The sequence below is a fragment of the Pholis gunnellus genome, assembly GCF_910591455.1.
Source record: "Pholis gunnellus genome assembly, chromosome: 5".
Classification (NCBI taxonomy): Eukaryota; Metazoa; Chordata; class Actinopteri; order Perciformes; family Pholidae; genus Pholis; species Pholis gunnellus.
Window position 1 is genome coordinate 8166540 of NC_136531.1, and position 121896 is coordinate 8288435.

Below are 121896 nucleotides of genomic sequence, written 5' to 3' on the forward strand. Positions count from 1 at the left end.
AAGCGGTGGAGCTGCTTTCCATTATTCAGATTTCTCAAATTGTAAACAAATGAATTACAAACATGGAGATCAAAATGTAGACATTTGACACGCTTAATCCTCCTGTAAAAAAGATCTGCCTGCAGCGCGAGATAAAACTTGACTGATGTTGCACAGGTGTTATTTTTACCTCACAATCTGATATTGAAGCCTGGCACCTTGCTTGAGGTGCAGCAGAGAGAAACCAACGAGCTGAAGTCTTTAAAGGGCATGAAAATTATCAAAGAGAGCTCTCAGATCTTTGTTAACATTTCTCTCCTTTTTCATAAAAACTTCCAACTAACTCCATAATCATCTGGACCTCCTCCAACTGCATGCACAACCTCAATCTTTCAAATTATGTAATATGCCCCAATGAGTTATTATGGCCATTTTTTTTAATTCAGAACAATTTCACATTAAGCTGGGCCTCATCCATCACAACCTCCAGTTTGCAAAGAGTAACGTCAATAATGTGGCTTTTGCCTGCCAACTAGTGGAGACAACATGCTTTTTTTAACAACCTGTGCAGCGTGGCACCATTTTATAATGCTACATCACAGCTGGGTGTGGTCCTAAGTACAACAGAGCAAACCAAACTACACCCAGCTGTGACTTTGGGTGTAGTCGTGTAGAGCTTTGTGTTTCCTCCTTCCAAGCTCTAGTTTGGACAGAGTCTTGAAAGAAAAATCACGCAACATGGCCCAATGAGTTCTTCTGACTTGTTGTTCATTTCCACCTGGACCATTAAGAGTCACTCAGCTGTTATCCATCAGTCCAAACTCGACTTTCTAACATTTTTTAAGGTGAAGCTAAAATAGAAGTTTGATTACTGGTACAAAATATGTTATTTTGTATATTTTGTTTAACATTAAACTCAAACATATACATATTAAGAATGCAATTGGCAATAGAAAACACAGAAAATCAGCAACAAATTGTACTAAATTCCAGTCTAAGCCTTGCCCGTGTGCTGTATAAACCTGAATAGATAAATGCTGAATTTGTTGTTCAATAAGCAGAAACAGATAGCAGCATTGCTGCCCTCCTACCCTGTAGATAACAGAGAACATCAGATCTAAGAAGCTTGTTGTGTGGCCCATCTGGTGATTCATTTGTGTTACTCCAAATGTTCTCTTTTTGTTTGGCAATGTTCCTGGATGCACAATATCCAAATGAGATACAACAATCTTATTAAACCGAACATATTGCTGCCTAGAGGCACTGACTCGACATACTCTTTCATCGCTTTGTTTTAATCTGTTATTGTGTTATTTGTTGTGTTGAGAGTGCAGGTATTTTCATTCTCATAGTGAACTCTATTATGTTGTTCTCTGGCCTTTCACAATATAACCGTATGCCTTTAATACCTTTTGTTGAAAAAAACATTTACCCTGCCCTCTGCTTTGCTTCAGAAAATCGTCACAAAATATGCAGGACCACATAATGTATAGTAATGCTCTGTTCCTTTGCCTCCTTGTTCGATGCTCTATTTCCCCAAACTCTCATTTTCCAGTTGGGTAGTTAATTGAATTCATTGCTGGGTGTAGTAAGTAGTAAGTAGTGGGTGCTTAGCCACAGACGCCTGCTCACAGTGCATGAGGTAACCACGGTTAGATTAACCAAAGCTGGGCTCAGACAGAGGAACTAATGGTGCATAGATACACCCACTGAGGAACTGATCATGATATTCTATGCTGGATGCTCAGAGTCTCTACTGGCTCTTCACACAGATACAGGAGTAAATCAGCTGCTCTGCTCTACAAAAGGAAAGTTAATTCTCATTACTCAGTGAGATGCTTCATTCGCTTTTGGCTATGGCGAGAGAGGATGGATACATGCAGCACGTACAGATGCTTAATAGTCTTAATACACCAAAAGGTCCTGCTGGGGAGACAGTATGCCTGGAACAAATGGTCCCTGAGTATCTGTTATGCGGCATCTTAAAATAATAATGTCTGCAGCTCAGTATTATAGTATTATCTTGTCCTTCTCTGCAGAGCACCACTTAAAACTTTAAAGTGTTCGTTCCCGACAGATCTTGCCCTGCGCCGTCCCTTTTCATCGCAGCACAGTCCTTTTCAAATATTCATCGATATGCATTTTATTTTCATCATCCAAGCTCACAAATGAAACCACAGCGGTGCAAAGAAAACTTAAAACTTAGAAGTCAGCAGGCACGCAGAATAATGCTGCATCCGAGCCGGCCTTTACTGATGGCTCCGATAGTGGCTTTAAAAATAGCCCTGGCTGTCCGCCTCTCCCTCCTCGCTTCTCACAACACGCCACTGTCAGTGTGTCGCACCTGCTGTGGTGAGACCGTTGCATAACCATCTCTGCTCATGCAGAAGACCAGCGTTTCTCTCCAGCAACACACAGAGAGTGTAAGTGAGAGTGTGTGTAGGTTTGTGTGTGTGTGTGTGTGTGTGTGTGTGTGTGTGTGTGTGTAAGAACCCCCCCGGTAAAGGACACTGAAGGTCAATACACACATCAAACGGGACCAAATGCACCTTTTCTGCCCAAAAATAACTATTTACAACACTAAGTTCATGCTGTTTTATCAAGTTTACAGATTCGACTCACTGTTCCAACGCTGTGTGACGTCCTCAGCTAAAGGTTACAGGAGAGATCACTGTGCTTTCAGTACTGCTACATTGTACGTGGTGAAATCTCTTCAGACTTTTTCTGGGAAATTAGCAACATCTAAAGCCAGATTTTTCTTAAGAGTTGGAATTTAATCCATCAATGTATGATTGTTTAATGGACTCTTAAAGGGCCGGTGTATTATGTGCGTTATGTCTGTTACATGCATAGTGTCTTCACAGGAAGTTTAGGTTTAGGTTAGCTTAGTTTGGGTTAGGAAAAGATTGTGGTTGACGTTAAGTTGACTGACTAAAGACTAAAGACGTGACTCACAAGACTAGTGATTATTTGAACTGTCATCTAGTAACATTGATAACGAGGTGGATTTAGCTCAATAACATGGTGAGTTGATTTGCAGTCATTCATTTAGAGCAACACATTGCTGTGTGAGAGACACACTCACCACTGAACTGCAGGTCGGACAGAGGGCTGAAGTTTGATCGTCACCAGATGGACACACTTTTAACCAACAGTGACTGCGAACCAAACTGTGAATCCAGATTCAAAAGCCAACACTTCCCAGCAACCATTAACGTTTTTGGTACTGTGACTTTGTTTATGGCTTATGAGCATCGATCAAGCTTTAAATAATTAGTTTAGTGTGTTGTTGTAACAGTGGATTAGTTCAACAAAGGTCACACAAGCAGAAATGTTAAAGTATGAAAACCACTGATAATACGCAGATTGATGAGCAAACCAGACATCTTCAAATTTCAGTTGATGCATGTATTCCTTTAAATGCACCATTTAAAGGGATGCAAATAAGCATTAACACAATCAAAATAAAACAAAAGGAAGAGCGAGTGAATAAGAAAAGCAAACCACAGCAAAGCAACACCCGGTTAAACTCACAATGTGCAATTCAACAAGATTTACTAGAAGTGCTTTCAGCATTTATCAGGTAAGAGAAGTCAAATTCTCTCCGCTTTCTAGGGAAAACCTGTAATAAAAAAAGAAATAATAAATAGCACTTGTGCTTTGATAGCCTGCCTTGAGTTTTAATGTTGACTTTAATTGTACTGATTTACTGAGTTAACTCATCTATAAACTGTGGTAATGTGGCGTTCACACCAACCATTAGCTGTGTCCATTTTAATATGACTGTAAAACCTTTTACATGGTTTAACGCTCTCTTACTGAGATGTGGAGAAACATACTCGACTGTTGACTTCAATCATTGCGCCACAAGTCACAAGCAACTCTTTCATCTCAAACTTCAAATTGAGTGAAATTAAAGAGTTACTTGCGACGATGTGTATATATATACATATATATATATATTTATTTATTTTTCTGGTATATATGTCTTAATTTATGTTACGTTTGGGTAAATTTGAACATCCAAACAGATTTAAGAGCCAAGTTTCCACACTCACACCATTATGGTAAACTTAATGTAAGACGGATAAATAATACATTTCTGGATAAATATGAATAATTAATGAAATATAAATTTCACTCAAGAAAAGACTAAACTTTTTCCTGAAGAATCTAAAGAAACTCTGTTAACAGATTCACCTTCAGGGAAGCTGCCTGAAAAAATACCTTTATCTCTTTAAACACTTCTTTAAACAATGAATTTTTTTTAATTTTCAGTAATATTACGTTTTTTTGAGTTACTTATTCGCTCCTCTCAATGTGAATAACACCTTTTAGAGGGCGTATCTCTTTCAACACTAAAGAGAGCTTTGGAGAGGACTTTGTATGCCGTCAGTGCAAACATAATACACTCAACTGGTTTGATGTCAGACTGACTGAAATGAGATGGATTTGAAGCTGCGATCCAAGACGTCTGCTGCGAATTGTGTGAGCTGTGTTTGCTGTGAGGTGTAGCGAGTCAATTATAGCGGGAGTGCTGGGCAACAGCGCACAATTTCAATTACTGTTATCACTTGCTTTTAAAGATGTGTGCATCAAGAGGCAACCTTCAACCAAACAAAATGGCTTTGTAGGTCGAAGCACAGATAGAAAAAAAATGAATGGCTTCGATTGCGAATCGAGCTCCGAAGTGAAGATAAGAATAAAGTTGGAAGTTTCAAAACCTTTTGTGATCCTTTGCTGCAAGGCTATTAATTTAACTAAAAGTTCAACTCTAACTTTTAGATTGCACTCTCCAAGTTTTGTTGCAAGAAGTGTTACCTTTTACTGTACGCATACATCGAACATTTTTATTGATGCCCCTAAGAAGAGGGCCTGTAGAGGCAGACTGGATACTGTGGAACGAAAGGTCATGATGTTGGGTATGGTCAATGGTTTTCTGGAAATGTCCTGAACAGAGCCGCTGTACAGACATGGCATGCACAAAATGGAATAGCTGGAAGGGTTGATTTAGGATTTAGGTACACTGCACGCATACACTTCCATCATAACAATGACCTCATGTGTGGTTACAACTTTGTAAAGTGACTACCTTATAGTATACGCAATGAAGAAGAAACCCACTTACTTTGTTTTTGAAGTGTAATAGTAGAGTTTCTTGTAATTGTATATCTTGTCTATTTGGCTACCTGATATGAGCTCTTACCAAACAGACACGAGACACGACTCTGCAGTAATGTAACAGCGTTTGAAGCATCGTTCTCGACCTGATAGACAGCTCAACAAATAAAAGCTCCAACTTACTTCCACTGTTTTTAAACCACATTTCATGGCCTTCCCCAGCGTTATCATTTTCAATTTCACCATCTACTGAACAACTCCATCACTCAGGAAGGCCAAATGATGTGGCTGAAAGCTTCAGAAGTTGTATCTTGGAGTTTTTTTGTCAAGATGTCTGAAATTATTTTGGTAATCATGTCTGATTTTCACTTAAAACATGCAGTGAATCCAACACCACTTTTGGGAAACTTGTTGGACAGGAGGAGATGACATGCAGGTGTTGCACAACCAACGACCCAGCTGTCAGGGATGAAGATACAGAGCAAGGATGGAGTCAAAAGTGTGGAAAGAGTGTGGAAAAGAGAAATGTAAGGTATTCTATGATATTCCATGGAGCCATGTAATATTCCAACAGGGTCACCGGGATGTCACTACCCATAACTCAGACTCCTTTAAGAAGCAGTGCACTGTGTGAGGCTGAGTTATTGCAAACCAGTTTGCTAACCATGACCATCATTTTTTGATTTATTTTGGTGCAATCCCAGGAATTCAAAAGGAACACAGACACCTGTTTCTGTTGTCTACATGTATTTCATTAAGTAAAATGGCCTTAAAGAGAGCTTGCATACAGTTGTAGAAGACACTTTTCTATTTTGAAAAAAAGCATTGTAATCTTGAAGCTTACACTCTTAACCCAATATGCATTCTAGTCATATTTTGAACCTGCATGTCAATGTTGAAGAGGTTGTATTGAAGTAAATCAGGCATGCACAAACCATATGACAGGATTCTTTATAGGAAAGCTAGACCACGTACAGCAGCATGGAGCGCCTGCTATCAAATGTGTGTAGGCGAAGGGAAAATGGGAAAGTTTGAAACCACAACTGCACGGCACCACGGAGTATGTACCGAGAATCCCCTCTAGTGTGTTCTTCCACCTATATTTGTTGAGCTGTGAAATTGCCAAACAGGCAGACAAGAAAAAACCCCAACTGGTTACAACAAAATAACCACAACTTCAGTGTTCGCATCGACACAATAAACAGGACAATCTGTCTTTATCCGACTGCTCTGGTTGTAAACTGACATGAGATATGAGGCATACATAATAAAGCTCTCCTTCTCTAACCTTAACACCTCTATCCACCTGGTTCGGCTATTTCAAACAGGAAAAAAAAAAATTCTTTGGGGCAAAATAACAATCAATATGCAAATACGGCTTCATGCCCAGCAAACAGAGCTGTAACTCGTAGCTTCGTTTTCCCAGCTACACTATGAATGTCACAAATACCTCCAACATTTTCATAATTTTTACAGTTGGGTTTGAGGAGAACCATGAAATGACAAGGACTTGCCAAAGTACAAACTTAAATTCGAACCCATGCAGCCCTGTAATGATGTATTTTCAGACAGATCTCATCATTCACGTCTTTATCTTTTAACCTTAGGGGGGTTAATGCAAAATGTTGCTGTCTGAATGAAGGCAGTCCAACTCTCCAGGCAAGGACAGAACTAATAGAATTTCACCTCTCCATTATAACGTGGACAAAGTTTTGTAAGTGTTCTCAGCAGGCACCATGATGTTCTCATGAAAGTTCAAATAAATACAAAAATAGCTGTAATAATTGGCAGAGAATAAGGATGAATATGAGGAGCAGGACAAACAACATATCAGTACAATGAGGCGTTGGAGGCAACAAGCGGGAGGGTGGTGATTATTTTGAATTAGTTTATTCATTGCAGTTATCCATCAGTCTCGAGGGGCTTTGTTTCAACTTTTCTTTTTCTTGGTGGCCCACATACCGAAACACATATTATTGAAACAACACCACATTTCCATCTAATTATGTTTCGATGACACAGGGTGCTGGCTCAAAGTAAAGTCGATTTTTTTTGTCATGTAAGTAGGGCTTCAGTGATGTACAAATAAAAAGGAATGTTACTTTGCCAAATATGTCACGACTTCAAAGGTACCTTGACTAAAGAAAAGCCTCAATGCACGTTTCTATAGACCTGAGAACAGGTGCCACAATTCATGCTGAATACAGCTGACACTGAAATGTATGATTGTTATTAAGGCTGTACCTGTATACAAGTAGACTTTTAGTTGTCAGTTAAGGGCAATGCTTTGAGTATTTGTGGTGTAAAAAGTGTGCGTCCTGGTCACAGTTGCTGGTCCTGGTCTGTCCTTACAATACTGTCAGCTAATGTGGTGAACAACATGCATGGCAGTGCAAAAAGTCCTCCAAATTAAATAACAAAATGTGTTGTTTGTCCATGCCCTTTACAAAAGACACAATCATGATCATTTGTCTGTTTCTTCCAAAATAAACTGTTACTGTGCTATATTATAGGTCCTGTGAAAGTATCAAAACTTAACATGCATGAGAAAAATAATGTGTTTTTTATATTAAAGCATGTAAACATGTCTAAATAATGTTTTTTTAAATCAATGCTGACTTTTGATGGAAACAGGGAATAAAGCAGTGGTCTCCGATGTTAAAGTCTAATGTTGCGTTGGCACAACACCTCATGTCTACATGGACTTTTGACTTCCTCTTTTGTGGCCGCCGTAATAACTGCAGCCGCTTGAAGGTTTTGTCACTTGAGCGTAAAGATGTCATTTTGGGACACTTGCTGAAACGATTGATGCCCTCGTTCTTCTTGGGAGGAACAGTCTCGTGAAGACACAGGTCACACAAAAATAATACCGCTCTGCCCTACTTTTCATCACTCTTCTCTAAATCTTTTACAGTCAGGTCGTTTTTAAACAAAACTACGTGTGTAAACGTTTATAGCTCACAGTGCTGCTTAGCTGTGTTGCTCTGGGTACAATAGCGCAGCAGAGACAAAAAGCATGCCGATTTGACTGACAAAAGGAGATTTGCTTCTCGGAGGGGGTTGAATAAGATAATTCACAAGAATATTTGCTAAAATTGGCCCCGCTTTCCTTGGAAAATAATACCTGCGGATTTGAATAATTTGTCCTTGTGTGTCTGTGTGTTTACATGCTGAAAAATATCAAATGCATAATATGTACTGAAAGGTGTCGACACACCTTTTCCAAACTTTATGAAGACAAAAGCTTGTATGACCTCGGATTCTGTTATTAGCAGTAATACAGTAATAAAGTACAGTCTTTAAACCACCAACACAACATGCCAGAATGGCTGCATACGATGAATAATCCTAACCTGCTACTGCACACAACTCAGCTCTACGAAACTCAAACTCTCCAATAGAACCACTGAGATAAACATTTTTCACACTATACGATGAAAAACAAAGGATGGTTGGAATTGTGTTTTCTCCACTAAAGTGTACCAAATAACTTTAGAGTAAACAATTTGATGCTCAGTTGTCTGCCGTTCTGTTTTTAAAATCAAACAAGGATGAGGAATCAGAAAAAATCTGCACGCAAAATTCTTGATCCATAATAACAAACTTGACGGGAGATTGTGTGCAGCTGTACATAAAATGATTCCTGATTGTTGGGAATATTTTGGTAAATTGTGAAGCAATCAGCCTGATTGCTCTAAACATATCAATAGTGTGTATTGCTGCTTGATGCATGCTCTGACACTGCTAGAGGACTACCCGAATGAAAGAAGGGAACAAGTGTTCAGGCTTCACCTCACCCACAACCACCTCAATTTCTGTGTCCAAAACATTCCTTTTCTTGGTTTCGCTCTCGACAGTTGCCGTGATTCAAGAACCATTGATCAGCAGGCTCATTTCTATGCATGAACACATTTATAAGGCGCTCCACAATGACCAATTATGATGGAATGTGGGCGTGTAGAGGGCGGAATATGATACTGTTCCATGCGTGGACAATTTCATGTTGATCTGGTAATTAGGAACGGATTAAACATTACTGATAATATGAAAGGCCTCTGACAACAAAGATGTACATTTGGGATTCCGTCCAACACTTTAAAACACAGTTGCCAGATTGGAGTTGAGGAATATTTACCAAAGTGGCTGTAAAAACAAAAATATGAGAGAAAATGTGTTTGAACAAAGTAATAAAGTAAATAAATGTGTTTGTGTGCAAAATAAAATGGGGATTATTATTTTTGTGGTAGGTAAACATCACAGTGGTGTTTTGCAGTGGCCAGTGTTGCCAGTGCTTGAAAATCCCTCCTCATTGACAGCAGCTCCCAAATTCCCAGAATAGATGCTGCATGGTGTACTGACTAATTCTCCTGGATAATTCTAAATAAACAAGAGACACAGGATCTGAGTTGGTTCTCTGTGATATTCCAAATTCTAGCAACACAACAAAAGCTACTCTTGTCAGCCTGTCGGTCCATGTTTACCGTCTGTTACACACCTGGGGATAACACACAACTCTAAACACAGTTTCAGGTCATGAGGGTTCAGTCCTCTCTCCTGGAGCTGAGGAACATCTCAGAATAAAATCGTGTCCGTCCTTCTAAGTCTCTGACAGGGTTATCAGTGCCTCAGGATCTCTACGTTGACCACAGTCATATATATATATATATATATATATATATATATATATATATATATATATACACACTGTATATATGTACATATATTATTAGCTTACTGTTAGTCAGAATAGATAAATATAAATATGACCACTCTTCTCTACAGCAGGATGTCTTGTACATGCTCAACTGATTTCAAATGATTGATATTTGCTCAGAAGAAGTACAGCTAATTACTTGTTGCAAATGGCTTTCAAACTCACTAATGAACTGCTGTTGCTGGCATAGTGGTCACATTTACGGATATCAATCGCAGTGGAATTGTGCATTTGGAAATTCATATTGGTGCCAAATTAATGAGATAATAGTTTGTGCTTTTACTACTCAGTCTTGAAAAGTTTTCCAAATCTTGATTCTTGCAAACTCTAGAGTAGTGCAAAAGGAGACAAGATACAGGTAGTCAGGTAGAGTGTGTGTGTGTGGGGGGGGGGGGGGGGGGGGGGGGGTCCGGAGGCATTCTCCTCCCAACTGTTGTGATTTTCAGAAGCAAATGAAGCTGTTTGGAGGTTGTTGTTATTTTGCATTTAGCTTTTTTTAATAACTGTATTTTAAGAAACAGTACAAAAGTGTTAGCTTTAAAATATATTTAAAGTACCAAATGTCAAATAACTCATTAGGCAGAATGGTCCATTTAAAAAAATTAAAAATAAATAATATATATATATTTTATTGGATTATAATTAATGTGTACATTACTTTAATATGTAGATAGAAAAATAGGAGTTTATTTGAATGTATTTATTGAATGTATTTATATACAGTACATGTTATATTTCACTTTACATGCTGCTGGTTAGCTTGTGAATTTTCCCTTGGGGGCCAATAAAGCCTTATTGATATAATTATATCATAATGCATTTATTGTTAACGGTAACTGCTTTTATATAGCGCCTTTCTACCTTACAGTAAAACGTCACCCCTTCACACACACATATTCATATGCAAATGATGGCAGAGCTGCCATGCAGAGTGCTGACCTGCCCGTTTCGAGGCAACTTGGGGTTCAGTGTCGTGCACTTCAGCAGCAGACAGGAGGAGCCTGGGATTGAAGCGCCACCCTCGAGATTAAGAGACCACCCGCTCTACCTCCTGAGTCACAGCCACCTCGATTTAAATATTCAGATTAATATATTATATCATGGACGTCACGTAGCAAATGAGATCCGATTGGCCAATAAAAAAATGGCACAGAAATGCAACACTACACTATTGATTGGACAATCCATCTCATAGCAAAGATAATGCGCAATCGCAGTCCCACTAAACGACGCCATTCACGTTATTGACCTGGTTGACACTAAAAACGTCTGAAAGGCAACGAGTTTTGCAGATATGCATTTATGTAGAAAACATCCAAATGGTTTACTAATTTCAATCAAACTAGGCTGGAAGTTGAGGCAGTAAAGTTTCTGTACTCATGGTTTTGCTGACCTGGAAAGGACAAGACCCCAACGTCATTAAAAATTACCTTATATGCATATCTGCATGAGCAGACACACACACTCAAATGTACCTAGATGCTCACACACTGACAGAATTACACCAATGCTTTCAAAGCCTCTGATTAATTGATTGGATGACAAGGCTGCAGCTAATGGGGAATAAATATTATTATCAAAATTGGGTTTGCTCGTATCAATCATTAACATGAAACAAAAGCGTTGATCCTCATCAAACCAATCTACTGTGGAGCTGTACTAGAATTCAATGAAATGGAATAATTAGAACAGAAAGATTAGAATATTAATATTAGAATATCAGTGGGGTTTTTCCATTTCATCTACTAGAGGACTGATTATCTACAATGAGGACAAGAGAGTCATCATTAAGCCAGATGTTGTGATTCAGTTATAGATTACATGGAAAACTTGCAGATAGAGCACTTAGTCAAAGCTGAATTACTTCAGCTTTCGTCTGATTTCTTGGTGAACTTGCAATTTACAGATGACACACCAGTCTCAGCAGTATATCAGTCACATGGGAAATCATCAGTACTGTTGATATTCAACCTGTTGCAACCTGATCTCCTAAACATTACAATCTTATACGATCACATAGTTTATTTTAAAAGAAAAGCAATTCAATCCTGGTTTCAACATAATGAAGAAACAGTTTTATTGAAAATACATGTGGAATAACAAAATGTTCATACTGAACAAATCTGCAAAATATCTACTGATGTATTTCACTTGTTTACCCTAAAATATCTGCGCCCGCACTAAAGCGTGATTGTTTCTATTATTATCATGAGGAAACATTTTATCTTGGATATAAATGTAAGAAGTCAACAGTTAACACAAGACAGAAAATGTTTTCTCTTTCAGTGCTTAACCAATATCATGATCTTTCTCTGACCTTAAACAAAGTATTGTTGTAGCCTCACCTGAACCACTTATCGAGGCAGAATGATCCCACAAACATAACACTTGGACTGGAACATTTTTTGACACCCAATATATTTCCTTTCAAAAATATTTGGTAAAAGCATTTTTAGAAGTTAGTCCTGTTCTGTCATTTGGAAGAATAACCATGAGTGTAAAGGCTGATTACATGGTGCAATAGCTTTCATAATATTCATTAAGTCTCATATCATAAATATGCCTGTTATTTAACCTTTCAGATTGCATACTTGAGCGTACTAATTGCCTGCACAAAATAAATATGTAAATACGATTTGAAGACTCATACACCAATCTGCATAGTATAACAAAACCACAGGGCTTTCCACCCTACCACGACTAATCATGTCAATCTCCCATGATGCATCATTAATTGAACCCATCCCAGACTTGTCTCTCCTGACCTGGACAGAAACAGATAAGATACCTCAGTACGTGGATCAATGGGACTATTTGACAACTGCGAGTCCAAATGGGAATTTGATGACCTGCGCTGGTGTCAGCCAGTTGCGTCTGTAATTGGACCCTCCTGCCAATCACTGTCGGGTTTCTTAACAATGAAGTGACGACGCAGAGTTGGAGTCCTGCCTGTGCACTGTTTGATGCGCCAAGATGGTGGATCGGGAATGTCGGTCAGTGTCGGGCTAACAGAACAGGTGCTGACTCTGCTGATTAAGCAGGTTTCATGACAGCTGATGGGCTGAGGAGCACAATGGGCTCATTATAGTTAATGGTCCACTTTTTTTCATAATGAATGGATCATTATGTTTGGTTAGATATTAACTTGAGGTCCAAATAATATGGACTGCAACATCAGCGCAAATATCAACAAAATTAAGCAAACAATAGTTTCATAAATTAAATAGTCTTTTCCTCTCCTTTATGGTAATTGAGAACAACTCTGCTATTGTATTTTTGCTTTCTTGTATCTGTCTCTTTGTTTTACATTTTTATTGTTCCTCCTGTCCATACTGGCTGTGCAGAGATTATTTCCTACCACATTTCCAATGTCAGAGATGGGGGTTAAAATGAACAGTCACAGCTAATGTGAGTTAGTGTGAAATTGTCTCTTTGTGTTAGTATTCCTCAATTGCAGCTCAGCCAGGAAACAGACTGGGGATACACAAAGAAGGTATTACTAAAGAGACTCTAACCTTAAAAGATTCCCACTTGATTTGACGAAGATGTTGGATCATTTAGAATGCACTATTGCACAGAACGAAAACTGGATTTTGTCTCCTGTCTCTCACATTGGAGTTGTGCTGGGAAAGGATCTATTTACAACAACATGTGGACATATACTTTCTAAATACAAAACATTCTGGCCAGGCTGTTTAACATGGTGAATTATCGGTATCTGCTTTTATCTATAGTTCATGAAGATGTATCACATTTAGTGAAATATTCATTTCCAAGATGCAATTTTTAATGACTTCCGCTCAACTAGACAACACGGTGTTTGGGTCGTAACTACACTTAATACACTCGAGTTCTGTCCTGGTAAATATTCATCAGACTGTGGAGAATTTAATGACACAAAGAGGAGTTTACATTTAGTTTACACATTTTCCATATTTTCATATTCTACTTTTTAGATTCTGAACTTTTTATACCAAATATCTTTATAAAATACCAGCACATTGCAGCAGCTTGTCAGCTCAAATTCAGCAAATCAGCCAAAGCAAGTCACTAAAATACCAAACATGTAAATGCAAGGGGAATAATTGACAAAAATACCACTTCACTGACCCAGTTACCCTACCATGCACCAAAAAATAGAGCCCTTATTCTTCCAGCACTTTATTACATCTCCTTCCTCCTTCCTCACCTACTCGTCCTGATTCTCTTTCATATCTACCACCCACACCATCACTAATGTGCACAGTCATGCAGGCAGTGTTGCTAAAGTCAAAGCAGCTTTGATACAGCTTTATGTCTGCAGGAGCACATGCTATGTAGCAGCAGTTATCTGAGGGCAGTGCCAGGAGTGCTGCTATCTGAGCAACAGTCAGGAAGCTACTGTCGATAAGATCCCATCGCCTCTCCAGACTCGCTAGACAGATGATCACACCGCTTTACTTTTATTCATGACTCAGAGGTTTTGAGTAAAATAACATTCAGAGGTGAAACTCACCTGTGTCCATCACTTTCTAGCCCATTCCATCATATTATATTGTATAGCTACTTTTTAATCTATTTCATAAGTCCCACTTTCCTTTTAGTGGACGTGTCGAGTGATTTATGGTGAGGCCTTTTCATTAAATATCCTTGTTGTGAAATGTTGGCCGTGGATCAAAGTCGACTAAAAACAGAAGCTCCGAAGTTTGAGGACAAATTGGTTTTGGAGCAAACAGAACGGGTCAGTGGCTCTTGGGCTGGAAAACTTTTGAAAAACCATTGAATTGTCCCTCATATCACTCAAAGCAGAACTGTCAGAGCATGACATTTATTTGGAAAAGGAAGAGAGATAACGTTGATGTGAGTCTTAACAGTACTTCTGTATGAAGGGTTTGCTTACCCAGCCACAAAGTAAGATTAGAGGTTTGAGTCAGTAAAGTGGCTTTAAATACACTAGAATAAGATGGAGACACACCGACAGAAAGCCCCACCAATTTCTATAAATAACTCTGCATTACAGCTTGTAAAATTTCTTAAAGTGTTCATTAGCATAGTCATCTATGTAGTGATTCCTCCCTGGCTAAGCACTGAAACTGTGAAAACACCTATAGACAAAAAAAAGACTTCAAGAAATGAGTTTGTACAGTCCTGTATTGACGAAAGAGACAAAGTCCAGAAGTAGAAATAACTAACTCAAAATCCTTTTGACATTTGTAATAATGCTATCATTGATTGGGGGATTTAAGTGTTCTACAGCTAAAAACTAAACAATCAGCCGTGGAGCATGGCCTTACTCAACAGTCATGCGGACCAATGAAACCAAGTTATGATGTTGTGAGTCCCTAGAATAAGATGGAGACGCACCGACAGAAAGACCCACGGCGCAACATTATCCTGAGCCTCCATAAGGACACTCCAAACTGCTGCTCGATATGTAGTAATACCCTCTCCTTCTCCGGAGAAAACTCAAACCTCATATCCTCATACCTGCCTTCCCCCTTCTTACCCTGGAGTGCATCAACTTGTAAAAATAAGATAGACCAACCCATATCAAGGAGTTTTGTTCTAGTGTCGGCACTGTGCAGGGGTTAGCCCAACTGTATCTAGTTGCCAATACTCTACATTAGCTCCAGCTCATTCCCTGCCAGAAGTGACAATCACTCTCCACCACCAGTTGTTGTTGCCAAAGTACCAGCTTTCTTATGCCACCTGATATTTTTTAATCCAATTTTTAAAAAGTAGATGCATGGGAAGATGTCACATGAGGAACCTTCTAGGAAGCAAACACCATAACTCACATCTGAAGCCAATGCCTAAGAGCACATAAGATGCAATTATATTTAATGGCAACATAGTGACTCCAAAAAAACTGACTGGATTGAAGTCAAGAGGCAAATCCCTAACAACTCTTTGGAAATTCAGGAAACTTTTTTTCACTTGAATTTAGGGTCTTAATGAGCTAATGTCCCCTCGTCTCATGTGTGTCTTTCGAACGGCGTTGTTCAATTAAGAGGCGTTTAAGAGAATTTAAAGTAGAATTTGATTGGGGGCAGTGTCACCTTGATTGCTTTGCCTATCACATTGATCACGGTGATGGCCTATTAATCGCGTCACCCAAGTGTGCTTTTCTGGCTCCAAACAACTCACAAGATGGTGGCGAGCAGTAGACCCAAACTCCAGGCTTCAAAACGCCTGCTCATTTTACCCATTTACAGTTTCTCAATTGCTTTTCTAGGCAGTTTACTATATAATCAAAATATTACTCTATTAAATGACATGTACATTCACACAATATTTTTTCATATCGCCCATTCCAAGATGTAGGCACAAAAACTATTTAAAGTTACAATACATCAGACTCTGGGCACGGTTGATAAAATAACTATTGTACTTGGTGAAGTTTAAGGAAAGATTATAGTCATGGTTAAAGGGAACCACTGTTGACTGTTGATAATAAATGGGGAAGACACAGTGGCCTCCTATGACAAATTCACACTCTGTACTGACCCATCCATCCATCCCAAAGTCTTTTCTATGAGGTTTTGCAGCGATAACATCATAACCCTACCAGTGCCTTGACAAGAGTCATAATTCACACGGCCACTTAAAGTCATTGTGAGGTAAACAACTTTTGTCAGGGGCCAAAAGGTTTTGCTTGGTCCATCTATTTGCCTACAGTACCTCTGGTAAAAGCAGAAAGGTTTTTATTAGTAAAGTGTTAGTGTATGCACCTACCCCACCCTTCATAGTTCAACTATATAGCTCTAAAGTTAGTGCTTAGTCCATGTTTGGAAAGAGCATTTAATTTATGCAAAACCAAAAGGTGTAGATAGAAAAAACTAGTATAATGGTCAATTTCAACCATGTCTTCCAAAAGAAGAACCGGTAAAGGCCAACATTTGAATGTGTCGGCTCCAATCTAATCCAGACCTGCTATACTAACACATCTACATTACACCTTTAGAGGTCTGACAAGAACTTCTTTAAGTCTGTCCATTAATTTCAACCTACAAAAGCTACACAGGACGGACTCAAAATAGCCTCACTTTTTCTTTGTCTCGTCAGGGCAAATGTAGTGTAAAGTAAAGTGAGTCACATTGACGTCAGAGGAAGAGATATACTAGGACTGACCTTCACATGAGTACCCATCCAATCCGTGAAAAGAAGTGCTGCCTGCTACACTGGATTGTGGTTTCCAAGGTAACAAAAGCATTGCACTCTTGCATCCCTGCTGAACATTTTATCTTCTCTGTAACTCATATTATATTCTCTCTCTTTTTCTTCTCAAACTATAATGTGGGAGAAGTTTGGAAGTAACAAGCCTGCAAATACACAGTTAATCACAAAGTTTTTGGAAAAAGCAAACAGTAGTTGGATTTATCAGAATAAAACAAATATATCACAACATATATTGAAATTATAACTCACAATTATGATAATTAACTTTGCATTACAGCTTGTAAAACGTCTAAAATTGTTCATTAAACATAATCATCTATGTAGTGATTCCTCCCTAGCTAAAACTAATAATTTAGATTTAGGAGAAACGTATTTATCCAGTTACAGCTCTGCCCTCATTCAGCAAAATAGCGAGCTGACGTTAAACACACTTCCAACAAAGGTTAAAGACTGGAGGTGGCTTTTTCCAAGTTTTACTGAAAGCAACTAAGAAACTATGAAAACACTGTTAGGACAAAGGAAAGAGAGAAGTAGATGAGAGGAATTACAAATCAAAAGAAGATGACATATCATAAGTAATAGTTAGACGCTAATTTATCGTAGCATATGGATAGAAAATGCCAGGACAAATGTTTACTTAAAAATAAACAAATGAGAGATTGTATTACAGCAGGTACAGAGGCTAGTGGAACAGAGGCTAGTCAAGACTTAGGCTCTCTTTTGACCAGCCACAAGTTATTTAAGGAAAAAAACATGTCAACCTTGAGTCAATCAGTGTTCAATCTAGTAAACATACACTTAAAGTCTACAAAAGCAAAAGTAAAAAGTGTAAAATACTTAACAGTTAGGCCAACGGTAAATTAACAGTTACTTAGAATGTTGTACTAGCAACACAGTAGTGTTAGCCTCTGGCGGCTAGTAAAATGACTAGCTTGCTTAGCAGTAAACTGGTTGCAGAAAAACTAAACAGCTATGATTAAACAGCACCTACAAACAATACTTCAACAAGAGATTTGGGTCCTAGATAGAAGATTAATGTCAATAGTTGCTTAATCACAGATCTGACTGATCGGTAACGGTTTCTACTACTTCTCTAAGGTTACTAATAACAACTTGGAGCATGTCGTCACTAATGCATTATGGATTAATCCATACTACCCTGTTCTGAGAACACTACCGTTTTTTCAGTGGTTGCACAATGAATGGCAACATACTAAATAATGTATAATCAGCCAAATAATGAAATCAATATAAAGCTATAGTCTGTGATGAAAAAAGATATATGTTAGCTGCTATACATTCCATAGCCACCGCCATTCCATGGCAACCACCTCAGGCAGCGAGCTGAGGAGGGCCTATTTTAATGTGAACATTAAAACTGTTTAAATTGGAATGTGTCTGTGAGTTTAATATTACCATACTTGTCGACCATTTCATAAAAGCAATAGCTTACTTCAGCCAGTGTCTGTCGTGATTATATCACAGCTAAGGGGGGTTGTTCTCGCCGACGCAAAGTGAAGCACAATAAACCACTGCCCGTCGTGAGCTATTGCTTTATTAGAATCTATAATGTACAACAAAGTCAGGATATCCCTGCCCTCTAGCCGTTTCAGTAACGCACTGGAGAGGGTTCTGTCATGTACTAGAAGTAATGATTGAACACTAACACTCATGTACTGCATTGACAGTGACAGCTGAGCAAGGAGATTTTCTTTCTGGTGATTTATAGAGAAGGAGCCTGGGCTGAACACAGTCTCTGCCACATGAACAGAAGGGCACAAACATCCATAATGTCAAATCCCAATTGGTATGGGTGGGCTCGGTCTGAACAATGTGCTTTTTTTATAACTCGTTTATGCTCGTTTAATCTCGTGTTGGCTACATTCATATCATGACTCAGCTTTCTGTATAGACCTCTCTCTCTATGGGGCCTGCTTAATAAAAAAACATCACACAAGAAGTTGAAGCCAACCCTATAGTTTACAACTCTGACAAGGTCTGGAGGGATTTGATTTGATTTTCCAGAAGAAAGGATTTGGTCTCTATGCTGCGACCTGTCTCTGGAAATGCCGAGGGAGTAGCACTCCCAACTTGGGGGCATTAAGGTTATTGGAGATTTAAAATATACTTATTTCTTTTCTGCAACTTCACAAACAACAGTTTGATCTACCTAAGGTATATACCTTTGGGTATTTGCAAATTCTTCACTGTAATAATGCACAGTCTCACTTTGCCAGATATTCGCAAACACAGGTCTCTTCCCATTTCAGTTCTTCCTTCAACAATCCATTTGTTCTGCCAGGATAAGGACTTTGACAATGAGAGGACGACTGGCAAGAGGCTGCAAAGGACTAAGAGAAACTCAATTCAAAATTCTCCATAGATTAGATATTACAAAACATAATGGATTGTTGCCCATCATGTTTACTTAAAATTAGGGGTATTAACTTTTTTGGTATCTAACGATTTGATTCAATTTTGATTCTTGGGCTCACGATTTGATTTAAAATCAATTCACAATTCAGTACTTAGGGGAACTAATTTCAGTATCTATTCCATTCTGCTGTGCACTAATGTGGGTGTGGCAAATCATGGCATGAAACCAGAGTAAAGTGTGTGTATACGATTATGGAGTTTTTATATTTGAAAAAGTGATATCAACTAATTGCATTCATTTAAACACACAAAGGCAATCGTAAGGTAAAAGCAACCAAATCACACACTAATGATTGACACAACTATGACTTGGTGTGTAGGATAACTGTCCATCCATATCTAGGTTCCAAGTTCTTTAAAATCTTCTTTTTTGGACAGCTTTTATCCTTTTTGTTGTTGTTGTTGTTCTACATTGTTTCCTTCCTGTATGCACATTTTGTATTGTTTATTGCTGTATTTATTGTTGTTTTTTTCATATTGATTGTTTGGATTAAAAATTATTTTTCCAATTTAATTTCCTTTGAGATATTCTAAAACTGATCTGATTGTAATGCTCAAGCTCCCAATGTTTTATATACATATATACATATACAGATAGATAGATAGATAGATAGATAGATAGATAGATAGATAGATAGATAGATAGATAGATAGATAGATAGATAGATAGATAGATAGATAGATAGATAGATAGAGAGAGAGGCCTACAACATGGTGTACTGTTTCTTGGAAAGCACCATTGAGTGCATGAGAATGAAAGATGCTTTGAGATGCAGAGAAGAGAATGCACCAGCATGAAATGAATAAACTTCAACTATGGCTCAAAAAAATAGTCCTGTAAGAGGAATATGTGACAGCTTGGTTAATCCTGTTAGCTTTTAATTTAAACGTTTTTGATAATTTCATTGTTAACTGTTGAACAGATAGATGGTTGACAGTTGGGGAAATGGCCTGAGTGCTATTTCGAGTCACTTGACAGCTCTGTGGCAACTGTGTGGAAATGAAGCTCAAGACATGTAGCATTAATTTAATAAAAATACACTTTCTATGTGCTTCTGACTCAGATATCCCTCAGAGGAGCAATACACGGTTAGTGGAGAAGAGAGATGGTGGAAAGTTTGCTTGAAAAAAAAAAAGTAGTTATATTTAATAAGTTATATTTTTCAAACTCGCACATTCATAAATTAAACTGAGCAATTATTTCTGTGTTGGCCTTTTCACCGCATGCTAATAGCAGCTGTGACAGAAAGCTACGTAGGAGAGTATTGGGAATTTTATTTTCCATCTTATCCTCTAATGAGTTAAAGAGAGACTTTGATCTCACACTGTAGATTCCTCGCAAAAGATTAAAATGCAAATCACTTAAAGGGGAGCTGTTACTCTAAGTATCAGAGAAAATGTTCATAATACTCACACAGAGAAATTGGAGGGATAAATTCAGAGCAAAAGTACCCACATGGTGGGCTTATGGGGGTTTCATATGCTGTTAAATATAGTGGCGGGTCATTTTTGACCAATAAGACAACACAAGGGTTAAGCAGTTTGTGGATTTTCAACCTTATTTCCTCATGTTAGTCATACAGGTTGCATATCTATAATGTCCACAGCTATTTGCCGCACATCACTTTATCCACCTGTAGCATTTTACCTCCACCATCCACTGACGTATTGGATGCCTGAAGAGAGTAGATAGTTTAAGGACTGCTGCAGGGGGGATTTTGGCATTTTTGTTTATTCTCCTCACCTGAGCTCAGGCTGCTATCAGAGCTGAGAAATGCATTTCTGACAGCCATGCAATTTCCTGGCATGCAGCGGACATCATGGATTCCTGCACATTTCATAAAATGTTGTCAGAGTCAAAGCAGATTTGCTTGCGCTACAGTTTGCTACAGAGGGAATGAAACAAGGTGTAGCAGAGGAGCCTGGGATGTCAAGTGTGGTAGACTATTTCAGTTTTTGAAAACTGCAATTTCAAACTCAGCATCCAATTCAACCAGTAGATGCTGGGTGTCTAAGTGAATTATGGGAAATACAGTTATTCATTTCCTTTCCCAGAGTTAGATGAGAAGATACCGCTCTCTGCATCTCTGCATGTTAAGTAAAAAATCTGCCAATCAAAACTCCTGAAGCTTGTTTAATCCGTACACAAACAGAAATGTAAAAACTAGATGTGGTTTTACGCTCACGCTCACAGCTCTGCACTGCTCTCACACGGCATCATCATGCACAATGCACCTTTTATAATTAAATAAATGATAATAACAAAGACTGTTGATTTCTTACTTACGCCAATAGGTTTGTGCTCTGACCATCAGTTTTAATTATTTCAACTTTGTATCTGAGAAATCATGTTGTGGTGTTTTTGTCAGTTTGGCTTGGCATAAATACTATAATACCCACGAGCCGCGTCTGCCATTGCCATGGAAAAGAAGCCAGTCAGAGATGTGAAGAGCTGTACTTGCAGTTGTAAAAAGAATACAATTCCATAGTCGCCAAATCTACCCAAAAGTGACTGCAATAGACTGCAGACTGTATCTTTAACTTCCACGTGCTGTTTGCAGCAAGCGTAGCAATGTTAATGTTAAGCTCTGTGATTGGATGTATCTTACATAAATGCTCCTTGGAGTCTTCTCATCTTCTGGTTTTCTTTACACAGGCTTTCATCTTTAACTTTTTGTCAAAGAATCACATATTTTCATCTTTTGTACTGATGACTTAACAGATAGAATTTCATTCCGATGTGCTTCTGTCACATAATGTCAATTGAGAAAAATGAATGGACCTTTCTCTTCTGGAACGAGGTGGAATTATATCCAAAGACTGTCTGCACGGTGGTGCTGGGCGGACGGATAAACTGTTTGTTAAAGTGTTACAGCGCGCAAAATCCTCCCAAAAACACAAATTGTTGTTTTTATAACAAATGAGCTACATTGAGTTAGTAGTGAGCTTTAAAGATCTTCGAAGGCAGATTTTCAAACTTTGGAGAGGTTAGCTGTTTTCCCACTGCAAGTCTTTATGCAAAGCTAGGTAGGCTAATTGCCTCCCCACTGTAGCTGCAGACTTAATGTGCAGACATGAGAGTGGTGTTGATCTTCTCATCTAACTCCCTGAAAGAAAGGGGATATTTCCCATTACTTTAAGAAGACTGGGCGCAATAATAGCTCTGTTAATGACTATACTGCAACCAAATCACAAACACACTCATTTAAGAGTGGATGGGATCCAAAGTTTAAACCACAAAGTCCTATCGTCTTTGCAACCCCAAATAACTTCAGAAATGTCTCCTTCAGTCGAGCACCACTTCTTTTAGGCGATATAAGATATTTCTTTACAGCATAATGCTTTGCTTTCTCAAAGAAGTGACCCTGCCCTTGGCCGTGGGAGGCTTTATGCACCATTACTCCGCTGTTTACAGGGTTCCTGGATCCTGAGACACTGTTTGGCAACACCTCCGACCACTTCTGGTCCTCTGACGAGACTGTTAGCTTTCTTGGATAATAACCTGTGAATCACTATCTCATATGACTCACTGAGAGGAGAGCGAGGATAAGAGTTGTGGGAGACAGTGTCAACGGCTTTACCGTGTATAATTTCAGTTTATAGTTGACAGAAAAAGTTCCATTCACGTCCAGCAACAATTGCAGAGCCGCATGAATATCTATAAATTGTCCTTTCCTCAAAGTGCCTCCCAGGGTTGTGGCACATGGCAGATGCTACACACTTTCATTCTGCCACGTTTGCTCATTATTGGAGAGCGACTCGCCAGATGTGACTGGATTCTCTTACCCAAGGCTGTACTGACTCACCTGCATCTCCCTCCTCAATCACGCAAAACAAATGAAGAAGCATCTCCTCAAAAAAAAAAGAAAAGAGAGAGCGAGCAAAAGACACTTGGAGAGAGAAACAACTAAACCAAGAACACAGTGTCAGTAAATAAATGATATAATCATGGGTAACACATTTTTCCTGGCCCTTGGGCTTAGACCCAGTGTAGATCTCACTGTGTTCTTATCGCTGGTGCAGTTAGAACAGACCCGCTCGCCTGATATATTTCCTCCATTGTGAGGGTGTTGACCAGAGTGGATCATAGAGGAGGATAGGGTCAAGGCTTCCAGTTACACAGCATTCATATTCAAGGGTAAAAGAAAAACTGATTTCTGTATCTTCAAGTTTATGAATGGAACATCTGGTATAGATAGACGTCAGCAGCCAACCCAGCAGCGTGATGATGTAGTTAAAAAGAAATCACAAAAGTTCACTAAACATATTAGGGGGGAAAATGATGTACTTTTTTGAATTTGTTATACGAATATACCTATTCCTATAGTGAAATATATTTGAGCAGAAGAGCACTTCTGACATGAAGTCTGATGAAGTCAACAAAAGTGTTTTTTACGCTTGGTTTAGATGCACAACATGCACTTCATTCATTCAGATTTTCTGAATAGAGTGCCAGAATAATGTGAAGATCAGTCAAAAACGGAGGCAAGACTGTTCAATCACTGCTGTGAAAGAGTTCAAAAATGAAAGCTGTGTTTTTTGAATTGTGTTGAATTGTTTATTCCGTCTTTTATATCATCATCTGCTCATATTATTTAAGTTTGTTTAAGGTTACTCTAGTATATTTTCATAGTCCAATGGATCAAATGACTATGTTTAATGGGAAAGGTCCTGTTTGTAGGGACGGACCAAAAGATAATCATTACCCAATTGTGCAATTCATCCATCATGTTTTAGCTAATTGTTTTGGTTTTGTGGCCCGCAGCCCCACTGCAGCAGGACAAAAGCCATCGGCCACCCCTAACCTGCACACCACCAAACAACATACAGAGAAAGTTAGCAACTGAACATAGTCAAGAATTTAGCAGATAAAGAGACAGATATTTGCCTTTTGAGTTGGTTGAGACCTAACCAGCGCTAAAAGAAGAGTGAATATTGGGTTTACACTTGGACAGAAACATGACTTTAAATGAATGCTCTGTGTCTGCTGGAAAATTCCGATTTTGTCACTATTTTTTGATATTTCACAGACTGAAAAAGTAATTGAGTCATTGAAAAGTTATTAAATTGGCAGATTAATCAATAATGAAAATAATCAGATTCAGCCTTAATTAGCACTACCGCCATGAGCAAAATACAGAATCAAACAGAAGATTAGGAAAGACAACTTTTATTACATTTTTTAAAGTTAATTGCTGGCTGCCACACATTTACATATTTTCAGTCATGTTGAAGATGTGTTATGTTTAAGTCGTATTTCCTCATTAGTCCCTTCCCTTGGTGTATGTTCTCTGGTTCTTGTTTTTTTAGAGTCAGCCCTCTGAAACACCTGCTGAATAAATGACAGCAGTGATGGCTGTTTTTAATGAGATTAAACATTTGCTAGTGGTTCACATTATGGCTAACAGGATTGTAATTCAGTGCCGCTGAGTGGAGATAGAGGTGTGAGTGATCAGGGTGTCTAATATCAGAAGCATCTTTCTTTATAGTATACATAGAATTGTATTATTATGATGTTTTGCATACATTATATAGAACTGACTGCCAGACTATTACAATACCTCATTACATATTGGTTTAATATGATAATGCTACTGGAAAGGGATCATTATGTCCTACTGTTTTTATTTATTGATCACTTTTCAAACAAGAAAAGGCGACCAGAATTGTCTACTACAAGTCTAAATTGGAGATTGCCATAACGCAATTCATATTTCTTCTACATATTTTCATTGGTCCGTTATTTCTCACAGATTCCATGAGGCATGTTTAACATATGGAATAATATGTTTTAATATTTAATATGGTATTGGTTTATGAAGATGAGTTTGCAACAATAAATCCCAGAGCTGTTTTAATATACGGTAAAGAGAATTGTATTTTCCATCTATATTTGCATATAGTTGAGAGTTCAGTCAACAAGTATAAGTCTTGCAAAATGTAACATTAGGGATTTCTTACAGTATCTAATCCACGTGCTGCTGTGATTGTCGTGCCTACACAATGAGTCCCTGTGCTGGTGCCGCTTCCATGCGAGGGAGTAATGGATGTGTAATCAGATTATGAACCATGTCCGTGTCCTTTCAACCTACAACAGACGTAGACATGTCCAGGAAAATCAGTTCTCCATTTCAGCCATTGGGCCTGAAGTCCCTTTCATCTTATTGTCTGATGAAATATACACCTTCAAAAGGCTCACCTATTTTCCATCAGGAGGAAACTGCGGTTCAAGGAAATGAAAAGAAACTTTCTCCTATTAGGGAAACGATGTCTCCACAAACTTCGCCCACATTGTGCTGAATGCAATACCGCATGTTCTAGGATGAAAGCACACACAAAAAAACACATCTCAGCTACAGGCTATTCAATAAATCCGATGCCTGACAGAACCAAATTTAATCTGCACAAGTGAACATGATCTAATTACACAAAGACAGTGTTTGTGCTGTATCTTTCTATTTATCTCTTCCTTACAGGTCTATGCGATTGTTTAAACGATACATGCAGAGATAGCCATTTTATTTAAATATCTACAATGATAGAAAGAGTTATCATTGCCTTTCAGTTAAGATAAAGTCAAATGTTTCCTGTGGGTTTCAACACATTACAGCCTAAAGATGCCATATCTTGTCTACTTGATGGAGCTTAAGGCAGAACAGACACTAATGGGCTGGGGTAATGCATTCGTGAGGTCATTCAATTAACATCCCGGGTTGATGTCTGCTGTTGATTCTAGCTCCTACAGTACGCTGGGGGAAGACAACAAGATGTTGTCTAATCTCCCTTTTCTTTCCAATCCCACAGTTATTTAAACATATATCTTGCAAGTTGTTCTTTTCAGCCAAACCATTTGGCTATTTTCTTTTTTATGATATTCAAACATATACACATTTCATTTTTAAATTACAAGACAGGATAGTAGGAAACAAACACAGTGTTAATAGGCTGGGAGAACTTTGAAGCAACGGAACAAGCTGTAAATACTGGAGCTACGATGATTAATTGATTACTTGATCTAAATTCATCTGCGTTCTTTACGACAGTATTGCGAAATCTGTCTGAAAAGACTATAATATCAACTTTAAAAATGTGTTCTCTTCTTTGAATGAATGCTTTCGTTTTGTCATCTTTTTTTTGTCAAAGGTGCTGTCAAATAATTGCCTGCTTACACCCAGCAGGCTCAAATCAACGTTAGCATTTATTTAGAGTCTTGTTTCTGGCCACTGAACGAATGTTGTCCAATATTCACTCTCCTCTTTAGCTCTGTTGGGGGAAAAGCTAACCCTTTAGCTGTTAAATGCTAACATGTTAACTAGTCTGCTTCTAACTTTGTCTCCCTGCTGTTTAGGTAGTGTACAGTGTTTACACAGCGTCCTGCTGCTGCTGGAAAGAAATGTGTGAGTGAACCAAACCAATGAACTAACAGATGATAAAATTCTCTTTAGCGCTGATAGGAACTATGTGGGGTTGTCACTATGAGCGACCCTTTTCCCATTACACAGTCATTCAATCCATTATTAATATAAAAACAGCTTCAAATTCATTACACATACATACATTTTTAAATTAGCAAGGACGGAAATGATTACATTTGCAATAGAAGGCATGTCATTAATTACTGCAGTGATGGTGGCTTAATATTTCAGTAATCTGTAGTAATGAAGACGTGCAAGTACTGTACCCTCCAATGCACAGAACCATTTGTGGACCAATAGCCATCATTTTCAGGACCACTCCTGCAAAACATAGGCCTTCAAACTACCATAATGAGTACTAGGTCTTACTGAAATAACAGTGTGGAATTGAAACTGTTTATGCCCATGTTTTGGGTGAGTGGGGGAATTTTGTGCTGCCTAAGTGCATGATGGGAGATGATGGAGGACAGAGAGAGAATGCCCAGACCTCTCAGCTCAGAGGAAAGCCATAGTGGCATGTCAATCTAGATAATTAGTGCCTACACTGAGGGAATGAGACTTTAATCAGCAGAGCTCTGTGTTGATCATCAGTGTTCAGCATTCCACAGAGTACCGTCAGAGTATTAATGAAGTCACTGACCCACCAGCTTGTTGGCTAACGCCAACATGAGCATGTACATTGAGACACACTCACTCTGTTCTGCACTTGCTCATATTTTCTTTCATACTTACTTCAGTCATTTGGTTTAGCAGGTTGACATTTTTTGCTTGTAAATCCCATAATTTATCTTAACATCAAATAGATGGATTGGAACAAAATCTTGTTTGGCTATTCACGGTGCTCAGATGATGTGTAATAGTGACTTCTGTCATACTCTGACTTCTCCTCTATGCTACCATGAGGGTGACATTTGTGGTTATGAGTGAAGTATCTCAACAACTGTTGGATGGATTTCCATGACATTTGGTACAAACATTCATATTCCTTTTAAGATGAATTGTAATAAATTTGGTTATCTTCCGACTTTTTATCTTATGCCATCATCAGGTCAACATTTTAGTCAAATGCTTTTGTTTATTACCAAATACCTACAAAACTAATTCCAATCATCCTGAGCTGTTTGTTGTTGCAAATTAGCATATATTAGCATGCTACTTTTGCGGTTTGTGAAGGTTTGTGACACCACGGCCTTATGCACAAACAAATCAGCCACGTTACACCCTTAACCCCAACATCCACGCTCACACTACTACCTGTTTTGGGATTGGATGTAAATCGTTAGGTGTGGATTTGTAAAATATGGGAGTATCTCCTTGGAATACTGAGCTGGTTACCGAAAGGTACTTAGTACAGAGTACAAAAGATCGCAGTATAGATCTTTGATTACAGTCTCATTTTAACAAAGACAATCACAGTCGGAGGGAAAAAACGAATTAACTTTTGAAAGGGACATATCCTCTAACTTCAAGTTTGTTTGTTGGTATTAAATGTGGAGCTTGTGGCTAGGATGTGGTCATGATGGCAGCTGCGTGGATCTGAGAATGCCAAGCCATCACTCTCTTTTTGAAGCCAAGTGTGAAATGGGCTTTAAATCACTTTTACCCCAAGCAGTCACATTATTGATGGCAGCCTCTGAATCCCATGAAAGAGGGAACCGTATCGGTTTAGCACAAATGCTGCAAATTAGTTAAGTAATTATTATGGCTTTCGCTTTATAAATGCACAAAACCTCAAATCCTCCCAAAGACACGCATGCACGGAAATTAAATGTATTAGGAATGCCTTAGTGAATGGAACAGACCAGAGGGCACCTTCCACAATGCAGTCTGATTCATGTGAAATGTATCTCTTCGCTCCTACAGTACAAGAAAAATAAAACTCTGTGAGCACACGCACCCCTCTCAATTCATTATTAGAGCCTGGTGGATTTTGTGATATTGTTTCATTAGACACAAATGGATGGAGAACAAATTAACTGACGCCTGGAGTCTTCATGTATGATTTACAGCTTCAGTATGAAAAAGATCCTCAACTCTAAAACAAAACAAAAAAAAAGCGTGGCCCTTCTAGGCTTGTAAACAACAACATACCAGACCCGACTGGGGTACAGTTAGCCTATGCTGAGATATGGAGCGGCACTCATGGGACCGGATGACCTGCTCCAATCCAGATCGTTTCCCATCTGAGCCTCACTGACCTTCAGTTTGTCCGAGCTTTGCAGAGGCTCTGTGCAGCAGAGAGGAGAGGGCAACATCACGGCTGAATTGTGTCCTTGATCACAGGTGCTGGACAAATATCAGAGCACATTCACACCTGTGGGGCGATGCCAGACTCAGTGCCCGCCTGGGTTGGTGTACTATTAGCCCCTCAGCAGCTACAATTCATCTTCGCTTTGTGTTTTTCTCTGGGAGATACAAAATGACATCGTTCCCACTCTCATCTCGTCTCATTCTCCGGAAGCTGTCTCCGCTGTGATGAATCATTTCATCTTCTGTTCATCGCTGGATGGTGGAGAGACAGAGCAGCAGGCGTTTTCAAGCCAAATGTATTGTGCTCTCATTTTTACAGGCCTTAGACAGTGAATCAAAACATCCAATATTAACATTTCCTGTCTGCACGAAAGATGATTATAGAGCCATCACCGCCCCACGATACCCATATGCTGTACACTCGTACGCAATGCTTGCTTTATCATGTTGCTTTGCTCGGTTTTAAAGCATTTCTGGATTAGCTTCACTTTTCAGAGGTTGCTGCCTGGTCAACATTGGTTTGATTAGGTAGTTAGCTAGAGCTGGTTGTCATTTCAGCTGAAAAAAAAAAAAATGACAATTGCTGGCTGGAAACAAGAAGCCTGCTTTCGTCTCCCTCTGAAATCAAGGATTCATTGCTTCAAATAACACTAAACATTCATAGTGGTAAATCTGCAGGAACAGAAAGCTTGACGGGCATAGCAACAGTAACTGAGGGGAGGCTCCGCATTGTCCCGTCACATTCCAATATTTCTAAGGTTAGACATTTGCCATCTAGATCTGTGCAATATGTTTCAACTGTCAAGACACCGCCATCTTACAATCTATTCTATCTATTTTCACACAGAGTCTTGTGGTTTTGCTGCAGCTCCTCTTCCTTCTCTGCCCTTTCCCTGACACCAACACTGACATGATAAGCTCTTATTAGGGAATCTGTGCCGTGCAATGGCTCCAGCTCTGTCTATTACCCCCTAAAAGTGCTTTATTATACCGAGGACCAACAGAGACCTGGGCAAAGATGCACTTGTTTGTTGATCCACAGCAATCACCAGCCCTTGGTACAGCCAAAGCTATTTTTCACACATAAAACATTTTAATTCCTTCCCCTTGCTGTACACTTCAGAGGAGGAAAATTACCTACGGTGGGTATAAAAAATGGATGTGAATATCTCAATTGTGCGTGCAGCTGTGCTCCTTGATTGATAAAGATGTATGTGATTGCAATGTTCACCCAGTCTCTGCTGTATGGGGCTTTTTTCAATCACAGCTTCCAATCAGCTCACACTTATATGCGATCCAGTTACTGATGCTATTGTCCCGACTATTTCAAACCTAGAAATCTAGTCCTTATTAAAATGATAGTGAATTAACTAACATCTTTAAAATACATACGGTATAATTTATAAAAATGACTTGTCACTTGTGTCATGTTAAACACGATGGATGAGCTTCGCAATATGAGCTCCATTCTTCTTCCATTGCGTTCATTTGCTCTTTAATGGAAGTTGCTTGTATGTACATCTAGCCTGTATCAATGCATGAATGAGGATAGAGAACTGACAAGTCAGACATGTTACGTGCTCCTCGGTCAGTGCTGTTAATTCATCTGAAGATCACTTCTGAGGTACATGTTGATGGCAGTCAAACATAAGAGGACATTAGTTCAGGTGCTCATTCACTGTGATTAAAAGGCTTTGAAGAGTGTGATTCTTGTAGATTGTCTTGTGCATTACTGCGAGACTCAGTGAGTTGAGTTAATAGCACATGTAGCATCTGCCTGATGACATTATCTACAGCTGAAGGATCTCTTTGTTTCACGTCTGCTGAAACTTCAATAGTGCTGAAACTAATGCTTACCTTATCGTCACTAGATTAATCTAACAATTCTTTTTACAATAATCCATTAATATTTTCTATAAAATGTCAGGAAATACTGAAACAAAAAAAGAAAAATCTGGTTTGGTTCAACCACCAGTCCAAAAGAAAAAAGAAAGAAAGTTCAGCCAACATTCATTTTTCATAAATCTATTACAGTAATGTAAGGCATTTTTCTGACTATTGAACTAACTGATCATTCATCGTTTCAGCACCACTTCACAGACACAATCTTGGATGTACATCATCATTAGGATTTTCATTATTGAATAATCTGCTCATTATCCGTTGTCATTTCTTTGTACAAAATGTCAAAAAATAGTGAACTATGTCCATTGTAATTTCTCAGACCACAAACTGAGGTTTTCAAAATGTCTTGTTTTGTCCAACCAACAGTCCAAACCCCAAAGATATTTAGTTTACCAAGTTATATGACAAAGAAAAGATGCAAATCATAATAGTCAAAAAGATGGATGTAGCAAATGTTTGGTATTTTTGCACAAAACATTACTGAAATAATTGATTACCAAAAGAATTGTGGATTCATTTTCCGTTGATTAAATAAGTTTCTGCTAATAATCATGTCCAAGGCAAATTATATTTTCAAAAAGGTCTATAACGTGGCTCGACAGGGAAAGAGGACGGTGAAAACAAATTGAATGTTGCTTTCGAGCATTAATAAATAGATCAGCTTGAGGTGCTGTTCATGCACCTCACACAATTAAGTCACGTAATGGCAGCAAAAGATGTTTACATGTCATAGACTTGGTTTACTGCCAAAGTGTTTGAAATTATATACGACCGAATCAGTGGGTTTGACATGCAGGAGTCATACATATATTTACTCATTTGAGGTTGCTTCTTCCCATCAAACACAGCACGAACACGACAAATAATTTACTGCGATGTCCTTAACTGTACGATGCATCTGCGGTTTCAGGGAACAGAGTGGTAAATTGTGGAAGACAGATGTTGTTATGTGTGTTTGGAAATAGCTGTGCGGGGTCTTTTATTAACTGAGGATGGAGATCAGTAAGTAAAAATACATCTGCACAATCTCGTGTGTCTGCCCCATCCAATATCTTACTCTGATGAACACAGATGAAAAAAGGTCAGTAAAATGAAAACTCCCCCATTATCTGAATGCATCAGGATAACAGTGTCATCATTACTGTAACATACGAGTAATTAAGGAGTTCTGACTGGTGACACATCACAACTCAGCGGAAATTGCACCTGGAGGTGGATGAAGTGTTTCTCTGTCAGACACATCCAGGACTAAAGAGGTTTGTTGGAAAACATAAATTGAAACTGAGACTGATTCATTAAAGCGGCCGCACTTTGCCGATAGACTGTATAATTGTGATATGGAAGCGAACAAACTGTTCAGGACAGAGTTTGAGCGCACGGGTAGCCACCGGGACCACAGACAAAAGAGCATACAAAATAGCATGCAGGCAATCATTGTCATTTTAAATGCTGCTCCTGCTTTTAAGAGCCTGTTTTATATTGTCAAGCCATAAACGAAATAGCAGGAATCCTTTACTTCGGTTTTTAGATTGTGGGGAAAAACCAACAGTTCATGTAAACGGCTGTAAATCTGTCCGCTTGTCTTTATGTTGGTAACATCTTTTTCTAATGGCTGTAATAGACGATGCTCAGTTCTACAGAGAATACTGCCAGGAAACTGCAGTATTGACTTCAACACAATGTATTAAAGTCAATAAATTTACTGAGCCGTGTGCTCTCACATAGATGCTGCAGCTCATGAAAGACGACACTGGAAATGTCAGAGTCAGACAGAGATTCTAAAACAGACACAAAAATAATGTTGGCTGGAGGGGCAAGAGGTTTATATCTACTTTCTAATCCATTCAGCTGCAGCTATCGTTGCTTTTTGGAGAAACAGCATTAAAGATGAGATATATTGACAGAGACGTGAAAAGGGGCATGCAGAGTATCATTAACAACGTCTAAGAAGAATCAGGTAACAAGAAAGGCTGCAACTGACAAACATGTTCAATATTGATTGATCTACCGATTATTTTTCTACATTAGTTGATTAGATGTTTGGTAGATAAACCACAAAAAATATTCAATTTGCTATCGCAGAAGACGAAGAAAAGCAGAAAATCCTTAAAAGCGGCGATACCAATCGTAAAATGGCAATGTGAAAACAATGTAGAGAGGGGTCCCATCCTTTGTGGTTAACCTACACAGAATTATCACCTGAATTTGCAGCTTGTCTCAGCTTTGACTCACTGTTAAGCTGTCCGGCTGCAACTTTACTGTTTTGGTTCCCTCTCCTGCGCTCGTGACAGCTGTTTTCTAGTGAAAACCCTCTAAAAACCCACTGTACACTATACCTGCTCAGCACCAAACAGCAGACAGACACAGTTAACGACCAGCTGCTGAACATGGTTGAGCATTTGGCAGCTAAAGAGATAGAAATTCCCCTCCTGAGTTGGTGGAGACCAAAAAAAAGAGCAAAAAGAAAGTGATTATTGGACCTACATTCACCTGGTGAATAGAAACACAACTCCACACAAAATTTGAGATAATGTTGCTTAATGTCTGCTGGATGTATAAATAAGTGAAGTTCTGATGAGGATAAGTCAGTGTTGCATTCACAACTTGACCACAAGTGGGTTTTTTTAAATCATGGGTGCACACAAAGACAAACACACATGCGAGAAAAGTGACACACACTTGTATCGCCAGTTTCACACTATTGTATTCCTCTGATTGACAGTCGGTGGATGTAAAGTGTGAAGAAGCGTAGGCAGTGACTGTAAAGGCAGTGAAGAACAAGCTCAATGCTTGCAAATGTTTGATGGAGGAAGGAAATACATTCCGTTGAACTGCATGATTAATCAACTATTTGTTGTCATCTTTCTATACACGGATCATTTCAGACGATAGGCTTTTGTCATTTGTCATTAGCAAACTCGCAAATATCACTCAGGTGTGTTTAATACAGCTGAAGCATTGAGCAATGGACAGGAACAACATTTTAAAATCAATATGCATCTACACTTTGAGACAATTAGAACAAAAAATTGGCATTTTGTGGGGCAGCTAATCGTGAATATAAAAACGATAGCAGGCTTATCATTTATGCCTCTTTACTCTCTAAAGTAAACAAACCAAACGGACCAAAATATTCTGATGAAATCTGATGAATCAGTGCAGATAAAAATCGAATTTGATGCGTGCTGATACAAATAGATGAGATGTCACCACATTCGCTGACACAGAAAGATGTTTTCTTTCCACAGAATCAAGCCTCTTAAATGGACCCTCTGTGGCTCACAGACAACAACATTTGAATATTTGCCTTTTTCATCTCAAAGCTAATCTCAATGTGCCTCCCATGTGCTTCTTATCTGAAGGGTTTTTAAACTGGCGCATCCCCGAATACACAAACCCACACGGCTGCAATAAGCCAAAGCTGCAGTCATAGCATTAGTGCACCCCTGAATTCTTTCACCACTTGTTCATGTTGGAGTAGTAATTCACATCTTGGCATCTGCTCTGCCTTTCAGTCGATGAATGGGACTGCATATGTGGTGGATCCAGCCCACTCCTGGGCCTTTGTACGATGTGGGGACGGGCATGAATGTCTCAGCCGTGGCATCTTTCCATGGCACTAGATTTTAGTGTTTCCACTAAGGGGAGTAATTGCACACAGGCAAGGCCAGACTGGCAGTATACGCACGCGCACACACACACACACACCCACCCTTGCCCACTTCACACTGAGAGGGGCCATAATGACAGTGCTAATGGTATCTGCTATCAAAGGCAGGAGAATTAGCCATGAAGGACAACAAATTTCAACATCAGAGACACAAGCCTGTTAATTGGGATGTTCAGATGATCTGAGTAAAACAAACTTACAGCTATTAATAATGCCAGAGAGGCATAAAGGGAATTGTAGTAATGATGCAAAAGGAGTGATGTAGAGTAGCTGTCCAACTTTCATGCAAAACAACAGGAATAGGCAGAGAAATAAACAGATTTTCAATCTTCTCTGCGCCTTTAAAAGTGATTGATGGTGATGGTGTGACATTTCCACATCACCGTGCCAAGCTAAGCAGTAATTAGTTGCGCTGCAGAGATAGGATGAATCAGGAGCTATGTTCATGCAGGTTTTACTTCTGGGTGTGGAAGGAAAAGAACAGCGCTATAAAGTTCACGTCTGTGGAAAAAATATTACAAAAGGGCACTCAGTTCTCAGCACGCTATATACCCGAGTTCAGCGAAGACTCCAGAGTATGACGATGTGTTTGATCCCCATGTTCCCTTTGCTCCCAACATTGTTTTTGTCAAGTATCTTGTAAGAGCAGTGTAATCAGAGAAGTTTCATGAGTTGCATCTGAGGATTAGCTTGGGCCCAAAGAGAGCGGGGGTTAAAACCGCTCAAATTAAAAAGAAGAAACTTTGATCCTCAGTAAGGAGGGTTACACTAAAGAGTTTCCAAGAATAATTGTGTTTGCCTAACGCTGCTTTACTTACAAAAGAAAGCATAAAACTTCTCCCGCCTGTCCTCTGGGAGGAAGACAGAGGCAGAAGTTTGCCAAAGGTAATATTGTCTTTGGAAGAGACAGTGAGGACTATGAATTATTCATCACATCTGGTCAACTTCAAAGGGTAGATGTAAGCAACAGTAAGGTATCACCTCTTGAGTGTTATCACCGCAGAGACCCTCCATAGGTATTTGCTCTCCAGGAGCAGCTTAACAAGATGTTGTCTTAGGAATTACATGTCAGATCAGAGCTCAGAGCTGAGAGAGAGGAAGGGCGAAAGAAAAAGAGAGCACTCTCCCAAGGATTTTTTCTATTTTGATGTTTGACAGCAAATAATCACTTTCAGCAAATTGCACTCGATGTAGCACCTACGCAGCGTGATCTGTTGGGTTTAGCTGAAGTGGTTGAAGGCACCTTGATTTGAACTTTCACTGACACCAAAATGAATCTGTGCTGTCACATCACATTGAGAAAAAGGAAACTGAAACTGTTTCTGTAAGAAATGTCTTTCAAAAAATATCCCCATAATGTCAAACACGTCTGTACAATATCCCCATAATGTACAGACGTGTTTGTTTTATCTTGAAAAGGTCTATAGATTGAGGTCTATAGATTGAGTTCTAGTAACTCTACCTCTTCCTTGACCATCGGACACTGTGTGCACCGGCTAGATGGTATTTCCTCTGTGGAGCAGCAGCGGCGTCCGGTCATTTTGCAGCTTAAACATCGAACGTTTTGAATGTCTCTCTGAATACTATTTTAAATGTAAGTGCCCGCTGCTCTTCATTTCCTGCATGCTTTGAGACATTCAGTCACCAGACTTCTGTCACTTTTCTCATTAGTGACCTTAACCAGAGCCAGAGGACAATTCATAGAAATAGTTTTTTTGTTGGCGATTGCTGCAGTGAATCATTCTCTTAATTCTGGTCCTGCAATTTATCACATTGATCCAATAACGATCCACGTACAATTTGGTAGCAATCAGACCGAGCGTTTGTAGGAGTTCGCCAAATTGTGTTTTCTACAAAATTCAAAATGGCGGTAAATCTAAGTAGGCGGAGCTTAATGTCAATCAGCCATATGGGGTGAGGGGGGCTTGACTTTACAACCAGTTAGGATCATTCCCAAGCACGGGACCCAAAACATACAACATTTTTCACCAGTCCTGATAAGCGTGCCAAATTTGGTGAGTTTTCGAGTATGATAAAGCCCCCAAAAATACGATTCAATGCGTGAAATAATAACTCTATTTCGTCGGTGCTCGGGCCCTAATTAGATCTGATCCAAGATGCGGTCGAACCCAAAAGACACCCAAATAGAGCGAGAACAACTCTGGCAGCAGCATGATGTCTCACCAGTTAACGAGCACAATGGCAAAACTGATTTCTTTCCCTGAACTTCACAGTTCCCACTCACTAACCGAAAACAAAAATCAACAATAAAGTTGTGATAGGCAAGGACAAGAGAGACTGGTTTTAATGGGATTATGACCGCACCAGAGTTTTTCCTGTTACAGCTGAGGGGAAGCAAGTGATCTTAAGTGAGGGAGAGATGTGGAAAGATCAGGACCAGACTCGCAGCAGCTCATCCTGCAGACGGAGGCACAGCACTAGTTGAGAAGCAGAGAGAGAGAAAGGGACAGAGAGCGCTGCTGGGCGCAGTTTGTTAAACCGCAGAGACAGCCGTCTGATTACTTTATTTCTAGGCTAACAACGACTCTCACAACAGCAGGGGTACAACAAATATCTTACATCCACGGCACCTCAACAAGGGCCTATTGTGCACCCATAAATCAACAAACTACTACCAGACCATTACATTAACTGCTCTCAGTTTCTCAGGCCACTGAATACATCATAAAACAAAATATGCACAGCAGATAAAGAAATCTAAAAGGTGCATTGTGATATATGTGTATTTCAGGAGGCGGGATGGTGAAGGAAGCTGCGAGACAAATGGACAAAAAATATATAGCTATAAGTTGAATTTAATTTCACAGGACATAAAGCTAGGCTTTATTACTTTTTGTCTCAGACTGTGAAGCCTGCTCTAAAGCCATAGGCCATGGGATATGCTGTACCCATTGAAAATCAAATCATAAACAATAACTATGCTTCCTCCCTCATCATGAATAAAACTGTAGGAGTCATCTTAAAGTATCACAAAAGAAACCACAAGAGCAATTTACTTGTTTTCACAAATTGAAAACAAAGACATTGTTTATCCTCACGCCACATCATTAAACTAGGACACCCAGGAAGGAAAAAACCAAGCAGAGGGGAAATGAAAACTTTCCTGATATCAGATGCAGACAGTGTAGATTAAGACTCTCTATAGCAGTAGGTCCCTTAACTAGGTTGCCTGCCCTAATTGGCGTGGCTGAATAAAACATTTAATGAGTGCCCTCCGGAACAGAAGTGACAAATAACACATTTATAGGTCGCCAGTCAGTGATCCTGCATTAAGCATGGAGGGGTTTGTCTTGTTGTCACTACAGAGTGATTACCAGTTGTCTCTACAACTAATGGTCAATGTTTAATGAAAATTGCTTTACATTATAATTCAGAACCTATACAGTATGTGTGGTTGATTACAAGCAATAAATGGCACAATAGGCTGCCTGGTGCTAAATGACTATGGGTGACACTGCATCCATCCATTTGCTCTACAAGAAGTGATACAAATCACCCCTGCAACCATGGTGAACATCCATCTTCCCTGCCTTGTTGAATTCCTAAGAGGCAGGTAAAAAAAAAGAGTCAGCAGAGATGTCGAATGGGAGAACGTTTTTTATAATGCAGGTGTAAGAGACGTCTTGTACTCCAACAACCCTTCGCAAGCCCAGGACTTTTGCCTGGTAAGTCAGGGGTGAATGAGACCTAATGGTCTTCAAATGATGCATCTTCCCTGCCAACTTTAGAGGTAAACCAATTTATTTTTCTTAAATGAGACAGTATGAGGAGATGCAGTAGTAGTAGTGAAGAAATATCGAAAGGGGGGGGTGGAAATGCTAAATTCCAAGTGGTATTTCCTTGGGTAACAGACACTTTTAAACTGCCCTGTGATTTCTCTCAACAAATTGTTATAGCAAGACCGTACATCTAAATTTAATGACAAGATATCTTTTAAATGACTCAGTGTGTGTTTCATTTGAATAGCAAAACGGTTCTTCATTGATCTATGTGTTGGCTGTCGCGGTCTCATTATGATGGAGTGTGTTAATTAAGATCTCGTTGGGAGTGACATTTCCATGCCCGCTCCCTCTCCTGATGAGGCTGGCGGGACGGGGAAGTCAACACCACCATCTTGATTCGCTGAGAGTAATGAGAGAGACGACACTGAGGAGATCGAGGTCTTGGTGCAGCTGTAATATATGAATCAATGCATGCACAGAAGAAGTGGAGTCATATATTTCAATGTCAAGCACCAGGACGAAGGGTTTTGAATTCACAATGTGTGTATTTGTGTCTGTGTGCGTCTGTTTCTGTCACGCATGCATGTGCACGCATTTAGAAACGCTTTTGTGTCGGTGGACAGTAATAGGGTTTTGCATTATTTATAAATGTCAATAGTAATGGATTAAGAGCAATGTCTCCATCCTTACCTTGGCTGTCAGAAAATGATTGAGCGTTACCTGATGAAAGGAAGCAAGGAATTATGGATCCTGAGATCCAATTTTCTGCTTACGAAAAAGGCACAATTGTTCTTTGTCTTTGCAACATTGAGAGATCCACGATGCAATGCAGCTACACAAACCCAGCTGGCAGTGGCCTCACAAGCAAACAATGACAGAACAACTGGTGACCAGTGGTGTTGAGTCTCCATGTTAACAGATTCATGATGAATATAAAAAACTATAAAAGATACTATGGGCTAGAAAAACTAAATACCTGATCCAATAGTACACATGATGTTATGAGATAAATGCAGTTCAAAACATACGGTCCCATCTTGATTTGGAATTAATTGTGATTTCTTTACTTTTTGTGTCAAATGACAGATTTAGTCATTTATTTGTTTCTTCATGAATCTGCAGCTACAAATGTCGAAAGAGTTGGAGCCAAAAAAGTATGCTCGGTATAAAGGCAGATTACCTTGCCAATAGAACTGACTGACTACAAGAGTGAACAGCTAGAAAGTGCTGTTTTTGTTACACAAAAAAAACTATAAATCATACATCTGCAACTCAGTCTGACCTCGTGTGAAATGTTTGCCAACACATGGGCTGAGATATTGCGGGGGTTCCACAGTTTGCTTGAGGCATCCACACGTCAGGCAGCTTAAAGCAGCTTGAAGCCAAAAAGAGAACGTGTTCACATGAATGTGTGAACCAACCGTCTTTCTTTTTAAAGATTTTGTTTGGCATTTTCACCTTTATTTCATTGTTGATCATAGAGAGGCAGACAGGAAACAAATGGAGGGAGAGAGAGATATATGACATGCAAAGGCCCCTAAGACAGGCATGTTGCTCATAGTGGTGTGAGCTTTAACCAATCGGTTACCGGATCTGTACCAAATTACATGGCAATAGAACTATAACTCAATGACTAGTTATAGTTGAGATATTTCATTCTGGAATAAATAGGTGGACCAAAACAAAACTTTTACCTTTTGATGGAGTTAGATGAAAAGTCATTCAAATTAATCCTAATCTGGAATATATTTGAATCTGGATCAAAGTCATTGAACAAAATTGACTGGAGGACTTTTGCTACCACTATGCATTGGGTTATTTTGGTGATACCCTGCCCTAGTTATGATACATTTTGAGTTACATCCTTGTTTTGTAAAAAGGAGAGGAAAAAATGTACATTTAGGAAATAGTAATAGTGATAGAAAACGAGGCCTGATAAAACAAACAATTACACTAAACTCTGATTGATCTAATTCCATTAATTATCTCAGACTGTTTAAAAAAATATATTTTTATTTTGTTTTCATTACACTTTCCATCCATCTTTAGAACTACATGTATGCTCAATAAAATGTAAATAATGAAACCCCTTTAATATAGCTACAGTGCACCATCACCTTACACCTGAGCTCAATTCCAGCTTTTTGTTGCAGGACAGAGATAATGTGACTACATCGCCCCATGATGATCTGCAGTTGTGCCCTACCTCCACAATAGACATTGTCTACTTGTCTTCCAATCCGCTGACCCCCTAAAAATGCTCAATCACCTCCCACCACCTTGTTCAGCCCGTCACAGGATATACTGTTAGCCGGCTAGCCCTCCGTTCACACAGGCTGATAATTCCACCTGCGCCTGCATGCCACCAAATTGATTCGTCCCTCTCCGCCTCTCCCTTTGGTACAGCTCGGCTGTATGATTGAGGTACTCCCTAATGAATTCTCAGAGGCCAGGTGGTGATTCTGTGTTAAATGAAGGCAGAGAGAGCCGTCTATAAAACAGGAGCCTCATTGGACAGTTAAGCAGTACCCCTGAGGGGACGGGCCTGGATGAAATACAGAGGTAAATAATATCCACCAGCGTTTTTTACTCACAAATCCCGCGGCACACAGCCACCACTTTCACTGGGGTTTATCATTTACAGATATTGCATACCTGAGCTTCACCTTTAACAAGACTGCAGCATCAAATTATGGTCACCAAATGACTTCATCAGGGACAAGCTGGATAGACGTCTGTATTATGATGCACGACACAAAGGATCCTGTTTTACATCAAGCTGCCATTATGGACACAATGTCACCCTTGCTGTTCTGAATTAATGACAAGATGAAATGAGTCGTCTGTCTGGGGGCACGCCATGCAGGAGATGGCTGCCATTAAGATGAGAGGGCAGGAAGGCAGAAGGCTCTGTCCGACAATGTAATATGTGCTGCCAAGTTTATTGCTATGTCCCATCCTTGAACGGGCGGCAATTACTGTGCCAAAGTGCTGATAGTCAGTCGGGCCATGCCAAAGAAAGTTGATCCCATGAGAGGAGGGGTAAAAATAATGCATTACTTTAGGACGGTTGGTCAAATGGTCAAATTTAGGTGCAACATTTTAAAGGGAAAATTCAAATATATGTTTCAGGAAGTACAGCATAAAGATTCTCTTTAGCTCACAAATGAAATAATGAAATGAGTGCATACAGTGGGATGGTATCAGAAGATGTCATGTAACTGTCAATGCACACAGAAGATTTTTCGTTATGTTTGCACTGCAAATACAGCAGCCCACACAAAGCTGGGGGACTGTGGAGAAAATCGTATGTCAGTCATTGGATTTAGACTCAGTTACTGCTGGAATGTAAATTGTGAAACAATTTTCTTGAAGAAATCATGCAATGTCTGTCTTTTAACTATAAACTAATACTTTGGCTAGTAAATAACTACATAGCCTGAGTCACTTGTTAGAGCAATTCATGTTTACTAATCCCTGTCCCCATGACTTACTGTTGAAAGTTAAGCTTGATTAGTGGAGGAAGTAAGCTAGTTAACAACTGCAACTTAACTAATATCAACAGATTTGAACATAACTGAACTGATATTTTAATGTTAAAAAGTGAAATAAACTAAACCGAGCCGAATGCAACTAAACCGAACAGACTTTGAATTGAAAAAGAGAATAAAGAGAGAACGAGACGTGTTGCAAACACTAGTATCCTACTTTTCCAGTCTGGTCACACCTTTCTGCAAATTATACTGCTTATTATCCCCGAGCGCTCTATCCCAGCCCTAAATCAGGCTGAATTATGGGTGCACAGCTTCTGCCTGTGACCGAGCAACACTGGCTGTGTGACAGCACAGAGAGAACATCATCTTACTTCTTCCATCCTCTCTTTCTCTGTCCATCTCTCTTTCATCCTCTTTGTTTCCTAAATTGTGTGCCAGTACGTTTCTTCCAGTTAATCTGCTCTCTCCTTGATTCTCAATCTCTAGTTTAAATTTTCGACTTCTCTCATTATTACTTAACTAAATACATTTTGACTGAAAGTACTGTGTTGGTGGACTCTTTCTCTCTGGTCTTTCACACACAATGGCTGTCAAGTAACAGTTTTGCTCAATGACAAACAAACAACAAACATTGATTTTAGGAATATATGGTATTGCATTCATAAACAGCAGCTTTCAAGAGTGACTTTATACCATTGAGTGGAGAGCTGAAATAAAAAGTCAATTCATTCAAATAATTGACAATTCTGATAAGTGGTTCACTTTATTTATTCTTGCTAGGATAGGAAACTAAATATATGTAGGCCAAAAAACAATATTAAATTATGGCCCTAACTGAATGTGATACATTTGGATTGAAATCACCACGTAGAATTGTATTGGGGTATCAGTAGTTGTCCTATAATACACTTCAGACAATCTTGCAGTTTGCTGGAGCAGAATGTAAGACTAGCCGTTGATCGACACAGAGGTGCACACTCACTCACTGACGCAGGAGGATCATGCAAGTGATAGATGACATGAACATCCTGGCGGGGAGAAAAAAATCAATTATAAGCTGAAGCCAAAAACAGAACAAAGGGAATCTAGTTATTATAACTAGATTCCCTTCGTTCTGTTTCTGTTTCTTACTTATAATAACAATATTATTATTGTATAGGTAACACAAGTTTCTTTTCTGTGACATAGAGTAATATTGTTCATAAATTATTTTAGAGTCAGCTATTGCAGCTCCGTCAGAAACACATGTCACAAAGAGAGATGGCAACACAGTCTGACTTGGCAGTATGGTTGTACTCCTGGGGACGCTCCCTGCTGCGGCAGTACTACATAATGCTGCATACACAGCACACAATAGCTAACATGCAGCGAGGATTGTAAACAATCCACCAGTCCGAAATCAAATCAGAAATAAAGACCCTCCAGGGTGTGGAGAAAATCAAAACAGGTAGAGGCTGCGGTGAGTGAGGCTCTTGTCAATAGCAGCAGCAGAAGGAACAAAGGCATGGCACGTTTAACGGTTTAGAGTCAGCGTGAGGATGAGGCCGGTTATTTAATGCAGGTTTTTATGTCTCATGTCAAGGTCAGACCATTGGTATAATAAGTATACTACCACCACACTCAGGTGAAGGTTGGGGGTAGGACGTATACACGACTAAAGTGAATAAAACCACTTTAATCAAGTCCACCTTGACACCATATTTAACATCAGGAACACTATAACTTAATAAATAAATCAATTATCAGCTGTTTTTTTCTGCAATTACAAAATGACCTCCTTCCCGGTATAATAACCAACAGGACAGAGTCTAGTGTGCTCTAATGGCCTTCGGCTCTCTCGATACATTACAGCCCTTTGGGGATGTGGCGTAACGGGAGATTTTCAGCATGAACATGGAGCCGACGAACTTTGTGATTGTATTGTGTCAAAATGGATCAGAATCAATAAGGGTGCTTTCACACCTGTAGTTCAGTTCATTTGGTCCGGACCAAGAGAAATATTTATACATTGTTGAATTTGAGTTCTTCTCTGGTTCACACTTCCAACCCAGTATTACAAAGGTGGAACTAATAAAGCGATCCCTGTGTGTCGGATCTGCATGTTCTAAATAGTGTTTACTGTAGATGCCCTAAACTCTGTACATTGTAAAAATGATTATGGATCAACAGAATAACAAACGGATAGAAAGACAGTTCAAAAAGTGAAAGTCATGTATTAACAAGTCAGCAGCTCGTTCATGCGAGCAGTCTTGAGAATAAATATGCTCACACACCCCTGTTAGAATCACAGCACAATAAGGGTCAAATTTGTCTTATTTACCAAATATATTTTATTTGAGTTTTTAAAAATGTTCTAACCCCAAAAGATCCTGCGCAACAGCAAATTGCCCTTTTATATTTCAAAGTTTGGGAAGATGATAAACGTAAGCTTGCAGTGTAATTAAGTGACAAATATCTTAACAACATGAAACAGAAAGGAGAATTAATTATGGAATCTCAATGGGCCAAATCCTGTCTCACAGTTTTTGCATATTTTTGCAGTTTTCAGAAATTTGACTTGCAGAAATGTTGCAGTGTATTCCCCAGCTCTGTGTAACCTGTTACATCAGGATGAATGCATGATTAAAGCTCAGCAGTTTTCTCTAGCAGCAGCAGCAGCAGTCCCTAATGATCAGCAATAAACTTTATACTTGCTGATTGCATTAACATTAGTATATATTGCACCCAGTTTTCATTTGACTAAAAATTGTGGATCCTCAGTTTGCTACTGTGTGCCTCATGGATGTGCTTGGATCATTGTAAGTGTTTTGGAAGAAAACACTAGATGTCGATGTAGTCAATCCTTTTACGACAAACTCAAGTGTATATTGGTCACCAACAAATCATTGGCTGCATATTTTTGGAAGAGCACCAATTCATGATAACGCTGAAAAGACCAGCAGCTCTGTTTTTTATTGCTCAGTAAGAGGGATCTGGAAGATCAATGGCGTTAAACTGACGGTTCTGTCTCTCATTTTTCCAAGAGAGCAATTTCAAATGCTCAAATCATTTTTAAAGAGCCCTATCCCTTGTCTGTATCAAGTGTCACATTTCTGAACAGACCACTAAAGGCCAGGTCTAACAGGATAAGAAATCCCCTTATCTCCCAGGCCATTACATTCTTAAAAGGCTCATAGGCCAACTGATGAGTCGTCTGTATAAAAAGTTGTGGGTTTACAGTCACGGTTTGGTGATAGTGATTATATTTTAACTATATTTTGAGTTAGATGGTGATGACTGAATGTACTCCAGGTTTGATTTCATGCAGTTGCTTTTATGTGCATTGTATTTGATGTCTTTGTGGTAGGTTTTAGCTTGAGTTTTGTATGTTGTATTATTATTCAAATCCTGTTAAAGGTTTTTCTTAGGGAAGTTTTCCCTTATCTGATGTGAGGGTCGAAGCACAGAGGGTGTCTTCTGTTGCACAGAATGTAAAGCCCTCTGAGGCAAATTCTTGATTTTTAATATTGGGCTGTACAAATAAAATGTAATACAATTTAATTATATATACGTGCAGTTGCAGTTATTTTGTCTGCCTCGTTAAAACATGTGGTTCAATACAAGAGCCCAGCAATAAATCCCACAGTCACGGAGCTTAAAATGTAGCCTTCCCACATTGAGTTAATTTAAACAAGCGGACCAAGTACATGTTTCTCAGATGGAAGAACTGACTGAACTTTAAGAAACCATGAATCTTCTGTGGTCTCTTGGCATCTCTAGTATTTGTGTTGTTCAACATACCAAACTGTTCATTTAAATTCCTTGCATGGGATAAATAGTTTGTTATGCATGTACGTATATCTGGCATACAAGAGGTGGTGACACAAATATGCCAGTAATATCAAAATATATGGAAACAAAGCAAGCACAGAATAGCAAAACAGGCCATGAATAGACACACTGGTACATTATGTCTCTTCTGCAAACATCCACTTTTAAACATTAACAACATTTTGGGATTTATACTAAAAGTATCTTCAGCCAAGCAAGATCACAATGGCACATATCACATTAAGGTCTGTGGATGTCACACAGAGAGTCACACAAAGGCTCAGTGTGAACAAGTGTTTGGAGTGTGTGAGTTTGGCTTCCGCTTCGGGGAAACCTCCCCCCTGCTAGGCCTTAAAGTCTTTGACAGAGAAACTGGGAAGGAGACGAGAGAGGAGGAACAGTAGACGTACAATTTCACTGGTCTGTAAGAACTTCTGTTATTTATCCAGGACATTGTATCTACATGCCAGGGATATGCCACATTTGTTTTGATTTAAAATGTTCAAAACCAAAACACATAACTATTATTATAGAGCCTGGATGTTAGCTATGTACATTTGTGCAAAATTGCATTGAATTTATGGCACAAAATACACTTCAATGCAAATGTATTTGTTTGTGGGGAAGACGAGATAATGTGCATATATCTGTTAAACTTTTTTGGTTGGACCACCAAACCGTACGTGGAGAAAGAATATTACAGCTGAATGGATAGAGCTCTAAGTGTCTGTTCAATAAATACTTAGACATTTGAGAGTTTTCTCATCACAGTTATTCCTCACAGGGAGGTTAAAAAGATTAATTTCCACCACACGCTTTACCTTTTTCATAACGAGCAAACTATAGCTAAATTTGTACAATGAGAAGCACAGATTATTTCATATTTATCAGATGCAGGTATGTGTGTGACTAAACTATGTGTGCATGTGAGTTTGAGTTAAATTAGTGAGTAGGATTAGTGCCACTCCCGTGGCAGGTCCATATGGCATAGAGCTCAGCTCGAAGGCTGGCTCTATTCATTAACATTCCCCTATCATGGAGGCCAAGAGGAATGCACAAACCAAAGTGTGTGTGTGTGTGTGTGTGTGTGTCCTGATCTTCTCCAGAATCGTGCCGTATCAGCACTCTTGCAAAGCTGCAGACATCAATGAATGTACAGTATTGATACTGTAGCTGCCCTTTCTCTCTCTCTGTCTCTCTCACACACACACACACACACACGTTTTGATGTATCTGGACTTAATGAGAATCTATGAATAAAAGCTAATAGTTATGGGGATGAATGCAAACATGAGCTAATTTGATGAAAACCAGAGTGGGGGAGAGAGAAGTGGGGGTGTAGATGGAGGCAGGATCAATCCCCCAATCAGTGTGTGGCATTCCAAAAAGGGTGTCTGCCATATGCTTGCTGTTGAAGAGGCAGCTGCCCCCGAAGCCTCAGATTCTATGTTTTTGTGGTTTTGTATTCTGGTGCCAGTGTGATTCTGTACTAATTACTATTTTGGAACATGAGGAAAAAGGAGAGAGAGAGACAGCAATGGAGAAAGAGAGGGTCAAACAAATTGAAAAAACAAAAAAGAATGGAGGAAATTTGCTAAATAATTACATAAAAGGAGTATGGAGGTTGTTGTTTTTACATTTTCCTTGAAATCGATACTTTACCTTGCAGCTTGCTCACATCAGATGCAAAAAAACACTTTGTAATAGAGTTTTAACCGCATGATAAAAAATGTTTCTTTGCTGCTGGAACAAAAACACGTTAAATGTTCAAACTGTGCTCGTTCCAGGGATTTATGAATGTATTTCATAAATGACGGAGTGTATGAGTCGGGAGGGAAATAACAGAAAGAACTGGTGTTACAGCTAACAACCGTAACTTGGTATATTGGCTGTTTGAGGCAAATACAGCACAAACAGCTCAGCAGTCAAATTTCCTGGACGACGCATGGCAAAAATCTTGCTTCACTTCCTGTTTGAGCACATCTTTGGCCAGTCTTTTTAGACTTTTTGCTTGCCTTGTCCTCTTGGTTTTGGTAGCCTGTATAGCCTAGTTTACAATAAACGACTGTAGATTTCCTGCTTGTCGACAGTTTTCTGACCTCCCGGACAAAAGCCCCATATCAGAGGCAAATCCGTGTTCGGCCGGCGCTCGAGCGCCACGTGTAAACCGCTTAAAAACGCCGATGTATCGCAGCATGCTAAATATCTGGATCTGTCGGGGAGCTACAGCCAATAAGAACGCTGGACACACCGACACAAACCAAAGTGGTTGTTGTTGCACATAGGGTGTTGGATGTTTGCATGAGTGAACAGAACACTTAAACATGACAGCTCTACATAGGGCAAATAGTAAAGTGGTGTGGAAACAGGCTGTTATGTATACACCTGTGTCCATGACAACATCAACAAGCATGAGCACGCTATGCCCATGTGACTTCTTGAGTGTTTTCGTGACAAAACGTAGTTTGAAGACCTCATCGGGGATCCCAGATGAAGGATCTAGTAGTGTGTGAGAACCCTGTCGTCGGTCAGTCGTGTGGTGTGAAAACCACAATGACTTCAAGACTCCGGATTACAAAGCAGCAAGTTGTGCAGTGTAAACTTGGACTTCACCAAAACTTACTCTGAACTTGGAAAACAGTCAAATGAGCTTTTAGCTAACCTGTTGTGCCTCCAAGTTGTGCATTCGAGTCCTCTATCTCTTTCACAGAGCCATCACATTTCTGATGGGAGGACAACACGTATTAAGCCGTGTCATTTACTTAATGATCAGTTACATGACTAAAGAAAGATTTTTAAGTTTAGATGGATGTTTATAGCAACAGAATTACCTCAAAAGTGAATCACAATTACTAATCACACAGATGGTTTTGCACAAGACTTCTCAAAAGCATCACATTGCATCTGCAACACTGACTTGTTAAAACAGGTGTGAGCATTAATGAGTGTATTGTTTCCTTCTCAAAGTAAATTATTTGGCTGATAGCCTACAAAACAACCACTGACCCAAAGGTCACTGGGGGGCTGTTCTATAAAAGTGTTACAAGGTAGCTGTCCAAAACTTGTGGGCACTTTTAAATAATATATTCCCAGTTTGATAAATAACTTGTGCACACAAGATATGGATCTTGTGGGCTTGGAGAAACACGGATGTCATGCTGTCTGGAGGCTGCAGAGGCATCTGCTGTTTAGTATTGAAAGATTGTGTGGGCTATCTTTTTTTTTTTGGAAGATACAAAAAATCCAACTGTCCAATTGCTCAGTAACAACTACTGTACAGTATGTCATTCCCTGCTGTTTCCATCCCTTTTTTCCATTTGACTGAGTCCCTTTGGAAAACATGAATCCCAGCATTACATCATAAACACTGAGAGTCAGAATCAGAACACAAGTTCAATCTCTCAGAGCGGCTGACCTGTGGGTCACAATATCGCCTGCTTCTTATCAGAAACCACCCAAGAGTGCCTCACAGAAAATACCAAGGTCAAGTTCCTCCTATCTCTGGTAAATAGAAATGTTACGCCCTTGTTAGTAACATCTCAAGACAGTGAAGGAAAAACATCCACACATGCTCTGGAAATGCTCAAGTGTCATAGTACTGACATACTTAACTCGCAGTGACGCACATTCGTTCGGGCAGAAATAATTTAGGACATCCAAACACACTGGCAAAAATAACCACCGACACATTTTTACACACAGACACAGATATTTGGCAGATCTTACAAAGCTCACAAGCTGAAGTAAAAAGAATCACAAGTTGACATGGATCCGCTTTATTTTGACTGAAGCTTGTAACAGACGACCTTAAGATCACTGAAACCTACACAAACAAGACACCAGACATATATCAGACATTTCCACCACTGATGTTTTTGTCTCGATGGAAAGAAAGGAGCAAATATGGAACAACTGAATGAATACTCAGGACACAAATTCTCGTTTGTTGCTGTAGCAAAACGGAAATAATCAAAAACAGTTTGCCTTTCTAATTGATGCTACCATTTGCACAGGGAACAGAGTAATGAGATAAAGAATGGATGAAATAGGTAGAAAGAGATGAGGGAAACAAGGGGTGATGCTGGAGGAAAGTGAACTTCAGCGGCGCTCTAGCTGTGATAGAAGACCGGGACAAACTGGATTATACATTTATACTCACTTACAGCACTGTGAAAATGATGCACCTTGACCATTCACCCATCTCAGAATAGTTTCTATTCTATTATTATTTCTCTAACCGGTCAGAGCTTCCGGGAGACTAAAACATCATTCTGAATAGTTGAAGTGATAAACTGTTGGATTAACTTTCGTGTATTTGTCCCTGTTTACTTTTATGGACTCAACACGTATGTTTAGGGGATCAGTTACTGTGCTGTGCTTCCTATGAGGACTGCAATGTTGGTTTTTCACAATGTAACCACTTTGACTAGTCAATACAGAACAGTTCCCTTCTTATTGTACCAATGCCTGTTGATACCATAGAATACCATTGTTATCTAATTTTGAATCACTAGAAGAAGAATAGCTGCATGCTGCAATGCTAGCTAATAGGGATTCCAATAAAGTAAACTAAAATCATGTTATTTGTCCCTTCATATTAGTATTTGCGACAGCAGCACCTCCATTATAACTCCCTCTACAATCCCAAAAGTGAAACCCCAGACAGTTTGGTTCTTCACAGAACAATGACACCAGAAACTTTAAGTGTCAGTCAAAGCAGCAGGAAGCCACCGTTTGAACTTTGACATAAAAGAGTCCCTACTGAGTTTCTTATCGTATTTTACTGAATCAAAAAAACTCGTACTGAGTCTGAGTGAGGGACAGTGGCCTGCTGTTTGTATTCTTCTCCAATGTATGATATGGGATAGCTACTGTACATCAGCAAAGATAACATTTATAAGACTGAAGACTGGTATTTGGGACATGGGGAGCTTCTAGATTGGGCTTTTAGAAAGCACTCTGGTGTCCAGGGGAGTTTTTTAACAGTATGGGTCTGAGAATAGATTTTTGGACCAGGTGAGTTCAAAACGGATTTCTGTGAAATTGCAGCTCCCCTCCACTCCGGCTCAGGACATTCGATGTCAACATAAACTCAACGTGAACGGGAACGCTTCGTTTAAAATCTCATTTTCTTTTATTAGACAAACTCCATTCCAGGTTTACAACAATGATTCGGTTAGTCTTCTATATTCCATATTTTCATGTTTAATTCATTGCTTTCATCTCAACATTCTCGACTGTATATTTTTATACACACATTTTATGAGTGATAGGAAATGAAAGGGCTAGATAGGCTGGATCCTTATATGTATTGCTTGTCTAGATGCATTTTTGATTGCTTACACTAAGTAAAGTAAATGACCCATCATGGCCAATGTGGCTGAACTAATTCAATAATAATAAGTAAGTAAGAACCTTTTTCATTATAATACTTATTATTTTCTCAGAGCTCGTCTCTCTGTGTATGTGTGTGTGTGTGTATGTGTGTGTGTGTGTGTGGATAAGGATGTAGCTGCTGTGTGATGCATTGCTGTCATTATGTAATTGCGTGTTTTGAGTGAGTTGTGTGAAAATGTGGTGTATTGTCACTCCGTATATTTGTATATGAACTAGGAAAATAACTGATGTGACACAGGAGCAAATTGGGATCCAAATAAACAGTTTGTTCCAACAGAGAAGACTAGTGAGTGAGAAGTTTATTTTTTACCTAGAAAATATTCCGTTAAGTATGCATCTTGATCACAGGTGGTACTAAAAAAAATACAGAACCAAAAGAGTTGTTTATGGGGCGGTTTGCTAGCTGTGGGGGAACAAAATAAACCACATTTTTTTAACAAGATGAAAGAGTCTTTGAGGGCGGTCTCTTCAAAACAGTTTTCCATAGGTGTGGAACAAGCAGCCATGGTGATAATTCAAACAAGAGCTTGTAAGAGACATAAAAATGCGGCAGAGAGGAATGAGAGGAAAAGAAAATGAAAAAGAATTAGAAGCACTCCTACTCTGGGCGAAATTTTCCTTTCAGTGAGAGAAAGGACTCCTCTCTTCTGCCTCAGTGGTGCCCCTGGCTGTGCCTGTGTTTAGCTGTGGGAACAAGCCACTTGGTGGCACGTACTGAATAGGGGGCCTCCACCCTTTGGCGCTCCCTAAGTGGGCCTGCCAGCAAACAGGCTTTGGACCATCTCTTTATCCTCTTCACTCTCATCTTGTTATTTTATTCTATCCACAGACACACTTATCCCAGCCTTACTAGCTTCATGTTTCTGCTTACTTTGCTTTATTTCGCCTTTGTTTCAGCCGTTCTCCCTTCGTCCTTTCCCCCCCTCGCATACGGCAACAGAAAAAGGAATTATCAAGAGGTGGAAGACGAGGGGAAACCCGATGTGTGGATGCCTGTGAGTAATAATTAGTCATCTCCTCAGCAGCTTTCCAAAGAGGCTTCCCTGTTGGCTGGGGTCTCTATTGTGGAGGGCTGGACTTGGTCAGTAGGAGCTGGCCTGGAGGGCTGGCCCAGATTCTTCTCTGCCTCCTCCTGGGGGGGAAGGGGAGGGAGTTACTACTGGCCCTGGTGGCCCAAACACACCGACACAGACTAAGTCTATTAACCATAGTGATTTAAGTTCCTGATGAGGACTGATTTATCCCCACCTATAGAGATGTGGGGCCCCTCACTTTGGCCAACACACCGCCCCCTCCCATAGGGGTCTTGATTGGAGTGAAGAGGGATGATGGAGGGAGGCGGGGTCTAGGCAGCACCCATTAATGGACAATAGAGCCCGAAACGCAGATGGACTAGTAAAAGGATGGAGGTTAAATATATTTCTGTGCCTGTGACAGAAAGAGAGATATCATCTTTGTGTCTGCAAGCTTCTGTGTGAAATCAGTTCACTTAATCCATTTGCCCAATAAACCAAATCACTGATCATAACTTCAAACTTCTTGTAGTCTATGAAAACCAATTTAGAGATGTAATGAAGCCAGACTGAAAAGAGGGGGAAATCGTTGCCTTGAAATGCTCTTGTTCAGAGCTGAAACATAATTTTTTTTTTTTATCTTTCAAAAGCTCCCTTTTCAAAACAGGAAATCACTAATGAGCCACAGGGCTCTTCTTAGATGAATGAATTGAACTGATGAAATGAACAGTTTTGAAGCGCCAAATACTCTGTCAAAACTCAGATTATAATGACAAAGTAAACAAGGCCAGGGGAACACATTCAAAATACGTCAAATGAGTTGAGGCATAGTTTGAATGATTTGGTTTAAATTCACTAAGTTATTTGCATGATATTGCTCAGGAACACCATGTGCAGTATATCAATAGTAATTTACAGCAGCGGTGATTACAATACCGTCAAAGCTTTGTGGATTATAATGGATACCCGTCAAGATTTGCCTTAAAACCAGTAATCAATACAGTCTTTGTCAGACCTATAATCCTTTCACTCTACACACCAGGAGAGGCACTGTGCTGCACGTATACCTATAACAGATATCCAGGGCATTAATAATGACGGTGGTTCATGTATATTGCAGGTTCTCACTTGGTGTTTTGAGTCCTCTGCCTGCCCATGATCTGTGGGAGGACATGTCCCCATGCTGCATGAACCATACATAATCTATGAGTTGCCATGTTTGAATGGAGATAAGGATGGCTGAGCTGCTCAGCTGCTCTGCCAGACTCTGTGGTCGACGCTTCAGGACAACCGAGTCAATGTAGAATTTCACAGGACAGTGGGAGGTAGAGATGGTCGCTGCTGGTGTCTCAGAATTACTGTCTGCTTGATTTTCTACGCTCAAACATCACTTTCTGTACATTTAAATAAAGAGCAGAGCAAGAAAGAATCAGATCAGTTGATTTTAAACCTTCACTTAAGTGTTTAAAAGTACAAAGATTCAATAAATACTTTGTAAGATAATATTTCAGGTATTACAAAGTATTTATAAAAAGAGTTACTAAAATGGCAAAAAATGTATTTAATAGCTTATTAATATTAATTCAGTGATAAAGGTTTGTTGTTTGTTCTTGGGTTAAAGTGCTCTCTACTGCTGATGTCTAATATGTCATCTAATTGTTTATGAGGTAAAATAAACATCACTCTTTAACATCACTGTAGAACCTGTAGTGGACTGTTTTTGTAGTCCCAACAACTCCAACGGGGCGAATAGCTTTGTGTTAATTTCAGGAGTCAAATGTTCACTGTGTAAACTTCCATCCATATCATATCACAAGTTCAACTTATCATCGTTATAGATTTGAGCCAGGGCCTTCAGTTTTTTTCATCTAGTAGATATGTTGCGTCAGTAGCTACAGCTTTTATTTTAATGTGTCAGATCCAAATTTAATCAACAGCTCGGTAAATATAGGTATCAGATCGGACTCCGTAATGGCAGATTGCAGTGTTAAAGGACTCGGATCAGAAACAAAGAAAAAGTGGACATCCCTGATACCAACTTCACACTAGCAGGACTAATGTACACTTGTGGGTGATAAGCTGGTACTTGACTCTGGAGTATTGTACAACTAAGCCGGTGAAAAAGGGCTTTTAAAGTCCCTCTCCAAGTACAATATTGTTTTGTAGCATAACCCTGTTCTCGTCATCTCAAGTGAGCGTATTCCATTTAAAGTTCACCGTTTTGATACAACTTCTAGTACCTTTTTGTGTGGCTGTTGTGTTGGTGTGTGGTATTAGTTTTCCCTGCAGTGGCGCAGAGTGATAGCCTTCCCTGCAGTGGCGCAGAGTGATAGCCTTCCAGGGCAAACACTGGGAGAGAGTTAATGACCCCTGTTACTAGCCAAAGTGGAGAAGCCCCTCAAAGGTTAGACAAGTAGCAGGGTGAGAGACAAAAGAGACGGGGGGGAGGAACTGGAGGATGGGTGAAGAACAAAATAGGCAACTGTGTAATGACCAAGAAAGAAAAACAAGGGAGAGAGGTCTGACACTGAAAGACAAATGGAGCCTGGGACTAAATCACCCATAGCAGGTGTGGCTTTTACTACAAGGAAGCACACATTATCGCAGGGGAACTAACGGGGAGGTGTTTGCGGGTCTAACAGAGGCTTATCTGTATTCTGGCCCTGTTCGGTGAAACACACGGAGGCGGTATTCATAAAGGCATCAACCCACGGCTGCTGCTGCTGCTGCTACTGCTGCTGCGAGAGTGATCAAGAATTCAAACCCTCACAGCAGGGGTTAACTGCAAACTCTATGAACTAGGGAAACAAGATGTTATACGAGGACCTGCAGTGTAAAATCTTAAAAATTAAATTGACGAAAAGGCTTGAGCGGTTTTGAAATTAAATGTTCTTTTTCATTGAGCAGTAACATGTAACGAAACAATAGCTGCTGATGATGGGGAATTGTCGGAGACACGGCATCCATGGCTGGCTCTGAATATTCTTAATGGCTGGCTTGGCTTGTGGTGCAGGTTGGCAGCAGAGCAACAGTGAATCAGGTGTGGATATCTTCTGGCTATTCCAAATGGAGAGTGCAGAGTGGAGGATCGCTTTGACGAGGCCGGTTTCCTTCCCAGAAGGGTACAGCAGTATCCCCAGCAGCTGGCACAGCTTAGCACTGGCCTCTGTCAAAACAGCTGCCGCAGGTATGGCACTCTGGGATGCTGAATGTGTTCTTGCAGGCCTGATCTTTGAGCACAGCAGCAGAGCCAAAGAGCAACAGCAGGTTGTTCTCAGGGAGTTTGCAGTCCAGGATGTTCTCTGTGATTGCAGGTTTCTATGGCGGGGCAGTGCTGCAATGCTCAAAAACACCGGCCTCATTATATGATGCACATTTTCTCCTCCTGCAGGGAGTCCTTCAACTTTCTCATGTAGTGAGAGGGTTTAGGAGAGTTGATTGAACATATAGGTGGTGTGGGAAGCAACAGTAAAGCTGCTGAGGTGGTATACTAGGCAAGCATCACATTGCATTTGAGGCAAATATTTTAATGAGCATCTTCATGAGCCACTAGCTAATTGTCACATTTTTGTGCACACGTTCTCAGAGACTTAAAGCAGATCCAGTGGAACGTAAAAGCCCTCTCTCTGTCAACCCTGCCTCCTCAACATTATCTTTTAATATACTTTTAATTTGCAACAGCAAATACATTCAAGAAAAACATAATGGATTATGTTTTTAATATGTAAAGAGGAAATGTTTTGAATGACTGTATCTGCAAAGTGACAAATTGTTTATACAGAATGCGCCTGGATAATGCTCAGTGATGTGAAGTGACCTATTTTTTTTTATTTGTTTTCCCTCCAATATCCCCAAGTATCAAGTAAATCAGATTAAGTGTGTTTATGCACTGACAAGGTTAGAGGAAGATTGAGGTCTTGGTTAAATATTTAAAAAGTCAAAAGTGACTCGAAGCATTAAGCAAAACCACAAACTTTCCCTTATCCTAAATTGCTTTTTGTTACTTAGACCTAATCACATGACATCAAACCCTGGTCTTAAGTGCCAAAGTCCTACAGTCAAACCCTTCAGGGCACACAGATGATTAAATCCTTGTAAAGTTGATATAGTTAGTGAAATAAAACTGAGACACACATATCTCTCCTTCTGGTAAGTGTGTCCCTCAGAGACACCATCTCAATCCCTATAACTAATAAATCCAACCTCTCTTGTCATAATGAAAAAAGAGGACGAAGAGAGATTCATCTTTAAAAACTGTCTGTCCGTGTAGAAACAGAATATTACAGTCTCTGTTGTAACATCCTACCGAAGTCAATCTTAATAATCACTACAGCCTCAGTAAAATATCATATGGTGAAATCCTGAAACTGTCTTGGATTTTTAAACAGTTTGACAGGACAGGCTGTTAACATTCAATCATTTGTTATTTTACAGCTGAATAGCTTTTCTGACATGTCTTATCACTTCTTTGAAGCTTACACTATATCAGGAAACACACACAAATCAGCAGCAAACAAGCATCTGTGTCTAGAGCATATCTCAAAAGTTTATGAACATTATAGATGCCTTGAGGCCTTCAAAGTATAGAAACTATGGGATTTGATTGACGATTCACAAAGCTAGAATGTAAATGGGGGGGGGGGATGTAAAACACCAGCGATGACGCACAAAGAGCCTTCACCTGTTGAGCGCCACCGTGAATATCAACTAAATGACCGCATACTTCGGTCAACCTCTTTAACTTGGTCAGTTTCCCTCTGTCTCAGTGTGAGTGAGTCACGGATTTATTTTTATCACTGTGAAGAAGGAACCCCCACCCGCTGCCTCCCTGAGGTTTGGACTCTCCGGGAAACATCACACAAGGAAGACGGGAGAGAAAGGGCTCCTCCCTGTGGCAAGGCTACAGCTGTCCATCCCAACAAGAGGCTCCCCCATAGCAACAGTCCTACGTAGCAACAGTCTCTTTGAATAAAGATAGCCTTGGACGCCATTCAGAAAGTATCTTGTATCTTCAGTCCTTAGAAAAAGAGGGACATTGTAAATGAGTATTGTATCACATGCAGGCTGCTCTGCAGAAATTCAGCGGCCTCTTTTTCTTCATATGCGGTTAACACAAGTGACTGCATGCCGTTACATTGTACAAGTTAATAAGAGATTCATTCCAACTACAGGCTGTGACATTTAAAAAAAAAAGGCCAGCTGCCGACTTCCAATTTACGCTCGGCAGAGAACAGAAACGGCTAGCATAAAGCGTTCAAAGACTTCAGATGTGCATTTGAATAACAACACCTCTTAGCCCCCTCCGGTAGAAACATCCCAACCAAGGATTTGTCACTCTCCATTTGAACTTTTCCCTCTCTTCATTTTCACACTCAATCATTCAAAAGCCTGAGCTTGAAATGAGACCAGACAGGACAGAAACTCATATTGAGCTTTCCGAAGCCAGCCCAAGTCCAATTTCGGTCCAACAATGCAGTACTTTGATCAGTCTGTACGGCTGATTTAGGATGTCACTGCTAACTGTCTATCACTCCTACGCAGCCCCTCCAGGAGCCGTCGAGCTGAGCACGCTGGGATTGGGACATGCCAGGAAATCGGAAGCGGGGTGATACTAGAGGGTGGCTGACTTCCAGATCAAAAGTGTGTATGTCAAGCCAAAAAGGGTCCTGGCACTATTGTCAGTCGTGTATAAGTTGTTTGGTCATGAGGTTGTACTCCGTTTGTCTTTGTTTGTCTTAAAGGATAAGTCCGGTGATGATCTATGATTTTGTAACGACAAATACCAACAAAAAAAAAAAAAAACATTAATGAATTAATCTTATTGCCTGTGCAGGCAAAACCATACCGTACTGTAGCTCATTGCTCTGTGCCAAAGAGCTCCAAAAACTATCACCGTTGCACTAGGTGCCACGTTCCCCCCTTTGGTGCCGTTAATACTCGCTAGAGCACCGAAACCATTGTTGAAAATAGTCCCCAACAAATGCAGGTTACTTCTGTTTAAGTAAAGTTGTTTTTAAATAAAAGTGTAAATCTTTGACCCATTTCTAAAGATCTAAACACAAAATATACAATTCTGCATAAAAAAGAAACCATTGCCTTACAGACAAAAGAATTCTAGTAGAAACATAAATAGGCTATCAGACAAACCAATGACCAATTAGGAGAAGGGAGGCAGGAGGCAGGAGGTGTTGTGGAAGACCTCATTAGCAACAACCTACACCAGAATGAACAGATAAATAATATGTGTATGCAAACACCCACGCCTCTACATTTAGAGTAACTAATGTATTAAACTCTTATGCACACATATAAACTGTTGCTTTTGGCTACATGTACACCACTTCTTTTGAAAAGCCTGAATTCAAGAGCACAAACCCTTGCACAATTGTTTGAGTTTTTACGTATAAAATAATGGCAGCCTAACTCTTATCCCGTAAATATCCTATAATATCAAATACAGTTTTATGTCCTTTACTCCGCAAAATAAAGTGTATGCTTTGACCAGCAGTGCGTGTCAGCTAGTCATGATACTATTCAATGCTGCACAGCTCAATCAAAAGACAATCCTCGTGCTTCTCATCGTCACATATTAGCTTTGTTACTCTTGGCTCCCTGTAGCTATTATGTGAATGGGACCGGTGCCTGTTCTGTCACACTTTGATCATTCCCATTATTAACCAGTCGCCAGATATATCTGTCAGATGTGCTTCACAGTTATGCTTTCACACAATTTAGTCCCCGCTGCAAATCACAATGTCAAGTATCTACAGGGGTTGGACACAATACACCTGCGCAATCGAATGCAATCTAGTGCTGAAGCCCTGCAACAAATGCTTCAAATCCATTTAAAGACAAAGCTCCACTTTTGTTCAAACTATGGGATCATTTTTGAGGCAGTAGTTTAATGCTAGCCTAACCTAAATCAGGTTCGACGGTATATTGCTTGATTATTTCTTTACGTTTTCTATTCTTTGTCATCTCACTTTGCTCCTGTACTCCGACACTTTCTTTCCATTTTTGCTCCAGGCCTCACTGACACAAGGAGCGATAGGAGGATGTCAGAGGCAACTGAGATCTGAATGCCTTTGTCAGTAGAAATATACCTTGGTGACATTTTCGAGCATAGAATATCTGGTCCCTTTGTTTTCAGGAATGCCACACGTTGTCCTCTATGTATAGATTTTCCCATCAGTTTGATATTTCTTCATTGTTACATTTTTAAATGTAAAATAAGTCAATCATTAACAAAGTGATAAACTGGAAATGTCAAATTCCGCTGAACTGATCATTGATTCACATTCTTTGAAGCTGATGGAAGTGACTAACCTTTTATAACAAAAGGCAGTAGTCATGAAGAATGGTGGTTCTATTTACCGTTGAATGTTCTAATATAAAATGTAATAAATTATAATATACAAATGTTAACTAATCTCCATTTCACATTCACATGTACACATGGATAACTACAACATCTTGCTTACATGCATGCACACACACATTCTTTATTTTGATATCTTTGATTGTATGTTTACCTGTTTTGCTGTACTTTTACTGCATTACTACTGCTGCTATTGCCTGCTGTATTTGCAATCCCTGTTATTATGCATATTCAGCTGAACACATTTCACACTTGCTCATTGTTTATATCGTATATAACATAGCATTTATACTACCATTCTACATACTATGTATTAGTTCTTACTCCACATAGTGAAATACAGCACTGACATATCTTTGCTGCTTTACATTTTTGTGCATATTCCCCTTTGGCGTATCATTCTGTATATTAGTATCTGTGTATTAGTATATGCACTTTTGCTACTGCTTTCACCATCTGGTTACAGATGCTGTATTTGGCTGTACTGGACAATAAAGGTGAATTAAAAATCCCCAAAATGATTGTATTATTTAGTTGAATCTCAAAATTACAAGCTGTGTGAATATTAGCAAAATAAACCATTACCTACTGAAAGCACCAGATAAAACCACAAGAGGACTGCAGGATTAAGCACTACTGCACGCTGAGAGCCTATAATCGTGAAAATATGCATAGCGTTTTTTAATTAATGCAGATGGGGAATTATACTGATAGAGAATTGTAAAGAGTTACTGGTATATTTTGTGACTGTAGAGTGTTTCCATTCTCTGCTACTGAGAAATGTTGAACAGCTTGTCGGGTCGCACTTGTCCTGGTTGACAATGATGATAAAATCTGTTGAAACATCACATTGGCAGCTATGCTTTTTCACACCAAGTTTATACAGTCACACATTGAAATCAACAGCATTAGCCCATCAGTTTCACACTTCACTGGCAGTTGCATTTTCCTAGTTTTCCAGTGCTTGATTGAAATAAACAGCAGGCTTTCACAAAACCTTCCTCAACACCTCCACCATCTTTGATGTCATTTCATCTCTCATTGCTGGAGAGAGAAACAATGTCAGCATATTCTCACTCCCACCTCGTCATGTACCTTAGAGTTGGTGGCCCTAAGCCTCAAGCTGTGACACCTTAGGTACCTAGCTCGCGTCACTTGTGGACGTGGCAGGAATAGCGTTTCCACTCGTTACATGCATGTTTGTTTTTTTTCCAAGATAAACTTCTGTCTCCACAGGAAGTTAGGTTTAGGCAACGAAACCACTTAGTTTAGGAAAAGAGCGTGATTGACTTTGACTTGACTGACTTTAACAAGTGACAAACGAATCACGTGACAAAATATCAACATATATTTGTATGTTCACACAGGTCTAACTGCGGTCTCCTGGACAACAGTCTTGTTTGTTTGACCCATCCACCTCTGCTCCCGCCCCCACACTATGTGGACTACCTCGCTCTTTATACTACGTCAAAAAAATGACGTGGGTGGGTTTACATTAGAGTTATTCGACTGTGGGGCTAGTCAGTACCAGACGCCAAGTGGGCACCGACCAATAGTCGGTATTTGATTAGTTGGGAGTGACAGCAGGTTGACACTGTGGAGGAAGATTTCATGTTCAAAGAAAGAAAGAAACACAAACCACAATTTGCAGGCAAAGGAACAAAAAGAGACACTTATTGTGAAGAACCCCTAAATAGCAATGGCCTGTGCTTGACACTCATTCATTTATTCATTCACGCTTAACGAGTTCAGTTCAATACGCTTTCAGTATTGTTCGTCAGAGGAAAGCAATTTGTTTGCATCAAAGAGCACATGAAGCAAACAGAACAATACACCATACAAAACAATAGGCGAGAGCTGTCAATGCTAAACAATATGCATAGAAAATCAACAGGGTGGGAAAAGAGACCCACATGGATCGCAAGAGCAACAGAGGCCTGCAGGCTATGACTCAACTTGAAAACTTAAACTTGTTTAATACACACGCATTGGATAATACACCAGTGCACTGCAGACACGCAAAGGAAAGCTCACTCAATTGAACGGCTGTATTATTAAATGGATACGGAGTAGTACAGAGTGTATTAGGTGTCTAGAAACTGATCTCAAGTCACTCCCTGCAAGCAAACACCAAGCTCAGCACAGAGAAGATTGGGCAGTGACAATGATAAACTCCTCCACAGGGGAATCAGAGCCTACAGGTGCATACTGGTGGAGGAGGTGGGGTTTATGAAATGCTGGATGAGCAGCAGTGGTAATGCTGAAGTGTGTGTAGGCTGAGCTCTAGCTGCCATATGCCCACTACCCACCTCAGACAAGCATGGTAATTATTGTTACAGCAGTGACAATATCTTACTTATTCTTATTAACTGTTATGAAGCAGCGGAGCACCACGAGTTATGAATAAGAGCCTTCGGTTGGCAGCTGTTTAGAGTAGCAGCACTGTAAACCATAGAAAAGGTGCTGTGCTGCATATGGAGAATAGTAAAGCAAGATGTCACATACCTAATGCCTCTTAGTTCAAACCCTCCTCTAACCCTTAGCTAAATATGAAGTATATGGAAAAAAAATGGGAATGTGACTACCTATTTATATGTGCAACAATAGCCATGTTAAGTTTCTTAAAAGCTATTATTACAGGGGAATTATTATGTTAATTGGCTATGCCCACTCATATATTTCTAAAGCCATTATACAATACATTATACTTTGTATAGCTATAATAAAATACTGTAACGTCCTCTCCTTGAGACCCAATTTGCAGTGAGCTTGTTGGCAACTGCACACAAAAAAAACAACACCAACATCCTGAGGGAAGATATGCTGCGAAAACTCTAATAATGAAAACAGACTGTATTTCACCACCACGCAAACTAGCAGCATTGGAGCATCATGATGCGTGCAAAACAAACAAAACCAGCCATTACAATAAATTAATTCACAACTCAAAACATTGCACATAATAGCATGACGGCAGACATTAGCAGCCATCATAAGATGACATGTTGCCAACAAACATCACATCTGTGAAATTAGCAGCAGTAACAGTGGTTTATAGCTACAGGTTGGTAGCAGAAGCAGCAAGTTCTTACCTTAGACTGGTGAAATGAAGCAGCGACCAAGACATCTTAACATAGTACCAAAATCCTTGGGTCCTTAGGTTGTCCTTAGGTTAAAACTGTGGTCCATGTAATGACAGGAAACAACACCTCAGCCTTGAGGTGCAACTGTTGTTAACAGACAAAGCTAAAATAACTAGCCAATGGAGTGAATGGGACAGCACAAAAAAATATGATGTGCAATTGTGGGTATTTATTTTATACTTTTTACTCCCTAATTTGAATATCTTCCAGGCTCTTTCCTCACAAGATGAGGTAATTTCTACTCGTTTTTGTCCAAACAACCAACAGAATGGTATATTTGAATATATAAATAAATATCCTCTGATTTCATGTGTTTATTTTGTTCCATCTTTAACCCTCATGTTTCTGTGTAAATTGAACAGAGGCCAAACACACGGCTCATGTGTGTTCAGCCTGGAGTATTACATTTACACAGAAACATTAAGGGTTAAAGATGGAACAAAAAATAAACTTCAAATCAGAGAATATTTATTCATGTATTCATCAAATATTTGAGTTTGTCATTGAAGCTGTTTTGACAAAAACGAGTAAATAGATTATATGGAGTTACCTCATGTTGTGAGGAAAGAGCCTGAAGACGTTCAAATCAGGGAGTACAAAGTATAAAATAAATACCCACAATTATAAATCATATTTTTTTGTCGTTTTCATGGTAACGTGATATGTTGCAGCAAAGTGCTGTCCCATTACACCATCTCAAGCCCTCACAGTCTCACACTCAACCACTCACCAGGTGACGTCATTAAATCCTTGAGGGTTCAGGGTTTGAGGGTTTAGGGGGGACATTGGGATTTGGCCAGACCGAACACACCTGAGCCGTCCCCTTTGTTTACCCTTCGTTACGTCTCCATGCTCCACTGGTTACCCCGTGTTTAACGTCACATTGCAATGAATTGTGGGTAATTCCCTTGAGCAAAGTCAGCATCTAATGCTGACTTACGGAAAGGGTTCACAGAGGGCTCAAAATGTCTGCGAGAGAGCCCTCACGTTACTGAGTTGATTCGTTGACAGGTGTGCTAATTGCTAGAAATGCTCAACAACGGCAGCTATGTTGAAGTTGTACATACAACTACAATTTACTAAACAGCAGGTGGCAGCAGCGGACAAAGAGCACAGCTTGAATAAACCGCACCTCAACCACGTCACAGGGTGTAAACTATGTCACGTGTGAGCGTAGCAGCCAACTGGAGGTGACTACCTGAACAGGTAGGCTTCCCCACCAGAAAACATGTAACATAAAAATGACTTTTCTAGACCATAACTCTTTTGTTCTTGTATTGGAGTGTTTGTCAGAATGTCTGGATTAGCTCTAAAATCGACCTCCTGACTCGCATTGCATGAGAAAATGGTCCTTTTGGATTGCTCATGTTGAATCTCTCATAAACGATATCCCTTTGTCACAGCAGATATTTTGACTTGTCCTTGTAGTTGAAGAACATATGAAACCAGTAACACTAACAATGTCTCTATTGTGTTAAGTGCCCCAGTAAAACGGCATGCACAATACAGACCCTGCAGATCATTCATTTGATTACTTACATCTGTGTTTATCTTACTGTATCATGTCAATATGGCTTCAGTGAAAAGGTTTGTATTTAATTTTGCAAAAGGTGTATAGTGCTGCCTCGTTTGGCAGCATTCAAGAATGAAATATAAACTTTTCTCAGATCTCATATAAATACTTTAAACTGCTGATTGTGTTGTTGGTTAAGCTGTTTTTTGTGTTGTTAATTGGTTTATTTGTATGTTACTGTACATGCTCTTGTCTAGCGTATCAAGTTGAAGACGGTCACTGCATGTGTCTGGTAAGTGTCACTGGTTGAATAAAGCAATCAATGAGGGGAAACAAGAGAAAACATCTTTTCCACAGCAGATAAGGAAAAAAGCACAAGTGGATTTAATAACATTAACAATGACTCCTTTCTATTGACCAGTGTGCACAACACCAGGGCACTGGAGCAAGTGAACCTAAATGGAACGAGGCTTTAATTAATGTTATTGATACACCTCTGCTTTTCTTACATGTTAGAATGTATTATTGATGCCAATAAATTCCACAATTTAATGGCTATTTTCATAAAGGACATTTTAATCTAAAAAAAAAAAGATTTGTTGCAGGTGATATAAAGACCTAAGTGCTAAAGTTGTTTAAATTATGAAGAACAAGAAATGAAAAAATGTTGTTTTCTCATTGCTTCGTTAGACAGGGAATGGTCATTGCCCTTTTTTAACTTTTTATAAATGTTCTTATATTTTCATGTATTGGTCACAATAAAACTACATTTTATTTCGCAAATTCCATCAACTGTTTTCTACATCACAGAACGCTATTTATTACAGAGTATAAAATGTAGAAATTGAAGGGATATTTGTCATTAATGTACTTCATAGATAAGCAATAGCCTGTAACCGAATCCCCAACTTGCAAACAATAAAGATTGAATCGTAAACCATGGAGACATTCATACAAATGTTTGATTGTTGGCAAGGAATTTGACTTGAAACACTGCTGTATTAGCTCTGTTGTAACATTTATGAAAAGGAAGAAGATTGCCAAGTGGTTGACGTTCAGAATGGATCAGTTTGGGGTATTTACGATGTGATTCTCCCCGACAACATCACACAAAAGGGAAGAAATCATGCCTGGCCATTAGCAACGGTCCAGCGTCTGTGTGTGTGTGTGTGTGTGTGTGTGTGTGTGTGTGTGTGTGTGTGTGTGTGTGTGTGTGTGTGTGTGTGTGTGTGTGTGTGTGTGTGTGTGTGTGTGTGTGTGTGTGTGTGTGTGTGTGTGTGTATACACATGTATGTGTGGGATGCGATGTGATGTGCACCCCTGCTGCTGGGTAACCCCACTGTGTGAGATCTGACAGCTCCCACTGCTGTCTCTATGACAGGATGAAAGAGCATCTATGTGTGTGTGACTCAGATAGTAAAAAAAAAAGAGGAGGAAGTGGACAGAAAGAAAGAGAGAAACCATCACTTATTCAAACAAAATAAATGCATTCACTGGAGTGAATGTCTCTTTGAAAGCTAGACGTCCCACATCCTTCTGAAATCCACAAGAAGCAACAACAAGGCCTGATGGTATCTGCTGGGCTGACCATTATGCAAGAGAATAAAATCAAAGATTAAAACTCATTAAAAGTCTGAAATGAATTAAGCCTTCAGAGCCGTTTTCAGACAAGGAATGGCACCGTGGGAACCTTCTAACTTTTCTCTCAAAGCATGCAAACATGAAGACATGAGGGTTGCAGGACGGCTCCTCTGTGAACTTTCAGCTCACATGTTGAGCAACTATAAAGTCTTTTAAGTGTTGCTAAGTAAAATAAAGTGCACAGTGAGACTTAAGCCTGCACTTCAAGATAACTGGTGTCCACTTATTTCGCACCTTTAAGTGAACCAAATGCAACAAACTAATAACTGCACCCTTGAAAATCTATTAGAGACGCACTTTGCAGTTCGAGATCCTCTTTGTTGTTTGGTTTAAAGCAGTCCAAGCATAAGAAAACTCTGCAAACATATAAGTTACCATGATGTGTGAGGTGGTTCCTACTCTCTTTGATGTATTTGTAGCGATTCCAAGCCCTTTGCCGAGTCTGGTTGTAAAAAAAAAAAAAAAAAAGACTTCCATCAAAAAGCAGGTACAGCTTACATGAAGTCAATATAATCCAGCATTACATGTTAGTTCTTGACTGTGCTTAAAGTATTAAAGACTTATATATGGATTTCTGTGTAGCATGGGGGAACATTGAAGGCAGATTTTGTGAATGGAAAATTATTTCTCAGCCTCAATGTGCAAATACAGATAAGGTATATATCCTTTTGATTTACTGTGTAACTCTTCTTAAATGTATCGATGATAAAGCAAAAACAGCATGTGTTATAAAGAGAGTTTTGAAAAGAATTGGGCAAACTTTTTTTGTGAACACATCTACATAAGATTGATCAGGGAAACGTATTGCTCTGGATCTGTAGATGTTGCAAGCAAACCTCTAATCAATACGAACATCAATTCAATGTTTACACTTCCTAAGTGAGGCTGGAGCCAGGTTCAGGGACGGATTCAGAAAGTCTTATCTCATATCTGACTTCACCACATTGTGGGAATGTGCTGCGTCTCCATCTGAAAAATGCATGAGGATTTTCTCAGCAAATCCTATATAGCATGTCGAAAGAAAGTCATAAGAAAATCATAGTATAGCAAGTCGAATAACGTCATAGTATAGCATGTCGAAAAAAGTCATACAAAAGTCAGTTTGTATGACGAAAAAGGTAAAAAAAAATAAAAACTCATAGTTAAGTATTTTGACAAATAAAATGATACAGTGTGGAGTTCTCCTAATAAACAAAAGTTCTAAATATTTGTTCTTACCAAAATTCCCAAAACTCAGTTAAAATCTCAATAGAACCTGATTTAAAGCAGGGTTGTAGGTGACAGGCTTCTGTCTCAGAAAGATAAATATATTGGTTCACGATGGTCAGGATGGCAGAGCGGCCCAAGATGCTGCATTCAAGTTTCATGCTCCTCTGGAGCTGTAGGTTTGAAATCGACTCCTGACAGTCGATGTTTTTAACTAATGTGGTCATGACGAAACTGTGACTAGTAGTCAGTCACAACCAGTGTGCATTAAGCAATGTGTTTGTGTGGCACCCTGGACATTTTAATGGCTACAGTTATTTGCAAAATTGTTATTGTATTAGTTTGTGTCATAACCTTGCCCCCCTCACTATTATTTTCTGGTTATTATAATTTAAAACGCTTTGTGTGACTTTTAAACTCACCTACTTTCACCTAAAGTAGCTGCAGGGCGATACTCATTGTCGCCAATAGGTGGCAGTAGCAGGTGTTGGTATGACTGGCGCTGTAATTCTTGTCTAAGATCAGCGAGCTAGACCAGCCTTAAGAAAGGACAGTCGAGATCACAAAAGCAGATATTCATCTGAGACTGTCTTGTTGTTGTATTCACAGGTGAGAGAAGTACACAAGCGACATAAACATTTATATTAAGTTTGCTCACTTTTGCAGTGCCATGTGTTGATGTTTATAAAGTGTTTAATACTGAAACGTAGGGCGGCTAACTAGGGCTAGCATAATTAGCTAAACGAGGCCATTCGCGCGCTAGCGGTTTAGCGCCATTGTAACATCAGTAACCTGGCCTGATAATTGTATCTGAACCTGTGTAAAGTTAGCATGTGTTTGTTTGTATGGAGGCGTGGGCTCAAATCTCACTTCTGACTGCCGGTGATTTTAATTCACTGCTGCTGTTATTCTATAAACTGCCTCTGAACAGCAGATCAACCACTATACTAATTTAACTTAAGTTATTTAATTAAATATTGGTATCTGCATGTCGTCACCGATAGCTGATTCAGCTATTTGAGTCCGTTTTGGACTGATATCAGAAATATGTTTCGGTATCGATGCATCTGAATGAATAAATTATATTAACGATAATTAATACTATACAATCGTTGGCACTCTGTGCAGCAGCGTGGGCGGGGCCTCAGGTCTCTGCAGACAGTTGATGTCGTTAGCGGGTCTTTACAGCCCTCTGCTCAGGTCTGCTGCTGGATGCTGGATATATTAACCTTTCTAATGCATTTCCTTGCCATAAAACCTTGAATTACAGCTGTGTTTGAAAGGTGCTGTGACATTAAATGAACCTTATTGCCTTAAGTTCTCAAGGCATTACAGCTGAATTACAGCTGTGTTTGAAAGGTGCTGTGACATTAAATTAACCTTATTGCCTTAAGTTCTCAAGCCACTTTAGACTCGTACTAAACCAGCAAAATGTTGCAGAAAATAATGTTCAGGTGTTTTTAATTGAATTATTCTCTTTAGATGACCAAAAGACTAAAGACACTATATTTGGACCAACATGTCAAATCAGTTGACATGTTGTCCCTGAATTTATACATCAAAATGTATTTTTATACATCAAAATGTATTTTTACACATTAAAATATTAAACATGACAGCAGCACAACTTAGAATTTAACGATTTACAAGCATGAAATAATTCAAACACACATTCAATTACTTTTTTTTATATTTTTTTTATTTTTTTTTATTATTATATAGGCCGAATTCATGAATTAAAAATTTGATTTACAATCTGTACACATATGACATCCTCTGTCCCAGAACCCTCGCATCGAAACAGGAAAAACTCCCCCAAAACCCCTTTAACGGGGAGAAAAGAGGAAGAAACCTGTGGGAAAGCAACAGAGGAGGGATCCCTCTCCCAGGATGGACAGAAGTGCAATAGATGTCATGTGTACAGAATGAACAGAGTTGATGGGTGGGTTGAGTGGGCATTATTTAGGGTTGGGGCGTAGGGATAGGGGAGAAGGGTTGGGGATAGAGGAAAAGGGTTAGAGATAGAGGAAAAGGGTTAGGGATAGAGGAAAAGGGTTAGAGATAGAGGAAAAGGGTTAGGGATAGAGGAAAAGGGTTAGAGATAGAGGAAAAGGGTTAGAGATAGAGGAAAAGGGTTAGGGATAGAGGAAAAGGGTTAGAGATAGAGGAAAGGGGTTGTGGAAAGGGTTAGGGATAGAGGAAAGGGGTTAAGGGTGTAGGGTTAGGGTATGAAGGCAAATCACCGGATCTCATTTACGGATTTTGACAGTGATTTGCCTTCATATTAGGGTTATATGTTGATTAGTTAATGTGTCGTTTTGAAGAGTTTGAACCGTTTTTTCTTCGTTTTTTCTTAGGGTTTTGTGTTCATTAGTTAACTCCTTTTGAAGAGTTTGAACCATTTTTTCTTCTTCTCCTTGTTGGTGTCCTGGCTCTGAAGATCTTTTTCAGTGGCCTGAAGGAGGAATCACTTCTCCTGTTGCCAAAGGAAACGCTCGGTTTCTAACAGATCTTCTGTCTTCTTCCGGGCTGCTTTGATCCTGTTTCTCTCCAGTCTCAGCTCCTCCAGCTGGGCTTGGGACGTCTGGTCTCTTTTGAACATCTGCACAGAGAACATGAACAGAGTTGATGGGTGGGTTGAGTGGGGACAGGGGAAAAGGGTTGGGGATAGAGGAAAAGGGTTAGGGATAGAGGAAAAGGGTTAGGGATAGAGGAAAAGGGTTAGGGGAAAAGGGTTAGAGAAAAATGTGTCGTTTTGAAGAGTTTGAACCGTTTTTTCTTAGGGTTTTGTGTTCATTAGTTAACTCCTTTTGAAGAGTTTGAACCGTTTTTTCTTCTCCTTCTTGTTTGTGTCCTGGCTCTGAAGATCTTTTTCAGTGGACTGAAGGAGGAAAGACCTCTCCTGCTGCCAAAGGAAACGCTCGGTTTCTAACAGATCTTCTGTCTTCTTCCGGGCTGCTTTGATCCTGTTTCTCTCCAGTCTCAGCTCCTCCAGCTGGGCTTGGGACGTCTGGTCTCTTTTGAACATCTGCTTAGCTTCCTCCTCCAATGTTTGATGAGTAGCTATGTTCTTCAGCTGGGCATGTTCGAGGTCCCTGCAGGTGCGTTCCAGGTGTTCCGTGAGGGATGACTGTTCCTGGAAACGGAGACGCTCGGCTTCTAACAGATCTTCAGTCTTTTTCAGAACTGCCAAGATGTTGGCGATCTCTGCTCTATACTTCTCCAACTTGGCTTGAGACGCCTGGTCTCTTTTGATCATCTGCGTAGCTTTCTCCTCCAATGTTCGATGAGTAGCTACGTACTTCAGCTGGGCATGTTCGAGGACACTGCAGGTTTTTTCCAGGTGTGCCATGAGGGATGACTGTTCCTGGAAACAGAGACGCACGGTTTCTAACAGATCTTCAGTCTTTTTCAGAACTGCCAAGATCTTGTTGGTCTCTGCTCTCTGCTCCTCCAACTGGGCTTTGTTCTTCAGCTGGGGATGTTCAAGGTCCGTGCAGGGTTTTTCCAGGTGTGCCGTGAGGGATGGCTGTTTCTGGAAACGGAGACGCTCGGCTGCTAACAGATCTTCAATCTTTTTCAGATCTGCCATCATCTTGCTGGTCCCTGGTCTCTGCTCCTCCAACTGGGCTATGTTCTTCAGCTGGGCATGTTCAAGGTCCGTGCAGGGTTTTTCCAGGTGTGCCGTGAGGGATGGCTGTTTCTGGAAACGGAGACGCTCGGCTGCTAACAGATCTTCAATCTTTTTCAGATCTGCCATCATCTTGCTGGTCTCTGGTCTCTGCTCCTCCAGCTGGCCTTCACGGGCTGCCTGGAATCTCTGCAGCGTTTGCTTATTCCCCCTCTGTATTCTTCCAAAATCAGCTTTGATCTTTACCTGTGTATGATAAAGTTCAGAGGCTTTTTTATTCTGGTCTACGAGGGAAGACTTCTCCTCTGCCCATAGTCGATGTCCATCTTTCAGCTCCTGGTCAGATTTATGAAGGGCTGCCCTGAGCTTATTGCTGACATCTTTCTCTTCATTAATTTTAGCCCGACAGAGGTTCTTTAATGACTCCATCTCAGCCTCGGTGGTAGTTTTAGGCTGAACGTGAAGCTCATGTAGCTTTTGCTTATTCCCCCTCTGTATTCTTCCAAAATCAGCTATGATCTTTACCTGTGTATGATAAAGTTCAAAGGCTTTTTTATTCCGGTCTTCGAGGGAAGACTTCTCCTCTGCCCATAGTCGATGTCCATCTTTCAGCTTGTGACGCTCAAACTCCAGCATCTTCTGTGTTACTTTCAGAGCTGCTGCGAACTTGTTTGTCTCCGCTTTCTGTTTGTCCATCTGGGCTTGAGAGAAAGCCATATAAAGGGCTTTTTCCCGACAGAAGTTCTTAGATATCTCCATCTCACTCTTCTTTTCTTGGAGAACATCTAGAAAATGTTGCAGACAGTCTTCATCAATGTTTAGGAGGACTCTCCCCTCAGATTTTGTTAGGGTGAGCCCCGCCTCGCTGTCAAGCAGTTCACGTCTCACTTGTTCCTCCAGTGAACTTAGGTGAAACTTCATTGGAGGTTCGTCCTCTTTGGAATTGAATTCCATGTCCTTTTGCTGATCCTTCAGTGCCTCTCTTGGGTTATTCTTGTTCAGTGAGCTTGCCATTGTAATTGTCAAATGTGTCTCTGAATGAACTTGCTGCGAACTGTGTGCTATACAGCGAAGACATCAAAGGATCAAAGGCATTAAAGGCAGAGAATCCGTGATGTCATCATGGCACCATTCTGTCCATGGAGTCTTTGTTGGCATCGTTACTATGGATACCAGATTGAATGTTTATCTTTGAATTTATGAATGTAATGATTTCTGATGATCCTTAAAATATGGCAAATAAATTAAACTATATGTAACATATATATATGTATATATATATATATATATAAATCCTCTTAAAATACTGATATAAATGATCGTGTAATGTTTTCAGTTACTAGAGCAATTACAATGTTGGCGACGGTGGACAAAATCCACAGTTTTTGCTCTTGTAAAAATGACTTCTATAGCCAATTATGAAATTTCAACAAATCAGGTGGATATCTTCCAAAATGAAAGTCTTTTTGGTACAAAATTCTCTCTTTGTGTTTCCCAGACAGTTTTCCCTTGCCGAGTTGTGGTGTCTCTTTTGCTCACACAGACACACTAACCTTTCCTCATTTTAACACACGGTGTGTTGACATTTGGTGGCTTGAAGCGGGCCTTGAAGGGGAGATACTGAGCGTTGAATCGTGTTAGTCTCGTCGCTGTAATCTCATTTGTTCAGGAGAGGAGTGTGAACAAAGCAGAGCCTTCACCCGCTCAGAAAAAATATTTTGTCTGAGAAAAAAAATTCACTTCTCAGCTATGTCCAAATCATTTCCCTTTTATGAACAATAAGCCTGAACGTTTCTTTCTTCATTTTTGGCATCTGATTACCATATTACCTCCTTCTCTAAATACTAATGAAGTCATGTTTCATTATATCTTTGTTGTTTTTTCCTCTTTTTTTATCATAGACAGTACACTTATTTTCGTACTGATAATAAATGTCACAATATACAACAGTTTCCTGCTCCAATTATTCCGCCTGACTGCTCTGGATTCATATCAATTTACTTCCACTACACTTCATTTAAATCAGGGATGTTGTTACAGGTTTGACGTCACAAAGATGTTAGATGCAGATGGGAGCCGACAGTGTAAGCAGGTTGATAAATAATCTGGGTGCAAAGAAGTGTTATAGAATTTAGAAGTTGTACAGTAAAAACTCAATTACTCAGACTTCTAACTGTACAGCCAGTCTGGTAAAACAATAATGAATGTGGATTTAAAGTTGTTGTGGTAAAGACTAGAAGGGGGGGCTGGTTGGACACCATGTCAAACTGCCCAGAGTGTGGACGAGCAAGACCAGGTCTGCACTGATTTATGCAAAGGATCTTCCTGAAAAAGAAACTCATGATCAGTTCGAAAAGTGTTGGTTCTTCTATTCATTGCAAAGGTTCTTGCAAACAAAAGCTATGTTTACATTCAGTGTTTCTTACCAAAACAACAAAACAAATTGGAGGCCCAATCAATCCTTCTGTCCTCCTGCTGTAATATATCACATCAAACACATGTATTTAGCATAACAGTCTTGTGTTTCTCTTATTGCTGTTCTTACTACTGCTATCTATGTATTATTGCTGTGGTCACACTATAGTCTTGTTGTGTCATATTTACATCTGTTTAAATTGTGACAGCTGTAGTTAATCAAAACAACACTCCCTGATTTGAACGTCTTCCAGGCTCTTTCCTCACAAGATGAGAGGCAATTGTCAAATAATCAACTTAAAAGATGTTTGATGAATAAAGCTGTATAATATAGTCCCTGCTTGCAACATATCACATTACAATGACGACGTCAAAACATACATTTAGTTGTGGGTATTTATTTTGTACTTTTTACTCCCTGATTTGAACGTCTTCCAGGCTCTTTCCTCACAAGATGAGAGGAAATTTAAAATAATCTATTTACTCGTTTTTGTCAAAACAGCTTCAATAACAAAATGAAATGTTTGATGAATAAATCTGTGTAGTATCTCTGCTTCCATTCCTCTGCTTTCATGCATTTTTATGTTCCATCTTCAATCCTAAAAGTTTCTAGAGGCAGGGGGTGCTGCTCTACAGGATCACTTTTAGCAGTGTCAATGTGCTCTCAGTGAAGCTGCAGAAAACTGCAGGATTACTAGTGATGCAGGCTGGAAGTATCAACAGTTTACAGCTGTAATTGCGGCTCACTACCACATCCAGACGGTGAATATTGAGAGCACCTAAAAAGCAAGTGTCACGACCTCCCATGATTGAGAACACGCTGTTCTGCAGTGATGTTCACTGTGCATTACAAAACTCAAGTGAGGGAGAGCTTGTGTTTTAGCTGTAGAGCAATCACTGCAGAATATAAAGGGAATGATGTGAAGTTAAGGATTTATGAAAAACTAATGTATGGGCCTACTGTGGTTATTCTGCTCTATCAGATCAAGAAAGAAAATAAATGTAGTTGCCATTGTTTTCCCTACATCCCTCACTCCAAAGAGCTTAAAATGAAAACGATGTATTTACACATCCCAGTGCCAGCAGAGAACAGTCTGCATATCCAAATGTGTTTGCACACACGCCAAGAAAGTGGACAATTGCTCATTCTTAATGTGGCATGCCGTGTCATATCTGCTTAACTTAAAAGCCGTTTGCTTTGAAGTGAGGCTCGACTCGCACACAGAGCAACATTTTAGTGATGCAGGACTGTTCTCCTTTGCAGCCCGCGGATGACTCATGCTTCTGAGTAACTATCAGGGTATACAGCTGAGGGCAATGTTTGTTTCTCCCAACACATCGAATGAAAAATCTGACGTTTTCATCACAGTGTGGCTCTGAAGGCCCCTCTCCTGCGCACGCACAGACGTGTTTTGCTTCTCAAGTTTCATTCCAGGTGGAATATATGTATATATATATATATATGCATATATATATATATATTATATATATATGGGTCAATGACATGACGTGCATATTTTGGTGTCCGAGTCCACTATTTCCTTTTAAAATAATTGTCATATATCATTTCATTCTATAAAACCTATCCAGTTTTGATACATTTTCAGTACAATCAAATAATATATATAATGTTATGTTTTGGTAGAGTGGTTCACTTTCCATGTCAGGGCGGTACAACCAATGTAAATCTAGAAAAATTTTATTTTATCATAAATGTCTTTATTCTATTTGAAATGTATATGTATAAAGTTGTTAGCAAGAACAAAAGCTAATGCTAGTGTCCTAGATGCCTGTTTCATTTGAAATAAGTTGCAAATGTCAGGTGGTGCAACCAGTAAATCAGGTGGTGCAACTGCAAAGAATGTCACTTGATATTATATTTAAAGCTCTAACATTATATAAAAACAATTTCAAAAGTTTAACAGTGTTAAGTTAACGATATTATACACTTTCAAACTATTTTCATGATATTAATGAATATTGTTTAACTATTAAGGATGCCACTGTCAAGTAAAGCAAAATCAGCACCACACAGTGAGCAGACAACAGGTCCTGTGTGGAGTGTGTGCAAAACGCTGCTGCGATGAGGTAAAAGCTGCAACAGCCCGAGTGGAAGCGACTGTGATTTTGTCTATTCCAGTTATGTGATAAACATGATTACTATGAAATATTTACCAATTTTACTTAAAAAGAGACTGTTGACTAAAAGATGTTGTATTTGAAATAAAAATGCGAATTTTCTGCGATTACTAATATTGTCAGGTGGCACAACTAATAAATGTCATGGTGGTGCGACCAGTTAAAATATTAATTTAAAGCAATAAATAATAGGTTAGAACCATTGTATTGAATGTATTCATTTGTATTATGTTTAAATGTAAAATCAAATGTTAAATATACTAAATAGCTGGCCAAGAGAACGCACTTATGATAAATTATTGTATATATACAGGACTGTCTCAGAAAATTAGAATATTGTGATAATCCCCATACGTGTGATTTAGTTTACTGAACCAAGCTGAGTGTTTTTCAAGGCTCAGGAAACCCTTGCAGGTGTTTCGAGTTAATTAGACGATTCAAGTGATTAGTTGAATACCCTACTAGTATACTTTTTCATCATATTCTAATATTTAGAGATAGGATATTTGAGTTTTCTTAAGCTGTAAGCCATAATCAGCAATATTAAAAGAATAAAAGGCTTGCAATATTTCAGTTGATTTGTAATGAATCCAGAATGCATGACATTTTTGTTTTTTTAATTGCATTACACAAAATAAAGAACTTTATCACAATATTCTAATTTTCTGAGACAGTCCTGTATATATAAAACACAACCACAAAACACGATGTGTTAGACACAGTAGACACTGCAGTGATTTTCAACCGCTGTGCCGCGGCACACCAGTGTTCCGTGAGAGATCGCCAGGTGTGCCGTGGGAAAATGTCCAATTTCACTTAATGAGTCCAAACAAATATGATTTAGTTGGTGCAAATACTTTGCCATTGTTGAGCGTCTGAGCTGCAATATAGTGGCTGGCTAAGTAATAATACTCTTCCATGCCAGTGGGTGGCAGTAGGTAGCGCAATAATGACAGTTAATTTAAAACAGTAGAATTAAATGACGCGCGGGAGAGGTTGCTATGACAAGACGAACAGCGATGGAGAAATATTTGAATATAGGAAAAATGCAGACTCTGAACTGGGCCCTGGACAAAATAACCCAGATGAAAAGCCTCGTAAGGATCAACACATTGAGAGACTTGTCAGCATATATCCGGCCCTCGGAAAATATCGTTTATCATAACTGGCCCGCCACACCAGAGAGCTCCGGGACGAAACGTGGCGATGTTAGCTGGTTTTTTGTGCAACATAACGAAGCATCTCACTGCGCTAAACCTCCAGCTTCAGGGACGGGGCCGTGTGATCACAGACATGTGTGATGTAGTAAAAGTCTCCTCCGCTGTGTTCCCGTCTGCGCATTTTGCTTATAACTGGGCGCAATTAGCACGGAGTTCACTCGGCGATTTATGTCCCTCTCTGGGATTGAGTTTGACACCATGGCATATATGCTGTATTATGCTAAAAGGTGTCATTTTGTAACGTTTTTGGTTGCTGGTGTGCTGCGGGATCTTTTTAATGTAAAAAGTGTGCCGCGGCTCAGAAAAGGTTGAAAAACACTGCTCTAAGGATACTTGTCAAATTTCAGTTTGAATAAATATTAGGAAAATATATATATTTTTATAAATATGTGGTTGCGCCACCTGACATTTTTTAGCCTGTGAAGTAAAAAAAAATACTTAAAACACTATGAAAAGTTTGTTCACAACTTAGACTTGTTTCACCACATTGTTCCGGGCACACAAATATGCATTACATCCATTTTGATGATAATTTGTCAATGACCCATTATTTATATATATATATATATGAAGTCAAACACTATATTCAACAACCCTGTAATGATGAATCTTGTCAAGGGAAGTTAGGTATTTGTTTCAGAGGTGCATTTGAATTGTGTTACATTAAACAGAGGTATTTGTAATATTTTTGGACAGCCCATTCCCATGAATGACAGTAGAGTAAGTATTAGAAATACCGCTCTGTACAAAAGCAATACAGTATAACATTAAAATACAGTTTCCAAAATGATCATAGATTTAAAACAAAACCTCAACCCAAGAGGGCTGCTGTATCAGAGCATTACTCACAGCTAGGTCTATCTAATTTGGTGGAAATGAATTTGAAGGCGCTTGTGTTTGCGCTTAACATGCATGTAGACAACAAGCCACAGCTCCCATCACAGTGTTTGACTGAAAGACAAATGAGTGGAAAATAGACAGAAAAGAATTAAAGCGACTTTTACTTCAGAAAAAAAAAATGTTTGGTTGATTAAACCCTGATGGGAAAAGGAGGATAATTCAGAAAGCTAATAATCACAAAAACATTTGATCAGGGAAGGTCTGGACAATCACAATCTGCAACTTTCTGATTCACTCCTAAACTGGAGCCAAGCTGGATTTTCTAAAATGTTCAGTGAGAAATAAATTCTTCTAAAAGACACTGCGCAACAGTGATATTTTCTGCAGAGCAGGCATTGCCCCAAATTCACTCTGGCAGATCAATGACGAGCAAAAACTAAAATGTTAAACTGAATACAAGTCAGCATATAGTATTGGCTTAGTGCCCTTCCAAGGAAAAGTGACTTTGCATATAGACAACAGGCTAACACACGTGTATCAAAGAAAACACTCACAAGTTAAGAGCATTCATATCGTTATGCAACAAGTCAACCCAGGAACAAAAGCCATTTGAACCCCGGGATAAAACGTTCAGTGGTAGTTAACACAGCAGCATGTAAACAGTGAAGCGGCTTCAACAGTCACTAAAACCAGCGTCCCTTGATTGACACCAGACCTCTAGTCCTCGTACTCCGTGTACTTTTTGGCCGATCCGTGCACCTTGCTGGCGGGGTATTTCAGTCGGTTCAGGGCCATTTTACGAAGCACCGCTTGGGGGAGGTCAACGCGACACTTCTCGGCGAGCTCCACCAGGTAGATCATCACGTCGCTCAGTTCCTGTGCCAGCTGTTCCCGTTCCGACTCGGTCCAGTCCGGCAGGCCCTCGGCCACCTCCCCGCGCCACTGGAAGAGCTCCGACACCTCGCCCACCTCGCCGACCATGGCCAGGAGCAGGTTGCGGGGCTGGTGGAACTGATTCCAGTCCCTCTCGTCCGTGAACTCCGCCTGCATCCGCCTGATGTCCTCTACGGTGGGCTCGGGGCTGAAGGTGAACCTCTCCGCTCCGGTTCCTCCGTTCTGCAGCTTGGAGCGACACGGTGCCTCCGTCGCTGCTCCGTTCACCACCGGTGACTTGTTAGCAAAAGCCTCGTTGCCGCCATTTAAAGACACAGATGGCTCGTCTCCTTTTAGTCCACAGGCGTCCTTTCCGTTTGTAGCCATCATGTTGTATGATTGTGTTTTTTTTTTTAAATCAGCAGTGCCTGTAAAAGCAATTTTTAAAAGTCTGTAAACAACCTGATCTGCGCCGCTGCAACTACCACGTGAAGAAGTCCCGCCAGTTGTCAAAACGGAAATGACGCAAGTTATGTGGGGAAACCGGAAACCTTACCAAGACTGGGCTTTGTAGTTTTAACCTGAAACCCAGCGGAGTACGCTGTCACATAAACTGTCAGTTTAAAACACTACAACTCCCAGGTTCTCAGGGACATTCCAACATGGCTGCCTCCTCTGTAGCAGTAAGTGAGCTGCTACATAATATGAATAAACAGATATCAGTATTGTATCCAAAGGCTGCGTGTGTTATTAGACGGATAAGCACATCGAGTTCGCGATGCGACAGCCAACTGCAGCTGAGAGCAAAAAGGTAAGTGAGGCTGTTATAGTGGAATACTTTGGTTCATTGTGCCCCTGACCTGGACACGAACAATTGCTGCACACGGATTTAGATTGTCCCTTAAAGTTAGTTATAGAACTATCGATATCAAGTTCCCAAAACACTGGATCCTACACTTCCCATAATGCAACTGGGTAGCATCTTTTTGTTATTCACCCCCTGCCTGTTACAAGCTCTCCCCAGTTTGTTGAATCAATAATATGAATACAATAAATGTGTTGAGCATATGACAGTACTAAGCAGTGTTCACTGCTTAGTAATATGATTGAATGTAACTTTGTTGACATGTAAGAGATGCATTAGAGCACACTATGAACTGGCATTAAAACCGGTCCAATTCTAGTTTTAAGACTGTGATGCTGTGCTTGAATGGTGCTTAACCTGTTCCTAAATTAATTTGTGTTTAATCAGATAATCACACAGCAAACAAAGGAGACATGTTTTTCCAGTACATGACTTCTGAGCACATGCACAGAGAGGGGGAGGAACATCGCATTGGCCCGGATGAAATTGCTAGGACGCTCCCTTCAGAGCCACAAAAGACGGCTTACTTGTTTATACGTTAGTGCGGTGCTTAATTCCAAATCCAGTCTAAACCCAAGCAGTCCTCTCTGCAACGCCTAATCACATTCACCCACATTACATCGTAAACTCATCCAAAGAGGGCTACTGAAAATATTATTTGAAGGGGTAACAAACTTTGACACAAGACTAAATAATTGCAGAGTCCCAATTCCATACTACATAATAGTTATATGCATTATGTAGGCCTACTATATCCAATCTTTTTGGAATTAGTAAACAAGAAATTGACACACTAATGGAAAACAATTTGCCTTTGGATGTCAAGTTAACGGATTTCACTTTACAAAATCATTTTCTTCTCTTTTTTTCAGCTGTTACTCTGTTTCCTTTCTGCATTGTGTGATAATAGTGTAATCAAAAGAAGACTAAAAAAAAATCAAGCGTTTTTTAGTACGCATGCTGCCTTTTTTTTCAGTTTACTTAGTTCAGTCACATACTCTCAACCTAATTAGAGTCATGTTGTGTTTGGGAATCAGGACACAGCCTCAGTTTGAAGTGTATTCAAACATCTCTCTCTCTCTCAGTGCTCCCCAGCAGCTGGTTGGAGTGGTGGGTTTGGAAGTCCATGCCCAGATTAACTCCAAAACCAAGCTGTTCTCCGGCTCGCCGGTTGGCTTCTCAGCACCTCCGAACTCCCTGGTGTCTCCCTTTGATGCATCCTTACCAGGCACATTACCCGTAAGTGTTGTTTAACTGGAATCAGACAAAGATTACCTGTTGTTGTTTTGATCCCTTTCTTGTCGGCTCATCGGGCAATGTGTGTCCCCAGGTCCTGAACAAACGATGTGTCGAGGCAGCAGTGATGACAGGATTGGCTCTCAACTGCACCATAAACAAGAAATCACTTTTTGACAGGAAACACTACTTCTACGCCGACCTCCCTGTGAGTCCTTCACTCCCTGTCCTCAGCCGTTTCTTTCCGTGCTACACCTAGGATTTAAGGGGTGTTAGCACAGACGTTAGTGGGGTACTTTATCTGACAAACGGCAGTGTGAAGACACTATAGTCCGGCACGCCATGCTGCATCATTGGTTTAGCTTTGATGTAAGCTGTCCTCATCTCCCTCCAACTTCTCCATCACGGCTTTCCCACCGCACTCTCCCGGCCACGAGCTCTAATTGAAATAGTGAGCAAGTCTTGCTGAAGCAGCGAAAAAGCTATTTGCCACACGTACAGACGAATGACACCGAAAGCTGTTAAAGAAAATGGCCAGTGTTTTTTCACTAACCAGCTCATTTCCTTCAGTGCACTTCTATTTGTACATTTTCCACAGGTCATTTCCTGCTCCACGTCTTTGCTGATCATTTGGAGATTGCTTTCTTTTATTCACGTAATTTTAATCATTATTTAAATCTTAAAAATCCAAGGTAGTGTTGTTAAACTGAACATTTCTGAGTGTGGTATTTTTGATTATGAACTGTCTGAGCACGACAAGTAAATAGTTAAGTAAAAGGAAAATATTTGTAAGCTTAAGACGACTCCGATCTTCAGTAGTTACCCATAATGGACTTCACTTGGATACCTGGTATTTTATTAGTGAAGGCGCTGGTATTTGATAATGGTGGTGATCTCATTCTATATTGAAACTCCCCATGTTGTAATATTACACATATGTACAGCTTCAAAGCAGCTATAATCCACATATTTATGTTAAAATAAAGAGGTTGCTCGTTGTGATGAACCGATGCAGCTCCACTCGGCTTTATGGAGCTTTATAGTGAGTTTCAGCAACATTTCTTGCCATCGCTCACGTTACATTTTGGTTCACTCCCACAGCTCTCATGGTGTCATTTTCGGCCACAGCAGACAACTGTTTTCAGTGATTAAAGATGCAAAAAAAACCACTGCACACTACCTGGTGGAGACCAAAACCAGAGCTAAAAGAGAGTGAATATTCGACTCGTATTTCATATAAAAACATGACTCTAAATGAATGCTAATGTTGCTCCGTAACTGCTGGATGAATAAGCAGCTGTTTGCTAACAAATAGGCCAAATTAACTGAAAGGGTGATGACACATCAGTGTTTCGGCTGCCTCCAAGTGGGAAAAAAAAGAAGATTTAATCGTGCTCTAAATTCTCCTAATTGTACTGCTTTTAAAAAAAATCAAAGAGGTAGAACGTGTTTACCAACATGATACTTGAGGAACGACATATCAGTCCCATGGTCATGGCATGGGAATGTGGTTAATATGTAAATATCCAACAACATGCCATATGAGCCAAATAGCAGTCTGGTAAGGTAGAGGAGGTACTAAAAATACTCTTAACATCAATATTTCCATTTAACATTTGCCCATGTGACGTTCACTTTGCTCTCTGTAATGGAGGGCTCGCATGGCAAAGTTCCACTGCCCCTCAGAGCCCAGGGGTAATTTTACTTCTATTATGAGTGACATTTTAAAGCTTAGATGGAAAAGACAAAATGTCACAGGAACTCGCCCCACAGAGAGCTTTTCTAATAAATCGAGAGATTCTCAGAAGAAAGCTGTTGGAGAATTTGACATTTTGAGTGTTCCAAGTCGGTCCTTCCCTGCTCGGATATTATGCTAACGCTGCTTTGGGCAAGGTGATGAGGAGGGCAATGGAGAACTTAAGTGAAAGAGTTCCTTAATTAGTATTTCATAGAAATTGCCCAAAGACGTGGCTTTAAATGAGAATACTGTGCCCACATGAAGTAGCAGGCAATACATTGACTTTGAGTGTCAGCTGGTATTTTTTATAGCACTGCTTCTAGTACTTTATAGCACTGATATAACTTATGGATATTATTGATATTTCTGATTAGTTTCTGCTCTATTTCCTGAGCTAACTTGACTGTATTGTGAGAATTCGACTGACAAGGCTTAATGGAGCACAACAGCTTTTCTGTCGATCTCGATAGATTGAGTTTTGTCCCCATTTAATATTTCACAGACTTCACTGGTTATCACACGGTTGCAGCAGTACATATTTTAATCACAATGCTCGGGATACATTATCTCCCCAGAGAGTCCATGCATCTCGCAAATTCCAGCAAAATCCTCCCAGAAGCTGAGGGATTACTGTTGGGTTCCTCTTGCTCTGTTGTGTGTTTGCCCAAGATTGCATCACCTCCTTTGGAATAACTCTGAACAGTTGACACACACAGCAGGGAGGATAATACCCGATTGCAATTTTTATTTTTCTGTGAGATATCCCAAACAACTCATGCCGGCTGGTTGAGCCTGAACCTAGCTGTAGATTCACTGTGTGCACACTAGCTGCTGTTGCCTTGTTTTGAATTCTTCATTCAGTTTGCATTAGTCCAGCTGCACAAAAAGAGTGATGTTGCGTGAAACGGCTTGATAAACTGAAGTCCGAGTGGTTTGAATTATGCAGATGATGGGAGAACTCTCACATTCGACCTCGAGTTTGAGTGTAATCAATGCTCATAAAATCAAACTAGTAGCAGGATCGAGGGAGAAATGATCCCACCCTTGAAAAATACATTTGTAAATTGCGTTGTACATTATTGATATGTTCCACGAGAAATCCCTGATTGCATTTTGTAAATCACCACCGTTGCTCATTAAATGATTAATGCTGCTGTCCAACCAGCTCTCCTTCCTTCAGCTGGAATGGCAGGCAAGGCACAAATATAATGTTTTTAACAGCCTTTTAATAACATGCCTCAGCAGCTCTCCACACTAAACGACCATCAACAGCAAACAATTACAATTTCCTTGAGATATTAAGCTTACAAATAAACAGACATGGCTATCGTAGCTTTGACATGTGTTTAATGGGAGCTATGAATGTCTGAGACCCCCGTAGGCAGCTGAGGTGTGTGTGTGTGTGTGCGTGCGTGCGTGCGTGTGTGTGTGTGTGTGTGTTCTATGTACATTATGTGAAAAAGGGTGAGGAGTCAGGAGTCACAGGGAGTGTTTGGAGCATCACTGCTCATTAGATAAGATAAGATAATCCTTTATTAGTCCCGCAGTGGGGAAATTTACAGGATCGCAGCAGCAAAGTGGACAGTGCACACAAGATACAGAGTAAAAAAACAAGAGCCTAGAGTGTAATTGGGAAAACTCAATGTGGCTACCAGGATCTTATTAGCAACGGACCTACCTCACCCTTCATTATGTGGCAACAGCCGTTGATTTATTATGCAGGGAATGCAGATCACTTATACAGATGCTCCCGAATGTACAGTATAGCAAGCATGAGCTTCACCCTGCAGATACAGACAAAAGATCAAGTAAGAAACGGGGGATTTCTGATAAGCTGCAACAGTATTCACAAAAAAATTATTAAATCCACCAAGAAGAACGGGAATTGAAGAAGAAAAACCCCCAATCGTGTGTCTTTTTCCTCTCCCGCCTACTTTAACAGGAGCAGCTGATTGATTGTGTTGATCAGGGCATATTGTACAGAGAGCCAGTCACGAACAGCCCCCCCCCCCCAAATCTCCTCTCCCACGTCCTCACTCTCTTCAGCATAAGTATGATGAATGTGAAGTTCCTGTGATGGGGTTGCCATAGTAACGTGGGGAATCAATACTTGGGGCAGCTGATTATTTTAGGACTAAAGGAGCGGCTGACATATTTATGTTTTGTAGGAGCCTTGAGTGAAGTGGCAGCATTGTAGTGACGGCTCAGCCAATCATGCTCACCGCTACATAGACCCGTGACGAGCACTGCAGCATACATCACTGGTATCTCACTGAAATAGTAATACATCCGCAATTTCCTATTGAAAAATGATATTTCGGTTACTCATTCCATTCATTCACATTATGTATCTTTTACGGACCCAAATGTACTCGTATTGCTACTTCCAGTACACGTCTTTACACTGGAAACAGCAAAAGTACAGCCAAGTGTTTCATCGTGCTGCAGTTGTAACATTACCGGTTAACATGAATTTAATTAACAGAGGACATACAGAGCAGAAGCCAACATTAGTACGGAAATAGATTTAGTTGAAAAGGGTAAATCCTCAGATTTGAGGTCATATCGCCAAGCTTAATCCTAAATGTATCCAGAAGGATATCAATTAGCAAAAGACTGTTTTATTTTATGAATTGTAATTTTACATTTCCAGTACTATTACCCAATACCACACAACCCTGCTGGCCAGAGCTTTACAGGACCGAATGTTATACAGACTCGTGTATTTTCAAATTTCAGGCTGGATACCAGATCACGCAGCTACGGCGGCCCATCGCAGTAGACGGCATGTTGACTTACAGCCTCCTCGGAGGAAAGAAGAGGAGCCAGGTTATCAGGAAAACTGTCACCATCAAACAGATTCAGCTGGAGCAGGACAGCGGCAAGAGTCTCCACGATGACCTCCGCAGCCAGACACTCATAGACCTCAACAGAGCGGGTAACGTTAGATGGTGTTCGTATGTGCCCTGCATTTAAAGGATACGTCTCGGGGTATTCTATGTTTTTCTCATTGTCAAAAAATGTAATGCAAAGCAGCAATAAATGGATCCTACTAATGTGTATTGGCTGTGCAGCCAAAGCCTGATATAGCTTATTCCTCTGTGCCATAGATCCTTATTGTTGTCCACTATTAAAAACAACAACAATGAGCCCCAAAAAATACTTAAAAAAATGTACTGTATATTTATGTCTGTTTTTTACAAATAGGTTTGGTGTGGAAAGCTTCGAGAAACGTACTAACGCATTGTTGGTTTTTGGTCTTTTCATGATATTTCATGAGCGTGAGATACATATTTTAGAACTGTCTGTTCAGTCAGACATTATTCTATAGATTTAAATTGCTCAACAAAGCGGTAACTGCTGAGGTTTGTTCCAGAGTTCCATGGGACCGATACCTTGGAGATGTAAAACACAGCTGTCTTCACATGTGACAGGTGTAGGTCTAATGGAGCTGGTGATGGAGCCAGACATGAGCTGTGGGGAGGAGGCTGCTGCAGCTGTCAGAGAGCTTCAGCTCATCCTGCAAGCCCTAGGCACCTGTCAAGCCAACATGTCTGGTATGGAAATCACTCTCTTTGTCTCTCTGCCGGCCTCTCTCTCTCTCTCTCTCTCTCTCTCTCTCTCTCTCTCTCTCTCTCTCTCTCTCTCTTTCTCTTTTTTTCTGAGCTGCTAAACTTCTCAACCCAAACTTATTTCCCGCTCAGCGTGCATGTCGTCCGTCTTTCTCCACAGAGGGACAGCTGAGAGTAGATGCCAATGTGTCCGTCCACCAGCCAGGTGAGCCTCTGGGCATCAGGACAGAGGTGAAGAACATCAACAGCGTCCGATACCTGGCCAGGGCTATAGGTACGTTCAAAATGTTACAGGAAGGGAAGCAGGCTGGCTTTAAGGGTGCGACAGGTATTTAGGGAGGCTCTTTGAACACTGTTTCATGTGATTGGGTCTCAACTGGCTGCATGACTTCACACACGCAGATTTTGAGAGTAAAGACCTTTTTTCATTCTGTGTCACCCTGAAATGATTTTAAGTATTTTGGTAATTATGTGGAAGTCAATCGGGTAGTAAATGGTAAAAAATAGGTCATTGATTGGATGTAACCGAGTACATTTACTCGAGTTCTGTACTGTTTTAGATGAGAAGATTGTTTCCTCTGTCTGAACAACAAATATGAAACTACAGCCAGCCAACTTAGCTTAGCACAAAGACTGGAACCGGGGGGAAACAGCTAGCCTGTCTCTGTCCAAAGTTAACAAAATCCGCCCACCAGCACCTCTGAAGCTCACTGATTAGCACACTGTTGTCTCGTCTGTTCAAACATAACAGTTCGCCAATTTAAAGGGCATCATGTACCAGACTAGTTCTTGGCCTGGACTAGTGACTTCCTGGTGTCTTCATGCCAACTGGTCCTAGTCCAGAAATAGTTTGGCAGATAACTTCCTGTGAAACTGCAAGTTACTTGTACTTCACTTGAGTATTACCGTTTCATGCTACTTTATGTTTTTACTCCACTACAATTCAGAGGGGAATATTCAACGTTTTACTCCTTACTTACTACACATTAGATTATATATTCAACGCTTTACCTTGACCAATTAAAACAGTGAAATGCTACATATTACATAATATGAGAACACTCTCAGGGCACATATTTCTGCATTATGAGTATTTGTTATACATTATAATGCATCATTTACAAATACTACTTTTATGTACTTGCACTAAAGTAATATTTTCAATGTAAGACTTGTACTGGGAGTATTGTCACAGTATTGCTCCTTTTACTGAAGTAAAGGACAACAACTTGGTCAGACACACACACACAAACGCACACACACATTCAAAGGAGCCAAAGAGAAACGCATGCAAACACACAGTCCTGCGACTTTGTATCCGTCAGGTACAACATTACTTTGAAACTTAATGATAGATTTAGTTTTTTGTTGAAAAGAAAACGAGATAGCTGTTTTTATGAGGAGACATTAAGACAGGAAGCATAGTTAATATTGACAGTAACTTGTGAAGCATTATTTTTGGACTGACAACCAGTCACAAACAATTAGCTGTGCGATTGCAGCGTGTGATGCTGAATTGGCTTCACGCAGCTGCTCACTTAAAAAAAAGCATAGATTTTATGTCAACTCTAACTTCACGGACTGGTGATTGAGCTTCACTTGTAAAAGCTGACAAAGAGCCACAGCCAGAAAATGTCCGCATTTTCCGTGCAGGTTTTTTTTTAAGAAGCATGGTTTGACATACCGTGGTGCTGCTGCTTGAATTATTTATCAATAAAGTTGTATCACATCTACTCCGCTGCCAAGTTGGCATTTAAAAGTCATGTAGAAAAACATCGTTTATCACAGTTATAGCGTGGCAGCAGACAGAGACCTGAGACGTGCCAGTGTATCACAGCAGATGTTTGTCATTTACCACAACGTCGTATCTGTGTGTATTGGTGCTATATTGAATAAACTGCATTCGTGGTCATGCTCTCTTCTACATCACCAGACTACGAGATCCAGAGACAGATCGAAGTCCTGCAGAGAGGGGGGACGGTGAAAAATGAGACCCGGGCGTATGATTCCAAATCAGGGTAAGAGGATGAAAGAGCAAGGCCGCGAAGCCAAGCTTGAGCCGGTACAACACCCTCTGACTGTGAGCTCTGCCTGGATCATTAGTCCTGAGCTTCTGTTGAGGAGGACCCATCATGGTAATCACGATGAATAGAGCCATTTGGATGCCGCCGTCATCCCGTGTTATCTGTGAGCTATGCGCTACTCGCAGGCTTATGAGCTCGCAGAATGAGCCGGAGCGCACACGGCTGAGGCCTTGATCGTCTTCTGGTGCTCTGCCTTCTTCCCATGAGGCTCTTTTTACATGTACGGGGTACGCGGTGGAGCGTGTTAAATAGCATGTGTGATGGCCTGTTATTGGCTCTTTCTTCTCGTTGCGGTCTGTGAAGGTGACGGCAGATTTGACTGCACTGACTTTGAGATAGCCAGGCTGACTGGCAGACATCCCCGCTCATATATGTTGCCAGTCTCTTTTTTTTTTTTTTTATTGGCTGGACTGCAGCAAGGCGAGGCCGGTCCTTAACGCAACAGTCTGTCACTGAAATGTAACTAATTGTTTGACCTCTAAGCAGTCTTGTAGAGCTCCTAAAGGTATCTCAGATTTTGTTTTGCTACAATTCCTCTGGTTAATGATTTTAATGTCTGCATCTTTTTCTCTAGGGAGACCATTCCTATGAGGGACAAAGAGGGTCTCCAGGACTACAGGTGATATATCTCTCTGCTCGTTTTTTTGTCCCGGGAGCTTGTGTTTATTGACGTGGACTCATGATATCAGAAGATCATCTTGCTCTCAGTGGGGACTTAAAGAGGATGAGAGCCTCAGAGTGGCAGCTAGATGGAGAGAAATAAACAAGGCCTGAACCTCAGTCGTATGTGTAAGTCTGAGTTTCGGAGGGGGAATGATAGATGGACAGGTTTAAGGCTGATGGAGTCAAATGATAAGGGGAGTAAGTGAAATGTGACAAGTGTGGTGTCAAGAGGACTATTAGTATCTAAACAGAAGCCAACCTCTTCTTCTCTGAGTTTATCTGTACTGGTGATAAAGCATCCTCCCTCCCGCTCCCTTTTTTTCTTTTTTTTTTCTCCACCTGTCCTCTTTTCAGGTTTATGCCAGAGCCCAACCTGCCCCCTGTGATTGTGTATGAGGATAACGCATCGCTGCCCACTGGCATTGATGCGTGCCAGGCTGTGGTGGTGCAGAAGATAAGGGCAGGGCTGCCAGAGCTACCCAGTGTCAAAAGAGACAGGCTGGTGCAAACGTACGGCATCCTGCCCGAACACGGCTTCACTCTGGTGGTGAGTTTATCAGTGGGCAAGAGAGGAGAGTTGATTCCCTCACTAAATCTGTTTCCTGCGTCTTTCTTTTAATTACCATCAGATCAAGTCCAAGCAGAGTCAGCTTGGCAGCTGCATGCTGCTGGACTCTGGCTGGGTTCACCTGATCCTAATTATATAATATGTGAAGCGCTGAAAGCATTTTCATGGCGCTGTTGTTGCAGAATGAGGACGGGCTGGTGGAGTACTTCGAGGCCGTGCTGAAGGCGACCAAGAAGGAGCCGAGGAAGGTGATTGGCTGGGTGACAAATGAGCTGGTGGGTCACCTCAAACGGCAAGACATGAGTGTGAGCCAGAGGTGAGATGTTCACCCACAGCCCTTCATGTCCCTTTACAATATTCACACAATGCTTATTGTTTGTCTTGGCTCATGAATGCAGAGCTATTATGCTGGCAATGCTCAGGTATAGATGTCTGGGCTCCGACACATGACCCCTCTGAGCCTCTTGTGATTGGCTGGCTCACTTTGTACCTTTTTGCCGATTTGGAGCTGTGACAGAAGGTGCACACGGGAAGTAGCTGCTCTCAACTTGAGTCAGGAAGTCATGAGACATGTTGTTTTCTGAATTTACTCAAACTTTAGTTTTTCTTCTCGTGAACTACTGAACAGTTTTCAGCCCGAAGGCCTCCTCTGATGAAAAGTTAATACGCTGAACTTCCTGACAATGCTCACAGTTCAGCAGGTCCAGCTGGGGCTCTTTCTGACTCATTTCCTGTCATCTCTCCCTGTCTGTAATGATGGCACACAAATGTCTGTCAGGCTTCTCTTAATTCTAAGGAGTCTCAAGCCACTGCTTCGAGGGTTTAACTTGTGTGTGTGTGTGTGTGTGTGTGTGTGTGAAAAACTGATTTCCCCTAAACATGATTTAGTTCACCTGGTGTCAGAAGTTGAGCTCCATATCCTTTTACTCATGACTAAACTTAAGTCGGAGACACTTCAAGGAATCGAGCATTTATAGCAGATGTTTATACAGATAGATTTTGCTATACAAAGAATCTCTCAAGCTCACAAAAAAATCCCATTAGCAGGGAAGGCTCAGCGGGGAGAACTAATCCCCCCTTGATAAACACGTGAACATTAGATCTATAACACCAGTTAAATCAATAGCACCAAAAAAACCTAGCACATAAGGAGGAGTGTTGGGTGTTGGCGGGAGTTCTGGCAGCAAACAACGTTGGCATGTGCATATCGGTAGAGTGAAGTTGCAGGCAGACCATGTGGAGTGGCAGGAGGGATAGAAAACAGCACTGGAAGGGTTGTAAACATGAACTGCAAGAGCTCAGAAACTATACAGCACGGTACTGTCATTTACATCACTGCACTCGCTGTCCTCGTTGCAGCTTCACAGCATCCTTTCTAATAAAACGGGCCTCGCAATTTCCTCTGTCAGAGTTCAATCTGATTGGACGCGGATAAATTCCAAACTGGAAGCAAATTTGTCTCGCCCCACATTCACATAGAAATGAATGGGAAGCGAACTCCAGTCTGACTGCACCACAATAGTGTGATGTATCAGGTAATGATGGCCACGCCGTGGACCTGCATGGATATCATTCAACGTAATTAACCAGCTGATAGCCGCACCACGACTGTGAATGAAGCAGCTGATGCGAGAGCGACTTCGCCGACGATACGCTTCATGTCTAGTGGCACCTTTGCCGATGAATGAGCTCTTTTCAATGGTTTTAAATAATCTGACCTTTTCACATGCTCAGCAGCCGTAGCTGGCATCGTACTGAATCAAAATGATAGCCAGAGTCGTATTGATATTCCGTTTACCAAGCGAGGGGGAAAGAATGAGTGGCTATCAACTGAAAGCAATTGTGCAGGGCAACAATAATCATAAGAGCAAACTCTCTTCATTTGCAAAAAATCTATCTAATTTTGTTGTTGCTACTCTTGACACACAAACCTCCAGTTGTTCTTGGCTCAATAAGAAAGAACCGCCTCCTTTTTATTCCTCAGTAAGGTTTGCACTGCGTTGAAAGGCAGAAAAAAGATATGTCCTGTTCTGTATAGTGCACAGAATATATATATATATATATATTTATTTTATATTGTCAAGCTACAATGTCTGAACAATGGCAGCATATCAACCTTAGTTTGATCAAATAATTCTGTCTTTAACCATTCTGCAATGTACTGCTGTGGGTTGATTGACATCAAGGATTATTTAATTCTTAGTGCTCACAAATGTAGATTAGACCGCCGCATACTATACAACATAAATCATCCGATATTCCCTAATTTTTTGTGTCTGTAATGAGAAAAGCCCTGCGACAGTCTGACAGCCCGTCAGTTTTGACAAATCCAATTACATTAGTGAAATGATCACTTTTTGGAAGACGGTGTTGTTTTGATCTTTTCCCCGCTGAAGGCCTTTTGGCTGGAACACGTAGGATTTGTTAAATGTTCCAAAACACTCTTGAATAAAATCTTATTTTGATATTTCTATACAAAGATGTTGCCATAGTACCTTTCACGCTTGCCTCTCTAGCCACCGGCGATGAAAGAAATAGCACCAGTTGTGTCCCACTGTTTCTGTTTACGGCATACTGAGACGCTGGATATCAGCCACTCATTTCAACTCATTTCATTTTCTAAAAATGGCAGTTTAGTAGCGACTGCAGCTAGAAGAAAGAAAAGGAGGGTCGGATGCATCTGTGTTGTATTTGTGAAGGTCAGTCACCAGATCACGACTTTGGAAACCTCACTTCAGCTTGTTAAACTTGAAATAGACATTTTTCATTGTGAAAAAGCAATTTTGTTCTCTGATCATTTCTTGAAATATAACGTCATTACTGAGCAAATGAAATTGAAGCAAATGAAATTGAAACAAGTTACGTGTTGGTGTCAGCGCAGACGCTTTGAGCTTTACTTTATCTACTATTCCCAGACGGTTTGTGTGTGAGTAAACTACAAAGAAGCTGGTGTTTATTTATGCATGATGTTGCATTCTCTTTGGTTGAAAGGAGGAGATACAAAAAATAAAAAGAGAGAGAGAGTGGCCGGCAGGACTGTCAAAAGCTGCAGGCGGGGAAGAAACGGAGAAACTCAGCTTCATACGCTAACTGGCATTTGGGGTGAAGAATAAAAGGTTTTCATGAGCATGCGTGTATCTCCATAAGAAATCTCTTTATGTCGGCTGTCCTGTATAATGTGTCCCAACCTCCTTTTTTACCCCTCTGGCTACAAACCCTTGAGTAGGATGGTTTAAAGGAGCAATTGTGAAGCATATTGGTCGGGCAGCAAGAGAGGTGAAACTCACCTGACATGACGTGTCATTAAGGCGCTTCCACCAGCGGAGACAAGTCACTCTTTCAGGGTCTCCCCTCAGAATAGATGCCGACGGCTGCCTATGAGGGAAACTCGCTGCCTGTCCAGTGGATGATTTTTGGCAGGCTGGTGACAGCATACTGACAGAGTTGTGAAATATCTCACCGGGCCTCCATTAACGCTCTGTAAAGACATGAATACAGATATAATATTACCAGAAGTTGGCTTTATATTTCACATGCTGATCATTTATTTATTTATTTACCAAACTTTTTTTAATTCCCGTGCTTGCTTGCTAATAGTTCATAGTGTCAGAATGGACTCAGGTTGACGGGCAGCTTACTGGTTATTGTGGATTTACTGTGTCACACCAATAATGGTGGTAATCGTACTTGTCTGCCTATTTTCCGCCTTCTCACTGTTTTGTTTTTGTTTTTCAAATCAAATTACAATTGATAGTTTAATGCTGAGATGGACTGCCTCGTCTGCAGGACACCAAATGAAACGGTGTCTCCACTTAATATATTCTAACAGGCTTCTTGGTTCTGTTTGTCTGGTAGCCTGGGGAATAAACAAGAAGACATTGGAAAGACGAACACATTATAGTCAAATCACAAATGTTGATGGGACTCTTTCGTCCTTTCAGTCTGATTCTCCCACTCCTCTCGCTCCTTTTTGTATAACCAATACTTCACTGCATCTATTAAGCTGTAATTTCACAACCCCTTCATTTGATTTCAGCCCAATCTCTCCGTCTGCCATGGCTGAGCTGCTGGAACTCCAGGAAAGTGGACACATCTCCTCTTCGGTTGCCAAGCAGGTCAGTCAGCTGCACAGACCATGCAATTATCCCCTTCTATATGTCACTCAATACTGTACACACACACACACACAGGCTAGTGTTTGTTTGTGTTCTGGTTTCACCTGCTTCATCCTGGTTTCTCTTCTCTCAGGTGTTCCAGGAGATGTGGAGGTCATCGGGTAAGACGGCCTCTCAGATCATCCAGGAGCAGGACTTGGGTCTCGTTAGTGACACCACACAGCTGCACAACATCTGCCAGAAGGTGGTGGACTCGCACCCTGATGAGGTGAGGGCTCACATGCAAATTCTTACTTGTAATTATGTTTTTTTTTTTTCTTTTGCATGTTTTAGATGACTTGTGTTTGTGGTGCCTCTCTGTAGGTTCACGCCATCAGAAACGGAAACAAGAAGGTTCTGAATAAGCTGATGGGCCTGGTTCAGAAAGAGACCAAAGGCCGAGCTGACCCGGTGCTGGTGAGGGCAATTTTACAAGAGAAGACTTCATGATTTGTCCCGCAAGACCCAGACGTCACAGACACAGAGTCAAATCATGGCGAATGTGGCCTTCATGAAAGAAGAACTACATGACAGAGTAATGTCACACAGCGATTCATGGTCCGTTGAATATTGATTGAGAGGTTGATATTTTTGTAAATACTGAACAATGTTTTCATCAAACAACCATTATCTTCTGTATTTATGTTATAAAAGTAATAAAGCTTTTCCGATTAATGCTCTCTGTGGCAGTGTGTTGGATCAGTTGTCATTCATGAATCCCGAGTTACAGAAAATAAATGTCATATTTTATAACAGGTTATAAGTTTGAATGAGAATAGCATGTAAAAAAAAAAAAAATGGTAATTGCCTCGTGAAAAATGATGCATCTTAATTAACTTATTAAATGTTTGATTGAAATGATCCGGTTAGGAAATAAAGAAGATTGTGATTTCAACAAAATATTCCTCTAAAACAGTCCTGCATATAATTTGATATAAACCTTTCAATAAACTTTATGTGCCATTAGCAACTGCCATATTGGCAATTATGGTAATTTGTGAGGCCTGAAAAATCACACAGCCGGAAGATGAAATTGCTGACATGATGTATGTTTTTTTTTTTTTTTTAAATCGAGAGGCAACAGAAACCTTGAGACAGCTCAGAGATCCAGACAGGAGAGCGATCAATGAGCTCCCTCTTGTGGCTGAAGCACCTAACTTGTTAGTTTTTAATAACATCTGTAATATGGTGCATTAAATCTGGATTCTCTCTGGCATTGCCATCTTCATCTTAATCGTTTCAATGCTTAAATGTCCTTTTTATATCCGTCTGTCTCTTCTCATCTGCATCCTCTCTTGTAGGATCAGTACACACGATAATGACCGTTACCTGACCTCAACAGTTTGCTTCTTGCATTTGTACCCTCAGTGCAGTTTACTTTTATGTGGTGATTTAAAGCAAGTCTTACTTTGGAAACTAAATAATTCCCAATATTTTTGCATATTTCCTGCAGTTTATCCCACATTGACGTACTTTCACGCTGCTTTCTTAACACTTTAGCACAGAGATGTTAATCTTGTGCAGTCAAGTACTGATGATGAACCGGATATTTACGAGCTGTTAAAGGTCGCTTCAAGCTCAAGTGTTCACCCGAGAACAAGACCTACTCTGCGTTCCAATGCCCGTTCTAGCATACTATTTAGTATGTGAAAAGCACACCAAAAAATACCAGGATGTTCTACTACATCCAGTCTCACATTGCGGTATACAAGCCAGCATGCTTTTCAGGCTATTCCGACCCACAATTCTTTGCGCAGGAGATATATGAGCAAGAGGGTCACAGTTCAAGGTGCCGTGTTATAAGGAAGTATTCCGTCCCAACTAAGTGCATATTGCATGCAACAGTACGTCCTTTGTAAGGGCAGCTGCAGTACGTACTAAAAGTAAAAAGAAAAAGTATGCGATTTGGAACACAGCTCTAGTTTTGACTGCAGTCTCTCAGGGGGAAGGGCTGTCCAGAAAGGCAATGTGTATTAAATTAAGATGTCAGAACAAACAGCCACAAACCACCTCTGGCACAAAGGAAAGAATGTATTGATTGTGTCAAGTGAAGCAGTTGGCTTTCTGTTTTGAAAAGAGTACAGGGGGTAAAAGTCAACAAAATACGTGCATCCAGTTTCATTTACCAGAAGTTGATTTTATTGAAAGAGGCATGCCTTTAGGTCTTGGACAGAAAACTGAGGCCGAATGGTGTAAGAAAGGTTGAATCTTTGGAATAAAAACCCACTGAGACAGAAACTGGTCTATAAGCTTGGTCATAATACCCGTCTTCATGCCACAATGCTGCTAAAACCGATTGTTCTACTGTGCTCAATGAATCTGTGCTGGTTGAGGTGTCTGCAGTGACACTGTAGTATGAAAAACGCTCAGCAATATTCTTTTACCAGAGAGAACTACTTATTTAACCACTCTGAAAAATGTCTGTGATTGATACAAATATACAATTCCAAACCATTTTTCTACAAACAATATGAGTACACAAAAGACCTCACTGCATGATCTATTGCAAGTAGACACTGAATGGATTTAAATAGGAACAAAAACACATTCAATCCAGATTTAAGACTAAAGATAAACACAATTCTTTGTCTTATTAGCTGGACATATGAGATGATGATCAACATTGTATACGTTTTTATACTTTGTTAGAGTTTGTCGAAGCTGTCCATTATTGCAGTAATAATGGAGCTCTGAATAAACAGTTCTAATCATTTCCGACGTATTTTTTCTACATAAAATTCTGTAATTTTTTCAAATATTTTCTATTTCCCAGGTAAATGTACACATTATTTTTTTACTCCTCGAAAATTAATTTGAAACAAACACCATTTTTCAAAGCGGTGTCGGTGTCTTCTGTGGAGGAATAATGGTACGGAACAAAATATGTTGAACGTCACACTTTCCTTTACCCTTGTGTAATAATCCATTCCTGTATAAGTCCATTCGAAATCAGGCAATAATGTGAACAAAAATCATAATTTAGGCACTAATTATGAAGTATTTCTGTCCTGGTAAATTCATTTAGACAGCAGAGGCATGATTTGTAACAAAATATATCTCTTGTAATATCTCAATTTAACAACCATGTGAAATACCTGGACTAAAATAAAGGCGATGCCCAACAGTTAACCGTTACAATGTGAGATGTTTTCCACCAGATGCAAAACTACGACTCTCCGAGCAGTGATATGAGACTTATCACAACTACTAAACCCTAAACAATCCCTAAATAGAACATGATGACAAACCATAACTAACCTTTAGCATAACCACATGAAAAAAAATATATGGCGATAGAAACTCTTAAATACCCCTTCCCATTCTGAAAATATCTAATTATACCCAACATATCCTTGATTTGCATAGTGTCCTGTGTCATTAGAACTTCTTACAATATGTACATCATAAAGCATCACTAAATGAAGGCAAATTAAATATAGCATGAATAATTCTGTTTTGGAGGTCATCTGGAGAAGATGTGGAGCCCATTGATGTGAGACACTAGTGCATTGTAGAAAAACCGCTTCACCCAAAGGCTTCCTAGAGAACGTGCATTAAAAAGACTCCTGAGGTACCGTCATGAATTAACAGAAAAACACCAAAACAAATGTACATCTAACACACAAAGATATGTGGAAACACCAAAGTTCAAAGACAAAAGTGACCCACCCGTTTTGCCCAAAAGAAAGTTGTCATGTAACAGTTTGCATAAGAAGTTTGGATTGCGTGACGTTGTCGGACCTGCTGCCAGTCGGCTCCAACAGTTAATCTTCAAATTACATTTTAATGCTGTTATTCAAAGGCTCGCCCTCTGAAAGGGAGCAGAGGCAAATATGGTGCGTAATCCTACGGCAAAGAGGCAGCAACCCTCTGAAAAGCCACCTGAGTATTTAACAGAACCACACTGAGCAGCGACATTCAGAAGTTCAGATAAGGGCTGATGATTGCTTCAAAAATGTTTTGCCGTTTTTGCTAAAATCTTTTCTCTACAGTCTTTGGTTGGTGGACCTGGAGCTCGCTCTTAGGAGCATTATCGGCTGGTGCAGGCTTCAGCTAACAGCTCAACGTTCACCTCTCCTTCTTGGCTGCCAAACAGAACTTTACAGAACTAGAAAAACAACATTTAAAAGTATTATAACTTGATTATCTTTGCTTAGGAGAAAATGTGCTATGATTTTTTTTTAAATAGTTGTATAAAACTAGGATCTGAGATAAAACCATTGCTTTAAAAAATAAAATAAAAGTCTTATAAGTCTTTCAGAGTTAAACTGGACTCTACTGGGACACGCTCACTCTTCCATAGGAATGTATGATAAGATTGAGTGCTCTTGTGCGATAGCAGCCAGTTCTTTGAGGAACTCCGTGAAGAGGACGGTGGCGAAGACTTCTGTCCGTTCCAGAGAGATGGCTTTGGGTTTCGGTGGCGGCGAGCTCTTCAACATCCTTCCCGCCTCGCCGTGGGTGGAGCTTCTGCTTTCGTCTGTGAACATGGAGATTTAATGAGCAACAATGACAAAATGAAAAACAAATCCTGAATGAATACACTCTGTGCCAATGCATGAGTTGGAACTGAAGACATTTTGTAAACATAATATATTCCTGTTAAGGATTTCTCCATTTATAAATAATTGCTTTTTTTGGGGGGAAAAACATGTACAAGTAAGGAGAGTACCCCTGCTAACCTACTGAGACATTTTCTTCATAGAAAATTCTGGCTCTTATCTTTCTGCAAACATACTTCCAACAAGTTGTTTTTTTTGTAGCTTATACAACTCTCAAACCACGGGGAACCTAGTTCAAAAACAGGGCTGACGCTCCAGGGTTGAGCTGAGACTGTTGCTCAACTGCAACATCGCTTAAGAAAATCAAGTAGAATTTATAATGGTTCCCAACAGACACGGCCGATAATGAATGCAGATGTTGTTTTGAACTTGACCCATTTTGTAACGGCACATTTTTGACATCGAGGAACTCAACAACAGTGCAGAATTTATATTCTTGTCATCGAAAACAATAAAAACAATGCTCAAGCTATTAAGTTTCATCCCGAGCCAACGTCGTATTGAAAATACATTATATAATTGATGGCTGGGGGTATAATTACATTTGTTTTCCAAAATCTGAACACTATTTATCACAGTTTACTATAATATATAAATAAAAAAAGTCAAATAGATAAGAAAATGTGTATTATTATTAGTGAAAGATAAAGATGCCAATATGGCCAAGAATGTGTTGTGAGGTCACAGTGACCTTTGACACGGTGTTCCTGAGATATTGAGTTCACGATTATGGACCAGCCAGCGGACTACCAGCCTCTCTAATGTTCACTGATTAAAATATTATATATTGTTTGTTACATCCGTACAAAAAAAAAAACAGCGTAAATCTCAAAGTGTCATCTCAAAATGTCAAACTATTCCTTTAAAAGTTGGAGTAAAACCTGCTTGGATTGAAAAGCCTGAATTGAAAATGAATGTTTTGAATACTTTTCATGCATAACTCGTACTGTTATAGATTATGTGAGAACACAGATTCCAGCCGTAGCTGGCGTAGACACAAACATTCCAGATGTGGGTGTGTCTGTCGTCACCTGCAGCTATGAAGGATGTCTCCCTGGCCAGCAGCCAGTGTTGGGCGGCAGTGATCAGCTCTGGAAAGTCTTTTCTGGTGGCAGCCTGCTCTTCTATCTGGTTCTTCACGGTGGCCAGGACCTGAAGGGAAACACAGAAAAGAAACGGAGGATTACTGCGCATTCACATCTGCAGTGTTTGCACTGATGTAATTAAAGCTAGATTTAAGTTAAGTTGTGATGTTTTAGTTGTTGAAATTCTCTTTACATCCCAATTTCAATCAATAAATCAAAATGAGCTGACAAAATAAACCGATAAGGAAAGCACTCTGCCTCTGCATTCATTGTGCGTCACAGGAGCCTTCTACAAGCTGCTGGCTTGACAGCTGTCGAGTACCAACAATAGCACCGTTCGTTGTTTACGCTTATAATGATCATTTTGGGCGAGAGGCCTGAAGGAAGAGGCTGTCACAGTTGCCAACTTGGCGACCTTCTCACTAGATTTAGTGACTTTATGAGCTGGTGCTGCTCGTTACTTTCATTGGAAGAGTTGGCAACACTGGGAGGGGTTTTTCGGTCGGATGCTTTTTGTAATTTAGTGTACTCTTGCTGGTTTCTCCGATGTTACCGACCCAAGCAGCCTGATTGTATTGATAAAAGGATCTCTTGTTCAGCAGGGAGAAATAGAGGAAGCTGTCTTTACTTTACTTTACTCAAGAGCAGCTACAGAACTGCGCTCAGATTACAAACTTTAAATCTCACTTTTGAAAGGTCAACTGCAAGTTTCAACAGCTTTCAGCGACGCAACCAAACCCAAATCATTTGCGTTCCTTGTCTTCATTCTGACGCCTCAAGGGAAGGAAGGGGGGGAAAAGCCTCACTCCTGCCTGCACATGCACATGCACACACACACATACACACAACGTATCTGTCTTACCTGGTAGAGGGAGCGAACGGTCGGCTGAAAGACCAAGTTGGTGTTGAGAAGGAAAGAGCGCAAGAGGGGCTGAGGGTAGGCCGCCAACTGGGCCAGGATGCCCGTCAACAACAAGTTGACGTGAAGCGTGTTACTCGGCATGTTCTCCAGACGAGACATCAGCACGCTGACAAATGGACCTGCAGGAAGAATAATAATCATAAACAGCATTTCAATTGTGCGGTTTTGGCGATTAATGACGCTGCTGCAAAGAAGTGAAGATTTCCCTTACACTTACCGGTAAAAGGCGCCGACTGCTTTCGTCCTGCACTTCCGCTGACAAACTTGGGCCCAAAGGGTGAATGCAGTTTCTCTGGCTCTGGTGTCTCAGCAGAGAAGGAGGTGAAATCCATCTCCTCGACCTCCTCCTCCTCCTCCTCCTCCTCCTCCTCTGCAGGCGTGACAGGCTTCTTCAACTCTCCATCGGGTTTGACCTGTTTTCCACCTGCTTTAGTGTCCAACGTACGAATGAGCTCCTCATACTGAGCTAAAAGGTCATGACCCGACCCGGCAGCTGTGGTGTTTTGAAGGTGGGAATTACAATCCGTCTGACCTTTGGCCTTTGTGTCCAAGGTATTTTTATCAGCCATCACAGAGGTTGGAAGTGTTAAACTGAGTCCGTTTTTTAGGGGGACTTCTGCGGATCCCGGTTGGGTTTCTTTCGATTCAGACCCGCTGGATTTGAGCTTACCGCTTTCAGTATCTCTGGTGTCTTTCTTGGCTACGAGATCGTACACCATGACGTCGTCCTGGAACTCGTTTTCCTCAATATATGAACCTTGTACAAGCATGACGGCTGTTTTCCTCATCTCCTGGATGTGCTTCGGGGGCTCCGCGGGAGGCCGCTGTGGACGTTTAATCTCCACAGGAGCCTCAGCGGTCTGCACCGGACACGCGTCATAGCTATCGTCCCACTCCAGCTCCAGCTGGGTGATGGCGGGCGGCTCTGTATTCGGCGGAGGGCAGGGCCGAGGCGCCGGCGGCTGCGGAACTCGCTTGAAAGCCACCTGGGTTTGCCTACTCTTCAGCCCCGGCTCCTCGAGGACGCCGGGCTGGTATTTCTCAGGAGGGGGGTCCTCGCCGTCGTACCGGGCTGACCAAACCTGGCAGGCCTGAATGCAGCTGCTGATGCTCAGGCGGGCGTCGTAGAGGTAATGAAGATAATTGACATCCAGGTAGATTTCTGAGCCGATGGTGCAGGAGTTACCGGAGCCATCGTCATCCACTAAGAAGCTCTGCCTTTCCTCTGGAAGAGAAAGAACGGATAGGAAATGTTGATAAAAGCTGACGTGCAGCGCCTCAGCGCAGTGTTCATGCGGAGCAGAACTAATGAGTTTGACATGTAGCTACAGGGGGTAAAGTGATGTAATACAGCGACACAGCAGGAGAGCTCACTATTTGACGGAATACTCATAAACACTCATAGAATCCCTGTTATAAGTCCCAGATGAATGCGCATCAACACCTTGTACTGTACTCAAAACCATGTTTACACAGATTTAGAAAATGTAACGTTAATAAATTATACTCTTTATTATTATTGGGCTTTAGCACTCTTACTGCTGCAGTTAATGACTTTCCATTTTCCTCCCGTCCGTCTGTTCTTGTTTGTTCTTTGTCTGCACACCGCTATTACTGAGGGTATAACATGCACTCACTCAACTGGGGTTATGAATAGTAAAATCTGCTGGACCAATTCGCTTTGCAGCAGATTTGAAAGGAACGAAAACCAAAAGAATCGTTAAAGCAGATCACAAAAACTGCTGAAAAGCAGGCATTCATTTTGGCTTTTCTATAGCACATCCAGTACTTTAAGAAAGTAAGAGTATTAAGTAACGTCAAAGCATTACAGGCTTTACACAGCTGAGCTCAACCTTAAGGACACCTCAGCCTTTCAGTAGTTACTTTGGAGAGTACAATCTTATAATAACCCATTGATTAAATTAGCAAAAATTAGATTGAAACTGTAAAAAAACAGACATTTAAAGATAAAAGTGTCTTTAAACGTCCCGTACTTCTTACCCTTGGCGCTGGTGTTGTTGGGAGTCTCTGCACCTTTGGAAAAGAGGATGGAGTCCAGCTGTCGGAGAGGCGGGGGGCTGTGATCAGGGGAGCAGCAGGACGGCGTTAATGCCAGGATCTTGGCTGCTGACACAGAGTAGCAGTCCCTCTCCCCAACAACACGCCTCTGACTCAACATCATGTGATTACAGGGGATCAGGTACCTGGGGAGGCAAAAAGGAACGGATCCTGTTAGGAAAACCAGCGTGAGCACGAAACACAAATCTGCACGGTGGGAGGTAGCAATGTAAAAGCTCATCATGTCGTAAACCAATTAGACGTATCCTGCTTTCATAACAGGCGTAACTCTGAGTGTGTGCCACTCACCTCAATATGAGCTGCAGCATCACATCTTCACAGTATAAGCCAATGAGAGTGTGGAAAAGTGCCAGGGACACAGTGCCCAACTGCAGAGTTAAAGCACATGACAACAACTCAGGACTTTTACACTACTGCTGAAACTTTGTCCATTAGTCAAGAAACAGTAATTCATTGTAATGATTGGCCTAGAGAAGGTCGAGGATTGAGAGATTTTTGTAAAATATATATTTTTTATAACAACATGACTACTTGATAAGTTATTAAACTTCAACGGTAAAAGCAAACAGGAAAATACCTGAAATGTGGAATGTTTGCATGTTAGTCAATGTTTAATTTGGCTCAAGGTATGTTTGTTAATTTTTTTTAATTGTGCAAAATAAATAAACTAACTAACTAACATTTTTCACTGAGTTGCAGGTATGCCGAAGCTGACTGTTACCAAACACTGGAGGAAACTCCCCGAGACATTTACACAGCCGAACGTCAATGCAAAGAAACCATTACTTATTCATGTTCGCGATTTGAACAAGGTGTTTTTGAGTGTAATGTGTGTGTCTGTGTTTTTAAGACTAACAGACATGTACAGAGGTGTTGTTGGCAGTTCGCTGGGTTTCGCTCTGTACCTGGAACGGCGTGTTGATGCGGCTGACTAGAGTGTCTAAAATGTGGACGCTCTCATGTCGGTGCAGGAGGATGAAGGAGAGGAAAGTCTGCAGCAGCGTCGGCTCAGACACAGCCCTCAGGAAGAGGTCGAGGTATGCCGTGGTGGTCATCACCTCTTCCAGGGTCAACTTCACAGAGGAAGAAATCATTAGTCAGTCAGTTAGAATGTGTGTTAGTGCAAATAAAATATTTAGCATACTGTAATTCTTGAGGTCTGCACGGATAAAAGCAAACGGAACAATTGTAAGTATTTTAAAGCTTCATTTGGACAGGATTTAATTTGCTCTGGGAAGGTAGGCAATCTTTTTAGGCTTTCTTGCCCTAAAGTTAGATTCACAGACTGTATATGAGAAGTGGATGTAGTCACCGTGATGTCACCCATTGGTTTGTGGACTGTTGTTTTGAAGCCTCAAGTTTGGCAATTTGGCCTTCACCATCTTGGTTTTTGCAAACCAGACGTGACATGAGAAGGTGGAGCTAAGATAAGACATTTTTAGCCAAAAAGCTTATAATTAACTTTAATAAACTAAAAACACACTGTGAAAGGGTTAAAGTTTTACTCTAAATAGGATCATCATTTATAAATGAACATCATGCTGTATTGAAGAAGACTTGAAACTAGCGATTGAGACCATAAACTCATGTTTACTGAGGTAATAAATCAAGTGAGAAGTAGGTTCATGTTCTCATAATATTCTAAACCATAAGACATCTTATTACGACTGGAGGAGTCGCCCCCTGATAGCCGGTAGAAAGAATGCAAGTTTAAGACACTTCTGCATTTGCTTCACTTTTCAGGGTTAGATGAGAAGATGGACTCAGATATGAGAGTGGTATCCATCTTCTCATTTCGCTCACTCTCTTTTCCAAAATGTCGAACTACCCCTTTAATTCGATATGTGTAACTGTTAACCCCCTCCCCCAGTATTAATTACAGTAGGAAATTCCCTAAATATATTGGTCTTCCTTTTATTTATGTCTCTTCCAGACACACAGACATTGTATTTTGAAACATGATTTTCCACCTTCTGTTATGTTGTGATCAGTAAAATGCCATCCACAGCAATAAGTTTAGCTACTGAGGAGCATTACTGCATACTTGTCAAAATGAGGTGTTACATAGGATGTGAAGAGGAGAAGGAAGAAGAGTATACCAACCTTGTGGAGAGCGGGTGCTAGGACAGGCACGAGGAATCCGTTGTAGATGTAGCTAACCAGCTGGTCTCTGATATCCGGGTGGGCCACCTGGGAACAGTCACACATCAAGTCAAGAGTGCAGTCAAGCAGAAGGTTGCAGCCATTTACCACGTGTGAATAACCCCGGTAACCGTGTAACCTTGTAAATGTTTCACGTGGCAGAGAGCTTTGTGTGTGTGCAGCCTCGTCAGTCAGCACACGTTTTTCACCTGAATTACAGCGTTGCAGAACTCCAGCGAGTTGAGAAACTGGACGAGGGACGGCATTTGGAGCCAGTCCTCTTTGTGCAGGCAGTGCCAGTCCGCACTGGGAACCTCCAGCTTCGTGGGCAGAGACGAGTACAGGCCGCTCAGCCCTGTGGCCAGAACCTGAGACAGAGAGAGAGAGAGAGAGACAGAGAGACAGACAGACAGAAAGAGAGACAGAGACAGAGAGAGAGAGAGACGTCAACATCAAATAAAATGTTACCGTATTCTAGATACAGTCAATAGCTGATTTGGGTTTTCACTAATCCTGTAAAATGTGTTGACTTTGGTGATCCTCAGACTTTTCCTTCCATTCTTGACAGCTATTGGATGGATTTCCATGCAATTTAAAATGCGGATCCCCACAGGATGATTTGCTATAACATAGATTTTTGACTTTATATTTTTAGCATCATCAAGACAAGATGGCGTTTTTGGTTTATGTATAAATACCTACTAAACTAAGAACTAAGAACATTCCTTTCGTGAATGGGTAAACATTACAGCTGCTAAACATCAGCATGTTAGCATTGTCATTATGAGCGTGTCAGTACGCCGACATTAGCATTCAGCTCAAAACCGCTAGCATGGCTGTAGACCAGTAACTACAGAGCTTCTGTCTATACAGGAAGATGGATGTTAAAAAGCAGTTTGTCATGAAGGTGTTTTCATGATAAACTGTAATACCTACACTACATCCTGAAAAATATTTTACCTGTACTTTACTGTAGAAAAAAAACACTGTGCCACAAACCTAGCATCATGTGATATATCGAGTCTAATGAAAAATAATTTGACACCAAGTGATAATAGAGAGAATATTATGAGAATATTATGGAATTCATTCAACATTAATGAGGCAGTGTTTGGCATAAACAATTTATCTTTGGCTGGCAGTTTTACTTTCGGCTTCACACAACAGATTTATAACGGTTTTACTGCTCACTGCAATTCAAAATACTTTTGTAAATCATTTCTTCTTTTCCATTTTGTTAATGAAATGCAGATGTAAACACAGCACTGCAGCAGCCTTCAGTACATAACAGCCAGCCAGCTCCTCCTCAAACAGCATACGTACGGATTCATACCTCGTACAGGTCAGCTCTATAAATATATTTGAGCAGCAGTTGCAGTTTATTGCCTATAATTTCCTTTCATAATCATCATGATGTGATAATTAGGTCACTAATTAATTCCGTAATGTCAGCAGGCTTTCCGTGTAACAAACGGTCAGTATTAACATGACTTCTGTCTTTTCTTCTGTCTTCAAGTATTTACAGGGCAGGATTTAAGAAAACAACAGTCTATGGCAGAGTAATTACACTGTAAGATTATGCATCATTAGTGTTGCATTGATGTATACATCCTCTATAGGATTATCCTTGTCGCCTGCCGGCGGAACCAATTAAATTCAGTCATCACTCGGTAAACTGGCATCACATCAAAAGCAATTTCTCATTGCGATGTCTGCAGCCGTGGGTAAATGTCATTATTTACGTGGGATTATCTTGCAACCGTGCCTTAATCTTATGAATGCCAGACATTTGTAACACTCAATGAGATGGTTTAACCTTGCGTCAAGTGGCTCCATGAATTCATCTGCACATTTTTTTTTGCCTGATTATGAAGCCGAAGGGTCACTGGAGTGGGATCAACATTTCCTCATACATAAAGGTTGAGTTAATTAGGAAAATCAAAAACAGAGGGGCTCAGTCTGAGGATATTCACAGGTACTAGAATCCACCAGGTGAATGACAGCAAGAAGAAAAGGTAAAAGGTCATTTGTCAGAGGGACTAACCGGACAGAAGTAGGTATTCTCTGCGATGTGTTTGGCCACTCGCTCGTTCTCAGCCGACAACGACATGATGAGCAGCAGTGCATCTCTGGCTTGCTGGCCCACTGTGCCCTCCCTGTGGATGAAGGGGATGAGCAGGGAGAAGATGAGGAAGTTGGTGGCTCCCTGATCCTCGCTGGTGTGGAAAAACAGCTCCAGGATTGAGGGGTCCTTCGCCAGCACGCAGCACAGCTGGTTGAGCAGCAGCACCAGCTCGGCTTCGACCTGTGGCGACGCCGTGCCCGAGCAGGACGACAGCAGCATCATGAGCGGCCGCAGGATGGGCTTGTGATGCAGCAGGGGCTGGCGCGCCTGGCCCACCAGCATCTCGTACATCTTCAGCTGCTCCAGCTTCATGTCGTCCGTGAACTCCCGGCGGAGGCTCCACACGAAGAGACGCTCCATCACGTTCTCCATCACCACAAACTCCAGGATGGGGCCCATGGCGCCGACCTGACCGCTCTCTTCCTCCATCAGCAGGAACAGCATGTGCTCCACATAGTTCTGCACCGCGCTCGCCTCGTCTCCGGGGATGGGGCCGAAACGAGGGCCGCCACTCGAGCCGCCGCCGCCGAGGTTGATGACACCGAGGGAGGACAAGGTGGAGCTGCTGCGCAGGGGATCATGCTTTTCTAGGATCTTCACCACCTACAATAAGAGATAAGAGGAATGTTACTCAACTGAACACATTGTTACCCTATATCATTTGATTTTCATGCAAGATCAGCTTTGCAGCAAACTTTGCAAAGAATATGCAATTATGCTTTTGCTATCATAAATGCGTTAAAGTAGAAAGAAAGGTTGGTGGAAGGTTTTAAATAAAGAACACAAGTTTTGCAAAAGAAATCTATAAATTCACTCAATGATGAGGCCTTTGTGAAAGACACATTTACCAGGTTTCCGTGGGTTAATATGTTGTTTGTGGTGGTTGATACTTGGATTGGAGATGTGTGCTAAAGCGACACTTGAACACATTAGACACTTTTTTACAGTCTGCATGACTGCATATGAATGCTCCATCTGATCAGCCTACACTTTCAACTGTATTTCCTTTTGATGAGAAGAAATAAATTCAAAATGATATTACAAAGTTCAGTTTGGAAGGGGACACTGCTCAAACTCAATCCACGAAATCCAAGAAAGAAGCAAATTGATCGCTGGGCTTTAAAAAGTGCAAAATGCGCAGAATCAGTTTCCATTTTTGTTGACAAAGACGATCTTAAGCATTACCACTCACATAATGTAAAGTATATGTGCAATACCATGGACACTTGACATATGGTACAAGTCAGTTTTTTTCTTTTTATAGCAGTTTTAATCTTGTTTGTATAGACAGTGCTTGTACAGCATGTTTAATTAATACAAGTTTGTTAAAGGTAAAACCATTCCCTTCTTCCTGACAGGTTAATCATCAACAATAATGGGGTGTAAACAGACCAGCAGCACAGTACCGATAAACTCAGTTTGGTAGCACACAGTGAAACAGTCCTTTGTGTATCCAGTCCCTCCCTTGCGTGTTGGCTGCGTGGAAACCAGAGTCACAATAATGGAGCCAGTGTCCCCGGCCTGACACTGCTGCCATGACAATAACTGGTTGTGCACAAGAGGGCTGGGCATTGCTGATGGAAACATGAGAACAGAGTTTGTACAGCCCTTTGGGGCCCGTGGCCCAGTGGGATCAGTCCAGTTCAGGCTCTCTGTCCAAGGAAGAATTGTTCTTACTGGACACACATATACACATATAAATATATAAGGAGTCAGATTATTACTGACACTATTAAGGTCAGTTGCAGACAAGGATAAAGGTGCACACAAGCTTGGGAGAATTTTGATTGCCTCTCGACGGCTTTCAACATTGAGACGCCTGAGCTGGCAGCACATCGCTAACGTCGCTAACAGTGCAAACTACAGTGACAGTGCTGGCAGAGCTAACAGTGTTTAGGTGAAGGGGAACCGGAGGGAGGGAGCTACACCTACGCGATTACGCTGTCGGTCAGAGCTTTGATATAGCAACAAACAACTATTTGACGTCTCAGCCGGCGCTGTGTAGAGAGCTGTTGAGAGGCAATAGATTTACTCTGAATTCAGTATAGAGAACCTTAAAGGTTTGTTGGCCTATGAGACCTAGAATATGTGTATTATAAGCAAAGTAGCTGCTAGTAAGCACTCATTTTTGGTTACTTGGGCCAGAATAGCATCTCTAGTTCAGGGATCTGAAAGTGTTAGAATTGAACACTTTGTTTCAGATTTAATCATCACAGGCCACAACTGGCAGTATTAATCGGAATGGGGAAATTGAAAGTGCAGTATTTGCCACATCCTCATTACCAGAAGTGTGGTGCCCTTGAGCAAGGCCCTTTCCGCTCCAGTGGAGCCTTTCAGACTGGTACTGGGGAGTTTCCAATTGTCAGAATTCTTAAATTTGCTGATGCAGGTGTCTTTCCTTAAAGCTGCTGGAGTTTTAACAGTAGTCAGCTTATACAGTACAGGCCCACATGAGTGTTTTGACGCATATCTTATGAATTATTAATACAAGAAAACATATGCAGCATCAGATTCCGGCAGTGCTCTGAATTACCAATTTTAAAAAGGTGTTAACATTGGAAAAATAATCCCAAATATTATTCTGAGGATTGGGATGAAAAGATTGAATAAAAAAAAAAAAAGATTGTTCTAAACTTTTATCACGCTTAATATATGTGCTTTTATTCCAGTTGACAGACTCTGACGTCTGAAGATGTTCTTAAATGTACACTGGATGGGGGTGTTTCCACCTGGAACTGTACAAGCCACTAAACAGAAACACATTCATAACATGTGGAATGTAAACCTGGAATGTAAGGAGTCAGGGCAGTTGGTTCCTCGTCACTATGGCTCTTCACCGTCATAAGTTAGAGATTTGTTGGCAGCCACAGCAACGGAGCGATTAGTTTGCATGTCACAACAAACACAAAGAGCTCAGTGAGGCCTGGAGAGCGGCAGATAAGACACAGCAAATGAACATAAACCTAATCTGCCAATGAAACAGACCGAGCTTCTTACAGAGGGACAAGGCCAATACTACTTACGACGTGTTACTCGGATTTCAAGGTTTTCCGAACTGAAACCAGTCAAGAGCACTCTTATCGCTCCACAGATAAGCTGAGCGTGGAAATAAGACTCTGCAGGAGTGAAATTGTGCTGCCAGTTTGCCTAAAGCAAAACAAGCTTTAATCTGAACAGGGAGTTCTCATTTGATCTGTTCACAGTCAGACTAGTGAAGAAATAAGTGAAACTGTAAAAATATAAACAATACGAATCCCAGACAGACATTATGCACGAGTAAAAAAAACCAGCTACAATGGTTAGCCTACCATCATGTTCAGTGCCAAGTCTGTCACTGGTCTGGACTCTACTGACAAGCCTGTTAAAAGTTTGCAACCCACTACAACAGGTTTGTATTCAAAACAATAGGCTCACTTACAGCACAGTTCTTCTACATCAATCTGAATTCACCAACCACAATAACAGATACACCCAGCACAATGCATGTGTAATTCATTTATTCTAACACAACTAGATAGAACCAAAAAGACACTATTCACTGAAAAGTCCACTCTCAGTGTTTGTGTACTGAAGGTTTAAAGTTTCTACATCACACTTTTTGTGAGCGGTCCAATATGCAAGTTGTGATATTACAAAACCCCGCTCGTATGTGCACGTGATTAACAAACATTCCTCCTTCAGCTGATGAATTTGAAAACAGCCTTTCTGCTGCACAAACTGCTCAAATTCTTCTTTACTACCTCGCCGACGGTAGAAACTGACTCCAGAGCTTTCCCCGCAGCACTAAACTGCACTTATGGCCAGTGGAATATTGGCAGTGGGGAGGCCGCCTGTCTCAGATGTTTGGCTCTTTGCAGCAGCATGTGTCCCTGTTCACCCCTGTGGGTCCTGGCAGCCAGTGAGGCCTCTACTACTCCTCCCACACTGAGATGAACAAACGTTACACAGAATGACACTGGCCAGCCACAAAAGGGGTTAGAAAAGTGTGTTGGTAACTAAGTGTCAGCTGCTTTAATGTCTGCATTGGTGTGTCAGCGTGTGGGGTCTGACCCTTTGTGGGGCTCACAGATAAATTAAGCTGAATTCCACAGTGGTTTTATTACATTTGACACCAGATACGCTTGTCGGGATCAGTTGTGCTTTAAGCTGCAGGGCTCTTGATTTAGTGCTGGTGCTTACCTGAGACCAGTGGTTCTTGAACACAATCATGCAGGTCTCTGGATCCACCCCTTTTAAGACCAGAGACTGCCCATCTGGGTTTCCATTGGCAACCATGGAGGCCATCACGGTGACCGGATCACGCGTGGGTTAGACCATGTCAGAGGCAGAAGGGGGACATTCCTGACTGCTTACTGGTGCAACCATAACCACAAGAGGAAGCAGCATTACAGAGGACCTGAGGATGCAGGAAAAAAAAGCAGATATGATTATACACAGAGCCACAAAAGGTTGATTCATAAAATAGCAGCACAGACGCACTTATGTGACTGGAGATTGTAGAGCATTTCTCTCCCTCTGCATGGCTAGACAGCAGCTATGACAGGTATGCAGGAGAGAGAGCAATAACAGGCAAAGTCAGATGACCAGAGGAGAGGAGAGACGCATCTCGCTCCACTTTGGCTGCCGGCCACACTCTGTACTTTCGGACTGAGATGTCAAATTGTTTTTGGACTACCTAAGACGCCCAAAGTGGATTCCTGCAGGCCCCCCTGACATCACTCTCATTGCAGAAACATTTTTTGACATCGGAAGGCGAACAGCGACTCGGTGTGAACAACTCTGGCTGAATGTGGGGAGTCAGAGAGGGGAAAAGACAACATATCTAAGCAAATGAGGTCTGCTTTGCTTGTTTGCATAAAAAAAAAAAAATCTTATTTTAGTTTAAAATAGCCTGAGGGCAGCTTTGCAGATCAGTTCCAACACTCACATTGGTACCATGGAAATTTGGAAGATTCCCACTTTTTACCCCAGAAAGGAACTATTTTCTTGCTTCCCTTGGAGAGGACATTCCTGGAACGATTGACTCTGCTAAATAAGACCAAAGTTTTATTTGACAACACTTGGAACAGACTGGATAATGAGAGGATAAAAAAATATATATATCAAGGTTGAATCCAGTTTTCTGCTAAACTGTAACATGTTTCCATGAACATGCCTGCACTTCAAGAGGAAGGATGTTAGGATGTGCCTTATCTGCCCGTGTTTCCTCTGCTTACAGACAGTGAATGTTTTCATCTGCTATCACTAGAACTTATATCACATCTATTTACAAATCACAGTCATGTTCAACAGATCTCACACATAATCTCTCCAACGAGATTAAGAGTCTCCAGGCTTGCAACTTAGTCGACTAATCGATTTAATCGACAGATCTGTAAAACCGAGTTTCTCCACAAAGAATCACTCAACAGCACCACTTTAAATTTTGCGTTTACAAGAGCTGTGCTCATAAGTTTCTTGGAAATAAGTCATTCAGCATGAAAAAAAGACCAAAACAATCGATTAGTTGACTAAGAGCCCTAATGCTAACAGTTGCTAATTATCACAAAACACAAAATACAGCTGAAGCTTGTGGGAAAGTGTTGCAGATATTAGGTCACAATCCAAAGAATCGGACAAATATCATTTAGATTTGTCCAAAACCTGACAATTGCACGAGAGGGAATGGCGTCAGATCAACAAAACCACTGGGATTCATCCTCTGGGTAACATGAATATCTGAACCAAATTCCAAAGCAATACATCCAACAGATGTTGAGACATTGGTGGTCATAGTTGGAGTCATCCTCAGGGTACCATGAATGTCTTCACAAAACTCCATCTAAACCCACCCAACAGATTTTTAATTCTGGATCAAAGTGGTGGCCCCAACGACTGACCAACATCCCTGGAGCCGAGCCGCTAGCGATGCTATAAAGGACGGTATGGTGCAAGTCTGTCCGTCTCTGAACGCTAACACAACATCAGGACAGAGTTAAACACTCACACAACACAACGCAGGATCATATGGACTCTGTCACCACGGGGGATCAACTGTAAAACAAGCAGCAGCTGCATGCCACAACACCGAATCTGAGCCTCTAGCTCCTGCCCCTAAATGTGCCTCTCAACCAATCACAGCTCAACCCCTTCTTTTGAATCCACTTTGCCCCAGTGAGGCAGAAACATCCCCACCAAGTTCAGGCATAACAAGGCACATAGTCAAACTTTCACCATCTGCTTTCAGTTAGAAGAGAGGTGGTTGGATTCTTGAGAAAGAATGTGTGTGTTGGATTCTTGAGAAGGAATGTGTGTGTGTGTGTGTGTGTGTGTGTGTGTGTGTGTGGTTTCATACCTTTGCTGAACCATCTTTAACAGGGACGTGTCGCTAAGCAGACGAGGATCTCATTCTTGATCTGTTGTCACAAAAGAAAAAGAGGGATGAAGACATGTCAAAGAGAGGAGCAGGAAGAGAGTGTGCGTGTGAGAGGCCAGGCATGGTGGGAAGTGACTGGACATGAGTAAGCTTCTCCGAAATGCTTCTTGGACGGAGATGGAGAAGGAGGACGTTACAAAGGGGGAGGGAGGGGAGAGCAGGAGGGGGGAGGGAGTAAAAAGAGAGGAAAACTATGGTGAGAGAAAGTGTAGAGAGAAGGAGGAGGCGCAAGAAAAATGACAGCGACAGTGTAAAAAGTTTAGAATGAACCAATGTTTCTGTAGGATTGCAACATCAATATCAAATCCTCATGATCCCTCCGTCGTGGGAGAAGAACACTATTGTCTCTTCCAATTAGTGTTGTGATGTAATTGGCATCCTTCACAACAGTGAGAGGCCAACTGCCCTCTCCAGCAGTTACACCGAGCCATCGTGCGAAATCCTGTCACGTAACGCAGCAGCCGCAAAACTCTCACCATCTAGTTTTAAAATCACACGTACATTATTAAAACATAACGATCATATAGACTTTTTTTGGGGGGGGTGGTAAGAATCTAAAAACGTTTGCCTGATATCACACAGAACGACCAATTCTTTACTTTCCAGTCGACTAAAATGTCTCGATCCCCGCCTATAAAAAAATGTGGGTTTCTTGGAAAACATGCAATCTTTCATAAAAGCATGACGTCGTGTAAACAGAGAGTGAGAGGGAGACAGATGGAGATGTGTGTGTGTGTGTGTGTGTGTGTGTGGGTGAGTGTGTTAAAAAGGAGTCATCAAACACTCATTTCGTTTTGCAGGCTGGTTCTGTGCCTCTCGATGGACTCACACTTGCAGTTTTTTCTCCAAGCAGCACAGTATAGACGCCACCCATGGAGATGTACATTAGATTCATTGTAACTTACAAGGACTCACTGTTCTTTTCATTTTCAGTTCGCCGTCTTGTTCAGGACACTTTGACATGAATAGGTGGAGCTCAGAAACTCCAACCTTGTGATTAAAGGCCGACCCGCTCTACTAACTCGGATACAGCAGCATGAAACGTAACTTTAATTCTCCTTTTTTTCCCTCTTCTGAGCTGACAGAATCGTTGCAATATTTCGTCTTGTGTAACTGAGGCGATGACGGTCGGTCCTGTGTAATCACACCTCCTTCAGTATGTCAGCAGAGAAAGACTGATAGAGAACGGTTAACCATCATGCTTCCTTGCTCTCGAGTTTGTCCTGCTGTCATTTTGATTTTGGGAAAAATATTGCCAAATATATCAAAATATTATCCTCAGAAATTCTTTATTGGTTGGGCTAAAGTCACTAGAGAAGACAGAGATAAACAAACATTACCTTGCTTATCTCTTGTCTTTTCTCATGAGCTGCAGAATAGCCTGAAGGATATCCTGATTTGCTGCAGCACTGTACATCAACCCGCTTGCTTTTCTTTAAGCTGCTTTCACCCGTTCACCAGCCTCACTTTTTGCCTCAGGTTATTTTGTCTGTTTTCAAAATTAGCTTGATGTAATCCGGGATTAGCTCCTCTCAGACAACAATACTCTGGCAACAACTGACTTCCTTCTCTCACATATGCTCTAGTTGGTACGGTTTAAATTTCTTGAACTATGGGCCAAATAGGTCAAGCAAATCAATTTACCACAACTAGGACTAAGTGCCGGCATTTTAAAACACTCCGAACGATCCAACGAGGGGCTGAAATATGCAACAAAGGCCGAAAGATTAAAATATGCTTTTTCAACTAACCCAGTAAAAAGGGCCTGCTAATGAAAGTCATGACCTACATCGTGCTCCCATTTACATTACCTGCTGTCATGTTGTCACATAGAGCCCACAGTTACCCAGAAGCCACTGCTCTACTTGCTCAAAATAACCTGACATACAGTACAGCCAGAAATGGGACGAGCAGAGCACATGCTAAAATATAGGTTGTTAAAAATACATCCTTTGTGCGTGTGTGTGTGTGTGTGTGTGTGTGTGTGTGTGCGTCGGTTCTTGAGATCTGAATGTTGATATGAGAATGCAGCGCTGCATGAGTGCATATTTGTCTGTTTACAGTCTCAAACTGCCGGCGTAGCAGTCTCATTGAGACACAAGCCTCCGCCGGATTCTCCTAATTTCCAATTATCCAATTAAGGCAATTTGATAATTACATATATTTGTCGCTTCACAGTCAGTGACGCGATCAACAGAGTAGTTGAATCCCGCCTGGGCTTTCTCTCAGTGCAGAGGCAGTTAGCTGCACCCAAAGACACCACGTCTCTATTCGTTTCCAACATGAGAGGACATTTGGACATCACGGGGTCATCTTTTTGAGGAGCACAAGTCAGTCTCGGTAATTCTTTCCAAAACATATGTTGATGTTTTGGACTTTGGGTTCATTTTCGACCAACAATCGATCGATAACTCAGACTTTTTAAAAATGTAACATTTTGAAGAAACTTGTTTACCCCGTTGTGTTGTACAACACTGTTGCTATATTATTTAACTGAACAATATGCTGTGGCGCACCAATTATAATGCTCTCTTCTTCTTTTAACTTGTTTTTCACTCTTTGATTTACTCTTTGATGTCAGGCCGTGATTGAAGGTCTCACAAGCCAAGTATTCAGTCACACCAACAGTTAGAAACTCAGCTCTTTTTACTGCTATTTCTTTGTAAGGTGACGTGTTTTTGAAGTATGAGTCGATGCCTCCACTTATTCCTGCGGGTCTTAGCTAATTGACGCAGACTGAAAAGTAATTTTTTGGGCTCATTCTTATGAACAAGAGCCAGATAAGAGCTATGAATTGTTACAAAATATCCATTTTTGCTGGACCATGTCATGCCTTGTCAACTGTTAATTGTTGCATCGGTTTAAGTCATTATTTATAAATCGCTCCACAGATACAGCTGGAAACTAAGAATGGTTTCTTAAGTGATGCAGCAAAGAGAGCAACAGGCTCTCGTCTGCTCACTCCCAAGTTAAACACGAAGACAAAGTGAGAACTATTGTGTTGCACCTCAGTGCTTTGCAAAGAAAGGAAAGAAGAGATAAAAGCCCAAGGCTGAAAGGAGCAAACAGGGTAAAAAAGAAAAAAGAAAAAGGAGAGAAATGCGCGCCTCAAGGGGTTTTGTCAGTTTTTTTGTGATCTGGTTTCGGGTATTGTCAGCTTTCTGTCATCCCAGAGGTTTTCATACGCACACAGGCGTCATCTGGACAAATAGTTTAGAGGCAGGACACACCCTTTACTCAGAATAAAGATCCTCTTTCTTGCTAAACAGGACTTTTAAACCTCAATTCCAGAGACTTTCAAGAGGAGATATTCAAAAAGACTTTTTCGAGTCGAACCAGCCTTATTGCATAATTGAGAGTGAGGTGGCCGCCATGGCAACACAGTGACAGACAGGCCCATTAAAGTGATAGTAGCTGATGAAATATTTAAGGGCTACTGATGAAGACAGTGCCTGCTCTAATAATGTATAGGCCCCCCCCCCCCCCCAGCCATTCAACAACACAACAAAGGGACACAAGGATATCTCGAACAACAATCTAATCATTGTCATTTTTGCTGTTAATGTCAAAAAGAATAATTAAAAAGTATTAATTTTAAATAGTTTAATTTATTTATGTTATTATTTTGGGGGCCTACTTTGATAAGAACGGATGGAAGAGAAAAATTAAGCAGAATATTTCCCATAAATCAATGTTGTTTTGATCATTTTCCTATGAACTTCACTCCATCATACATACATCAATCATACTGTTCCATATGTGAAGTATCAGGTGCTGAATAATGACTGTAAATAACTTATGAGATAAGACTGTGATTATGTAAGCAGATAATGTTGCTCCGCGCTGCATGCCTGCCGATTCTCACATGCACACGAAGGCTAACAGGGTGTTGGCTGTTGCATTCATCTCCAAACTGGTTTCAGAAACAGGCTGCTGGTATCATAATGCTCAGTGATCACAAGGGGTGAATCATTAACATATGCAAACACATACACAGGTGCTTAGTGAAGCTGGGGGAAGAGGAAGGGGGAGGAAACAGCGGTACCAAACACCCATAGGGGGGAAATAAAAGAAGAAGATAATCACCTATACAAGCCAACAAGAGGATAAAAGAGCCCTAATGCCCTTTTGATAAAAAAATCAAAGACTTCACAAACAGCAACTCTCTTGAAAGAGAGTTCAGCCTACAATGGAGAGACAGGCTTTTTCTGTAGACAGAAACACCCGTGTATGTACATTGTGGGTGTTTAAGGTACGAGTGTATCGAGTTTTCTTCAGCACAGGGAGCTTTTTTGGGGGTATTAAATTTCCCCCCGGGGACAAATATGTTTTTGAATTTGAATTGATTTCAAAAACAGTCATATTTTGTCTAACACCACAAAGAGTCTATAGCAATGCTCGGTGCTCTGTGAGGCTTTAGTTAAACAGAGCGTGGCTTTGTGCTAAATGCTAATATTAGCATAGCAACATTCTCCCAGCATATCCATGTTTAGGACATTTAATGTTTGCCTTGTTCACTTAGTTTAGCGTGTCAGCATGCTAATGTTTGCTAATTAGCATTAAAACACAAAGTACAGGTGATGCTGATGGGAATGCAATTAGTTTTGCAGGTATTAATAAAACAAAGAAATTTAGACCTGCTGATGGCGCAGGGTTGAAAAGTCCGGGATCACAAAGGTATTACAATTTGTCCAAGAGTAGGTGAGTATCAAATTTCACGGCAATCCAGCTAACTGTTGTCGAGACATTTTACTCAAAAACATATGTCAGCCTTAAAGGTGGCGCTAGAGGAAAAGTCATTAGGATTCATCCTCAGGGCACCATGAATGTCTGTACAAACCAAATGTTACAAATGCCTTCTGATACTTTACACAACTGGCCACTACATGTTTTTCGCTGTTTCTTTCTGACCCTCACAGGCTAAATTACCTCATTGTAAGAACACAATGTGGGCTGGTGACATCTTTCCTACTTTCATGTTGGTATTCAGCCCATCCCCACTCCACAATAGGCGTCTGTCAGTGATAAGAATGTGTTTCGTGTGGGTAAATGCTATCTCTGCTCCTGCTGCTTCCTCTAAAGCTTGTTTGCATCACGTCTCACTTGCTGACAAAATAAAGAAGGAGCCATGTTTGCATGTGGCATGGAAGATACAGCACGTCTGTGAAGTTCAGAGATGTTTACCAGAGAGATGAGAGCGAGCTGCAGAACTGCACTCAGAAATGCAATTAGCCAACTGGATGAAAAGAGGGTTCAAACAGCCATTGATATGTAGCTAACTAAAAAAATAGTTTGTTTTTAAAAGGGAATACAGAACATACGAAAAATCCTGCCAGGCTCATCTGGGTCAAATATTAGTTTGGGTGTGGATAACTAGCAAACCTGTTTTTTCAGTTTTTGTTCTTTGAAAGACTCTTTATTGCTTTTAAAACAACTTCTACAATATGATGACCTTTTTTTCTCATATATTTTCATGGCAAAGGAGATGCAAACTAATGTATCCGCTGGTGGCGCTTTGTAAAAACACTGGCCTCTTAGACTTTGTGCACGACTATGTTTTACATTATGTCAGTGACGACAGCAACAGAAGTGGTTCAAACAGATTCAGTGACAATCTCTATTCTTTTCCCTCTGAATAGAAGCTTTTTAAAAAGACAACACAGAGTGTGCCAGGAAAATGAGGCCGATTCTTCTTACTAAACTGGGACACAGATTAGCCAACAAATAATCCAATATGTACTTTAACTGAATAACAGAATAGACTACTCTGGCATCTGTATGTTTTTTTAATGGAGCTAAAGTTTGAGCGTCGTTCAAATTTAGCACAGTTAAAGATCGCCAAGCTAGCTGTTTCTCTATGCATCCAGTGGTTATGCTAAGCTAGGCTATTTACCTCCCAGCTGTAGCTTTACATCATCAACAAAGACATGAGGGGGGATATCAACCTGCTCATCAAACTCAAAAAGAAAGAAAATGTTGAACTATTTTAATGAAATAAAAGAGGTTGAATAAAAGGCAATGGTGATATTATAGGCTGAGCCGCTGAGAAATACTGCCAGTCGCTATCGCCACATAGCTTTCATGCCGTCTGTTACTTCCCAGGGTCAGCGTGGTGCTAATCCCAAACACGGGACAAAGCTGAGCTGGCTGTGTCTGTGTTGGGACACACACACACACACACACACACACACACACACACACACACACACACACACACACACACACACACACACACACACACACACACACACACACACACACACACACACACACACACACACACACACACACACACACACACAGGTATGGTGACGGCAGCACCTGTTCTATCCAAATTTCCCACAGGTTCTGGCAAACGTATCATGTATTTAACTAACTAAATAAAAGAACCGTCCCGTTGGGCTCTTTTTTTTTACAATAACTCCAATAAAACGCTAGTTAACTTTCTATTAAATCTATTGTTTTAAGAAGCTATTCAAAAACAACTTTTAAACAATCAGTGACATTGTGTTCGATATAGACAGCAACAAGCCAGGTGAAGCAAATCCAATTGCAATCACAAACTTGTGACCTGAACCTATACATCTAATCACATTAGTACGACACTTATTCACAGTCTAGCATACTGCGATGGAGATCCTGTATGTGAATATCTTGGTTGATCAGTCTGAAAACTGATGTCAACCAAACAGAATTCCCACTAAAACAGATTTGAATCCCCTCTGAACATCACTGGTAATCATACAGATGACTGATTAGCCACACGTTACTCAGAAATGTGTAACATCTTAAACTTCACTTGCATTCTTTGCTGCATGTCAGTATTCATGTCCAAGCGGTTTCAGGCATCGTTATGAAAAATAAATGTGAAAATTTGTAGAGATTTACATTTTTTGCTGAAGTCTCTGGAGTGGAACTGATTCAGAGGCAGCCAGAGACCTGTCGGCGTGTAGCCGATTATGAACATAACAGAGATCAGACGGTGCGAATAGAAACAGCATCAGAAAGTTCTCTCAATGAAACAGTGAAGAAGTGCAGCTTTGTCAAACACAACAACAACAAAAAAATCACACTAAACTGCTTCCGTACAAATCATGAAAACCTCACAATTTCTTTAAAAGTGACAAATACCTTTCAAGTGGAAGATATATTTACATCCCTTCCCCCTGAGAGCTGCACAGTTCAGAGTGCAGAAGAAGAAAAAGAGCCACTGTGGAGTACCGGGCTCTAAAGAGCATCATCCACAGGAGGAGCGCTTCTAAGACCACGGCAGCCACATTTGATGATGACATACAGACGCTTGTGGCTCGTTCTCAAATTAAAGACCAAAATAGTTTCAGGAGGAGATGATGGTTCAGTTGTTATCATGTGACCCAAGGATGGACTCTCTGAACGCAAGGCTGTTTGTTGGGGGAGGCAGAGGATTTGAAAGTGACCATGACCATCTCCATAGCAACTGTTCAAACTCCATCCACTGGCATGCAAAATACACTATTTTATGATAACAGGTAATAATTGCGTTCAAGAGGAAAACCTTTATTTTTTTTGCTCAAGAAAAATGCCCTCTGTTGTGTTATCAAAAGGTCTGATCAACCAAATGTATTGAAACAATTAGTTAATGTATTTATTAGTCCATTTCAATATTATTAAACTATTTTGATAATCAATTGATCCCTTTGACAAAAGCTCTCTGAATACGTCTTCTCAAAAGTGTCTCATATGGAAGAAGAATCAAGATATTTACATTGTTGACTGTTTTGCTGGACAAAATAAAACAATTTGAGTTGGTCTTCTTGGGTAATTGTGATTTTTTTTCTCTCACTATTTTCGGCCATATTATAGACAAAATAAATAACTGCTTATGTGAGAAAATAATTACCTGATTAGTCAATAATTTAAATAGTTAATTGCAGCCCCAAACAAGCTTTTGAAATATCCAGCTAACTTACAAACACACAAACAAACAGGGTGGAAATATAACTTCCCTTTAGCTGAGGGTTACATCTGGATGACACAGAGAGAGGGAGACACCTGAACAACAAACAGTCATGTTTGACATCTCCCCCCCCCCAGAAACTGGCCTCAAACGCTCAGTTTCCATCAGCTGACTGTGGATCACATTGATTTAGCAGCAGGGAAGAGAGCACCTGTAAAGGAGCGACACTCACACGGGATGGCCAGCCATGAAATATTAATGCTGTTTGCTGTGTAACTCAACACCGGCTGCTTTCTGCCTCCCTCACAGTGGACATCCGAGGTCAAAGCTCATTAGAAGCCCAAAAAGGTGAATCAGAACCAGGACAGGTAGGCTATACACTTCAGGCTCCTGCTGTGTGTGGCTGTAAAATAACTTTTTTTTTGGAGATGATAAACAACATGCGCGTGTATAGAATAAAGGACAGACGCTCTGCAAGTTTACGCAAGATTAAGAAACCAGATATATGTGTAAACATGTAACTAAGCTGCGACTTGTTCGTGTGCTGAAGTTGCAGAAATAGTGAGCTATGATTAGAGACAGGGCGGGTCCACTTTGTCTCTATGGTGAGGACACAACAGGGAGGCAAAGTGGAAACACGGCAGGGTGTTTCACTTATTTCACTTGAGAAGGATGCAAAGACTAGTGGTCATTTTTTCACGGGGAATCCCCCAGTAAACCCAGCAGAGACCTCTGGTTGCCCTGAAACCCGACCCTTCAACCCACCCGCACATGTCAATCACAGACTCCGCAACTGTCAAAGAAAAACACCGCACATGGACAAACAACACCAGCAATGTCCCTGCCGTGTTATCATAGAACAAGTGAGATAAAGCTACAACTGTAAACAAGACTTTTTCCTTCTTTCTTTATTTCTTACCGTCGGACGGATCCTCTCCGGTTGTGTAAAGAGCGCTCAGCAGTTTGAACGTCGTCGACCAGCAGGTTTCACCACAAACACACTCCCGGTGTTTCCTCTCAGGAATAAATAACACAGTCGCTTCTTATCACAGCTCCATAATGTCCCCCTTTCATTCCAGTACACCGAGTTATTATACGTGTAATCGAGCTACTTAACCTGGTCCGCGGCGCGCGCACACAAGCACACACACACACACACATAGGTGAAACCGCATTAATCCTCATTTGAACGCTCCTCCCACTGAGACACAACAGGCCCACATCCACTGGAGGAGTGTTAGTTTCCCTCGTGAGGAATAAACCTGGGAGAAATGATGAATAATAAGAGTAATAATAGCTCACTGTAAAGTGTAAGTAATATTTGGTTTAAAACGTTGACACGGTTAATCCATTTAAGTGAGGCAACACCCCTCTGAATAAAAACAGATTGCATTTTGTAGTTAAAACCTTAATTTGGATGCAGAATCTCATTTCTGCAGTTTATAAAAATCAGCCTAATCCTAATGATCTGTAAGCAGGTAAAAGACATCATGGTTAATTTTATCAAGACGCGATCAAAATAACAGATATGGTTAGAAAATTCAGATTTCTACAGTATGTCGCCACCTGCTGGACAAAGATGTGAGGTACAAGGGCAGGATGAATCAAATCTATATGTGACGAATTCGTCTCATTTGCCTCTGTGT

At 40.5% G+C, this 121896-nt stretch overlaps 3 protein-coding genes across 3 annotated transcripts; 1 reads left to right on the forward strand and 2 right to left on the reverse strand.

Annotated features, from left to right (window-relative positions):
* Positions 1-77053: 77053 nt before the first annotated feature.
* Positions 77054-78585, reverse strand: dctpp1 (dCTP pyrophosphatase 1). Its single transcript, XM_079159735.1, has one exon. It carries the CDS (start codon positions 78492-78494, stop codon positions 77949-77951), a length of 546 nt encoding a protein of 181 aa, XP_079015861.1. The 5' UTR covers positions 78495-78585; the 3' UTR covers positions 77054-77948.
* Positions 78586-78766: 181 nt separating this feature from the next.
* gatb (glutamyl-tRNA(Gln) amidotransferase, subunit B) lies at positions 78767-93600 on the forward strand (the record flags this gene model as incomplete). Its single annotated transcript, XM_079158943.1, has 13 exons — positions 78767-78915; positions 80055-80208; positions 80300-80413; positions 84683-84881; positions 85378-85500; positions 85676-85789; positions 87449-87533; positions 88174-88218; positions 88617-88809; positions 89013-89146; positions 92867-92945; positions 93079-93213; positions 93309-93600. 13 exons carry the CDS (start codon positions 78767-78769, stop codon positions 93432-93434), a joined length of 1650 nt encoding a protein of 549 aa, XP_079015069.1. The 3' UTR covers positions 93435-93600.
* Positions 93601-95106: 1506 nt separating this feature from the next.
* On the reverse strand, positions 95107-121371 carry fhip1aa (FHF complex subunit HOOK interacting protein 1Aa). Its single transcript, XM_079159193.1, has 13 exons — positions 121170-121371; positions 112234-112294; positions 110079-110295; positions 105819-106502; positions 103984-104142; positions 103736-103822; positions 102538-102705; positions 101921-102000; positions 101555-101757; positions 99771-100778; positions 99494-99672; positions 98578-98698; positions 95107-97464 (listed from the first exon to the last, which is right to left on the reverse strand). The coding sequence occupies exons 3-13, from the start codon at positions 110181-110183 to the stop codon at positions 97274-97276; spliced, it is 2985 nt and encodes a 994-aa protein (XP_079015319.1). The 5' UTR covers positions 110184-110295; positions 112234-112294; positions 121170-121371; the 3' UTR covers positions 95107-97273.
* Positions 121372-121896: the final 525 nt, after the last annotated feature.

What these genes read in the sequence shown, in the direction of transcription:
- dctpp1 (XM_079159735.1), bottom strand. Translation starts at nt 78,494, where the DNA reads ATGATGGCTACAAACGGAAAGGACGCCTGTGGACTAAAAGGAGACGAG.
- fhip1aa (XM_079159193.1), bottom strand. Translation starts at nt 110,183, where the DNA reads ATGGCCTCCATGGTTGCCAATGGAAACCCAGATGGGCAGTCTCTGGTC. An exon ending in TAGCACCCGCTCTCCACAAG is followed by an intron (nt 102,706 to 103,735) that starts GTTGGTATACTC and finishes TCCTCTGTGAAG; the next exon opens with TTGACCCTGGAAGAGGTGAT. An exon ending in CAACAACACCAGCGCCAAGG is followed by an intron (nt 100,779 to 101,554) that starts GTAAGAAGTACG and finishes TTTCTCTTCCAG; the next exon opens with AGGAAAGGCAGAGCTTCTTA.